Here is a 129,645-nt window from a genome sequence, read left to right as displayed (position 1 = left end):
TTCTGGCATTTTGTCGATCACCTGCTCTGATGGTGAGCTCTGCCCAGTTGCTTTCTACTCCCACACCATGGCCGTGCCAGAACTCAACTACGATACCCATGACAAGGAGCTGTTTGCTATCTTTGAGGTTTTCTGCCATTGGCAGCATTACCTGGAAGGTTCTGCCTTACCTGTTGATATGGTGACAGACCACAAAAACCTTGAGTATTTCTCCACCTCTAAGGTCCTCACTCATTGACAGGCCCACTGGTCAGAGTACCTTTCACAGTTTAACCTTTCCATCTGCTTCCGACCTGGCCACCTGGGAGCCAAACCCAATGCACTTACACGACATTGGGATGTCTATCAAAAAGGGGGGGATAGGGACTACTCACAGGTAAATCCTCACAGTCTCTGCCCAATGTTTACACAGGAGCAACTTGTGTTGTCCCTCTGTACCACTACCCTCATGGCACCTGTTGTGAGTCAAAGTGTGGTTCAGTGGTGAAAACCAACCAAAACCAACACAAAAGACAAAAAGAGCAAGTGGTGGTGTGCCTATGCAGTACCTAGATGGTAGAACCTGTTCTTTGGGAGGGTTTTTGCAAGCTACAACACTCAAAGATGAGTGCTGAGGGTTGGGGGTGCTCCTGATGAAGAAGAAGCAGGAATGTGAGAGAATGTGGTAGGGTAGACTGCTGTCAGCCTACAGAAGGATGGATGACAACTTAATTTGATGTCCCAAGCTGCACTGAGCTCAGGGAGGGCTTGGAGTGAAGTATATTGATGATAGACAAGGATAAGTGAAGTAGACAATAGTTAGACCCTTAATAAAGTCTCAACTATTGAAGCTGCTGAATGAATTACTGAGTGATGATAAAATGTGAGCAAGAGGGGCTCTCTGACATCTTCTTTTTTTGCTATCTAAGTACAGTGATTTATATACAGTACAGGGGTGTTTCCCTTGGAAAGCAAGGTGCAAACACTTGGTAAGTGATTGGTAGCTGATGAGTAAGGAATGTAAGCAATGGGTAATCATCTTGGAAAGCATTGGTAAGCATTAGTAAGGATTAGCAAGCCAAAAAGCGAAGAATCAGTAAGCAAAGTCAAAAGATTGGTAAGTATTGGCAATAGGTGAGTCAAAGACAGTCAAAACATCAAAGTATGAGTCAAGTAATGTCAAGAACTGGGAAAGTGCACTGGAATCACATTAGGGGGAGGCTGTGCATGTCACATCTTGAAGAGATCACTTCTAGGCCAAGGTGGGATGACAGAGAGGCAGTGCTGATCTGATGCCAATATAGTACATCCAAAAGTGGACAGGGTGAGCCAGATGCCAGCAGGGGCCAAGCTTTGGGGGTCTGTGGGGTGACAGGAGCATAGGGGATTGCAACTTTCCCCCCCAAACCATCCTCTCAGTGAAGCAAATAAAAACTTCATGAATGAGGCTCTGTTGGAAGAGAGGATGAAGGGGGAGTGTCTTCTGCTGTATCTTGCAACAAGGAGGCAAGATGTGCATCATACTCATCATGGATGTGATCAGGGAGAGTGGAGAACAGTAGATTGTACTGTAGCTGTTGCAATCTTGGAAGAATGACAGATGAGACTGGTACAAAGACATTGCAGGGAGCAGGGAGGAAGGATCCATATGCTTCTTGGACTGGAGAGACTGAAATGACCACATAAGACCTTTCCAAGTGAATGACAGACCTGAGGCAACCAAAGAACATCCTCCTAGAGGTCATACTGACAAAAAGAACACACTGTCCAAGCTGGATGGGCTGAGAGGGCACAGACAAGGGTGGGATGTACCAGGACACTTCAGGACAGAAGCTGGTAGGAACTCCTGGTATATATATGTAGCCATGGTCCCTAGCAAAGGGGACAAGCAAAATGATTGATGTAGAGGCAGCCATATCAGAAGAATTTAGCAACATGAGTGTCTTTTGGAGGAGTGCTGTAGAAATGTGTGGAGTGCACAAATCCTTTCCAATTTTGGAAGGTAAGATCGCATGGCTGAGCACTACAAGCAGGTGTGGGAATGGTCTTGGTATCTGCAGAAATGGCAGAGATATGTTGAAAACTGGAATGCCATACACAGGCACTTAAGAATTTTAGCCAGTGCATAACTTGCTCCCTTTCTTTTTCTCTGGCACTGATGACTGCCAACATTTCTGGCTGTCCTTCTTCACATGAGGGCTATGGTCTTCATCTCCATTCATCAGCTGTATCCATGTCCACCTCACCAAACACCTTTGGTGTGTGACACTGTGCTCCACACCACCATGGTCTTTGATGTTGAGTGCCTGCACTCCAACATCATCTCCACCCTACCATCTGACCCTGTCTCCACCAGCCATCTTCCAACCCTGACTAAGCCTCAGTGGTCCCTGGACTCTGATGGTCTACTCTGCCTTGACAGTCACATCTTTGTCCCTGACATTGATGACCTCCACCTTTGAGTGCTTCAGTTCAAGCATGACCATCCTCTAGCAGGCCATTTCAGGCAAAACTGCACCCTAGAACTCGTCCACAGGGACTACATGTGGCCTAACCTCTGCTCTGATGTGAAAGAATATGTCAGGTCCTGCACTGCCTGTGGATGGGGCAAAACTCCGTGTCACTGCCCTTATGGTCTACTGAAGCAACTCCCTGTCCCAGAGAGACCTTGGAACTCCATCTCCATGGACTTCATTGAACACCTCCCCAACTCTGATGGCTACTCCACCATCCTCGTGGTAGTGGACCACCTCTCAAAGCAAGCAGTGTTTGTCCCCACCCATGACTCCATCACCTCCGTTGACCTCACTAAGCTCTTCCTTACCCATGTCTTCTCCAAGCACAGAGTGCCAGCTAATGTCACCTCTGACAGAGGTCCTGAGTTTGTCTCACACTTCTTCTGCTCTCTAGGAAAGGCCCTTGATATGTGTCTTCACTTCACTTTGGGTTACCACCCAGAAGGTGATGGCCAGACTGAGCAAATGAACCAGTGTCACACACCAAAGGTGTTTGGTGAGGTGGACATGGATGTAGCTGATGAATGGAGGTGAAGACCATAGCCCTCATGTGAAGAAGGACAGCCAGCAATGTCGGCAGTCATCCCTCACACAAGAACAAGTTGTCGATGCCAAAGAAAAAGGAGGAGGCAAGTTAAGCACCAATAAAATTCTTAAGTGCCCGTGTACGGCATTCCAGTTTTCGATGTATCTCCACCAATTCTGCAGACACTGAAACCATTCCCACACTCGCTTGTAGTGCTCAGCCACACGATCCTACCTTCCAAGATTGGAAAGGATTTGCACACTCCACATGTTTCTACAGCACTCCCTCCAAAAGACGCTCATTTCGCTAACTCTTCTGATATGGCTGCCTCCACATCAGTCATTTCACTTGTCCCCTTTGCTAGGGACCATGGCTACATATATCTACCAGGGGTTCCTACCAGCTTCCGTCCTGAAGTGTCCTGGTACATCCCACCCTCATCTGCCCCCTCTCAGCCCATCCAGCTTGGACAGTGTGTTCTTTTTGTCAGTATGACCTCCAGGAGGACATTCTTTGGTTGCCTCAGGTCTGTCATTTGCTTGGAAAGGTCTTATGTGGTTGTTTCAGTCTCTCCAGTCCAAGAAGCATATGGATCCTTCCTCCCTGCCCCCTGCAACATCTTCATACCAGTCTCATCTGTCATTCTTCCAAAATTGCGACAGCTACAGTATAATCTACTGTTCTCCACTCTCCCTGATCGTGTCCATGACAAGTATGATGCACACCCTGCCTCCTTGTTGCAAGATACAGCAGAAGATGCTCCCCCTTCATCCTCTCTTCCAACAGAGCCTTGTTCATGAAGTTTTTATTTGCTTCACTGAGAGGATGGTTTGGGGGGGAAAGTTGTGATCTCCTATGCTCCTGTCACCCCACAGACCCCCAAAGCTTGACCCCTGTTGACATCTGACTCACCCTGTCCGCTTTTGGATGTACTATATCGGCATCAGATCAGCGCTGCCTCTCTGTCATCCCACTTTGGCCTAGAAGCGATCTCTTCAAGATGTGAAATGCACAGCCTCCCCCTAATGTGATTCCAGTGCGCTTTCTTGGTTCCTGACATTGCTTGACTCATACATTGACATTCTGACTGTCTTTGACTCACCTATTGCCAATACTTACCAATCTTTTGACTTTGCTTACTGATTCTTCGCTTTTTGGCTTACTTATCCTTACCAATGCTTACCAATGCTTTCCAAGACGATTACCCATTGCTTACATTCCTTACTCATCAGTTACCAATCACTTACCAAGTGTTTGCACCTTGTTTTCCATAGGCAATGCCCCTGTACTGTATATCAGTCACTGTACTTAGGTAGCAAAAAAAAAAAGAAGACATCAGAGAGCCCCTCTTGCTCGCAATTTATCATCTCTCAGTAAATCATTCATCAGCTTCAATAGTTGAGACTTTATTAAGGGTCTAGCTATCATCTACTTTGCTTATCATCATCTATCATCCATATACTTTGCTCCAAGCCCTCCCTGAGCTCAGTACAGCTTAGGACATTGAATTAAGTCACCATCCATCCTTCTGTAGGCTGACAGCAGTCTACCCTATCGCTTTCTATCACATTCTTGCTCCCTCTTCGTCAGGAGCACCCCCAACCCTCAGCACTCATCTTTGAGTGTTGTAGCTCGCAAAAACCCTCCCAAAGAACAGGTTCTACCATCTAGGTACCGCATAGGCACACCACCACTCGCTTTCATTGTCTTTTGTGTTGGTTTTGGTTGGTTTTCACCACTGAACCTCACTTTGACTCACACCGGACCCTTGAGCAGTACCTTCATGTCTACTGCAGCTACCAACAAGACAACTGGGCTGAGCTGTTACCTCTAGCAGAGTTTGCTTTCAACAATGCACCAAGTGTGACTACTGGAGTTTCTTTCTTCTTCACTAACAAAGGATACCACCCAAACCTGTCTGTGGTCCCTGACCAAGACTTCACCTCTCCAAGGGCTCATGACTATGTTGTTGAGCTCTCCACCCTTCATGACTTCCTCTGCTCCAAAATGTCCACCACTCAGCAGCACTACCAGGGTCCAGCAGATGCCAGACACATACCTCCACCTGGGTTTAAGGTTGGAGGACAGGCCTACATCAAAGCCAAGTACTTCTGCTCCACTCGTCCTTCAGAAAAACTCTCCAAAAAGTACTTAGGTCCATTCACCATCTTGGCCAGGCCAGATATGCACTCTGTCACCCTTAAGCTCCCTGATTCTATGCACTTGGTACATCCAGTCTTCCATGTCTCACAACTGGAAGCCACAGCAGCTAACCCTTTCCCAAACTGACAACAACCTCCACCTCTGTCAGTAGATGTTGATGGTGGCAGAACACTACAAGTCAGGTGGAGCTGACTTGCAGCTCTACCTTCACTAGACTATGCAGTGTGGTGTACAATGTCAACACTGCCCAGAGGGTCCCTGGGACCTCTGTGGTGGTCACTGCAACCAGGCAGCCCCCCTGTACTTGCTGTGTAGTGAGTCTGACAGCAGGGCAGTGCGAGCCAGGACAAGGCAAGACCAGGGCCTGCATGCCCTGCCAAAACAAGAAAAAGGTGTGTAGTTGGACAAAAGAGGACATGGTGGCAGGGCCCTCATGGAAGAGGGTGGGGACAGGAAGTTCCCAAGGGGAGAAGAAGAAGAGGTCATGATGGGAGGGGAAGGAGAGAGCAACAGAGATGGAGGAAGTGGATGACAAGCAGGAGGTAGGCAGTGTGGACAAGGAGGAGCCAGAGACACCACATGAGGGACCCTCAGGAGCAGGGGCCCCTTCCTGGTGGGCAGAGTGGGAGCAGGAGTGGCAGCTGCAGGCTGCAGAGAGGTACATGGAGGCACATGAGAAGGCTGTGACAGCCTTCAAGAGGATGGCAAGAGCAGCGGAGCAGATGGCAGAGGCTGCAGAGCGGACAGCCAATGAGTGGGGGCTGTACTGTGAGTGGGCAGAATGGGCAGAGATGAGGAGGGAGGACATGCATGAGGCCAAGATGGCTGAGTTTGAGTGTGCAGGAGGAGGATGGAAGAGGCACCAGAGGACAGGGATGAAGGTGTGGAGGGGGACAACGAGGTAGAGGAAGAAGTTGGAAGAGAGCTGGAAGGTGGAGAAGGACAGGAGGGTGGTGGAGAGCAAGCAATGGAAGAGTAGAGTAGATTTCTTTTTCTTTTTTTTTTTTGTCTTTTGTTTTTTGTTTGTATATTTTGTACTACTATGAAATAGACCTGTGACTTAAGGTAGTTCAATAAGGGGCAGAGCCAGCCCACAGAGGAGGGTTATGTGGGCAGAGTACTATGGCAGAGGTTGATATGGGCCAGGTTTGTGTGGATAGCATTCATGGAAAGCAGAGACTATGTTGGAAGTGTGGTCCAGCTCAGTTGCAAGCAACCAAGAGGTTTCCTTGTTGGTGTTCTCATAACTAGCCCAGTGGACTGGATACAAGAGTTGACAGTGGCAGTGACAGCAGTCCACCTTAGAGTCGAGTATCTCCGACACTTTGTACTCAAGGTCACTCACCTTTGTGCAGCCTCATCCCATCTGGCCCAGGCCCTCTGCCTCTGCTTTTCTGCCTCCTTCTCTGCCTCCTTCTTCCTTTGGGCCTCCTCTTCCTCCTCCACTCTCTTCCTCTGCTCCACCTCCAACCTCTCCTCCTCTGCCTTCCACCTTTTGGCCTCCTCACACTTGGCCTTGCGCTCTGCCTTGCACACACACTCTCTCCACTCAGTCTCCTCTTGTCAGTGCACCTTCTCCATGGACTTCTCCCACTTGGTGTCAGTGGAGTTGTTGGTAAGGATGACCAGTTCATCATCTGTGACTTGGGAGTAGTTGTGGGCATGGCCAGGGGTTGGCTGGGGGATTTTTCTCTGGTGCCTGGGAGGACATGATGATGGGGAGAAAGGACAAAGGTTCAGTACCCTAACATGTGTTTTTAAGCAGTTCTTCAGACTCCAACGGAGCTCTGCTGCAGCTAAAGCCATTATCCTTGAGGCATCAAAATGGTTTCAAATGATCGACTTGTGTTGATCTCGTCTCGTACATGCAGCCTTCAGGGGTTCAGGCCCTAGGGGGGGGGGCACTGTCATGGTCATGTGCTTCATCCTAAGTCCTCACTCACTCCACACCAACTCTGCCCAACTTCTGTCAGTTACAAGCCATCTCTGCTCCAGCTGCTGTTGGACTTGTACTGCTCTCCTACTGGACCAAATGGACTGTTCTCTGAGGAGTCATGTGACTACCTTCGGACTCCTCCCTGACAGCTTGCAGTCAGGTACTCCACAGCATGCACACTGCATGGTCCAGCACCTGGACTGTTTCCTTTTCTGGATGTTCTATGTTACCCATTCGTAGGTCCTCCTGTCTACCCTTCATTCATCATCTAGGAAGTTTTACTTGAAAATTGCTGGGTCTCATGTATGTCAGTTCCTGATTCCAGGTTACTGTACCTCCATGGTAGTATAAAAGCATGTATCATACTCCATCATTCCTCAGTACAAATATCAACTTAGTTCCTACTCCCTCTGTCTCTGTCTTCTGCCTGTTGGAGTTACCTCTGACTGTCCATCTGTACTCCCCCTCTGAAATACAAGGGCTGAGATTGTGCAAGGGGGTAGTGCATGAGCCTAAACCTGATGCCCTCACTTTCGCTCTGCCCTTACCTTGGCAGGATTTCATTCCTGCCAACACTCTGCCAGTTGGAGTTCTGCTCTTTCTGTTGGACTTGCTTCCAAACTTCTCCCCAGACCTCATCCAGCATCAGAGTTGATTGGAGTAGGCCTGGACTTGACAGGCCCTTCCATAATATCATTTATACCATCACAACACATGGGTGGGCCCATCCATAGTAAGATGTGCCTGTCACAACATAAAGACAGGCCCTTCAATATATATCATTTACAGGGTCACAACACATGGACAGGCCCATCTAGTAAGATGCACCCATGTCACAACATGAAGATGGGCCAGTCAGTATTATCAATTACATTGTCACAACAGATGGACAGGTCCATCTAGTAAGATACACCCCTGTTGCAACATAAGATGGGCCTGTCAGTAATATCAATTACATGGTCAAAACACATGGATGGGCCCATCAATAGCAACATGTATGCCTGTCACAACATAAAGATAGGCCTGTTAGTAATATCATTTACAGTGTCACAACACATAGATGGGCCTGTCTAGTAAGATGCACCCCTGTCACAACATACAGATGGGCCCATCAGTAATATCATTTATAGTGTCACAGCATATGGAAGGGCTCTTCAGCAGTATCATTTATGTGGTCACAACATAAGGATGGGACCTTCAGCAGTATTATTTATATGGTCATAACATATGGATGTGCCCTTCAGTAATATCTTTTATATTGCCATAAAACAAGGTCAGGTCCATCTAGTAAGATCCACCCCTGTTGTAACATAAGATGGGCCCAACACCAATAGCATGTATAGCATCACAACATATTGATCAGATCACAGCAAAATATTGAGGCAAGCATCCCAACATGCTGTAATTTTCCAACAAGCTGCAAGTGGCTCACCCACTATACAACTCTGACCTCATCCACCCCAAGCATGAATCCTATGCAAGACACATCTAAACCCCCCCCCCCCAGATGGTGAATGGAACTAACAGACTGCATTGCATCATACCTGAAAGCCATATTTCAAGAGGAGGTATTCAGCAGACCTCATGCCCTTCCAGATATATCAATTCTGTTTCTGGTGTTATGGGAAGCAGATCACATATCGTCAGTAATCTCACAGGCCTATCATTGCCCAAGTAAGTCCATCATAATGGTGTGATGGAAGTTGTCATCTTTCTGCAGTCAACATCAGGAAAAATTGGGGTGGAAAAACCTGCAATGCAGAAGCTGCTGAGAGATACCCAGAAGTGACTGAGCTGTCCATTCTGGTGACTGACTCAAACACCATCCACATTTGGTATTTGCTGGACACTCTCAGCCCAAAAAGAAGGGTAAGGGAATGCAGAATATCATATTCTACTGACTTAATGGAATGGCAGGCTGATGTATGGAACCACCTTCATCTTCTGAGGGAACCACTGCAGGAGAGCATAATGGCTTCCCCACAGGCATGGCAGATGGACAAGTCATATTTCCATGATAATGCTGAGTTGAAAGGTGCCATCAACCTGTCACCTGCATGGTTTCAACAGGGTCATGGGGTGGGTGATCATTTCTTTCCTTGTGAATAAAGCACTCATCTGTCTTGAAGCCCCAAAATGGCTTCCCAGAAGCCTCATGGCTACTCAAGTCCAGGATGGAAAACACTTCTACAAGTGAATGGGTCAACCAAATGTCCAACACCAATGCCCTGTTATCTGTGATCCTGCATGTCATCCATCTGCAAATGTATGCAGATGGCAGGGAAGTGTTGATCCACCTTGGTGAACAGGTGGAACAGTGGGCAGATTCAGATATGAGCTCCATACTGCTGATATGGAGCTCCATGTATAGCAGCATGTCTGTGATGGTGAATTGGGCAACTTGTTACCACAGGGATATCAATGGATGGGATCCATGGTATGACATGCTGGTAACTGTGGGCAACTACCTGCCCTTGGACTTTGTCATTCCAATGTTGAATCTGTGGCTGCGCTACAACCCAGGGATGATCATTGCATTTTCAGGTTCAGCATTGGAGCATGGGGTGGGAGCTGTAGACAGTGACAGAGCATGCCTGGCATACTACATGCATGCCAATGTACATCAGTCAGTGCATGTTCCCATGTGTCAATCACTGTGGATGGATGACCTACTACCTAGACCACAAACATGTGCAGAAAGTCAAGCCATCATCAGAAGAGTCTGGTATGACCCTGCAGCAAAAATACCTCTACCTTGTCAAGTGGCTCAGTTACCCACACTCCCAAAACAGCTGGGAGAGTGAGGACAACCTTATAAATGCCCCAGAGGTTCTTGGGGAGTACAAGCACATCCACAACCTCTCCATGCCTCTTGGCACCACCAGTACACTCCCCCAGAGCACTATGCTCCTTTTCCCCCTTGTTATCCTCCAACCCCTCACCTGGCAGTGCCTACCAACCCCTTCATGACTCCATTGCCTCTGCCTTGTGCCCATACCCATACCCAGTCATCTGCTCAGTCCCCTCTTCACAGAGAGCTCGCAAGGATGCCCAAAAGGGAAAGTCCAAGGCTCAAAACAAAGCACCAGAGCCCCACTATGATGCCTCCTTTTGTGCTTGCAACATGCCTCCCCTCTCCCAAGCCACTTATCGAACACCAACCCCAGCCTCTTGCCCTGGCTCATCCACTCCAGAGCCTTGTGTCACACTGGCCACACTTGCACCCCCCACTGTTGCCCCAGCAGCCCCTGCTAGCATGACAAGCAGGCTGGCTCCCAAGGCAAGCCTTTTCCTCAGTTACATGCAGCTGCTTAACAACTTTGAGCACTGGGAGTCACACAGCTGGAGAGCAGGGGAATGCCACGAGCATCTACAGATGCTGTCTACAATCATCAGAAGCACAGAAGTAATTGGCAAATGTGTCTATGACCTCATGAGAATTGCAGACAATAGCTTCAAGGTCCATCCCTTTGAAGACACCAATTGCACCAATTCATCCATACTCCAAGAAGCCTTGAAAACCCAAGGAGCCATTGTCAAAATTGTCCATGAAGATTATGGCCCCTCCCTCATATCATCCTTTCACTCCTTTCTTGACTGACTCCCCCTTGATGTTGTGGTCTGTGGGCTCTTCTCTCCATCATGTCAAGCAACAACTAGAAGATTGAGCCTGCCTTTGGGTTCTAACCAAAAGGAAACACAGTCACTCAAGGACCAGGAAACTGGAGTCAGAGGGATATCACTGTCAAGAATGTGTTCCAGAATTATGGTTGCCTCTTGGAGGTTTGTCCAGAGGGCTTGGAGTTTCCCCCCAACCCTTGGAATTAAATTCCAATGTCACTATGCTTACTAATTACAGTACTATAAATTTTCCACACCATTCTTTTCCACCTCAGTGACTTCTTCATACACTGAGGTGAGCATACTTATACTTACATTTGTTTACTTGGTACTGACATAGTGTAGATACTCATAACTTCATTAGGTAACAATACAGTGACTTCTTCATACACTGAGATACTCATAATTTCATTAGGTTATGAGCCCCACTCTTGTGCTCTAACTCTGAAAGAGTTATTACACAGCAACAATACCCACTATGGTGAAAGATGATCATTCCTTACAAGTTCCAACCCTAAATGCAGACAGAAGCAACTGGCTATACTACAAGGCTTGGGTTGAATGGGCCATCAGTTTGAAAGGGCTGATTGGATACCTGACCAGCTTCAATGTGAAACTGGAGGACCCTTCAGCAGGAAAAGACTCCTCCTGGAAGCCCACAGCCATGGAGCAAAAACTTGTCAGCAAATACCCAGAAAAACTCCAGCAATGGGCAAAGGATGATGGATATGTCAAGCAAGTGATTGCTGTGTCACTCCTGGAATCATTGTTCCTTTGAGTTCTGAAGGAAGAGACTGTGAAGAGTGTGTGGGGTGTCCTCACTGACCTTTTCCAAAACTGCTCTTGCATTGTCACAATTGATCTTTGTTATGCTTGACTGAAGTCAAGACATAGGGAGAGCTCAAACACAGGCTATGGATTTCTACTGAGCAATGGCTGCAGTAACCTCTGTAAACAACAGAGGATTTAGACATGCTGGTCCAGGTTAGGGACACTGAGGGCAAAGTTCTGAGAGAATGCTGTGTATGATTGAGCAGCTCAAGTCTGAGTTTCCAGGACTTGGGCCAACAGACTAAATACTGTACAAGAGACAGACTATGAGGTGTCCACATGTATTGAGGTAACTATGCCATTGGTTGAACAACAGCGACATATGTCCTAAGCATGTACTGAGCGAACAATGCTAGTGGTGGGAATAAGGAGCCATTGGATCAGAGAGAAGATGGCTCAAAAAGGGAAATGTAGTCCAATGGATCAAACATAAGGTAAATGTTCAAAGAAAAGAGAAAACAAGGATGGAATGTAACAATCTTTGGAGAAAACTCCAAGAATCCTGCTGTGTGGAAAAAGGTGATGTCCATGCTCACTTCAACAAGATGCATGCACTGTGCAAACAACTTGCTGCACTTGGACAGTCTATCACAGATGAACACTTCACAGCCATCATTCTTAGTTCACTTCCTGCTTTGTACAATTCCAACCTTGCAGCTATGATGTCTTCAGCCCTGGTCATGCAAAAGGACCTATCTCTGGACTTTATAATCAAAGGAATTTCTGATGAATATGATAGGCACCAAATGTGGACAAAGAGAGGCAACTCTGGAAACTCTGGAAATTCTGAAGATGCAGCCTATTCAGCAATGGATGGAAAGAAGTCTAGTTACAAAAATTGTGGAAAGAAAGGTCATGTGCAAGACCAATGCTGGGAAGGGGGTGGTGGAAAAGCTGGGCAAATGCCCAAGTGGTTCCAGAACAAGGGCAAAGGGAAAAAGAAGGAAAAAGGCTCTGGAAAAGCAGCCACTGTGGCCAGTGCAACAGCCAGCTCAAGTGCACAGACCAGTGCTGACTCAGAACCCAATGGAGTTTGGCTAGCACACCTGCAGGATGATTACTGGATAATGGAAATTGTAGAGGAAGAAATTCCAAACCCCCAGGATATCATTATTGATGATGAAGATGCATATGTTATGCTCAACCAAAGTCAAGACATAGGGAGAGCTCAAATGCAGACAATGGGTTTCTACTGAGCAACAGCTGCAGTAACCTCTGTAAATGACAGAGGATTTGGACAACACTGGTAAGAGTGGTTGGTCTGGGTTAGGGACACTGAGGGTGAAGTTCTGAGAGAATGCTGTGTATGATTGAGCAGCTCAAGTCTGGGTTTCCAAGACTTGAGCCAACAGACTAAATACTGTACAAGGAATGGATCATGAGGCATCTGCATGTAACAAGGTAACTACACCATTGGTTGAACAATGATGGCACATGTCCTAAGCATGTAACAAGATGATAACACTAGTGGTGGAAATAGAGAGCTGTTGGATCACAGAGAAGATGGCTCGAAAAGGAAAGGTAGTCCATCAGATCAAACATGAGGCAAGCATGAAGACAAAAGGGGAAAAGGCAGGGGTGAAATGTAACAGCATATACAAATACCTATGACCATGCTCTCCTTGCAGGTGAAAACCTAAATTCTGCAGAAGAGACCATCCTGTTTGACTCTGGCACTTCACATCATATGTCCTCCTACTGCAGCAAATTCCTCAACTACAAGCCAATCATTCCCAAACCTATTACCACTGCCAACAACCACACCTTCCATGCCATTGGGAAAGGTGACCTCACAATCTCACTCTCAAACAGCACTGCACAAACCCACATTCAACTCAAGGACATGCTCTATGCCCCCAAGATGGGAATTACACTTGTTTCTGTTAGCAAACTTGATGTTGCTGGGTATGCAGCATTTTTCTGAGACAAGTGTTGTCAAATTTTTGATGCTCAGAAAAAGAAAGTAGCTGAAATTCCAATGCAAAAAGGCCTCTACTGCCTCAAATGAGCTCATTGTGCCTTTGCAGACCTACCTAAGGCCACAGAATCCTTAACCATGGAGGAGATACACATCAGGCTTGGCCACATCACTCCAGAAGCCATCCAGCATGTGCTGAAAGATAGCATGATCAGTGGAATTAAACTGGATGAAGTGCATTCCACCATGGGCATGTGCAATTCATGTGAATATGCCAAAGCAACTCAGAAGCCCATCAGGAAGGAGCATGACCCACCCTGCCATGAACACCTTGGTGACAAGGTCCACACAGATCTTTGGGGACCTTCTCTGGTCCAAACCCCTGGCCACAGTCAGTACTACACATCATTCATGGATGACCACATCTGCTACACCAAGCTGTACCTCCAGAAGACAAAAGCTGAGACCTTCACATCATACAAGGCCTACAAAGCATGGCTGAACACACAGTTCAATACCAAAGTCAAGCAACTTCACTCAGATTGTGGGGGAGAATACCTTGGTGCAGAATTTTCGGAATATCTGAAATCCCAAGGCACAGAACAATGCATAACCATCCATGATACCCCCAAACACAATGGAGTTGCAGAACAACTCAACAGAACACTTGTTGAGTGCATTTGTGCAATGATTCATGCCAGCTGCTTACCCAAGAACCTCTAGGGGGAGGCCATCATGCATGTGACCTAGCTCAAAAACCACTCATTGACTTGCTGTCTAGGCACCAAGACTCCCTACGAGATACTCTACAACAGACCACCCAACCTCTCAAAGATCCCAGTCTGGGGATGTCATGTCAAGGTCCATGATACCCCTGGCTCCAAGCTAGACATGAGAGCCCAAAATGGACACTGGGTAGGTTTTGACCCTGAGAGTGATGGCCACCACATCTACTGGCCAGACACATGAGCAATCAGAGTTGAATGAAGTGTCATTTTTGAGCACCAAGATGTGTCCATACCACATTGTGTGCCACTTGAGGGGGAGCAGGGGAATTCCAAAGCCTCAAAATGAAATTCTGCAGCTTTACAAGGAAATTCCAAGGCCATGCAGACAGTTGAGCAACCCACTGAAGCAACTTTGGAAATTCCAAGACTCATTTCAGACCCACTTGGAGAAAATTTCAAAACACCTCCACCTCAACCTCAACATTCTACTTGCCAGTGCTTTGAATCAGACTATATGAGGCACTTATGTGCAGGTGAAGGAACTTGCAACAGATGCATCCCTCTCAACTTTGTGAAAGAACTCCAAGAGAGTGACAGCAACCCTAACAGCCCTAAATCCCAAGAGAATGCCACCTATGTATTTGACAAAGAACTAGCTATTGATGAAGATGACACTAACATCATGTATGCTGTGGTGGCAGGGATGGTTGAAGCTGAAGGGCTGGATCCATTGACAGTACAGGAGGCAAAATCCCAAGCTGACTGGCCAAAGTGGCAAAACACCATAAATGCGGAATTAAAGAGCCTAGAGGAAGCACATATCTGGGATGTTGTTGAGTGCCCCAAAGGTGCAAATGTCATAGGATGCAAATGGGTTTTCAAGATCAAATGCAATGCTGCTGGAAAAATTGAGAAGTACAAGGCCCACCTAGTTGCTAAGGGCTACTCTCAGATACAGGGTGTCAACCATGATGAAACCTATGCTCCTGTTGCAAGGTTTGCATTGCTTCACACCATACTTGCAATTGCTGCATGCAATGACTGGGACATTGATGTCTTCAATTTCCACTCAGCATTCTTAAATGGCAAACTCAGAGATGGGGAAGACATCTACATGGAACTCCCTGAGGGCTACACTGTAGGGCAGAATTTTTCCTGTCCAGTTGGGAAGCTAAATGTTGCATTATGTGGCTTGAAACAAGGTGCACTTCAGTGGTACCAGAAGCTATGCACTACCCTAGCAGATCTTGGACTCATCAGGGCACATGCAGACTGGGGAGTATTCTACGGTCACATAGGATTGGAAATTCTCATTCTTGCCAGCCACACCAATGACTGCACTGTAATAGGCAGTTCCCCATTGTTAATTCACTCATTTAAACAGGAGATCAGCACTTGTTTCAAAATCTCTGACCTAGGGCCCATCAGTTGGCTACTTGGAATGAAGGTGACATGGAATAGAGAAGCCCACACCATATCCCTGTCACAGCAGTCCTACATTGAGGCCATCCTGATGAAATATAACCTTGCCAACTGCAAGCCTGCCACAATTCTGATGGACCCTGGAATAAAACTATCTCACAGAGAAATTCCACAGCCAGCCAAAGAAGCTGCATGCATGAAAAATGTACCCTACTGTGCTGCTGTAGGCTCCCTTATGCACCTTGCTGTTGGAATGTGCTTAGACATCATATTTGCTGTCTCTACAGTCACACAGTTCAGTAACACACCCAACATGACTCCCTGGGAAGCTGTAAAACAAATCTACAGGTATATTGCTGGCACAAAAGCACTCACTTTGACATTTGGAAATTCAGCATGAGGCCTTGAGGGCTATACCAATGCAGACAGAACTTCACAGGAGCATTGATGCACTATAAGTGGATACAACTACCTACTAGATGGTGGAGCTGTCAGTTGGGCTTTGCAGAAACAAGAACTCATCATGCTCTTGACTGCAGAAGCAGAGTACATTGCAGCAACTCATGCAGCCAAGGATGGCTTGTCCCTTCAACAACTCATTGGAGAAGTTTTCCGACCACTCAAACATCCTATCCTGCTGTATTCTGACAGCCAATCTGCCATTGCACTCACCAAGGATGGTAGCTACCATGCTCACACCAAGCACATCAATATATGATACCATTTCATTCATTTCACTGTGGAAAACCATTCCTTCTGTTTAATTTATTGTCCTACTGATGACATGGTCACCAATACCCTTACCAAACCTTTACCTAGCATCAAGGTGAAACACTTCACATCTGCACTCAGACTCTGTTCTGATTGAGGGGGAGTGTCAAGAATGTGTTCCAGAATTACAGTAGTCTCTCGGAGTTTTTCCCAGAGGGCTCAGAGTTTCTCCCTGACCCTCGGAATTAAATTCTGATGTCACTATGCTTACTAATTACAGTACTATAAATTTTCTGCACTGTTCCTTTCCACCTCAGTGACTTCTTTGTACACTGAGGTGAGCATACATATACTTACATTCATTTACTTGGTACTGATGTAGTGTAGATACTCATAACTTCATTAGGTACCAATACAGTGACTTCTTCATACACTGAGATACTCATAACTTCATTAATCACAACACAGACAAGGAGGAGTTTCAACAGCTCAAGGAGATGGAAAACAGAGGTGTTGTGATTGCTGGGAGAAGATTATACCAGGCCAAGGTTGAGAACACTTCCAGGCCATTGCAGATGCTCTTGCAGACATCCCCTTCAATGGATCACCTCACAACTGGCTCAACTTTTTTGCTCAGGCCCAAGGAGATTCAGCAGGACAGGCCATCTTCTATGCTACTAAGACAACCTGACCTTTGCCAGATAGTCCCTTCATTCCAGTCCCTGTTAATGCCCTCAGCGAACATGAACTTGGTGGGCTCATTCCCCTCAATTGGCAGCATCCCCTCCATAAGTTTGCCTGTTTCTGATGCTCGTGCATTGGACATTGGTTGACTAACTGCCCAACTCAAGGTGGCAACTAACACTGAAATCCACTCCTGGGTAGTGCAAGGTCTCTACCTGCCTTCAGAGGACCTCAGGCCTTTGGGGGGGGGTGATGTTATGCACCACTCACATTCCTTTCCTTTTATAGTCTTTGTACCTTACCCCCTTGTCATGCTTTTGAGTGATGATGTTCTGTCCCCTGTGAGCCACCTCTGGACTCACATTCTCTTAGTATGTTTCCTTTTATGGTATCCCCCTGTTCACCCCACATTGTACTATAGCCAGACAATGTCCATTCACCCTTCCTTCTGTGATCCACTGGTGGTCCTGATCCACATGGTCACATGATGCAGTCAACCCATCAACCCAGGTTGCCTGTTTACATGCATATGTCATATATGCAGATATCCCTTGTTTCACCCCCACATTCACCCCCATCCACAGACACAGTTATCCTTGCACCCTCATCAGGATGACTTGGTACTGCCCAATTAGAGACACAGGTGTACATTTAATCATTTTTGAATGTTTGTTCTGCAGGTACTCTACATATGTATATAAACCCACATGTATTGTACCAGCTCCTCATTTGAAATCTACTTTGCAACCACCTTAGCTCTGCTTGCTGTACCCACAAGGGCTCAACAGTATGACTTCAGTTGGCCAAGACTAGTGCTCCAATGCTAGTGAAGTTAAATTATGTGTCACTTCTTGTGCAGTCACATGCTTGTACTTTGGTACTCAATTTGTGATGCAATATGAGTCATTAGCATGACAGGTCCTGCACCACTTGATAAGATGATCAGTCTGCACAGCATAGGATTTCTCCCAGAGAACTCAAGGGACTGCTACTTTTTGTTGCTGATGTGAAGGGTTGTGCTGCTGGGGGGGGACCAGAGGAATCGGACTCCATGGATGACAGGCTGTTGATGATGATCAAGGAGAGTGAAGCAGAGAATGGTTGGAGTTTGAATTCTGCTGTCCTCGGCTGAAAACTCACATCAAACACCTGACAAACACCCAACTCCACAGCCAAACCTCTGGCAACTTTGAGTCACACTAATGCTACAGTATCTTACATTGTACTGTACCTAACTCTTTGCTTGTACTTATCATATCATAGTTTGTTTTTTTTTGCTTCAAGCAATTGACCTCACACTGTTTGGTATTATATATTATCATGGAGGGCAGGTGTCTGTGCACACAGCACTATGAAGATTTTCATGGCACACTTTGTATTACATAATCATTACATAACCATATAGTGTAAAATCTGCACATTTATTTTTCGCAGCCACACCACCACACCACCATGCTCATTTGGCTGCATTGTTACTTGTCATGGTCGCACAACTGCACTACTGCGCCCTCTCAACTGCATCATTACCTTCTGCAACCATGCCACCATGCCCATTCAACCATGTCATTACTTTTCATGGTTGTGCAACTGCACTACCATGCCCTTCCAGCTGCATTGTTACCCTCCACAACCACACCACTCAACCGCATATCACATAACAATACTATGTGTATATTCATATATGCCTACATAATGTAACAATCAATCTCTGCACATTAATGATTGAATTTTGCATGAGGTATATAGAAACAACAATGATTGTATTGGCTAGTAAATTTACCAAGTGGTGGGTAACATGAACATGAATGTCTTCATTTTCAATGACAAGGTGGTCTCATATCAATGCTAGTTGTTTGACATGTTTGGACAGACATTATTGCTGGAAATCACAAATCACATTGAATGAATCATTACAAACATCAGTCTACTGTTAGGGACAGACATATAGTGAGCAGGGAGGGGAGGGGAAATGGTTGGCAAGTTCACAGATCAATATCAGAGACATCATCATCCTTCAGCAATGTCATTTGATCAAATTGAGCAGACCATGGGTTGGGTGGGGTGTTGTCATTGCTGTCAGACAGGAGCTCTTTCACCATCACCAGCCCAGAAATGGGCCCTGCAGGTTGACAAGGCCAGGTGGGCAGTGCATTTGCATTAACTGTAGATATTGCTCAGTTAGCATGTTGTCATAGAGCTGGGAACACATGACTTACGATCCTTGCATTTCTTGCAGAAGGACCACCAATCTGTCACCTCGGGGGAGGATAAGATGGTGATTGGGCGAGACCTCTTGCCTACTTGAAGAAAACCCATTAATTCTGTTAGTAAAGATGATAGCACTGGAAATTATTACCTGTCTCAGCCACAGCATTGATGTTGAGCTCAGTGACAGAGCTTGAGAGTTCAATCATTTCACTTCCATCATTACTCATCACCTTGATGTCCATTCCCACAATGTCTGACTCAACTTTCCACTTGTTGAAAACAGCAAGTGGGACCAGGTTTTGGGTAACTGTTCAAAAAATATGAGTGATTGCAACTATCGCACTGTAGTGACATACCAAACCACAAGTTACTATCAGCTATACTTGCCTTCTGACGTCCCTTGAAATGAGCAAGAACAATACCATTTGGGCAGATGGCTGTGGAGAGCTCAAGTTTCCCATTATTCAGAACAAGAAGTTGCCAGTCAGGTTGAGTCTGGGAAGCAGTATTAGCCTGCTCACGATGTGCATCAAAATGTTCAAAGACTTTGGGGAACCAAGAATGAAGATGGGTGGTGACATCATCATGGGACAATGATGTGTCAATTTTGATTGTTTGTTGCAGGTAACATCCATGATCTTCGAGCTGCTGGATGAATATCTTCCTATCTGCAAGCAGTAGGGGTAAGGGGTCTTTCAGCAACTGACCATTAGCCTTGATTTCAATTTGTGATGTAAGAATCTGCACATTGGATTGAAGAAACAGACTTATGTCCAATCCACAAGTTACGATGGCAATGGAACTGAAATGAAATTTCTGACTACTTGTGTGCCTCTGAGATGACACCTAGAATAGAATACTTAATCTGAACGATCCAGATGTACCACTGGAAATACTTGCCTTGTGCTTGGTAGAAGAAGTTACCTTCTGGACTAGCTTTGAAGTTTTTGTTGCTAGTGCCTTGTGACAGGGATCCAATTGAGCAACCTGAGACAAGCTGGTGGGATGTTTGTTAGCAAGGCCTTTGAATATTCTCACCACATTTGATGAGCCAGATATGGCAGGGAGAGGTTGGGTGGCAACTGAGGTACCATCAGCATTGCAATGCTTGCTTATCCCATGCAGACATTCCAAGCAGTGGGCAGCATTGTCTTTTGTGGGGAAGAATGCTTCACAGTCACAAGTACCATCACTGCCCTGGCAGAGGCCCTCCTTAGCTGGCATTGATATGGGCAAGAACAAACAGGGCATAAAGACAGATGAACAGAGCACCATGCAATTTATAATTGGCGCCAGCATACTAGATCAAAGTTTAAGACTTAGTAAGTAATATGACAACATGGATAAAGCCTGGCACCATAGACATGCCCAGGAATACCAAATTGAGTCCACTAATGAAATGTCCACATCTTTGGCTGCACATCAACCAATGCGAATAGATTCAATTGTCAGATATCCATCCGAGCCCCACTCCACTGGCATCAACCCAAAACTCTCTGGTGTGATGTCCTGAGCAATTACCTCATGAAGACCACTGAAAAAGATTAGCTTGTCTTCATCACTCCTAAATGGATTTCGAAGTGAGGGTACGTGCATGGCTTCATGGTTAATATGTACTTGCTGTTGACGTGCAATCACATCGGCCATATCCATTACTTCATCATCAGCAAGGCCAAGTCCCTCAAGCTCTTCATGATCTTCATGATCTTGGTATACACCAAACTTAATTTGACCTAACAGGCACATATCCTTGTATATCACAGAATGAGTAGAGTAGTAAACTAACAAAACTGAAATCTTACCTTGGGACTCTTGTTGTTAGCACTTGGGCCATCTATTGGGTGGCAATTCCACTCCTCTCGAAACACCTGACAATCATGATTGATATTGTTGAGGAAAAGTATATGGAGTGACCAGATATGTGATGCATTGTTGACATCAAGCAAGTGAATACATTCAAGCTGAGTGAAGAATGTGCACCAGCATCTGGTGAACTGAGATCCAACTTCGACCCACAAATGCTCAATACGACAATTTCGAGTTGATCTAGATTCATGTGTGATTAGCAATGACAAATACAAGAATAATGTAAAATATACTAACATTCCCCAGATAAACAAGCCTTGGTGGTGGCCATTCTTCATAATGATGTAGGTTGCAATGTCAAGGTTCTCACCACTGCAGTCTCCACATACATGGGAAGGCATACTATATTCTTCAATCACTTGTTTAAATATGTGAAGGATGGTTGCTGACCAATTATTATCGCTAGCACATATTGCAGTAACCTAAGAATGAATCAACGAATGTTGCAAGTTAGATGACTGATAAATGTACTGTGCTGTGTGAGTCAAAGTGAGGTTCAGTGGTGAAAACCAACCAAAACCAACACAAAAGACAATGAAAGCGAGTGGTGGTGTGCCTATGCGGTACCTAGATGGTAGAACCTGTTCTTTGGGAGGGTTTTTGCGAGCTACAACACTCAAAGATGAGTGCTGAGGGTTGGGGGTGCTCCTGACGAAGAGGGAGCAAGAATGTGATAGAAAGCGATAGGGTAGACTGCTGTCAGCCTACAGAAGGATGGATGGTGACTTAATTCAATGTCCTAAGCTGTACTGAGCTCAGGGAGGGCTTGGAGCAAAGTATATGGATGATAGATGATGATAAGCAAAGTAGATGATAGCTAGACCCTTAATAAAGTCTCAACTATTGAAGCTGATGAATGATTTACTGAGAGATGATAAATTGCGAGCAAGAGGGGCTCTCTGATGTCTTCTTTTTTTTTTTGCTACCTAAGTACAGTGACTGATATACAGTACAGGGGCATTGCCTATGGAAAACAAGGTGCAAACACTTGGTAAGTGATTGGTAACTGATGAGTAAGGAATGTAAGCAATGGGTAATCGTCTTGGAAAGCATTGGTAAGCATTGGTAAGGATAAGTAAGCCAAAAAGCGAAGAATCAGTAAGCAAAGTCAAAAGATTGGTAAGTATTGGCAATAGGTGAGTCAAAGACAGTCAGAATGTCAATGTATGAGTCAAGCAATGTCAGGAACCAAGAAAGCGCACTGGAATCACATTAGGGGGAGGCTGTGCATTTCACATCTTGAAGAGATCGCTTCTAGGCCAAAGTGGGATGACAGAGAGGCAGCGCTGATCTGATGCCGATATAGTACATCCAAAAGCGGACAGGGTGAGTCAGATGTCAACAGGGGTCAAGCTTTGGGGGTCTGTGGGGTGACAGGAGCATAGGAGATCACAACTTTCCCCCCCAAACCATCCTCTCAGTGAAGCAAATAAAAACTTCATGAACAAGGCTCTGTTGGAAGAGAGGATGAAGGGGGAGCATCTTCTGCTGTATCTTGCAACAAGGAGGCAGGGTGTGCATCATACTTGTCATGGACGCGATCAGGGAGAGTGGAGAACAGTAGATTATACTGTAGCTGTCGCAATTTTGGAAGAATGACAGATGAGACTGGTATGAAGATGTTGCAGGGGGCAGGGAGGAAGGATCCATATGCTTCTTGGACTGGAGAGACTGAAACAACCACATAAGACCTTTCCAAGCAAATGACAGACCTGAGGCAACCAAAGAATGTCCTCCTGGAGGTCATACTGACAAAAAGAACACACTGTCCAAGCTGGATGGGCTGAGAGGGGGCAGATGAGGGTGGGATGTACCAGGACACTTCAGGACGGAAGCTGGTAGGAACCCCTGGTAGATATATGTAGCCATGGTCCCTAGCAAAGGGGACAAGTGAAATGACTGATGTGGAGGCAGCCATATCAGAAGAATTAGCGAAATGAGCGTCTTTTGGAGGGAGTGCTGTAGAAACATGTGGAGTGTGCAAATCCTTTCCAATCTTGGAAGGTAGGATCGTGTGGCTGAGCACTACAAGCGAGTGTGGGAATGGTTTCGGTGTCTGCAGAATTGGTGGAGATACATCGAAAACTGGAATGCCGTACACGGGCACTTAAGAATTTTATTGGCACTTAACTTGCCTCCTCCTTTTTCTTTGGCATCAACAACTTGTTCTTGTGCAAGGGATGACTGCCGACATTGCTGGCTGTCCTTCTTTGCATGAGGCCTATGGTCTTCACCTCCATTCATCAGCTACATCCATGTCCACCTCACCAAACACCTTTGGTGTGTGACAGCAGCAAAACCCATCAATGAATCCATGGATAACAATCCCCCACTGAATCAATTTGTGGTGACCATCCATGTGCCATAAGGCATTGGGCCACTTGACATGATACTTGCACCTGGTCTTTGTACAGCAGTCTCATAAAGCTTGACTGAGGCGATCCACCCTAGAAAGTGACTGGATTACATGGTGATACTGAATGTGAACCCCCTTTGCCCACATGAACCCAATGATATAACGAAGTCCAGATTCCAGCCGTCTCTTCTTAAATTCCTTGACAAGATTGTTGAGGTCTGCATCACTAATCTCAGTGTATGTATGCTCAATGCCATGGCACCTCATGTAAAGGCACAGAGTATTTTGATGGATTCCAAGAAGGCACATGAGTTCAGTGGAATGAATGTGTCTTGAGTTTGAAATGACCTCCTTGAGAATGTTGATCTCAATGACCTTCCTTGGTCGTCCTCATAAACCGGTGTGAACTTCTGCTACCAGCTTTAGTATTTCTACATTCTCATCAACACTAAGCATGAAGAATGTGTATGTTAGGCTGATAGCATTGGGAACCATTTTTTTAAGTTTGCTCACCAAGTCCTCATGCTGTCTCAATAGTGTGCAATTGCTGCATACAGCTTCCCAACTAGCTCAGTGGTGTCTGAGAGCCACTTGGACAGGTCAGCACCCACACAGTCTTCTTCAATCACTGTAAGGAGATGCATCATGTTTCCTTCCAGAGAGCCAAGATGACACTTGAGGTGAATTATATCGTTGTCCTCTTGGGTCCACACTTGGAAAGCACACCAATAGATGTTGGAGAGAAAATCAACTGCCACAATGAGGTTTTCTGGCCACAGTGTGGTACTTGCAGGCAGCTGAGGGATGGAACTGGGAAGTGATCTCACCATTGATGGGATGGGTCTTCGAGCTTGAAGCCCAAACCCCAGAATGCGATGTAACAGTATGTGGGATGTATGAGAACACAAGGCAACAAATAAACAATAACATATATAATTTCCCTTACTGTTCCATCAGCCATTTCACCTTAATCATGACTGAATCAGCGCCAGTGACAGTCACCCACCATCCTGAATTTTATTTCAAAAATAGCATGTTCATCTTCTGGGTTGAGAATACACTGTACAAACTCAATCATGACATCTTGGTGAACAAGTCCAAACTCTTCACTAACATCTTTTCACTTGGCCAATATGTGCCAGACAGCCAGGAGGGGAAGGTTGATGGGCAACCAATTATTCTTGGTGGCAAAAATTTGACTTGTTTGTCAAATTCAAGTTCATGTGGTAAGTCTCTGAGCACTCCCCTGATGGTGACCCTTACTGAATTCACTCATTCTAGTCCCTGTCCTTCTGCCAAATATTCCTTGGATGACCTCAAGAACTTGCTGGAATTTGTCTGCCATTTCCAATGCAGTGCCCATATGCTCAGCTTCGTCACCTCTTGCATCATTAAGAGAGCATACTTCTTCCATCCTTCTGAACTCATTTATCTAGGCATCAAGTACAAGATTTGGGCCATCTTCAAAAGAGGTTTCACTAGGCTTTGCAAAGTCCTGCTGACAAAGATTAAGAAGTCTCACCATGTCTGGATGGGGATGGATACTTATGTCACATATGTCTATGTCAGGTCCCATTTGGATGAGTACATCTACATCTGCATGGTCGCTGCAGAATTTCCCCCCATTGTGCATTCTAGCAGCTGTCAGGATCACAAAGGGTGTGCCAAGGATTGGGCTGTGGTGTGGTGGAATGGTATGGGGCAACTCCTCCTTGATGGAAGGAACCTGCAGCATTTGGATGAAGCTATTGATCACTTCAAAGGATTGCAATTTGGCTAGGTCAGTGTGGATTGTAAGAGGCATATGTTTTCATGTATAATGAACCTGAACAAACCACTTGTGCATTCTCATCAATTCATTACTCACATTAAAGATCACCTTGTCCACAAAATCATACCTACATAGTCATTGTACATAGAGATGTAGCATCTTACAATGTAACTTCGGTTTGTCGCAATGTATAGTGTTTTGAGACCTTGTTTCAAATTACGGCCATTTTCAAAACTGAGGGTGCAGCTAAATGAACAAAATCACACACATGTAGTGGCTAAATTTTAGAATCTGAACATCTCAATCAATTCAAGTCAGATTGCCAGTATTTTTGCAGATTTGGAACCAGGTAAATTAGATTCAGGTTCTTGTATAAAAATTAGAATAGTTCTACCGCTATATAAGTCTGAAAAAAAAAAAAAAAAAAAAAAAAAAAACATAGGCTGATTTTACACATATAACCAAGATTGTGATCCAAGTACTGCATATTTCTTCACAAAAAATTCATATTCTTCGAGCCCTGTGTATTACCTAGAGGACAGTACAAAAATTATATGTAATTCTGCAGTGTGCTATTGTGATCTGAAGTACTACACCTCATACTATCTTATCTGCACTTGGTGGCTGCTTACTAATCACGTGCTACCTCCCCCCCTTCCAATGCCTCCATGCCTCGCATCTCGAGACTTACTTCAAATAAAATCATAGTAGATTATCTTACTATCATAAACACTGAAATGAAAAGTTGGTGGCCAGGTGAGCAGTGCACATGAGCAGTGAGTAACCACCTTTGAGCCGCTGTAGCCATATGGATGACTAGCTGCTGACATAATCATCCTTGTCTGGCCACCAACTTTTCATCTCCATGTTCAGTCAAGTCAAGATTACAGTCATCCTGGGACATGCTGCACAAATCGATCACTGGTATCATTAACTGAGTCAATGTCGCTGACATCAAGCAGGTTGTTCCCAAACCATTCTCAGAAAACCTCATACGAGGTCAAGGACTGTTCACCCACAGCATCATGAAAGCACAGGCATCCAGCTTACCCTTTACACCTGTTTTCACCACTCTGGTGGCCATTATCAACACAAAACTTCCTCAAGTGGGAGAGCTCATCTTAACCTGGCTCATAAGCCAGTTTTGATGTGCATTCAAGCATAATGACAAAGTAAGTCGCAATTCTTTCCTGCCTGTTTCAAATCATTGATGTCATGCTGGACAGACTGTTTGTCATTCTTCAACAACTTTCATTGCTCACCTCGTTAATCAAGCTGTCACACATGAGATTATTGCACTTGAAACTCTCATCTTCCTCCTTGAGCACTGAATGGATACTCAATTGAGATTGCAGTTGGATTCATGCATGAGGTCAGTGCATTTCTGGTGGAAAACTCTCCGAAAGCAAATGCACTTGTTTTTGACTGTTTCCATGATGTTCTCAATGAGGGGACCATCAGTCATCACATACAATATATGATAGAGGTGCTTATGCAGGTCTGGAAAGACAAGTATAAGGACAACCCAATCATACCAGATGGGTTGGACCTCATAAAGGAAGAGGAGCAAATTATGCACCACATATGCCTTGAAGAGGAGTTGCAGGCACAAGAAGGGCTCAGTGAGTTTCTGTCATTTGTTACCAGTTTTAGTATTTGAAGCGTTCAGGCAGATATTCTCAAGTTTGACCCCAATTACACTGAGAATGAGGAAAAGTACAAAGCAATAAAAGCTGAGATTCTTGGAGAGGGCTCTGACAATGAATCTGGTCCAGAGGAGTCAAGTGAGGAAGAAGAGCAAGGTATGTGACTCTTTCACTCCTGTGTCATAATTTTGACCCTTTGGTGGCCAAAGAATGAGAAGGTATATTGGATCGGACAGGGACGAACTTGGTCAATCTACAACAAATGATATACCTTACTATCATGAACGCTCTCAACTACAAAGAAGCGGTCCACAAGCTCTTGAAGATCCAGTCGAAGGAAGGAGAAGAGGTGAGTATTGTTATTTTAATTACTTCAAAATCATACTCATGACCATTGGTTAGATCAAGCTCATCAACATGATTATTGAGTGTTGCTTGCAAGAGCACTCTTACTCCACCTTCTACAGCCTTGTTGGGGAACAATTTAGTCAGCTTAATTGTGTCTGGATGGAGTGCATTGAACAAGCATTTGACAACTACTACCATACTGTTCACCGATACAAGACATCCTGATGCTTACCTACCCCACAGAGAGACCAGCAAAGGTCACAGTCAGGGCCTGGCTTGGAGCCCAGACAGCTTGCATGACTACAGGCCACATGGACACAATGGGGAATACAATCAGGAACTTGGTTGCAACTACATGTGAGACAAGTACTGTGAAGACTTGCACTCCCTGCCATCTTCCCCTCATTGGTCTCCCTCACTTCATCAATCTCACTCTCCACCTCGTCAATCTCCCTTGATGGAGGAGATGAAGGATGCAGCTTGTCCAGGAGGAGACAGCAAAGTTTTTTTTCATTGGAGTTGTCAGAGATTTGAATAACTTCTACAATACCATTCATTGATATGTTCACATTCATGTTACCCACCACTTGGTAAATTTACTAGCCAACACAATCATTGTTGTTTCTATATACCTCATGCAAAATTCAATCATTGATTGATTGTTATGTTATGTAGGCATATACAAATATACACATAGTATTGTTATGCAACATGCAGTTGAGTGGTGTGGTTGTGGAGGGTAACAATGCAGCTGAGAGGGCATGGTGGTGTGGTTGCAGAAGGTAACAATGTGGCTGAAAGGGTGTGGTAGCATGGTTGTGCAACTGCAAAAAGTAATGACACAGTCGAATGGGTGTGGTGGCATGGTTGCAGAAGGTAATGATGTGGTTGAGAGGGCATGGTAGTGCAGTTGCATGACCGCAATAAGTAATGATGTGGCTGAATGAGCGCAGTGGTGTGGCAGTGCAGCTGTGAAAAATAAATGTGCAGATTTTATGCCATATAACCATGTGTAGACTGTCCTGCACTACACAGCCAAATGTAGCTAACAGTTACCTAACATTTGATGAAAATTATATATTTAATCGGAACTTGGCCTTGAAATAGACATTTCCCAGCCAATTCGTGAATGTTAGGCCAAGTATCTGTTTTAGAAGAATTCTCTTGGGCTGTTTTATCCCAAGTTTTTGAACATCAATTTTAGGTCACTCAAGGGTCAGTGGTGCCTCAGATTTCTATCACCACAATCCTTATGCTTGTATGCTACATTAATGAAGTAGCACACAGTCAAATTGATATAATACTTAACCTTCTATCAATATTAAAGTAACATCAAGTCTAGATCTACTGTACCTGTAGTACTTGTAAATCAGACATCAACACCAGTATTAATGCAAACTTGTGATTTGCTCAGAGGTAGGGAGTGAATTTTCACAAGGACAACAAATGGCAATCAATTGCTACCCTACAGGCACTCAAGAGTGTACATGATAGTCTTCATATGACAACATTAATATAGCAGACAATTTCTGCACTTTCTCCCACACAAGCTCTCTGATGGATGACAGTGAATCAAAGCTGACCATACCTGAGTTCAGCTCTGAAACCCAATTGCAAATGAACAGACCCTCCATTGGGATCAATGGATTCCAGGTCAGCCACACATTGTGGGGGAACTGAGGGAAGGCTGCAATGAATGCCATCCAGAAAAATTCCCGACTCCATAGCCAGTTGGGTGAATGCTTCTCAGTGATGCTGTGGACCAACCAAAATTGAATTTCATCAGTGAGGGAAGCCCATGCTGCACCACTTGAGATGGTTAAAAGTAGGGGAAAGTGGAAGGTAAGGAAAATCTGTCTGTGAAATCTGTCAGCAGCAATGCACAACACCATATGAGCCACTTACATGTGACAGAGGTTGAAGTGGGGTATGAGGCATTGCATCATAGGTGTGCAAAGATGGCCTAAGGCATGAATATTCTTCGGGGACATGGATAGATATCTGCATAGGCTGTGAATGGTAAAATGTGTCAGTAGATGGTGAAAGAAATAGGATGCCTCACAATGCAAGGCAGTGCATCAACAATGTTCAAGTGGCCATCAAATGAGATTGAACAATTTACTGGACTGAGACCAATGCCATTGACACATTGGATGGTAGACACATTGATGGAGGCCATAGCCATTCTGGTGCACATGGGGTTGGTGGTGTTGTCGATGGCACAAAATGCCAAACAGCAGTTGGTGTCAGTCATGTGACATCACTGCCATGCTGGATGATCAGTGCATGATAACATATGCTCACCAGCAGATGTCCAGCACCTTGTCAAGCTCCTTAAACTTCAAGAATTGGTCTGTGAATGTGAGTTGAGCTTGTCAATTTATCCCCATCAATTCCCTTGTCAATAATCGAGTAGGAATCACACCCTAACTCAGTCTCAGTTTCAATAAAATCAACACTACTGATAAGCAGTTCAGTGGACTTGCAGATTACCCAGACAAGTCAGCTCGTCAGTAGGTAATGGGCCATTTTTCATGTATGTACATGTTGATGTACTCACCCCCCCAGGTTGCATTGATCTACACAAGTGTGTGTACCACCAGTCCCCACAGCACTTGATCAGATCCAGAGGGAGCCACACACCTGAGGGGGTGCAATTCCAATTGTGAGTAGTAAATTACTGTACCCTTCATACCTGCAGTGGTACATACCAGTGTACTACTCACAATTTCCTAGCTTTAATCAATTTACACAGTTACCTTTCTGCAAAGTGCCCAGATATTCAGCAGAGCACCAGGCATTGGCAGACCCCAAAGGTGAGCTTGAACAGTACTGTAAGTTTGAAACTGAACTTTCAAATGCAGTGTTCAGGACTGTTCCTGGTGCAGACAGGGTTCAATGCCTGGTTTGTCCAGGGAAGCATGGTGAATATTTGACAATGCACTGCTGTCATGTCCCTAAGCATGCCAGCACAAGCAAGCATCAGTCAAATCTGGTGGATGTTGAGGAGTCCCATGGAATGGATAGATCACTGGTATCACCTGAGCCAATGAATATCAGCTCACCCCCATTGCAGGTGCCTCCAGCTCTACTTGCAGATATTCCTGGCATTTCACTGTATGGAAGTGGGGGAGATGTGGATGGTAATGCCATTGATGTCATATGGGATAAAACACAAAACCATTGAGCTGACATCCACTGACTATTATGAGGAAATCATGGGGATGCTTCAAGAGGGGAGAGTCATTATTCTCATGCCCATTGCCAGCATCAGGTGAAGAATTGGGGACTGAGATGGATACAAGTTTTGATGAAGATGGAGATCCACACTGGAGTGATCTTGAATGTGAGGATGTGATAAGTATGTTTACCTTTGTCTTTCAGGGGTCAAGACTGAATATTTCTGCTGCAGCTCCAAACACTCCAAACCAATTTGTCTCACCAGAAGAAGTACCCACTGACTGCCCAACCTATCCATGGTCAAACATGATGGTATGAATTAAATTGTCTTATTCAAGATAATGAGTTGTTAGAGCAATGGAGTTTACAGGAGTTTAGAACTCATCTTACTGTTTAGCTCACCACATGTCTGTGTTTCTCTGAGGTCCAGAAAAGAGCAATCTTAGGTTGGGCATGTGCCATTGGGGTAACTGGTATCCCATCTCTCTACAGTATGAAGAAAACATTACCAAAGGATAAAGAAGTTGATGGGGGATCCAACTGAAAAGGTTACAGTGCCATCTGGCACAACATTCTACATGAATTCAGTTGCAAAATTAATTGCAATGGTAAGAGTATGAATCACTCATGCCCAGCCCAGTGCTAACTTGTATTTCATCTCAGGATTATTCCAACCCACTTACACACCTTACTGATGCAGGACTTCCCAGAGGAAGGTGAAGGAAAAATGTCTCAGGTTTATTATGGGGAGAAAATGCTGCATGGTCTTCCACAAGGTCTTGCACCACCAAGTGTTAAGGTTGGAAGCAATGTATACTTTGTTGATGAAATTTTGCAAAAATGCAATGTGGCTTATTTTATTCCAACAAAGTTCTTCTGTGTGCAGAAGAATGCTGAGCAAGACCCAGAGATCCTGGCAATTGGCCATTCAGTTTCATGCACTGATGTAAGTGACCTGAGTTGTGATGAGCTGCTGCATGACTGACTGACACTGGATAGATTGGCTTTTCTGTTGATCCAGAACAAGTCATTACTCCCATCACAACATTTTTTCATACCTTTACAGATATCCAGGCAAATAATGATGAATTCAAAAATGGCTTTACAGGTGAGTTTTTCCTTTTGGCATGTTTTTTATTGGTGGAAATGTTTTTGTAGAGTCCTCAGCATGCTTTGGAAAACTTATGCCAAATCCACTCCATATCAAGTCTGGAGGTTGTTTAGTGCTATCTGTCCCTCTCATCCTGTTCATGGATGATGTCTCAGGCAACATATCAAAACGATGGAACAAGCATCATGTTGTCTATATGTCCAATGCATCCATGCCAAGGGAAATGGTTGAGAAGGAATTTTGCATTTGCTTTGTTACATCATCACCACATGCTACACCCTTGGAGCTCATGAATGGTGTATCAAAATCTGTAAGGTGAGTACCAAATTGTGCAGAGTTCAATTGATTTCTGACTCTGTCATAATTAGGAAAACAATGGAGGAGGGAGTCATCACATGGGACTGCAAGTACAAAACAGAGGTCATGCTCATTGCATACAATGTTTTCATTGCAGGAGACAATCCAATGCAGGCAGAGGAGTTCAGCCATGCAGGACTTCATTGCAACTACTTCTGCAGGACATGTAATGTTGGTGGAACAAATCAAGAGAAGATGTCTGACTCTGGCTATATGAATCTATTTGAGGTGTGTACAGTCCATGTCACATTGGATGACTGACCTACTTTTAGTCCAGTGTGGTGAACTCCACACCCCTGAAAGACCATTAGCAGAGATCAAGAAGCAGGTGGAGTTGGCTAAGCTGCCTGGGGGAACAGAGAAACTCAAGAGTGCAGTTGCCAGTTCTGGCATATGTGACCCAGTGTCAATGTCTATCATAGACTGTTTATTGGAGCTTGGGAAGCAGTTGAGAAAGTGCAAGGCAGGAGTACCAGCCAAGCCTGAAGCAGAGGTTCAGGTGCAGCTGGAAAAGGAATTTGAACTGGCATTGGGTGGACTGTCTCTTGATGACCATATAAATCCACTTCTTGGAATGCCTGGTGTCAACATCCATCAGGATACACCAACAGAAATCCTCCACACTATTCTTCTTGGTATTGTTAAATACTTCTGGGGACTGACCACCTATATTCTTGAGAAGGCCCAATAACTCAACCTCTGCAAGGCATGGCTGGAGTCCATTAACAAAGATGGTCTCAACTCACCTACACTTGGAGCAGAGTATATTTGTCATTACAAGGGTGGACTTATTGGAAAGCACTTCAAAAGCCTTGCTCAGGTCATGCCATATCTAATATATGACCTTGTCCCACAACATGTCTTGGATGGCTGGACAGTGATTGGTGAATTGATTGTACTCCTATGGCACACAGCCATTGATGATGTGGATGAATACTTAGTGAGTGCACTGATGCATTGATTGTTCATGGCATTAATAAATTTCAGGCAACATTAACTCACACAATTCAGAACTTTCTCAGCATTAGTGCCAAGTGTGCTCCCAGCATCCTGATTACCAAGGCCAAGTTTCACTTCCTTCTCCACCTTCCTGACTACATTCAACGCTTTGGGCCTGCAATTCTATTCTCCACTGAATGATATGAATCATTTAACCATGTCTTCCAGTTGGCATCAATTTATAGCAATTGACAGGCACCAAGCCATGATACTTGCCAAGCATTTTCAGGCCAAGATATTATCAAACATATGGTCACTGGGGGGCATTGGTATGATGAGAAGATGAAGAAATGGGTGCATGCAGGGGAGCACATCACAACATTCTTGAAAGCACATCCAGAGCAGTCTGATTGGTTAGGATTGCCCAGTTCATCTGAGAAATCACCTGGTAGGCTTGCCTATTTGCTGTAGTATTGACATATTCACTCAGTGCTTGACAGGCTATGCACAATTACCAACAATTCCAGGGGACCAAGGAAAGAGAAGCAAGATCTCCCCATGCATTCAGTGGCACCTGACTTTATCTGCAACCATCAACATGCCTGGTGAGGATGGTCAAGTGTCAAAAAGAAATAGCCTCTACTATAAATGCCCAGCATTTACTACTGTCAGCCTTGATAAAGCAGCTGTTGGAAGTCATGTTGTTGTTAAGCATAACAGCTTGAAAAAAGCTCCTGAAGACATGGGGGTAAGCATATTCCAAGGAGGCACAACCATTGCTGATAAATGTCTTCAGCTTTGTGTGGCTATGGTGGATGAAATCCTTGTTCCACATGGGAAACACCATGCACAACACATTGCTGTGCACTGTTTTAAATTTTTGCCTGAACTTCATCCAACCCTTCATGTGCCACAGCTCAGGGTTCCAGAAACTATCCACCAACTCATAGTCACTCCAGAGGTATGTAGATTGTTGGAGTTATTGTTACATGGTACTCATCTTTTGGAAGGATATATTGTGTGTGGTCAATGTGCAACATGACTGCATGGCAGAGGGGAAAAACTGCAAAGAAATGCAACATGTGCCTGTTCAACAAGAGCATGTTGAGACAACAAAGATGCACCCCACTGTTGTCCATACATCAACAGATGCTTATCTCCTCAATACTCATGCATTGCACAACTATCAGTTCATTTCTGCTGTCATTCCAAAGGCTCTCCACAGTCAAATTGGCTCTTCCATTGTTGTTGACCATCACTCACTACAACTGAATGCAGCCAAAGTTGTGTGTAGTCAAAAAAGGGGAAATACCAAGGAGGCAGCTATTGCTGAACATGGGAACAAGGAAACCCCTGTGACGTCTACATCAGTAGCAGGTTCTGTAAAAGGTGAGGTGGACATGGATATAGCTGATGAATGGAGGTGAAGACCATAGCCCTCATGCGAAGAAGGACAGCCAGCAATGTCGGCAGTCATCCCTTGCACAAGAACAAGTTGTCAATGCCAAAGAAAAAGGAGGAGGCAGGTTAAGCACCAATAAAATTCTTAAGCGCCCATGTACAGCATTCTGGTTTTCAACATATCTCCACCAATTCTGCAGACACCGAAACCATTCCCACACTCACTTGTAGTGCTCAGCCATGTGATCCTACCTTCCAGGATTGGAAAGGATTTGCACACTCCACATGTTTCTACAGCACTCCCTCCAAAAGATGCTCATTTCGCTAATTCTTCTGATATGGCTGCCTCCACATCAGTCATTTCACTTGTCCCCTTTGCTAGGGACCATGGCTACATATATCTACCAGGAGTTCCTACCAGCTTCCGTCCTGAAGTGTCCTGGTACATCCCACCCTCATCTGCCCCCTCTCAGCCCATCCAGCTTGGACAGTGTGTTCTTTTTGTCAGTATGACCTCCAGGAGGACATTCTTTGGTTGCCTCAGGTCTGTCATTTGCTTGGAAAGGTCTTATGTGGTTGTTTCAGTCTCTCCAGTCCAAGAAGCATATGGATCCTTCCTCCCTGCCCCCTGCAACGTCTTTATACTGGTCTTGTCCATTGTTCTTCCAAAATTGCGACAGCTACAGTATAATCTACTGTTCTCCACTCTCCCTGATTGCATCCATGACAAGTATGATGCACATCTTGCCTCCTTGTTGCAAGATACAGCAGAAGATGCTCCCTCTTCATCCTCTCTTCCAACAGAGCCTCATTCATGAGGTTTTTATTTGCTTCACTGAGAGGATGGTTTGGGGGGGAAAGTTGTGATCCCCTATGCTCCTGTCACCCCACAGACCCCCAAAGCTTGGCCCCTGTTGACATCTGACTCACCCTGTCCGCTTTTGGATGTACTATATCAGCATCAGATCAGTGCTGCCTCTCTGTCATCCCACTTTGGCCTAGAAGTGATCTCTTTGAGATGTGACATGCATGGCCTCCCCCTAATGTGATTCCAGTGCACTTTCCCAGTTCCTGACATTGCTTGACTCATACTGTGACATTCTGACTGTCTTTGACTTACCTATTGCCAATACTTACCAATCTTTTGACTTTGCTTACTGATTCTTCGCTTTTTGGCTTACTTATCCTTACCAATGCTTACCAATGCTTTCCAAGACGATTACCCATTGCTTACATTCCTTACTCATCAGTTACCAATCACTTACCAAGTGTTTGCACCTTGTTTTCCATAGGCAATGCCCCTGTACTGTATATAAGTCACTGTACTTAGGTAGCAAAAAAAAGAAGAAGACATCAGAGAGCCCCTCTTGCTCGCAATTTATCATCTCTCAGTAAATCATTCATCAGCTTCAATAGTTGAGACTTTATTAAGGGTCTAGCTATCATCTACTTTGCTTATCATCATCTATCATCCATATACTTTGCTCCAAGCCCTCCCTGAGCTCAGTACAGCTTAGGACATTGAATTAAGTCACCATCCATCCTTCTGTAGGCTGACAGCAGTCTACCCTATCGCTTTCTATCACATTCTTGCTCCCTCTTTGTCAGAAGCACCCCCAACCCTCAGCACTCATCTTTGAGTGTTGTAGCTCGCAAAAACCCTCCCAAAGAACAGGTTCTACCATCTAGGTACCGCATAGGCACACCACCACTCGCTTTCATTGTCTTTTGTGTTGGTTTTGGTTGGTTTTCACCACTGAACCTCACTTTGACTCACACTGGACACTGAGTGCACCTGGAACATGACCAACTTCTGGAAATATGTTGACTGTCTCATGCAAGAGATTGTTATGCTTCTGTCAGGGGTCCTTCCTTTTTCAATTCCTCGCAGTCACATGCATCACATGTCTCATTGCGTCCCTGATAACTGTTGCCATCCTAGGGGCCTGTATGTTGGAAGGGTCCTTTGGATCACCTGCTGTCAAGGTGTTGCCAATTCCTGTTGACAGCATACTACCCACATGATCCAGTATTCCACCACCCTCTCTGATGGATGACTTGTTTCTTTCATGATCCACTGACTCACTTCTGACCCATCTATGTTGCTTGGATGTTGTACAATAGGTCTGGTGTCAGGCTCCTCGCTGTGCATTGATTGTGCAGCCAGTATAGCCTTCATTGCCTCCCTACCCCCATCATGTGACACTGTATGACTCTTATTTATTTTGTTGATTGTTTTGTTGATTACTGTGGATATGCATCTCTCATGACTGGTACAGTACTTGTGTTTAGCAGTATATAACCTCACATACTTTACTTTGTATCCTCAGTTTTTTGATATCTTGCAACTCAGCTAACTTCCTTCTCTCTCGTCCTCATTCTCTCTCTGTGCTCCCTCTTGTAAGATGGATTGCCAGAAGACAGAACCTTTGTCAGACTTTAGAGATAACTGAGCCATAGGGGTTACAGTAAGTTCGGCCCATAGACTCCCCCTTGTGCATGTCGTGTCTATTCCATTTGAAGAAGCCACCATGCTTGGGCATAACACAATCGAAAAACTCAGCACAGTTTTTGGGATTTGTTGACCTCTTCATGAAAGTCTACTTGTCCCTGGTTACTGAACTTCAACAAACCAATTCCTCTAACAAACAAGGCTCGTTGGTCTCCCTACATGTAAAGACTGACTCACTCTGTCCCACTCCTCGAGTAACAAGATCAAGAAGCATCCCTCTACCCTAAATCAAATCCACCGCTCTACAGGCAGCCACTAGGCTTTAATAGATTGCCTCCCTAGAGTGAGTGCTTGTTTCTCCCTACATGTAAAGTCACTCGCACAACCATCAACCTTATGCTGACAGGTTTCTTTCGAGAAATAAATCCTCCCTCAGCCTTCGTTATCACTTCTCATTAAAGTGTCTAACCCTCAGAAATCGAGACCCCCAGTCCCTCCTCGACCAAATCCCCTTGGGCTTGGAAGGAACCCTCCTTTACCACCCGTGCCATTAGGAAGACTAGGCCCCTCGGTTGTCATATCTATCCCAGTTTAGGGATTCAGAAGTTGTGCTTAGTTCAGAAGAAGAAGATGATCAAAAGTCCGAAACTTCTTTTGGATCAGTCCTCAAGGAAGAACAAGAAGCATGCAAACTACCCATTATGTCCATGACACTCAGTCACAGAGAAACAGCTCCTGAGATGCCTACAAGGACCTTCTCAGAAGAGGAGCTGAGAGAAAGGTTGGAATCCCAATGGCTCACTATGGCAGAGGAGCTCCATTGAGCTATGCATGCCAGGAGTAGCAACTCATTTCCAACAGGAATGCCTATGGACTCGGCATTACGAGATTGGTATCAGAGAAACTTCGGAAAGGTAGTTCCCCCAGAGGTCCCCTTAGCAGGGTCCAGTAAGGATAAGGCCCCAGCTGATGCTGATGACTCGTATGATTGCCACCCACCCAATGGAGGTCAGGAGTTTAATGTCGGGCATCCTGGAGAATATGACAGAAGCCACAATGGGCTTCAGACCTGGATTACACAGGTTGAAGGTTATTTGAACCTGAACAAGCATGTCTACAATTCAGAGTCACTCAAGATCTCATTTGCGCTCACCTACATGACCAAAGGTGCTGCAGTATCATTCACCGAAAATTATCAAAACGAAAACAAGCTTCTTGACGGAACAATTTATTACACAGACACCTTCCAGAGGTTCATGGAACATCTTAAAGCTACTTTTGAGTCTGGCAACCAGACTGCCTTGGCAATACTCTGCCTTTCAGACATTCAGCAAGGCAAACATGAACTAGAAGCCTACATCACCAAATTTATGGGGCTTGTTAACAAGGCTCAACTCAAGGAAGAATCACATGAAGCAGGAATCTTCTTTGGGAAAGGCTTGAATAAAGAATACTGTGATTGGGTTCTCAACTCTGGGCATGCCCCTTCCATGGTCATAGAGTGGATACAGTGCACAGGAGAAGCAAGAACCATGATCGCTATGAAGCACATCCTAGAAGGGAAGGAATCTCAGTATGAACGAAAAATCATTCATTACCATGGAGGTTCCTGAGATCCTGATGCGATGGACGTTGACAAGTGAAAACAGAATGTTAGATGTTCCGGATCAGAAATTAAATGCTTCAACTGTGGAGCCGAAGGTCACTACAAGTGTGACTGCAAAATCAAGGTCAAAACCCAACTTTCCAATGTCCACATTGTCCTTTCAGAGGATGGCATGAAGACCGCTTATGTCGGAGATCATGAGGCTAATGTGGAGGAACAAAAGTTGTTGGGTTTTTAAAGGGGACTGACGAATCTCCTGCAACAGTCAGTCCCATTGCTATATTGTCTGCTAAATGTACTTCTATAGATGATGAATCAAATATGCGAATTCATTCCCCTCTTGGGTTGGTCATACTGCCGGACTTCAAAGCAGGAATTTGGGCTTGTATTGATTCAGGTGCCAAAGTTTCCCTCATCTCAGAATGGATGGTTCAAAAACTTGGAATCCTGACTTATCAAGTCAAGAGCAAGTTCACAGGAAAAGATGTCGAATGGGTCACTCAAAAGGTAACCCTCAAAATGGAAATCAAGGAGCACATCATTCAAGTCAAGTGCTATGTCAGGCCACTGGTCAGAAAGGAACATATCCTTCTCGGCATGCCATTCTTAAAGGAATTCAAACCATGCATGAATTGGGAGACTGGCGAGATTACATGCTGGGACGATGGGTATGTATATCCCAAAGGGTCTGACTATTTTGTCAAGCAGGTAATGTCTTTGGACAAGGGCAGTAAAAAGGAATCTTCCAGTCTGCCCCCAGAAGTGGTAAAACCAGGAATGGGTAAAACTCCCATTGTTATGGTGAATAAAACTATGCTGTCTACAGAACTTGAGGCCACTCTCACGTCAGGAAAAGAAGAAGTCAAACTCCTGGAAATTTACAAAGAGTTTGCTGAAGTGTTTGCCGAAGACGACATCCCACTCCCAACCCATAGGTCGGGACTGGATCATGAAATACAACTTTGCAAAGATTTCAAACCAAAGAAGGCAGCAGTGTACCCTATGTTGCCAGACAAGTTGAAGATGCTGGACGAGTTCTTGGATGAAAATCTCAAATGTAAAAAGATTCGCCCATCAACTTCTCTGCAAGCAGCACCAGTGTTTTTCGTCGCCAAGAAAGATGGAAAGAAGCGACTAATACAAGACTATCGCTACCTTAACTCTTTCACCATGCTGGATGCACACCCACTTCCAAATGCTCAGGCATTGTTTGATGAGCTGGTTGAGTCTAAATATTATGCTAAGTTCGACATTCATTGGGGCTTTACTAACCTATGGGTAAAAGAAGGAGATGAATGGAAGGGAGCATTCATAACACCCAGAGGACTTTTTGAACCCACGGTAATGTTCTTTGGACAGTGTAACTCACCTCCTTCCTTCCAAAGGTACATGGACCACACTTTCGAAAGTCAACATGGAAAACAAGTAGGTTACATGGACAATGTGGCCATCCATGCCAAAACCAAGGAAGAGCTCCAAACTCGGGTCCAAGAGTTCCTCGCAATTTGCTGGCAAGAAAAGCTTCACCTGAAGATCAGTAAATGCGTCTTCAAGGCTGAAGAAATTGAGTTCCTAGGGATGATCATCAGAAAGGGATGTATGGAGACTTCCCCAACAAAGACTGATGCCATCAGCACCTGGGAAGCCCCCGACAATCTCACTGGGCTTCACTGGTTCCTGGGTTTCTGCAACTTCTATTGCAAATTCATCCCTTCCTTCTCAAGCATCACCCACCCCCTTCATGACCTCACCAAAAAAGGGGTCTCCTACCAGTGGATGCCTGAATGCAATGCTGCATTCGAAAGACTTAAATCCTTATTATGCTCATCTCTGGTCCTCACCATACCAGACTTTGCAAAGCCTTTTGCCCTCTTCACTAGTGGCATTCAAAATAAATCTGAGTCAAACAAATTTGGCCCAGGAATCAGTGTGAGCATGGCAAGCAGGTCCAGTGTGTGTGGTTTAATTCAAGCTCCGCTTGAAAATGCCTCCCCATCGTCCATGCACAAGACACTCTGCACACCTGCAAGCAAGATGGACGACTATGATGGCATCGACTCCCCCTCAGATTCCAGCCAGAAACACAGGTTCTAATCCTCCTTTCCCTTCTCAAGTTATATCCCCACCCCAAAATACGATCTCTACATCCCAGAGAGGGAAGCCAAAGACCAGGGGATCCAAGTTCCAGGCTACTGGCTCTCACAAGCAAATGACAACTACCCTGGGAGGTCCTCCACAGGAATCAAGGGACACCATTTTCTGGGAACAATATCCCCACCTCACTAGCACACTCCTGAGCTGGCTCTTGCAACAACCTGCTGATCATGCCGTCCTATTCAGCAGTGCTAAGCAGCAAAGTGTGCAAGAAGGCTCTGCTTCCCTCGGAAAGCCCCATGGGCGAACGAAGAAAGAAATTCATGCTGTTGTTGCAAAGGTGCTTTTTGCGAATGATCCAGAATATTGCAGTGGGTATGAGATGCAGCTGGAGAAGTTCAATATGAGTGTCTATGCATGCCTTGCAACATATGTCTTTATCTAATGATGGGAGATGGCATAACTCAATGGTCAATGCAGGTTAAAGAAGAGATATCGAGAGCAACTTGATCATTTCAAGTCCACTGGTGGTGGGATCATTCCTGGTGATGCAAGGTATCCAAACCTGCTGGGTGAGTCTGTTAGATCGTGTTCCCATTTGGTCCCACTGATGATCTGGTTTCAGTTGATGCCATTGTGCATTTCCCTTGGTTTGAGGAATGTGATCAAATGTGGAGGGGAATTCCATCAATCGACACCCAACTGCAAAACTCTACTCCTGGCCTTGATCGTGCTGGCAATTTTCTTGCGATTATTCAACCCAATTCCCCCTCTGTACCCCCCCCCCTCCCTCCAGTACTTCCCAGTCTGTGCCAGATTTGTTTGGAGAGTGTGATGACGATGAGACCATGGTCCAGCAGATGGAACATCCAGGTTTTCCTGGTGTTGTCACTGATGATGACTGCATGTGTATGGAAGAGGAGGAAGAGGAGGCCAGTGGCAATGAAACAAGAGGGCATGATATCAACGAAGAAGAATGTAACGATGACTGGATGCATGATTCTTCCCTCCTGACAGCAGGCCCAAGCCAATCAAATACTTTTTCACCAGCGGTCCCATCTTTTGCTAAGGCAAGTTACCAATATCTCCTAAGTGGTCACACTGTACAAAAACTAACATGAACAATCTAGTCTTTCAGTGGCCCAAGTGACTTTCATAATCAGCAACCTAATCCTCCTGCTATGAAGCACAAGACACCATCCTGGGAAAATCGCAGTACGTTCTGCTCTTCCCCATACCCCAAGCGTGTCCTGTCATCGACTTCAACAGTCACATCAACGTTGTCACCACTGTCTATTGTCACTAAGAGTCATGGCCATGGTCCTGGTTCTGTGGCGTCAGGGGGCAGCTCAGGAAATGCAAGATCTGTCTCCAAGCTCAAGGTCACACTAGCAGAGAAGTTGCAAGGACTTTCAGGAGATACTTCTGACCAAGAATACCAGATCGCTCTTCTCAAGAATGAACATCACATCACAAAATATAACATGCACATGCATATGAAGGAGATTGAGCATGATGAGTGCGAGCGTCAGTGCAAACGTAGTGAAGCTGACAAGATCCACCATCACATACTGGAGATGCAGAACCATGACATCCAGCTCTGCAAGCTGGATGCAGAGGCATTTTCTAGGGAATCTGAGGTCCTCAAGCTCAAGCTCAAGCTTGTGGAGATTGAGGCTCAGAAGGCCCTCGCTGCTGGTGGCCAAGCATCGTCCTCTGCTACTCCTACATCATCGATAATTACTCCTGCAGATCTTCCTCCGTCCCTTACCTGATGTCACTTGTAGGACAAATGAGTATGTTTTATCCATTTGTCCAAGTTGTCACTGTCACCCTTTGTTTTTTTTACAAAATGCAAAATGTATTCAGATTCGTATCCCTCTCTCCACGATCAACCTCTCCATTAAGTGCGCATGGAATTGTTGTCCTACTGATCCTGGTTCTAGGGCCAGCAGCATATCGTTGTCATTCCCTTCGTCAGGCTCCCCTTCCCTCATCACCCAATCCATTGTCCCTCGCCCCAACTCTTCACAGTGCCTTTCTTCAAATTGCACAACCATATTGTGCAGGATAAAGCAACATGTTATCCAGTACACAGCCAGATCCATATTCCCCAGTTTGTTACCAATTTTGATACGGAGTTCTCTCAGTGACTGAAACCGGCCTTTCAAGGCCACAAATGCATGCTCTACCCTGACTCGAATCTTCTGAATTGTCAAGGATGTGCCATGGAACACCCGGTAAGTATGTACCTTTGAAACATAACAATTATATGTGTTCTGATGCTTTGTCAAGTTCCCCCCTCGTGGCTTTTTAAATGGCACAACACACCACTTCTCTGAGGGATATGCTGTATCAGCCCAAGTCCAGTGTCTGTGTGGCATAACACCGATTGGATCCTTGAAGATCCATGTTCCCTGAAATGCATACACATCATGGACACTCCCTGGATTCCCCAGCGCATAATCAACAATGGCCAAGTTGTGCAGCATTATTACAACCTGCATGCCCGTAAGTTGTCTGTTTCTGCATGACATCATACTCACCTACCTGACAGTTTAGTGAGAAATTTGATTTGTGGTCATAGTAGCTGTCAGCGAATGACTTCGGTCGTGCATAAAGGTTAACAGTCGTTCCATCTGCAGCAAAAACTCTGTTTCTCCAAGACCAGCAAGTTTGTGACTCTGCAAATTCTCGTGCACACCTCAGTTCTGGGGATCGCACATCTGGCACATAAATGAAGTTGTCATGCTTGTCCAGCAGCGCTGCCATTACCCAGTGAGTACAATTGATGACTGTTCCAACACTAACGCCTGCCCACTGGGCAGCATCCTCAGGTGAAGATGCATTACCATAGTGCCCCATGCAGAAAAGGAAAATTGCGAGTTGAACGGCCACAGGTAATTGTTTGTTGTTCGACTTGTTCAAAAATATGTAGTGGTCACTAATTCGGTCTAAAATGTCATCGAATATCACAGGATCGACGTGCAATTTTTTCCAGAACAAGAGTGGTCAGTGGATAGCAAAATGATCAAGGAGTGGCAGTTGAGATGCATGCATCATTGGTATGCCTGGTTGCTCAAAGACTCATGCCATGTGGACCTCATCATAGAGCGCTTGAATGGTCTGCAGCACCGCTGTATATGGAGCAGTTATCCTCTTCACAGAATGGAGTGAGCTGAGGGACGAGGACGATGAGGTGGACATGGATGAAATTGGAGATAAGATCATCAGGGACAAGGGTTCGGACAAGACATCTGTCCAGTCACCATCTGACATGCTAGAATTGGAGTCATTGTCATTGGCCTCCATGTAAGTCCCTAGCTGCTGCAACTGCATTTTGGCAACTCTGACTGCTGCATCACCCAGGATCTCTAGGGTCTCTTGACGAGCAGACTTATGGACCATTGTGGCAGAAGGAGGACAGTGTTATCTACTCATATCTAATACCATATCCAAGCTGCCCCCTACAAATATCGCTCGCGAGTGAATGTTCGAACTTAGATGTTGAATATAAAAAGACATGATGTCATGCTGTGTAGCACAGCACTCCAAAAACGCAAAGTGAGCAGAGGTTTAAAAAATCGGAACTTGAAATTTGTCAAAGTTGTGGCTGAAGTTTCTGCTAGGGTTTAGTGCCGAACTCAGCCAACTCAGCTAGGGTTTAGCACCAAAATCACTCCAACTCAGTTTATTTTGAGCACCACTACTGATGCTTCAAAACTCAGGACAGGAGCAGTTCTCACCCAGAAAGGGACTGATGATGAGTGGCACCCTTGCTCATATCTTTCACAGTCCTTGGTCAGCACTGAACAGCAATACCAGGTCTATGACCTGGAAATGCTTGTGGTCATATGAGCGCTCAAGGCTTTCCATCCATACCTTCTCTCCCCCATCAAACCTACTGTGGTCTTCACTGACCACAAGAATTTGGAGTATTATCAAGAGCTGCAGCAACTTACCCCCCATCAGGCTAGGTGGTCTGCTACTATTCAGTCCTACCCAATTTGGTTCTCCTGGCAGGCTGGTCACCTCCAGGTTCCCACTGACACTCTTTCACGAAAAGGCACACTCGAGGAGCCTGCCCCAGTGGCCACAGTCCTTCCCCCAGACCTTTGGCTTTCAGAGGGGGTGGGACCTCAAGTTTGCCTTGTTTCACCTTCTTTTTCCATTACAAAACTACAAAAACAACTAAAAATTAACCATCTCTGCTGAATCGGATGACTCCCCACCCAGATAACACATTCCACAAACAACTCCAAGCCATATTCTCGCCCACCTGAGGAAAAGCCAAAAGAGGATAGGCTGTCTGACACTCGCCCTTTGAGGAATTCCATAAAAGGAGCTAGAGGAGTCTATGCAATATCCATGGACCTGTACGAGCACATCAAGAACAACACATTAAAGGACTTGACAGGACTGGAACCAAGGGACAATGTCATGGTAGCAGAAGATGGAACAAAATGGTTCAGGACAATGCAGCTATACATCCCTCCTAACAACTGCTGACACTGTATGCATTCCTACCATGATCATGAATCAGCAGGACATCCCAGACAAAAGGCAATGTTTGCAAAAATGCGAAAGAAAGTATGGTGGGAAGGTATGTCAAAGGACATTAAGGCTTACATGGCAGGATGCCTGGTGTGCCAAACTACTAAGGTTATCACCCATCTGCTGACTGCCCCAGTCATCCCCCACGAAACCCCTAAAACCGCATTCCCATTCCAACAAATCTCTATGGATCTCATCATGGATCTCCTGGTCTCAGGAGATCACAAATACGACTCAATTCTCATGGTTGTTGATCAGGGTCTTACAAAAGCCACCCTGTTTGTTCTGTGTCATAAAACAATAGACTCCGTCGGGATTGCCCAACTCTTCCATCAGTTCATCTATTCCCAATTTGGGGTTCCTGAATCGGTAATCTCAGATTGTGGCCCCCAGTTCGCTTCATCCTTTACAAAGGAACTCTACAAAGCAATAGGGGTCACTCCCAGGCTTTTGACCAGTTATCACCCTCAAACCAACAGAGAAAGTGAGTGCATTAACCAGGAAGTGGAAGGGTATCTTCGGCTGTACTGCACTGAAGTGCCAAACTCGTGGCCTGCAAAACTCCTGTCCACTGAGTTCATGCACAATTCCCAGGTCCACTCTGTACATCAAATGACACCTTTCTCGCTCCTCCTGGGATATGACCCATCCCCTTATCCCGAGGTTTGGATCACTGTGGTACCCTCGGTGGATGAAAGATTAGAAAGGCTGGCTTCAAACCATGATGTCGCCATTCTTGCTCACAAGAAAGCACAGGACCTGATGTGTTCATGCTCGAAAGGTTCCTATGTTGCACCCAAGGTAGGAGATCAAGTCCTCCTGGATACCAGGCACCTTCGCATCAAGAACCAGTGCAACAAGATTGCACCCTGACGTCTCGGACCTTTCACAGTGACTCAGGTGGTATTGCCCATTGCCTTCTGGCTGGAGTTACCCCCAATGTGGAAAGTTCACCTGGTTTTCCATGCCTCTCAAATTTATCCTTATCAGGAAAATGACACCTATGGACGAGCCCCACCCACACTGCTACCAGAGCTTGTTGATGATGAGATTGAATGGGAGGTCGAAACAATCATCAATCATAAGATGGATGGGCACAGAGGTAAACGAAAGTATTTGGTTAAATGGAAAGGGTTCCCCCATTCATCAAATACTTGGGAACCCAAGGAACATATAAAAGACCATGCTTCAGAAGCCCTTGACCAGTACAAGCATGCCCGCCATCTCAAAGATTAAATGGACTCTCCTCACTCTGTCAACACTGAGAATGACTATGCCAACCTCCCCATTGCTGGAGAATCCTTTTATGACCCTGACCCAGTCTTTGTACCCCCCATCACTGTCTATGCCCCAGCCTCACCTCCAACAACTGCCACTGGTTTTTCTGGCTCGTACCCCTTGTCCCCAGTCTTGCAACCTCATTTGCCATCTCCCCCTGTTGCCCACTCTCTCCAACCATGTCCACTCACAGGCTTCTTGGTCAAGAGGGTCCCCACCCCCACAGCCAGAGTCCCCACAAAGGGGGACAGTAACTGCCAGGGAAAGGGAAAGGGTAAGGCAAGGGTTAGTGATGACCCCGATACAGGAACAGCCAAAGCCCATGAACCCCATGCTCCCAAACCTGCCAACCTTCACACCGCCTTCACAACCTACTCCAATGGAAGTCAGCATGCTGTGCTTGACATGCTCACCTCCACTGCCCTTGCCAGGGATGACAAGCAAAGACTACCAATCACAGCAAGTGACTACCTGGATGTTGTTAGGGCACTTGATGTCTTCCCACGATGGGGACAACATTGATGGGTGCTCACCAGAACAGGTTAAGTATTTTGGGCTGTTGTCTGAGATCTACAGAGCAACAGACGTGATAAACTCCACTGTCTCCAAAATATGCACTTGAAAGCTCTCTGGCACTGCCCCATTGTCAGAAGTCATCATGGTAAATATGAATATGTTGGAATGATGCTCATCAGGGCTTTTAGAGGCTATTACGGGTGGAGCCTATCACCATCTTCTCCATCAACAGATTGGCAAGTTTCTTGCGCCACCTGCTTCTCACCTTCTTGATTGCATTTGCCCAAAGCAAGAGGAACCATCGGCTTCCCATGAAGAAGAAGCAGCAAGGAAGGCGGAACGTGAGAAGGAAGACCAGTGGAAAGTGCTGGAACTCTCATATGTCAGCTCCAGAGACCTTTTTAAAGAGGTTGGTGCTCGTCTAGGAACTGGGACTTACAACTCCACTTGGGAGGTGTTGTTACAGGATGCGTCATGGGTTGGGCTTCACAAACACTATCATAATGCTGTCCATTCCACCAACCCTCTCCCTGCAACTCCCTTCGTCCCCATCCCTCTTGATCAACTTTGGTTCTATCTTGGAGGGCAGTCTCCCATCCCGGCTGACCATGTCCTCTATCAACACACCTGCTTCCAATGCCGTTACTTGGGACATTGGTCATGCTGCAATGGACATGGCTCCTGCTTTACTCTGGCCCTCAAGGAACCAACATCTCCATCGCCTACATCACCCATCACCGCTTGCACTCACTCCCACATGTATACTACTCGCAAACCCCTTTCCTCCCACCCCACTAATGCATCTGGTTTGTCCTCAAGGGTCTGAGGACCTTAGAGGGGGGGGTGATGTTACACTTCCATCAGGGGTCCTTCCTTTTTCGATTCCTCATGGTCACGTGTGTCATGTGTCTCGTTGCATCCCTGATAACTGTTGCCATCCTATGGGCCCATATGTTGGAAGGGTCCTTTGGATCACCTGCTGTCAAGGTGTTGCCAATTCCTGTTGACAGTGTACTACCCACATGATCCAGTATTCCACCACCCTCTCTGATGGATGACTTGTTTCTTTCATGATCTGCTGACTCACTTCTGACTCATCTATGTTGCTTGGATGTTGTACAATAGGTCCGGTGTCAGGCTCCTTGCTGCGCATTGATTGCGCAGCCGGTATAGCCTTTGTTGCCTCCCTACCCCCATCATGTGACACTGTATGACTCTTATTTATTTCATTGATTGTTTTGTTGATTACTGCGGATACGTGTCTCTTGCGACTGGTACGGTACTCATGTTTAGCAGTATATAACCTCACATACTTTACTTTGTATCCTCAGTTTTTTGATAGCTTGCAACTCAGCTAACTTCCTTCTCTCTCGTCCTCATTCTCTCTCTGTGCTCCCTCTCATAAGATGGATCGCCAGAAGACAGAACCTTTGTCAGACTTTAGAGATAACTGAGCCATAGGGGCTACAATAAGTTCAGCCCATAGACTCCCCCTTGTGCACATTGTGTCTATTCCATTTGAAGAAGCCACTGCGCTTGGGCATAACAGAGATCATAAAGGAAGCTTGTAATGAAGGTACACCAGCAGAATGTCAAAGATTCATAAACATGTTTGCACCTTTTTCCCTCCAATCCTGTCACCTGCAACTCAAATGTCCCAACAGGTTTTATCACAACACTTTGAAGTTGGATCTGCTGCAGTTCCCTGCTGAGGATGACATTCTCACCCTCCATTTGAATGTGTCATGATCGAATGGCACAAGGTTCTCCAGGGTGCTATGGCATGGGCTTAGATACCCTACTCCATAGCTTGGCAAACTTTGTATCATAATATCATCATTGAACATTGATTAATGATATGCATTTCTTGAGACTTATACATTATATGTGTGCAACCCAAGCCATAGCAAGTCATCATTTGCAAGGTATGATTCTCAATAACAATACAATGAACCCATGTAGGCTATTTGACATTTATTTGCATATTCTCTATTTAATGGCTATAGATATTATGCTAATAAAGTACTACATTGGACCCTCCAATTATATAAACCTTGTCAGTATTTGAATGTAATTCATAACAGTAGACACTACATTCTTACAGTGTTATAATGGACTATGGCCTGAACCTCAAGTTTACCTCTGGTCTCACACTGTGGCAACATTAAGTGTGACATGTGTACATCATTCCTTTTGAGGGCTCCCCTCAGTCCATACAATGGGACCCATTGCTGTTATTTACTTGGTCTATAAAGTATTTGATGAAAATGCTAAATGAGGTGTAATACACTACCTCACACAAATATACACCCCTCTTGACCTAAATTTGACCCCCCTGCCACTTAGCTGTGTACTGGAAGTACATTTCCCACCTACTGCAAGTTTTCCCACACTACTGTAAGTTTGTCCCATGCTATTTTGTGCACATTTCCTGCACTTAATATTTGTGCAAATGTAACACTACAGATGACACCCAGATACTAGAACATGATAATGAGGTTGTGCACAATGATGAGGAGTTGTTGCGAAGTTGATGATCAACCACGATCACTCAGAGATTCATCAGAGAAATGGGGAATGACAGAATCGCAGTCACGACCAGTCAGTGATGGGTTTAAACAGGTTTAAACCATTTTTTCGCATCCTGATGTTGGACTTGAGATCTACAAGCGAAGGCGGGGTGATGAGTTTCTTCCCAGGAAATGGAGCAGAAACCACGGGGTACACCAACCCAATACTGAAATCATTGTGCATGGTAACATGCTCAAACGTGTACTCTCGCCAATAAACTCGTAACTGATAGCGACCTCGTCACTGACACAAGCGACACGTCACCCGCCAGTTTTAGGCATGTTTTGGGGTTTTTTTACAGTAGTTTATGTAATCGCCCTTTTAGGACGAACAAGAGAAGCAAGAAATCTCAGTGGTAGCAACTCCTGCCAATCACGAACCTGTTCGTCATTCCCTGTGAGCTGTCACTAGTCACTTCTGCCAACACTCTGCCAGGGTACTGAAGATGTGACGAAACCGACTCATACCTGGGCATGCTTTCAGGGAATGCACCGTGTGTCGTCTTTGATTCTGCGCTTGCTCTCAGCGTAATTGTATGGCAGTCAGCTGTGGGGAATATGCTCCTAGGAGGTTTCGATTTGATTCTACTTCTTCTTACAACCGATCGGCGTACATAGGCAAGTTATGTATGGGAGGGTTTGTTCAACTGTACACCAAGCCGGAACCGCCTATTGTGCCTTGATCCGTTTCTAGTTGGGTATATGCATCACTGATGTCATCCTATTCAACGGTGTATACTTACTGATCTTCGTGACAGCACTTATAGTCTCCCAACTTCACTCGAGTGAAGACGATCGCATCGTCAAATTGCAAAGGCTTGCGTTGCGCCTGCCATACCACCCCCATTACACTTCTCCAGTCCGTGTGGTTGGTTTCACAAGAGACACTTCACCGGGAAGTTCCCATGGCATCTCCGGAGCGGTTCCAGCCCTCCTATGCAGTGTATGACTCGTTCAATGGTATCTGTGTGGGGATGGTATCGGTACGGGCGATTGGTACGGCCCAGACTCTCGAGAACTCCTCTCAAGAAGCGCCTAGTTTGCTAGCTTTCACTGCTAGCGTTCTATATTAGTTTTTTGCTGTTCCGAATAGGACAGGCATGTCTGTTGCGAACACTTTTCGGCATGGATACCAGGTACGTTGCTGCACTGGTGTTTTTGCTAGGACGAGCATCTGGGACTCAAGTACTCAGGGTTGACCCTGTGATTTCTCGCTTGTCAGTATTGATATACTCATGTTCGTCGTTTGTAGCCATTGTGCGCGACACCCGATGGCCTCATTGTCTGGATGCGAGCCATTTGCAATGATGCTTAGTACTGCTCTCCATGCACTTTCCCAGTTTGTCTATTACAACAGCCACCTTACTTATCGACACGTATCTCGGGGACATACTACGAACAAATCAGTTTCCTCCCCCTGCCGGGTTCATCCACACCATCACATCATGTTCTGTCTGCTGAACGCCGATACTTTGTTTTTTCGCTCTGGGGGGCAACAGGTTCGTCCATCCGAGGCCGAATTCATGTTTGTCGGAGTCCGCGTGCGTGATGCGCAGGTGGTACACGCAGAGCGCGACGAGGAGCTTTATTTCATAGACGGCGAGGTGCCGTCCCTTGCACTGCGGCGAAAAGAGAACATTTCAGTTCTCCGACTACTCAGACCATAACCGTGGCGGTCACTTACGATTTCACGTCCGCCTCCCCAAATAAAGAACGGCAGTCCGGTTCGTTTTGGCCGTGTGGACTCGCCATCAGTCCCCTCCAGTCCGCTTGCATACCTGCTCGTCGCAAACCTGTCCGGCATAAATCTGTTCGGCTGTTCATACCATCGTCCGTCCCAATGCGCCCCCATCAGATGCGCTAACACATACTCCCCCTTGCGTACCATCACTCGCTGACCCGCTCCCGCGTCCACGACCAATCCTGTGTCGCATGATGCCTGCCTTATGGGTGTTGATATTTGCCTTAATCGTATCGTCTCCTGGACGACCGAGTCAAGTAGTGAGAGACCGGACCCATCAAGCGCGTGTGCGTCTGCGCGGAGCAAAGTGGGAAGGTCAGTGACACACGGAGCGTCGTCCCTCCCGATAACCCCCTGCGCGTGCACTACTCCGTCGATCTCTGCACGCAGCCGTGCGGCGAGCTTCTTGTCCGCCAGAATTTCCGCCAGTGCCCAGAAGGTTACGTTCGTCGAATTTGCGTACAATCCCCAGAGGAAGACAAGCAGCAGCCCGGCCTTTTCTTCCAGGGAAAGCTTATTTGCCCTGAAGATGTCGACTGTACCCGACATGAGATCCCCCAATGTGCTACCTTCCTCTGCCTGGGCGATGTAAGTGCTGAGCCTATCGATGAGGCGCTTGCGCGCGTCTGCGGACCGCCGCCAGTTGAAAGGGACCATGTGCAGTCTCGCGTAAATGCTCTCGTCCAAACGGTTCATGTCGTTGTAAATATCATCGGTGAACGATGGGCCAAAAAGTGCATGGCACACCGCTGCAAGCCGACTTCTGCCCACGACCTCCATTAATGACACGGCCTTCGTCCCCTTCTCGGAACGCGCGACAAACGTGTTCATCTCCTGCAGAAGCCGTTCCACATAAGTTGTTGTAAACTTGCGCATTGAAGTTTTGGCCAAGGTACGTCCGACCATGGGAGCTATCTGATGCTGTAGGATCTCTTGCAAGGGCAGGAGGTTCTCCCGGAGTCCAGCGATTGCCTTGATCAGTTCGATATGCATGAAATCACTTTTGAAAACGTTGTGTTGGTCTCGCAGGATTGCGTTGATGCCGTCGGGGGAGGAGATGACAATCAGCTGTCGGCCACCAATACGCGTCTTGAAGACCGGGCCATATTCTTTACTGGATGCAAGGTGGTGTTGGTATACTAGTCAGTACAGGTTCGACGAAGGGGCACTTACAGACAGCTCCCCAGGAATCCGCTTGGATTACGGATGTATTGGATGCCTGTGCCGATGTACGGAAGGAAGCTAGGTACCACAGGGGGATATTCTCCCGCACGAGGGCGGCGGAAATGAGACGATACGAACACAATCGCGATGAACGCAAAAGTGACCACGACGACCGTGTCCAATAAGGCCATAACCTAAAAGTTAGAAGGCGCAGTGAGCATTACACAGAGTCTCAGAGTTTGCTTTTAAACAATACAGGGCATAGCTCTTTGGAATCAAAGGTGGTCAATCCAGGGTGTGACTTGCAGTTGAGTTCCCGGAGATCTCGTTAAACCAGTGGCACACTCCAAATCATAGAGTTCAAGAATAGGTTGGCAGCCCGGACATCGTAGGTCACCGCATGATCACTGTGATTTGGCTAGTTTTTCGCCCGTAGCTTGACATCCAGCCCGGATCCTTCGGTGAGTGTATCAATTCATCAAGCACTTTCAAGGGCTTGTCACGAGAAAGGTTCACGCAGCTGCACTCTCTGCTTGGGACATTTCACTACATTAACTTGTAAGTTAAAAAGAGCAAACCCATCCGGGTACTACAGGGGCCCAAATTTCGCGAACCTACCTACCCCTAATTACATAATAATTGGTTTGCATCCGTTCGCAGCGCTCAGCTTTTGATAGTCCTTCTCCGTCGGTCAGTTTCGAAACCTCTGGCCACAAGACCTGAGCTCAGCAGCCCGCCCGCGAGAACCCAATCACCGATCGGACGATTGGGTGGTTTGCAACATTCCATCAAAGACATGTCAGTTAACCTGGGTAGGAACCAATGTAAGGGAACCCATGCCAAAATGGGATATTAAGGATATCAGCGGAGCACCTGTGTCGCCTGCGGCATCTACTTGCGACGGGGCATGTGCTGGTATGACCCGCTCCATATGCCGAAGGGGCCGCACTACTAGACCCCATTAACGATCACCGCCCTACGGTGGCGTTTCTGAAACAGACGAACGAATTCGTCCAAGACTGTAACATCGATAAACCCTCGATGTTAACTTGAAGGCCGGCCGCCAGTGCGCGCAACAGAAACACTGCATTCAAGATCAAAGATCACTGCGCAACTGACAACCTTTCTCTTCACACCGTTCACTAACCGTAAGTGTGAAGACCACCTGCTCATCGTGCAACGGAATCATGGACTAGCCTATCAAGCTCATGGCAGCCTGGGCAGTGACATGTGATTCTTCTTGCTGCAGGCTCCAAGTACCTTGATAGCCTGACCCACGCCATCATATTCATATTCGGGCGTTCGACGAAACACATGGCTGCCTTTGATTCTGGCACTGCATCGTGCTCGATTTTCGAGCTTCAGTTCCTAATCAAGCTTCGTTATGGAACATGAATGAATAGTCAGCGTGAAAGAACCTTCAATGACTACGCGACATTACTACATGGGTCCGTCCAACCCATACGAACATATCTACAGTCGAAGAGAGTTGTTTGTGTCACACTTTGCAGCAGGTAGGATCACCTGAAAATTAGAGTCCGAGGGCACCTGCTCAATATTGTCTTGCACTCGGTATTAGTGTTTCCCGGATTTTTTTACGTGGTTCCCAACAGAGCTGGGGAAGGGCCTTTGTTCGTACGATGCCTTTCACTTCTCGAGGATTGAACAAGACAATAGCCTACCCAATGTAGTGGCTCGCCATCAACACATCGTTTTCAGTCTCTTTTCCCTGAGATCTCAGAAAAGCTGTTCTAGCTGTAGCATGCGGTAGCGGCACCGTATCTCGATACCCCGTTCAATCGACCAATGTCAATATCGTCGGGATCGACACAGACAGTAGTCGTCTTGTCTGTAGCCTTCATCACCATCCAGGCATCCTGATTGACCAGCATTTAAATAGATTTCAAGGGCAAGAATCGCTGCGGAGAAGGCAGGTCTTGCAGCTAAATTCACTTACCATCACGGTTCGCATTCTAGTCCATTGTTCCATACAAGATCTTGGCTGATGGTGTTGGAAATATGGTAATAGTTCCAACTGTCTAGATCACTTCTAGACTTACATGTTTTGATACACATGTAACATCATATGACATGCTCAGTAATACAGCTCCACAGTGACATCAGAATGACATCACTTATTGCATCATATTCCATAGCATTCTCTGCTATTCTATACTATACATGGTAGTAGTTTCCTTATATGCTACTGGTCTGTGCATATATCTGCATGTATATAAACTTGGGGATTTCTACCTTACTCCCTATCATTCAACCAAACAATCTACTGTCTTCACAGACATTCAAGCCCCACTCAAGTTTACTTCAAACCTACCATCAAACTCAAGTTTAAGGCAAGTGCTCTTGTCTTGCTCTTCGTACCATAGCCTGTCCTCTTTCTCTTTGCAATAGATGGTCACTGACAATCTGAGACATTTGTGAAGCCCCTACTAACTTTCCAGACTGCTCCTTTGACACTGTATTTGCCATTTAACTTGGATATGCAAAGGTTCTTTTGCTTGTCATGTTGGGGGCTAACTCATGACCACTGTGAATCACTTCACCTGAGATGTTCTATGAACATATTGAAAGGATACTCAGGCCATTCAGCAGGGTTGTCACAAATTTGTTCAGTACCATTATGATGCTGGCAACCTTGAATGATGTGTCATCACATTATAATGTACATTACAATACCATTCTGATGGAATCTAATAGAATAACTGTACCTTACCTATCATTTCAATAAGCCATGTGACATTGCGATAATCTTTGATAATCAGAAGGTATTGTAAGGATAGTCCTAATGACTCCATGTCTATAATATATGTAAGTGAAGTGGCATTCCAAGCTGATTGTTATCCCTTCACCATCACACACTGCCATCCTTGCCCTTCAAGGTGTGTATCACTTCAATCCATTGCAGAACCCACTAACTTCCCACTATTACTTGCTATTAACCTGACATAATTGACAGACTACTGTTACCATGGGGCTGTCTCAAAGGGCCCACTCAAAGTACAAATATTCTGAAAAGACTCTAGCAGGTTGGATATGTGAATATTGCAACAAGACATTCAAGCCACATGGTTTCAAGAGGCATGAAGTGAGCTGCAGGAAACAAACCGGAGCCAAGCAAGAATGCAAATGATATGGCCAAGTTTTGGAGCAGTTTGAAAAAGGTGAGCATCATTCTACATCACCTGCCCTAAGTACCACTTCCCAAGAGCTGCACCTGAGTCAGCACAATGCTGTGCAATGAAGAAAATGTGTAGTGCTCAGGGTCCACCTGCTGAAAATGTGGGACCCAACATGTTACATTCCCCTTCCAGTTTTGTTGCTGTTCCCAATGGCAATGAGGCTGGCCCATCTATATACTCATTTAATGATGAAAGTAAGGCTTCCCTTCCCCTTCTTCTGCCAAATACACAACTGGCTTAGGAAATCCCATTGTTGATGCCCCACTGCATGAGTTTGCAGAACACAAATACCCTGCCAGTGCACATGAGAATGAACCTCTTGGAAGTCCAGGTGCGATCCTTAATTTAATTTTTTTCTATTTGATGATTACAAGTATGCCTCTTTAGTGCTATCAGATACTATGATGGGCACAAGATTGTTGACTACTTCTCAATCCCAGCCATCATGCCCCTGGCTATCACAGCAAGTAATAGAATTCAAAACTGAGTTTCATCCATGCAGCAACCAGCCTCTGCTTTGTCAAAGTTTTGATGAGTTCTGAAGGTGCTCGATGATGTTTGTTCCTCCAACAGACAACACTCCCTACTGACCATTCTGTGGTGTTGGTGACTTTGAGTTTATGTAGATTGCCCTGGAAGCAAGCCTAAATCAGAAGCAAGTTGACACTTTGTTAGATCTCATTGGTTGTGTTGCAAAAGGGGACACTTGGGTGACTCTCAAGAATGACATTGAGTTTCACAAAGCCTGTGATGCTGCAGTGGCAGAGCTCACACTGGTACATTAGTACCATGTTCAGTTTACTAACTTCACTGTAACCGCTCCATCATACTTACAGTTCTCCAAACATACAGTCATTGCAGCATATAAGAAGGAAGTGCAGACATACAAGGTACCACCACCTGGCATTGCCCTGCAACCTCCTGACCCATCACAGAATGCTCATGGCAATCACCTGTCACAGTATTAACTATCCTGATACTGGTGCCCTGATGTGTGCTTGTTTGAGGAAATGGTGGAGATTCTGATGGAAGCTGCTGCCATTGGTGAAAATAATGATTGTCATGGTATTGTGAAAGAGGTTATGTTTGGCCAGCTTGTGCCTATGGGTACAGGTGCCTTCAACATCACACTGGATATCAACATACTTAAAGACACCATTGTTGATCATCATCTGCTGGTGCAAAATATTCTTACTGCTCATGTGGACTGCAGTATGACACCAAGCCAAGTAGCGATGATGCCATATGACACAAACTCCCCTGCATGGTCAGAGAGTAACTTCAAGGGCAAGTTGGCAGCCCTCTCACCCCTTTCTGTCAATGGCAGAGAAGATCCCACCAACTTTTCATTCCTTGGATATGGGAAGAGTCCTTTGGGTGCAGGAGACATGTCACCCACTGGCCCCCCTGGGTATAGTCTGAGCTCTCCCAATGCATACATCACCTTATGTCCCTCAATCTCCATACAGTGGAATGACCTCACCATTTGGTACATTGGTACATGTGACATCCCCATTCTACAACAGAAGCCAAGGGGCTACATCACCAACATACTTCCTGACATCACCTGCTCTCAATCTCATGTCTCCCTGTTATTCACCAACCAGTCTGTGGTACAGTCCACAACTGCCTTCCTTCAGTCCCACATCTCCACAGTACTCACCAACTGGCCCATCCTTTGTCTCTGAGATGTAAGTTGTGTTTATCTGTTAGCAAATGGGTCACTAACTTCATGCCAGATTCACCTAGTACAACCTTTTATTTTTTTCCTACTCACTCTACTGATCATTCCTTTTCTCATTGCCTCCTTCCCCCAGCTTGTAAGTAATTTAACTCAGTCATATCTGTAGTTATGTCACTCACAGCTCTGCAGCCCCTGCACAAATGCCACCCTTGTCTCCAAAATACTTACCCATGTCACTGGTGTCACCCTCCTTGCCCAAATATTCCAACTTCTCCAAGTTATTTTCCAGCCTGTGAGTTATTGATGACATTGACCTCAGTTCCACCAGTATTGACTGCCAATTCTTCCACAGCTCCTGCCCAGTGTAAGTGTCTTCTGTATATTAGTGAGGTCACAGCAGTTTATTCCTACCAGGTCCTGTTTCTCCTGCATATAGCCCAACATCTTCATAATGGTTGCCTTTGAGGCCTGCCCAAAATGGTACAACTCACCATGGGTGCTGATACAGTATGTCCCTGTTGTGGGGGTTGGGATTTTTCTTGTTTGTGCCTATGTCTCTTGCTGGATGTTTCCCCAGGTGACTGGCATGTATCTACTAGTACATTTTCATAGTCATACACCCCATGTAGATTACCATACAGCTTCATTATGCAAACTAGACAACAATAATGTTTGTACTAAGTATTGAGCCAATTTGTCTGTCAATGTAAGGTATTGAAACCCAGCCAATGGGAATTATTATATAATCCAATGGACTGTAAATACATGGCAACTTCCTTGCTTCCACACCCTTACCATGACCATCATCATGGGTATCATCTGTACTGCCAACTTGTCAGGCAGTTTCACCCATACCATTGCAGCAGTAAGTACCTGTCACCATCACACCATCAAGTTATTATTATTAACTGGCCCTTGTTAAATGTTGACAGTTCCCCACTGCCCCCAATGACAAAATGGAATCACCACTGACACTGATGATGATGCCAACTTCCTTTCCCTTCAATCATCCCCAGTATTCCTATACCCAGCCATTGTGCACACTTGTCAGCATTGCCAACCAACCCCCCATGTGCTGGTCCAGGATTGCTATTCATCTGACCTGCAGCAAGGCTTTGGCAGTGCAGGTATGTGGTCACTGCTGCTTTAAGTTACTGCAGCTCACTGACTCAATGCCAATCAAACACATCAGATTCCTCAAGTCCTACATGCTATGAACTCCTTATTCCCTGATAGATACCCTGCACCTACTTGGAATCACTGCATCATCATTTCATCCTCCTATATTAGCCTCAAGTTTAGGGTACTATGACCTATATCCATGTGGTTAAGTACACTGTAGTCAATGCCATGCACATGGGTTTTTTTTTAAAAATGTCTTAGAATTGCGATGAGAATGAAAGAATGAGAATGAGAAAAATGTTACATTGACCCAAGTCAACATTGGTAGAGTGGAAGGTAGCATTGTAATGATAAATATGAATTATAATGAGTGTTGACATGTTGGCAGGTGCTGGTAGCCTGTCATAATCCCTTAGCATAGCTGCATACATTAAATAGCCTTTTAAGGGTGTTATAATGACAGTATGGCATGTTGATGGTGACAGAGCTCATCGTAATGCCTTATGATGCTCTCTCCTTAAATAGCCTTTTAAGGGAAATATAATGACTACATCAGGCAGTGATGATGAAACCCGCTGCCATTCTTATGTCATTATAACATCATCTTCATAAACTTTTCTGCCATTAGCATGCATTAGAAGGCAGGGTGGGAAAGCAGGACCTTAACTTACATTGTAATGTCTCGTGATGTGTGTGAAAAAGTTGGGACAGTACGTAATATCACCTCCCATGCGAGTACACAGAATCACACTGCCACGTGTTAGTTTGCGATCTATGAATGATGCTTTATCAACGCAATGGTTCCAGTTAACGCGGAGCACGTAGCGGCAGCCCCGAACTTCCTCCTGTGCTCAGGAGAATTCCGTTGGTACCATTGCAGATCTTATATTAAACCTGAGAGCAGGGAACTCTACTGCCAAGGACCTCTCTCCTCGTCACACTGACATATCGTGGTATCGCCCCATCGAAGGCGACCAGGGCCATCGATGCAACCCGTCTGTTTCTCTCAGCCGGTGGTACGGGAAATTCCCTTCATGGCGTTGCCGACGGCAGGGTACCTGCCAGTGTGTACATAATAGCTCTCGTCTTCATTTTATTCCTGAGCTATCTCGTGGTAGTTTCACGTCCACGATGGCCTTGAATGCTCACTGTAGAAATAGTCATTGGTGATCCGCTACTTACACCCAGTGACTTTGTCTTGTCGACATGGCCAGGGATGGTGTGGACGCAACCTCCTTACCCACACTGGACTGTTCCGCGTGACTGCCACGAAGTCAGAAAACGAGCAGAAATACTGAGATACATGTTCAGAAGTACAAAATGCCCAACGGAGACAGGATGAATCCGCTACTTTCTAGCAATAAGCTTCAGGTCCACGAGTCCAACCCCAAAGGCAATACCAGTAAGCTTTGTATTCCCCATCACTCGTTCTTCGTGCTGCTCCCTGGTTTCCCCATTACAGAGCTCGACGTCGAGTTTCCAGTCACGCAAGAAATGCGCCAAGAAACAAGCCGCTTCCACCTGGGTGAACTTGCGCCCTACGCATACACGTGGCCCAGCGCCGAACATGGTGAGATCAGGCTCGGATACCCCGTACCAGCGCGAGGGACGCCACACATCAGGGTCAGGAAACGCCTCGGGGTTGTGATCTATGCATGACGTTTTAAAGGAGTAAGTGCGCGTGACACCCACTTACGGATAGCGACCATGTCGATAATGACCCTCGAACCCTTGGGAAACACGATAGTTCCCGGAGTAGGACTTGTTACATTTACCGTGACGTCATCAATGATATCTCTTGGGAGCATGTTCCCCGCAGCTGATTGCCATACATTATGCCGAGACTAAGCTCAGAATTAAAGATAACGCACGGAACATTCTTGCAGATTCATGGAAGCATGCCAAGGTATGAGTAAGTTTTGCGACATCTTCTGCACCCTGGAAGAGCGCTGGTCAGAAGTCACAGTACACATGGAATGACAAACTAGTCCACGATCGGCAGGAATTGCTGCCAATATTTCTTGATAGGCTTTCTCTTGTTCGTCCTGATGGATTGCCAGGAAACCCAAAGTCGCCGCTAGAACGTTCGCGGTTGTCTCTGAAGTGCAAGATGAATCAGCTAGGTGGATTCCCGGAGACAAGAAACGTACCATGACCAGCAAACATCAGCGTGAAAGTGTTCCCGATCTTAATGTCCACTATAAATTATTGTACATGACGATCAGGATGGGTCAACTCACGACTTCCTGCTTTTCTAAGCCGGTCTTTCCGGAGCTGTCCATCGCAGTCACGAGGCGCGTGAAGATGTCGCCACGCTGCACATGATCATCACCGTCTATTATCCCAGCGAGCTCTTGCGCTTTTGTTTCGATAAACGTGTTCATGTGCACCGCTAATGATGACCAAGCATGTTCCATGTTGCGAAGCCTGTGACCATTAATTTATCGAGAGAGCATAAGAACGGAATGAAAGATACCATCTGATGGGTAGTCGGTATGACCAACGCGGTAAGACGAGGCGCCATGGTATTGTGGTTGCGGAGACCCACTCCAGTGCAGTGGAAAAGGTCATTTCTTCTTCAGTTGTTTCGGTATTTGGGTCCTTCCATGGCATTAGAAGGCCGAAACCACATCGCGAAATGATCATTAACGCGAACTGCGGAGACCACGGATGAGCCTCCATGGTATGACGGCATGTGAATTTGACGTACACTGCGGGTATACTGATTGATATTGTGTACGGTGACCATTTGTTCATTCTCCCATTTAGCTGCTCTAACCATGTCCTCATAAAGTGCGGCGGCCTGCCGCCATACAAGATCGTAGCTAATGGATGGTCTCAGTACACATTTAAGGATGGAAGAATGTGCCCACGTTTTATTTGTAAACGCAGGTCCAACGATCCTTCTATGGCGCTTCCATACATCTCCATTTGCAGTAAGAAGATTTTGGCCCCAGATACTTTAGAAATGTGAGCTGCAAAAAATACCCCACGATGAAATTCACGTACGAGACCGCAGGTGTCATTTCGGGGTGTTTGATGAGCCCCAACTTGCTTTCTTCTTTCAATAACTGCTTCATGACCGGAAGAGAACACGTGTAATACGCGGGTTGACCAACCAACGGAACCATCGATATCACTTCGTGCTTATAGTTGAAATAATCTGCAAGGAATGAATCCCCCCGCCTTGAGCAAAAAGTGTTGCTGACTCACTAGTTTTCCTCCACTCCCAAGACCAATTGAGGCCAGGGTTCCACCAAGACGTGGGCATGAGGGCACCAAATATGCTAAGCGCAGAAAGGGGCGGTCTCATACCAGGCAAGTAGTTAACGCTCTGAAAGAGAACATTGGCATTGCAAGTACAGCTAACGGCTACTTTCAGTTCACTGACCTTTAGCTTCGATGCATAGTTCCATGTGCAATACGCCGCTAGCAAGCACGCAGTAGTCACGGCTGCGGTGAGCATGATTTTGACGGGGGCACATCGAAAAGAGGTCTGGGAGAGTGATATTTGAAGGGAAGCAACAGCACGCGGGTTGAAGGTGTAAACCTAGCACGCATAGCCCAAGATCTATTCTGGTACAGCGTCTCGCCCATCTTCAAACGCAGTACTAGCACAAACGCCTGGAGGTGCCGGAGATGAAAATGAATCATGTACAGACTATATAGTTACGTAAGCTGATTGCGTAAATAGAGTTAGATAGAGTTGAACAAGCCCGTCGGGATGGCAGGCACCTTCGTTACCAGGGATTACACGCGCAGTAATCAACCACAAGGAGTGCTCAGATGTACTTAAATGAGATCTTGAGTCCGTCGCTACACCGCAATTGCAAAGATAATGGCCGAACCCACGCGCTGTTGCCAAAACAGGAAAATTAGCACTCGTAGCACAACCTATTGCTAGTACACTAGGTACTGGTAGCAGGCACCTACAGATCCAGTCCCCAATGGTAATCACGACATTTCTTTGATATCTCAATGGCACACTCGCAGACAACGATTGCTTTGCTCTCACTCGAAATGAGCCAACTGGTCTGAAAGTCATTCGGCCACGATACCACTGACATCCTCATCGACAAGTGGGTCAAACACTAAAACAAAGCAACGCATAATAGAGATGGCTGCGAGGCATGAGCCAACAAGCGCCCTGCAAAAACTGATTTGCCCCCCCAGAACATTTTCCATCGCACTGTTACATATACACTGCCGCCAGTGACCAACAATAACAGCTGAGGCAGTTATCTACCATGGGAGTCCCTTCTTGCCGCTGTGCGTATGCAGTGTATAAATAATGTTAAATTGCACGTGACCGGAGCCCTTGGTCTGGTATGATCGGTGTTCATAAAGAGTTTACAGACCTGGCCTGACGGCGTCCAGGAAGAGTGCGTTAGTATTACGAGGGCTACTACGAATACTAATCCCCCTATTTTGGAAGCGCGTGGGATTAGATTTCGTTCTGCCATTATGTTCGTAAACTGCTGCTATACCTTCTTGCTTTGTTTATTTATCATATACATACATTATAGTGCAACAATATCTTATAGGCGTTCTTCTTGAATGGGCAGAGCTTGAACAGCATGTACTACGCCAAGACGAAATCTGTCCATGATATCACATGACGTGATGGGCCAGTCTGCCCGGCCAATCACCGGCTGGGCTCCAAGTCTCTGCAGGGACAGGAGGACTTTATGACTTGTTATGATCTTGGAAACCCACATTTTGACCCGCGCTGAACAAAATGGGGCCCATCTAATTGGTTGACATAGAGGATTGGAAGGAAAGGATATTGTGCTCCCCTCCCCCTCCCCCTCCACTGGCAGTCCCGGTGATGTACAACGCCAGTCCTTATACGCGCTCGATACGCCCAGACAAGTTCTAGCGCTTTCGTCTGCTCGACACGGGACGAGAGTTCATCGGTGGAAAGGTGTCAAGGTGGTCTATAGTAGCTCATAGTATAGGCCAGGCCAGCACCTTGTAGTCCACGGAAGGTCTGTCTCGCTGGCGGTCTCAGACGTGGCCTAGACTTGCAGGGACATTTGCTTCCGCAGTGGATTCCAAAAGCATCCGCGGCGGTGCATGCGCGTGAGAGGTGCCACGTGCGTGAGAGCCGTATCAGTGGGAAGCACGAGGGGTTGGCTTTCCCCATCGACAAAGTCGTACTTACTGAAAGAAAAAAAGAAAAAGAAAAAAAAAAAAAAACAGAAAGACTGCACTGCACACTGCCAACGACCAGCAAAGTCAGACCCATCGTCGAGGCCAAACGCCAACGCCAACCAGCATCGCATCATCGGGACTTCAGTGGGTCCACCCCCGACGCTCATGGACGTTGCAAGCACGAGCTATGGCACGATCGCACCCGGGTATCCCTACCTCGACCGCGATCGTGCATTCCATGACAGAGACAGACTGTAAGCCCCCCGTCCCCTCGTCCCCCCCTCCACCGTCAGTCCTGTCTGTCCCTCCGTCTTCTCCACTCTCAGCTCATCGCACCCGATATCCCTCCATCCCGTGTCGTTCTGCTCATACCCGTCACTAATCCAACTCATGTTTATCTTAGAGAGTATGAACTCACCGTCAGACAGGAGCCAAAGCAAGCCCGCATGTGCGGCGTGGGCTGTGAGCGCCTCTTTCTTCTCTCCACCCTCGTTCGCACACCCCAACTCACCCTGCTCTCATCCAGCCGACCGTCGCCCGATCGATCCCCCTCCCATCATCCAACTCCGTGTCATCGACAAACGAACCCGTCAACCCCCCACTCATCCCGAAGCTGACGATGGCGACCTCCACTATGCTCATAGTTTCTTGCAGAACCCTTATTACTTCATGTTCGCCAGTCTCGCCAAGCCCGACGACGACGCAGAATTACACTGGCTAAAGGTACATCCTCTTTCTATTACTTATTTATTCGGTCAGCCAGTTCCGTGTAATTGACCTGGCTACAAGGACGGAAAGACGCGTTGCACCACGGGTTCCGTCGTATCGTCGCTCTACCACCTCAAGGACACCGAAAATCGAAACGAAGACGCTGGATTCTTCGTATTTCCGGATCTTAGCGTACGAACCGAAGGAAGTTATCGTCTCAAGCTCAGTCTCTTCGAGGTTGTCGGGTAACGTCCTTCCCTCTCTCACTTGCAATTTCTCGTTTCGAACATGCTTTCATCACAGCAACATCGTTCGTCACTGCAAGTCCATCTACTCCATACCGTTCTACGTCTACACCGCAAAGAAGTTCCCCGGCATGGAAGGTCTGTTTCTCATTTGTAGGAGTTACCGTGGACTCACCAGGCACGTTTTCGGCACTCGCATGTTTCCGCCCCACTCCGTCCCTATTTTAGAGTCCACGCCGTTGTCGTGCTCCCTAGCTGACCAAGGCATTAAAATACGCATTCGCAAGGACATCCGCGTTCGCAAGAGACCGATCGCCTCCCTCGCTGCACCTATCGACGGCGACAAGATCGAGGAAAACCAAGATGACGAACACGGAAAAGCTATCGCTCCTGCCAACGGCCCTGGCAAACGTCCCCGCCATGGCACGATTAATAATCCAATGACACTGAATACCAGCGTACATGCCGGCGACCTCACAACACCCCCGAGCGCTAATTCAGGCACCCTCAGCGGTCTTCCCCCTTGGCCTACCACTACCACGCTCGACCCTATGTTGGGCGTCGCGAGTGCTCCAGGGGGTATCGAACTCCCCTCGCCAGCGCATTCCGGAACACCACCATCGGCATCCTCCATTCCTCCCCCACCCGGTGCAACGTATGAACTTCCCAAAGTACCTCCAGCGAATATCCCCCCGCCTCCCGGCGCGCACATCATGGCTCCACAAACGATAGCTTACGATGGGTCAGGGACTCGCCAACAAGTTGCTGCTCAATCCAGCACATCGCATACACGCCAAGTTCAACCGCTCGCGACGTCCTACCAGTCCACCAACACCTCCCAGAACATTTCGCCAACGGGACCACCAGTCTCCCAACAAGCTGTATTCACTAACACGCCGACGCAGCGCGCTGTGTATGACCCACCTCCTCGTCAAGGTTACGATCAAACATCGTCTCGGGCGTACGACACTCGGGGGTACGACCAGACGTCCTCCCGCGCCTTCGACCAAACATCATCTCGAACGTACGAACAATCTTCATCTCGGGCATATGACCAGACACCTTCTCGTGGATATGACCAAACATCATCTCGGACAGCTTACGAGGGCAGTCATCGATCGGGATTTGATCCCAATGCTGCCGCAGCCGGCGCGGCTAGGTCTGCGACGTATGACACCCATGCACATCAACAACAGCGTTCATCGTTCGAAAATCCACGTCCGTCTTCCACGTTTGGCCAGACTTACGTCTCGGACACGGCTACGACTTCAGGGTCGTACCACCATCCAGATACATCTTCCCATCCACATCATGCACAACCACACAGCGGTTACGGTCACCCCTCCGACGCCGGATATGTGGGGACGCAACAACAACATACCCAACCATCTCCCACACATGGGTATCCGCAACAGCAAGCATCCTCTTCCCAGCAACACCCTCAGAGCCATAGCCATCCTCTTCCCAATGTCCATCCTAATGTCCATACCCATCCCGGCACTCATAGCCATACCCATACCCACGAGTCGCAATACTCCTCGCATCCTTCCACAGCCCCTTCAAGGTTCCCAAACCAATTTGGGGCTTCCACGATACCGGGTTTTGGACATTCCCAGTCCCAGACGGGATATGCGTCTAGCCATTATTCGTCTCAACATCAGCAGCATCAGTCGGGAGCAAATGTGGGCGGTGGAACTGGGTCATATTACGAAAGTTCTCAGTCGCACCCGTCGACCCATCAGGGGGAAGGCTCGACGGCGCAACAGCAAGGCTATTTTGGCGCCGGACCGTCAACTCATCATCCCCAGCTGAATCCAAACCATAACCACGCAAGCGGCGTGACGTCGTCCCCATCGTCATGGGGCCCGCAGAGCAGTACGTACGACTACGGAGAGTTTTATACCCATCCTGGGACGTCGACGGGTTCCCAGACCACCAGGAGTGAATCGACCCCCCCAGCACATGGTCCAGGACCCTCTCCGACCTCAGTAGGCGCGAGATATGGGAGTGCGTCAGCGCAGGCAGGAGCGCCACCTACGCAAACAGTGTATGGTGGTCACCCACACGGCCATTCCCATCTTGTTCATTCCCCCTTCGGTCCTAACGCAACGACGTCGTCTTACACGAATACAGGTCTTTCATCGTCTGCGAATGCAACGCACGAGTGGCCTACGACGGCGGGGAATCAAGGCCAAGGACCTGCAAGACCCCTCTCGAATGCGAACGTGAATAATATGATCCATCTCGCACCGCTCCGGCACGTCGCCCATGCCGGTGGGTCGTCGGCGTCTCCCACGCCGTCGTCACCTGGAGCAGGTGGGTTTCGTGGAACGGGGACCTCTGGGTATCCTTCCCTTGTACCGCACTCTCATCCACATGCGCAAGTGCACGCGTCACAGGTGCATGGTCACGGACACGGTTCAGGTATCCCTTTCGAGCACGAAGGTGGAGGGAGAGGAGTACCCTCTGGTACTGTTGGGAGTGGTGGGAAGAAAAGCGTACTGAGCATTGGGAGTATTATTTCGGAGGGGGGGTGACGCGTCCGTGCATAGTGTGTGGTTCGATCTGTTCACCGACCCTTTCCCACTCGCCTGTCTGTCCGCTGGCTTGCTCGGTGTCCATCGTTTCTAGGTTTTACGTGCTTCTGGTCCTGTTGTTGAGATATAGATTTGGGGTCATCACCGTTCGTTCGTCGGCTCCTTAATCGTCTCTTACATCTTCCCTGTCTTCCATATCCATATCTTTCAGTCTCGATCCTGCTCTACTACGCTTTCACGCCGGCGTACGTTGTGTATATATCTTGTCGTATTCGGATGTGTTATCGTGTTCGTCCTCGCTTCTCTTTGCATCGTATGTGTACACTTCTCTTCGTTCGCTTAGTTCGGATTCGTTTGTTGGTTTCACTTTCTTTCTTTTTGTTTTACATTCTGTTTTTGTGCTGCGCTGTGGCCGGGGTCGAGCAGGTGCGTAAGGGCGGGTAGACAATTTCAAACACTGACTGATTAATGGCTAGGCCGTCGTTCACGCCGACAGATATGTAGGTTCGTAGCGGAATGTATGGGCAGGTGCTATGGCGTTGGCGCCCCCAAAGTCGCTCGTCGTCTCGACCTCTCCACTCGACGCGTCAGTCGCTAACCCCCAGGCTTGCGCCACCACAATGGGGTCAGTGAACTTCTGTACGCACAGCTGAACACAGCTCTGAGGAACTATGAACAAAACACACGCCTCGGTACCCCCCTACCCACCCAACGTGGTGTCCGCTCGCCACTCTACTAGTGCGCGTCGACGTCGCATCACCTACTGCATACTCAAATGCTGCTTCACGAGCCTGCCTTTTATCGCCATCGGACATTGCATTTGCAGCTATACTCGTAGACATAGTTTTCGGTGTGCTATTTGTATACAGTCATCATAAGTTCCGCCCTGTGTCATATGAATGTGATATAATGCGTGTATATGTTCATCCCTCCATCTAGTGACGAACCCAACTCGACACTTGCGAATTATGGGCTGCATGACCCGAAAGCAGGTTTGTCGCAATTTGGCGCACCTTCAGAAGGGAACAGCTAAGTCTCCGGGAAGGCGTCTCCTGCAAGCAAAGAAGAGAATGCGAACATAACCAAAATGGCTAGCCAAAACCAAGGAGAACGTAGCGAGTGACTTCTGCCTGATGTCATTTCCTGACGTACATTCTTGTACGTCGAGCCACCAATTCGAGTGGTGGGCATTCGCTCCATAGCCTAAGTGATTTCGGTAGCGTGTTTGATGAGTACCAGAAAATGTGCGGCTACAGTCTGCGGCAACGGTGTACTAGGGGTCTCGCATCTCCAGATGGGGTAGTTCAGTGTACTTGCGTAAGAAGGCGAGCAACCGCTGAGCAACAAAACGAACTGGTTTGCCCCCTTTCGTGGATCTTGTACTGTACTTGGATAATGAAACGAGCTGTTAGGACTGCAAAATGGAAGAAAACCGAATATCCGTGATTCAGCTGGGTTATCAAGTCTTTGTTCCAAGTTCACTGCGGAGCAGCAGTCGGTCACTATTGTGAACATCTTAAGGTATTCACCGGTATGGCAATGTCGTACATTGATCGCCAAGGAGACGCCGAGTCCAATAACACCGACGGTGTTCAAAGGTTCTTCTTGGAATAGTGTGTCTACACGGGTAGGGTTGCCGGTGAGGCAAAGCAGTACCGTCAAGGAACGCCAGCGCACTCACTAGTAAAGCACGCCCGCACGTATATGTTGGATTAGTAAGAGTGCCAGTCATAAAATACCTTGCGTTCCCTCCCCTAGTAGTTCGTGGCCGAACAAAGTGGTTATCCAACATTTGTTTGATCGAAACTTCAAGGAAAATGCACGATGACGGAAGTTGAAAGCACTGTTGATATTTAGACGACGCCAACCGTTGCAACTTGCAAGACAGTTACAAGGAGCCCCGAACTTGGTGACAACTCACTGCTCTTCAAACATACGCTGGAAACATTTCGTCGTCATCGCGTAAAGAGCCGCCACGATAACGTCAGTTCGTGTGTTGGTGTGCCTTCAGCATCCCGGTGTCAAGAGCTTCTTTGACACGTTAGAAGGTAGCACCGCGCGGCGCGGACTCACGAGATGAGTCCCAAGGTTGAAATAGTTGAAGGCGCAAATTTGGGAATGGGAAAGGATTGGCCTGCTTACATAATGCCGTCTTCGTGCGACTTGACTTGGCAACGTAGCCAGCCAATCAACTGCAGTTCCAGTTCCAATATGGCCCTGATGCTAGGGTTCCATTTCCCATCCCAGGCGTGTTGTTCACACTCGATTTCATTTTTCTCCAAAAGGGCAGTCCGCGATGGCCTAGACTTTTCATATGTTCAGCAGATAACCAATCATGAGAGTGACCACGGCCGTCTCAGAACCGGCGTTGCACCGGTATAAGTATCAGGCCATTTGTACTGGCAGCATTCCACGGCTTAGATTCACGCCATCACGATGAACGTCTTCAATCCTCGCATTCTAGAGGCTTGCATACGAGATGTGACGGCGCGCCTGACTGACCATCAGAAAGCGTCTGTACTATTGCATGCACTCGAGCGACTGCCTGCAGAAGGAGGGTGAGTACAACACAGGCATTTCACGAAAGATCCACTTTTGAGCGGAAGACTAAAGCTCTCGGGAGATCATGGAAAATTCCGTTCAAGCACTCTTAAAGACCAATGGGTTGCCGTGCGTAGACCTCACCAAGGCACTGATTCTGCGTGCCAAAACGAGGCTTGTCGCTGGTTATCGGACCTCTGCTCAACAGGGTACGTGGTCGCAATCAATTGCCGTTGTTGTTACTGTGACGTAGGTCTCTACGGGTAGATCTTCATTCGGTCTTAACGCTGGACCCCGACAATCAGGACGTCAAAGACATCATTCATTCTCAACATCTTCGCCCTGAAATGGTAAGCAGATGCGGGTAGCTCGAGGGAACAACTAGGTCAACTACGATCATCTCAAGCTTCTCAGAGAACCCAATGGACCTCCTCGTTTCTCCATCGAAGTATGGACACAGATTGCCCTCTTCCTCCCAAAACGAGATTTGAAATCTCTCCTCCTAGTTCCCCATCCGGTCTCTCGCATCGCTAGTCAGCTTCTGTTTCGGGAGATAGATCTTCATCTAACCCCGTTACACGAACTAACTGGGATAGATTCGGGTGTTTCATTCGACGATGCATCGGACGTAGACCGAGATCTTGACAATTGGCATCATCAGCGTAGTGCTGATATCCTCACTCGCATTCTTGTTGACCCCCAATTTGCGGGGAAAATTCGCACCTTGGGCATTCATGCCGCATCGCACGACCTTTCGCAATCGTTGGCATTCCAAGTTGGTCAGTGGAATACATTCTCCGTGTGGAAAAAATTAGGTTATCTTATCAATTCATTTGTCTCCGTATCATGCTAGGCATGCTCCTCAATGCGCTCCCGAAATTGTCAAATTTGAGAAAGGTGCACTGTTCTGGGAGCAAGAATCTCATTTTGCGTGCCGTCCGATGCATGCACAAGTGTATTCCCAAAATTCAAGAGTTATCACTCGAGTACGTCCATCCAGCTCTCTGTTTCATGTCACCGCAGTGGTGTGACGAACCCCCCCGATACAGACTCGCGGACCCTTCGGTAGATATTGACATACCAAGATTCAAGCATTTGACGCACTTCTCTCTAACTTCCGAAGGTGGCGATCCCACTACCACCCATATCTTCATTGCCCAAAGCCGCGATACCCTCCGTGCACTCGCCATCCAAAACAGTTGTTGGCATTTCCCGGCGGATGCCCTCTCACTCCGCCAACTCTCGAATCTTGAATTCGGAGGCCACCTCACGACGGAGATGTTTTCAGAGATCCTGTCTAACGGGTACCAGCTTGACTCCTTGAAGCTGTCGGGATCACTGGAGTGTTCGCCGTCACCACTGTTTCGGCAACATCGATCCGCCCTCCCGTTCCTCCGCCATCTTCATATCAGGATTACTTCTCTAAATCGGCACGTCCAAGATCGTGACCTATGTCCTTCCATCTCTGAATTTGTAATACATCGCACCCAGCTACGTACTTACCACCTTTTCCTTCCGTGTGGCGCGGAGAACCGCCGTATCGGGTTTGACGCGTCAGCGTGGGGTGTCCTACCGGCATTGTCGCAGCTGAGGAGTTTGGCGATGACAATTCCAGGCGACTTGTCATTAGGCTTGGCGGGATGGCTCGTCCCAAGGAACGTCAGTGCGCTGGTGTTAGATATGGAAGGGGCAGCGGTAGACGTGGTATCATTTTTGAAGGTACAGTTTTTCGTGCCGTTTGACATTCCAATGTCGGTGTCTGACGTGTGGTGTCGATTTGTTTCTGCCGTCTGTCGTCCGCTTTGATCGATCGTGGGGTGGACCGGATACCTTTTTTGATTGTTCGTATGACTCCAGCAAATTCGCCCCGGCATCCCCACTTCGTTGAAGTATGTCGGTATCACGAACACGCGTATTCGATCTGCACAAGTCGTCGTCGAGCATGGGTTTCCACAGGTACGTGTCGTCGCGATCGGGCAAAACGTGTGGAGCGTAATCAAGGGCCGTTCTGCTGAATTTGGGAGCTCCGATGCATTACGTGCTGGGAAGAGTGTAGAGGAGGCAGGGCAGGTATCCGATATAAGCGTGGAACAGTGGCCCTATCGTAGGGTAAGGTTCCATCGGAAGGAGTGGCTAGAGTTGATGGAGTGCGGGGATGCGGTATGGAGGGGTGTCGGTGGCTAAGAAGATGTGTTTGTATGATGTGATGAGTTCGCAATGGATAATGATACTAATCTGGAATGAGCAGAGGGCCTGGCGAATAAAGTTTGAAGCGTGTGCCATGTGGACGCTGGTTTCTTATCCGAGAGAGACGGTCTTCGGCTTCTAGTAAACGATAAGGAGGTGTGGTCCCTCGTGCCTGGCTCATCCCCCTGATATTATGACGTGACGACTTCGAAGACAGCATGATGCGGCTCACCAACGCAAAAGGAATGTCAAGTACTCTTTTTGTCTGATCTCAGGGCTCTAAAAGGCGCAGCGCGTACAGCCCCGGGGTAGATACAATCATGCGAGTATTGAGCAGGAGCTAGCACTTGCAGCGACAGATGTAGCACCTGGTTATATAGAAACTATGAACTCACAGTTACAATACGTGCAGGTTGCCGACCACAAGACTCCAGGGGGGATCAAAACTCTCAGTCTAAACGTGGGAGTAATGCGCCAGAGGGCAGAAGTCAAGAGCTTACCGGATGTGGTAGAGTGGTGTAGTTCGGGCACCCGCGAGATGTCCATGTGCAACGCCAATTACGTGTCACGTGGGGAGGGCCAGGGAGAACTTACAGGATGCCCATTGCAGCACCTGTGCTGGCGGACTCAAGCAGTCTATTCTCCCAGTGACTATTCCGGATACCATCAGCTTCAACTATGACGGACACACTTGGGTAGAGTTAGCGGGGGGATGGTAGAGTCCGTGCTGGGCCGCCGATCACAATGACCTTGTTTCATGAAATAGCACATTGATCAAATGATGTACATATATGGCGGCTGGCCGAAAGCCAGAGGTAGATGCGCCTATTCGTTCCTAGACACATATGCTTATCCTGGTTAATTTTCATTTATCAGTCTCAGGTCAGTGCTTGATGAAGCGATGATACACCACCGAAGGATCCGTGCTGGATATCAAGCTGCATACCAACCAAATTACAGTAACGAGGCGGCGACCGACGATGTCCAGATCACCAAACTATACTTGAACTCTACATCTTCGAACGCCCCACTGGTTTAGCAAGATCTCCAGCGATCCGAATGCAAGCCACACCCTGGTTTGTCCGCCTTGATTCTGAAAAGCTATGCCTTGTATCGTTGAAATGCCAAGTCTGAGACTATATTTCTCGCTACGGCTCCTAACCTTTATCTCATGACCTTACAAGGCGTGCTCGTTGTGACTGCTTCAGCGTTCGTCACGCCTGCATCTGTATCGCCTTATTTCCGGCGCGCCCGCGCAGAGGAATACCCCCGTGTGATGTCCAGATTCCCCCCGTACATCGGCACAGGTATCCAATACGTCCGAAACGAAACTGGATTCCCGGAGAGCTATTTGTAAGTGTACGTCCGTCGAACCTGTGCTGACTAGTATGCTGACATCACCTTGCATCCAGCAATCAATACGGCCCAGTCTTTAAAATGTTTATTGGTGGCTGATACCTAACTGTCATCTCCTCTCTCGATGGCATCGCCGCAGTCTTGCGGGACCATCACACATTTTCAAAAGCCATTCCATCCAAACCGAGCTGACCCAAGCGATCGCCGGACTGCGGGAGAATGTCCCGCGCTTACAAGAGATCCTACAGCATCAGATAGCTCCCATGGTTGGACGTACCTTGGCCAAAACGTCCCTGAATAAGTTTACGTCGACATACGTAGCATGGCTGCTGCGAGAGGTGGACGTTTTGGGGGTACGTTCCGAGAGGGGGGCAACAGCAGTGTCATTAATGGAGGCGGTGGGCAGATGTCGGCTCGCAGCGTCGTGCTATGGATTGTTTTGGCCCATCGTTCACCGATGATATTTACGACGACATAAACTGCTTGAACGAAATCGTTTATGCAAGGCTGCATAAAGTCCTATTTAACTGGCGGCGACCGACAGAAGCGCTTCATCGGTCGACTCCACACGTGCATTTCTCGGGCAGAGGAAGGCAGCGCATCGGTGCACGTCATGGAAGGTACACTCCACATCTTAACTTACGATGAAAGAAAAGGCCTGGCTGCTGCTTGTCTTCCTCTGGGGATCGTACGCAAATTCGGCAAACATGACTTCTTGGCACTGACAGAAATTCTTGAGGACGAAAAGCTCGCCACGCAGCTGTATGCAGACATGAATAGCATGCTGCACGCACACAAGGATATCGGGAGGCGCGACACTCCATGGACTATCGAGCTTCCTGCTTTTCTCCGCACAGATGCACACCCGCTCGGCGGGCTCTCGCTGGCTGACTCGATCGTCCACAGGAGACCGTACGATTGAGGCCAATATCAACTCCCTTATGGCAGGCGTCATGCGATACAGAACTGGTCGTGAACGCAGCAGCAGGTTGACGAGTGATGGCACATAAGGGGAAGTATGTAGTGGCACACCAGATGGGGACGCATTGGGACGGGCGATGGATTGAGCAACCGGACAAGTCTGTGCTGGATTGGTTTGCAACGGGGAGGTACACGAACGGACTGGAGGGAGCTGATGACGACGACTCGACACGACCAAAGCGAACCGAACTGCCGTTCTTCGGTTTGGGAGCAGACGTGAAATCGTGAGTGACCGCCATGGTTATGGTCTGGGTAGTCGAAGAACTGAAATGTTCTCTTTTCACCACAGTGCAAGGAAGCTGATTTGTTCGTGGTGCTGTACCCCCAAGACAAGCACATGTGTCGACAAGCAACTTCTGCAGGAATCACCATTGGTTGCTAATTCAGCTTCCTAGTACTTACTTCTCACAGGTAGATAACGTACAGTATGTACCAGCAATGCACCACCTCCTTCATAGAGTCGCACAACTTCGCTTGATCTCTCCTCCAACGACTTGAAACATTTGAGCTTTATCCTCTCCGTCGTCCGAGAATATCGGAATCTCAACGCTCCCTGGATGTTGTAACCGACGCCAGCCCCGAAGACATGCGATGGGGAGTCAGCCGCCCATTGTGAGGCCGGCTGTAGAAACAGAGCTTGTCCTCATCGCGCCAACGACGTAGAGAATGGGGATGAGGCAATCTGTGTATCTCAAGCAGGTTCAGGAGCCGACCTTAAAGTTGCTATCAGGAGGGAAATGGGTGTTAAGGAACTTGTAGTAGTAACCGTAGAAGTCCGTCTCGGAAGGATTTGAAGGAGACTTATTCGAACTGGTGTCGGACTGGGTTGGGTCAAGGTATGGTAAAACAAGGTGCATGGCCGTTCCCTTGGGAAGCTTGAATCAGTCCACATGTAAGTCATAAGTGTTCAATAATCCCATCCAACGAAATGAACGATTTGTCCCACCGCCGACGTCCCAGTCTACAGGAAAATCCTACCTATAGTGAAATAGACCAGGGACCGATCCCTTTCCCTATTCTCTCCGAACTCGTGTTATGCACTGCAGGGTCCTGGCATCGAAATTCTCCGGTACCAGCTCGCCTCTCTGGATCTCGGGACGCCACTTGCTTGCGGAGAGTCGAGCGCGAGTCGCATGTGTTTTTGGATGCTGCTCGTGGTGTTGCCGTTGCACCATGTTCCAATGGCAAGGTTAAAAGGAACTATCTCAAGCTCCAAATCTCCCTTTCGAACGAGTACCGGTAAGTTGGTTCTCCTTGTCCTCATGGACACCTTTGTATCCGTTTCAGAAGTCCATTCAGAAAGTTCCGTTGTTTTTATGTTGATACTGCCACGGACGGCAACCTTACTGCGCGAACAAACTGCCCTCGAGCTTCAATTCTTCCAATCAAATGCGCGTCCCAGCGTGAAGTATAACGTTATGCATGTGTTGCAAACGTACGTACTGTAATCGTAAACGTCTGATTGATGGCAGTATGAGAAAAATTCAGCTGAATGGCAACGTTCTGAGACAAGCAGGACAAAGCAAGGACTGCGCCTGTAGAGATCCAGTTACTTGACGTTATTACCTCCCACCCCGTGCCAGTCTAAGGCAGGAATTCTACACGACGCCACACATCGGAGCGTAATGATCTCCTGATGGCAAAATCCGGTTCTACCGTGACCTGACAAAGGTGAAGCAGGCAGCGCCCTGTAAGTGTTATCGCCGTGTATGTACGCAGATAAGGACCAGTTGCATGCTTATTTGCAATCAGTCTTGTGCCCAGCCACAGCTAAATGAAATCAATCCAGGAAATTTTCAATCTACGGGAACAGATCCTGATCCACCTCTTTCCGTGTCGCGTACACCTCATGCACCGCATCAACTCGTGCGTTGTACACGTAGGAAGTAGCGGGACATGAAGAACACCTGCCCGAATCATGAGCTTCCATCAAACAAAGGACGTAACTTTATCATTGTGTACTTCTAATCATATCGATGGCGCTGTCTACTCACTTTCCTAAATGGCAAGACCAGCTCGATATCTCTTAGCTAGGTCTACAAGGGGAAATCCACAATAGGAACAAATTGGTAGTACAACTACAAACACTCGAACTCCTACTCGTCAGTAGCTCCGCATTCAGCGTTTCTTTATTTAAATTCCGTCGCCAGGTGCCAGGTAATTGGATGTACATAAACATTATGTGATCCGTGGTCTGTGCAACACGTACGATACCGGTGCAAAAGTGGATTACACCGTTCCAGTGCCGTGGGTTGGCGAGACAACCAAACCAACGGACAAGGTATAGTAATATGTACCAGTATGTACCAGACACGAGTAAGACGGTCATTCCGAACCTTAGCTCTTCACAGTTTCACAGATACTGAGTCCTGACCGCCCTCTGATCGCCAGCACTTTGTTCTCCCTGTGCCGGAGGGAGCTCCACGACCTGTTCACCACCAGGATACTCTGGAAGATTCAACTCATAAACTCTCTCCAATGACCTGTGCAAAGTGGCACGGCGAAATCATCATTTCGTATTCGAAAACGAACCGACACGGCACTTCTGAGAGCGAATGAGCGCTTGGCAACTCACCTAGGCACGAACCTCCCCCCCAAAAAATGTCTCCCCCTAAACCCCCTTGCGCCTTCCTTCGGCGCCGTCAAACTCACCAGTACTTCAGGATGAATGACCGTGCATCCCTCCACATCCGGTCCCTTTTCAACATCCCATCCGCTCGGTATATCCACCGACACGATCGGTTTTCCCGATCCCTGGATCCTGTCGAGTACTGCATCGAACGGCGCTCTCACAGGTCCTTGAAATGAGAAACCGAAGATAGCGTCGAGGATAACGTGCGTGGTTGGAAGGGCTGTTTCAAGAGCGGATATGTCGGATGGAAGCGTGGGGATATCCATATTGTCACATTGTCGGTGGAGGCGCTAGTATCGACGTGTGTATTTGCGCAATGCATCATAGTTCGTGTTGTATATGTTAGTCATTGTATAAAACCCTTGATATTGACCTACCTTGTATATGTCTTTAGAACCAAACTATTTGTGCAACTGTAATGAACTTGCAAAGAACCCGTATCGGACCCCTTACCTTGGGCATATATACCACCGGTTGATACCCAAACATCGCTGTAGTCCCCATTACCCACACCACATTTATGACCATGACTTCGTCAATACCACGACCCAATAACCAATCCAAAACAAAAAAAAAGTGACGCACAGAGATGCCTGGCGGCAACAAGCCCGTCACCTCCCTGATTCCCGGGCCCGCAACATACCAGCACGTTCCGATACGCGTCCCGAGTGTAGACCTTGGCGAGGGCTTGTGCACAGGAGAGCCCAGCCAGTTCCATCAACTTCCGGGTAGTATGCGGTGTGATGTGGTCCGTTTGCGTATGTGGGGTGCGAGATAAGTTCACCCAACAAAGTCCAGTGAAACGAAAGAAATATACACACCTGATCCAAGCTAAACGCTCCCGTCTGACTCATAAGCTCCTCATCGATCTAGCGCATGTGCAGGCATCCCAATCACGAGAGCCTCAATACGAAAACAACACACCTACCTCCCTGGCGATCTTGGCAGTAAGATACCGAATGGTGGAAGTCATCGTCGTTCGTGTGTTCAACACTTTGGTGTCTTTCAAGCCCGACTCCATCTGCGGTCTGGTGCTGACGATTCAATGACGTAATCTACACCATTCACGTCCTCCAACTCGAACATGCCAAAAGTAAGACAGAAACAATCATTGGGGGGCTTGATACGCGAAGCCCTTCGCACCGCTACTACTATCTACATACAAACCGATACCGTGCTACACTGCTATACTGCCTATAGGTATGTGACTACATACTGCACATGGCTCATCGTCCCCTCGGAACCAAACTCTTCTCTCTTTATTGTAAAGTGAACAACAGAAGGAAAATGTGTGTGGAGGAAGGAGAAGAAATAAAACAGGGAGAGGGATCTGGAGTATAATGAATGTAAGATCAGAGTGGATAACAATTGGCGACGACGAAACGAAACCCACGAGGCAGACAAAGCTAGAAACAGGAGAGAAAAAACCGCATTGAATACGCATTGCTTTCAGTTGGTTGGATTGCCATGCCGTCTACTCCCGCCTACAAAAAAAGCCAAGAGACGTACAATAAAGGGCCAAAAGATTTCTGATGCCAGAGAGAAGAGAAAAGAATGTGAGAAAGTGACTTCAACGCCGCAGATCGTGACCGGGTAAATGAGAACGTGGCGTCCGCAAAGTGAGCGAACAAGCGAAACCGAGTGTATTGGAGGAGTGAACTCGGCCTTACTCTTGCCTATCTCGCTGGCTACCGTCGTCCATTCTCCGTTGGTGTTGTTGATTCTCGCTATGTGACGTAGCAGAAGACCCTGTAGTATCTCCTCCGTCCTGTTGTACGTCTCCGTCTTCAGAAGGTAACAACATCGGGGGGTGAAAATATGTCGCGAACAGGTTCTCCTCCTCGGGTAACAGCATTGGAGGATGGAACCCAGCACTGAACGAGAACCCTCCTGCTGTTGCTGCTACACCTCCAGCATTGGAGGAAGACGACCCAGCCCCACCTGAACTCCCATCATTCGGGGCGGATACCGAAGTAGATTCCGAAGACGCACCAGAAACCAAAGTTGCCGAGGAAACAGCAGCAGCACCTGGTGATGACGACCCACCCTCGCCACCGGTCGGCCAATCATCCGGCAACAACATCGGCGGATGAATGAACGGCTGAGGGGACCGATCGGGTTCAGCAATCACCATCGGAGGATGCCAGAACGTGTTTGAAACCGATCCACGGAACACACCATAAGGAGTGAAAAATGGGAAATCCATGCTCGATCTCCGCGAGTGAGAAGAGAACGCATGGTGAGACGCGAGAGGGTGATGTGAGGCTGCTTGCGAAGGATGTGGAGGAACGTGGTGCGCGTGAGACCCAAGCGAGATAGAGGATGGCGGTCCGTGTGCTGCTGCAAGGGATGACTGTGGATGCAAATGCGAGATACCAGAATGGGAGAGTGAGTGTGAGTGACCGTGTGCATTTGCCAGCGAAGAAGACTGCGGGAGCGAAGAAAGAGATTGGGAATGTCCATGACCATGTCCTTGTGAGTGTGACCCCGAGAAATTCTGTGCCTGGTCCTGCGACTGGGGCGTACCCGCCGACATTGCTTGTGCCTGAACTTGACCCTGCGCGGACATCGACTGCGAATGCGCATGACCATGTAGTTTCGAAGCCTGGCTTTGCTGCTGTGTCTGGTGCGGAGAATGACCAGATATCGCCGAGGTTGGGGCAGTAGACGTCGACATCATGCTCTCAGCATACGACGAGTACGAAACCGCCGACGAAGGTGGTTCGCTCGCTGAGTCGGTGCTCATGCGGCGGCGTTTAGAGCTTCTGTGTTCATCTGCGTCCGTCTCCCCATTTCCCTCTCCTTCCTTTCCTCCTCCGGCACCGCCGCCAGTAGCAGCGGCTCCTGGGCTCTCTTCTCCGTCCATCCCGTCGACACCCGAAAACGGAAGAGCGGCATCCAAGTGAAACTGGGAGGACAGATAATCCGGGTGATACGGACCAGGGTATGCATGGTGTCCAAAAATTCCTGCGTAGGCGTGTCCTAGGACACCTCCGATATGGATCCCGCCTAACGTGATTCCATTTCCCTGCCCCTCCTCCAAGACCCATGCTACTCATGTTCATGGGCATATTGAGATTCGAGACGGACCCATACCCAGAGACGACGTTGTCACCACCCAAAGCTCCCATCAACTCCGACCTACTGGTCCCTGCCGCACCCACGCCGTGCACACCAACACCATGAACACCAACATTTACGACTCCATCCTCCCCAAATTCATATGCAGCAGGCTGCGTCGTCGAATCCGGAGCCAACGTTGGGGATCTGTCTCCCGCACCGCCACCCAACCCTCCCAGGCCAGGGTCACCATTCAACTCGCTCACATCGAGGGTATCTACGTTTGGAGAAGCGCGGCAACTCGGGCCAGGTGAAGCAGACGCCGAAGTCGTGCCTGACCCAGATGACCTAGAACCAGGCGTTCGGGCATCGCGATGGTGATTGCTATTGGCATTGATGTAGGACACTTGAGAGCCATGGGTATCTGCAACAGATCGGCGCGCGGCGGCTGCGGCTGCGGCAGCAGACGCGTCATGGCGGGATCGTTTACGTATCACGTCAGATTTCATAGATATGGGGCGGGCGGAGCCATGCAATTTGTAGCTGTCCAAATTTCATCGCATCACGGTACTAGAGAAGGCAAGAAGGACTCACTAGAGGCCACATCTACGGTACCCCAGAACCGACCACGAGTATATGTCAATCATCCCTCTCGTGGAGATCAACGAAAAGCTGAGCACTCACGCATTACAAACGGTCTTGCCCTCGTCGTCTTTCCTCCAGAGTGGTGTCGCGGTTGTATGACAGTTATAACATTGCGCCGTCCCGTTCGTCCCAGCTGAACACGTCGGGCACATACGTCGCCAGCACGATCCCATAATGAATGAACCCAAATGAACGATGATCCAGTCAGCGTCAGGCTCCCCCCACCTCCCCAAAAAAACATCTTGCTTCCGAAACACCAAAACAAGGAAACCAACACCACCCATATCCCATCGAAAGCAAGGAAGAAAAATAACGTACCTGACACATTGCCTCTGCCTCCTCCGCTGTGATTCCCATGCGTATTTGTGTGCCCAGCTCCGGGTGGGCTCTCTCCAATATTATCACCACCCCGTGCGCTGGCACTACTATGACTACCGTGTACGTTGGAAGAGGTGGACGCGTGGATGGATGTATGAGTGGATGTATGGGATGTAGAAGTAGTGGGATGTCGCTCGGCGTGGTTGGACCGCATGGTTTTGGGGCGCGGGCGTTTGTGCTGTGTTGAGATTTAGTTGTGGAGAGTCCATTATAGGTCGGGAGGGGACGCACCAGTTTACAATACAAACCACACGCATTACAATTTAGCTCGTCGTTCAATCCGCGCCTCCACAAGGGGGTATGTGTCGCACCGCAATTCGAGCATTCTGCTTTGATGGATCCATGGGTACCTCCATGGGCACCGTTAGTATTTACATTTCCACCGCCTGGAGTGTTCACAGCGCTCGCACCGCGTCCACCACCTGACGCACCCCCCGACACACCCGATGCAGTGGCACTAGGGCCAGTAGAGGACCGAGTTAGGTGTGAGGAAGTCTTAACTGTCAAAGAGGGACGACCGCGGGTTCCAGTGCTAGGACTGGGTTTAGTATGAGTCATACCGGCACTGGGGTTAGTTTGGGTAGTCAAATGAACGCTTGTACCGACGTTGGGGTTGGTGACGGTAGCTGGGGTGGAAGATGAGATGCTGGGATTTGCAGGGCCTGTATTTGCATTAGGGGTTGAGGTGGCGCTGGCATTGGATGTAGAAGTGGCGCCTGTATTGGAGATAGGAGGAGAAAGACGTTGGCCGTAGGGGTATGTGTCGGTTCGGGGTGTCGATATCGAGGTGTACATGAACGCACCTGGGAGGTCTTGCATGACGATATCACTGTCCCCGGGGGTATTTATGGCGTCCAATGCAGAAGACGCGGAAGGCGTCTCTTCGTTGCACGAGTCGAGGAGTTCGTCGAGGGGGAGCTCAATGGTTGGCCTGAAGATACTTAGGGCATGGTGAGATGTGGAAGAAGAACGTGTGACGTCCTCGCCGTAGTTCATAGGTGTGGTCAAGGTGGGGATTGCTGATAGGAGAGCTGAAGGACCGAAGTCGTTGGAGAACAAAGAGGGGAATTTGAGGGTAGGCTGCTGCAGAACATGAACGGCAGAGGACGAGTGTTTTCGCTTACGGGATGCCATGGCCGGGGGAGAGGAATCCTGGTCGTTGTTGGAGTCGTCGCCTGCGACGGAGTTGTGGTTGGACGAACGAGTGGCCTGACGGCCGCGTCTAGCGGCGGAGGTGTGTGAATCCTTGAATTCGGGACAGGGTTTGAGATCGGGTTTGCTGAGGACGTTGTTTGGGGCCGCAGGCGACGGCTGATCGACTGAGAAAGTGAACTGCATGCGTTTGATGGTGCCGGGTATGGCATTCTGATTGGCTTCGCGACTGCGCTCGCGTTCGGCTGCGCGTTGGCAGATGAGATCTGTGGAAGCGTTGCGCTTGAAATCTGGCGCCTCGAGCTCTTCGATGCTCCTGTGGGGGGGCAATTTATTGGAGGTGTGGGTTTGGCGGACGAAGTGGGGGACGCACCTGCCCTTTTCTCTGTCGAGCTTGTCGCCCATGTTCTTGGATAACTTTTTGAATTCGCGTTTTGACCTGGCATTGTCGGTGTCGACGATGAGGGACTGGAGATGCCAGAGTCTCCAAGACAGGTTTTCAAGACGCTGGCCCTGTTCGAGGTAGCTGGCAACCTTTGTGCACACCTGGGAAGGAGTTGAGTCGAGTCGAGCCGAGTTGAGTGTATATACGCTGGTAGTTACATACCTTCCATGTCTTTGTTAGCGACTCCGAGTCGCTTAGATTGCTGAAAGCAACAAAGGACTTGTTTCCCTGATGGCATTTGTCAGCAAACCAAACGTCCCTCCGCCAACGCGGCTCACTTTGAACTTGAGGTTGACGATGGATGGCATGCGAACACGGAATGTGGGCCCAAAAAAAAAAGGAAAATATAAGTAAGAAATGAGATATACGAGGAGACATTCAAAATATGGCAACTCGTTCCCACCCCTCCAATGCGGACACGGAATTCTCGTTCCGATCGTCCGTTACACGTGTTCCTGCAACACCCTTTGCCCTAATCCAATTGGTAACGGCATGTCCACGTGCAACACAGCAACAAGTCACGTGTGGCCTCCCCCTATCACGTGCCTGGTCTTCTCCTCACCCATATGCATACCCAATCTCGATCCCAACAAGTCGATCATCGCACTCAATAGAAGACGCGACACGTTACGACGCTCCTTCTCTTCCCCCCACATCCACATCCTTCTCCTTCGCTGCGGATAGATACCTCCAAAAAGCCATACCCTTTCCCCCTCGCCACATTCACATCATATGTCCTCACTGTCAGCCGCCAACCAGCACTCGACCCATCCAGTCCTTCCTCAGATATTTAGTCATGTGTGCAGTGGCGTATCCATCCTGTACATATATATGCTCGGCGTGATGTGGCAACCTTTATACACACCTATGGCCGGCCACCTGTAGGTGACTTGCTACACCAATCAGTCAGCTTGCCGGCACCGCTTCTGCTGTGCTGCGACTAGAACCCAGCCGCAGAACCCCCTAAGTAACGAGGCAACGTTTCCAGCAGTCACGAATGTGCCCGACTCCAACGGAACACTGGACCATTATTTGCCCGTTTTGGCAGGAAAGTTTTGCTTGTGTTTATGGTGTTGCGGGGGGAATCGGGTGTCAACTCATCGAGTTGGCTCTGTCATACTCTATCTGGTCCGGACTACAATCGGGCATCAATTATCGGTGCCATCGGGACGATCCTTGTGATTGTCATGCTCGATGTTTCTCTTACTGAATGTCGAGCACGAGGGAGTGTACATACGTATTACATACCATCGAATATCCTCGCATGCGAAACTGTCCGTGTACATTGACATGATATTGTTCATGACCTCTATGAGAACTGTCACTAAAGAAAGCAGGGAAGCGAGTGGTCTTGTACTTGTTCCCTGCAACGAGCCATGAACCCCACGCTCTCGAAGCAGCCATGGCCGCGAGTCATCCCATCAATCAACGGATTAACCAACTTAGGCATCTTGCGAATATAAGTGCCTGGTTTCTGTCACTGACAAATCTTCCATCGACTGGAGTCAAACTCTCTCGATCTCGGCACATCTTCGATGATATGATGGTGTGATATATACATTGATCGATCGGAATGAAAAGTTAGCGCGTTGGTGATTCCTTTGGCACCGATACGTAGGCGCGCGCTTCCGCGTTCAACGATTGTCGACGATGTATGTATGGCAAGGGGTTAGGGTATAGGTGGTTGGGTTTTGTTTGTTCCATTGCTTCTCTTCCTCTCGCTCTCCCCTGACCGAGCGACACTCCCAGACGAGAGTTTAATACTTACATAATAGCAGATGACACCATACCAATCGTTCATGATTAGGTTCGAAATCTGAGGAAAGTTCTAGGTGAACACTCGCGCATACATAGCTCATTTCCATCGTAAACCCGCCATCACAAATGGGGACGAGTGCGCGCGCACGAGAATGTGGGATCGTTGCTGTGCTGTTGTCGTACATATATGCATAAATTATGATGGAGCCCAACACGCCGACTAGCACTTACAGAAACTGATGGAACTCGTCCCAGTCCACAGAGCGCTCAACGGTCGTATTCATTTATTTCTTCAAATTGCCAGTCCAGTGAGTAATGCTATGCCCGTCTGCTACGTCATAGCATTGTATGCTGGACTTCACGCATTCAAGTGTCAAACACATAGGGACGAGTAATACGCACACTCACTTCAAGTGCTTCGTTCCAGAGTGCCATCAATTTAATGATGTAATTCTGAAACGAACCGCCGTAACTCGATACGAACTTGATCCTGTGATCCGGGGAGCACGGGAAGCGGCTATGTAGGCAAGGAAGACTGCCAAAGTCAGAGTTATCAGTGTATTACAACACCGAATCGGTGGGCGCCCGCGCCCCGAAGAAGGGCCGTACGGTTCATTGTTCAACAGGTCGCAGAGAGAAATGCGTCCTTCACAATAGGTGTTTCCCAACATGCTCCTTACGCGGTGTCGTAAGGACGCCTTTGGACATGCAACAGGAACTATCTAGCACGTTAACAAGCTTGGCAGTTTCTGGAGAAAAGCTTGAGTTGTTCGAAGTACGTATGGTCAAAACTTATGCTAAACTTACTCTCAGTGGGCACTTGTGGTCGACTTGCTGTGGACAAGAAGTCACCGTTTGATTGCCGATGTCCGGTGCTGACAACCAAGCTGGACATGGTGCCGAAGGTGCCCACTGGTGTACGGGTGTTAAGTCCTTCCCAAAGAGTAGGCCTTCTGGACGAATTCGGAACCCATTAGTTGTGCTGAACTAAGAATGCTGGTCGCACTGAAGACACAATTATCACACTCACCGCAAGGTAGCCAAGGTAGTCAGTGCATGGGACCAAGCCGCGGACGTAAGCATGCCTCAAGTCGTGACCTCATGCACACAATAATACCATTTTCCGTTCACCGAGCCCGAGTGATTGTCCCATCATTGTCTCAGCTCGACACGCGTTGGTCTGGTTTGCGCTCACTGACCTGAGGGACTTGTCCAATCCCAATCCAGTGGATTAAAACGTTAGCCTGCTCGTAGGATTTCGGATTCTAGACGGGACTTGACAGCAGAGACCAGGTTTGCCAGAGGAACAAGTCCAATGACTGTACGGTGTTGAGAAGCAGTACTTGTAATACGTAGCGAAGGTAATCATTTCGACTCACCCAGAAGAAGGGGTGCATTGCAGTCAAGCTCGTAATGGCAACCGTATTTCGTTTGACGGGTTCGAACGTGGGAGGGAAGTTGGTGGCCAATGGATCCATTGTCCCGGAATGCCTGAGTTCGATGGAAAAGAGAACGATGCAAATTCTCCTTATTCCCATCCTCCACAAGGGGAATAGAGAGCTTGAATATTATTACATATGTATGGGGACAGTCTGATCTATTCATTTGATCTATTCATCATCACCTAATGTACCGTAAACTAATGAAGGTTGGCAACGCCATTTCACGCACGACGCTGTTTTCGAAATTACAGTAACAACAGTTTGGTAAGAAATGACAAAGGGGAGAACTTCGGTCATTTAGTGGTCAGAGGGGCAGCGTTGATTTCTAGTACATGCGGAGCTGCTCTTGATCACTACAGTTAGTATTCGCATCGCATCAGGGCATCAGGTACACGCTTCCCTTCCTTAGCCAATTGATGCAGGCTGTAAATTCGTTGTGCTGAATGGAATTGTGGCTCCTCCCAGCTGAGTAACGTGTGAATATCATAGCGGCGCACTGCTGCAGCCAGTTGCCAACAGAACACTTCAAGGGGTTAGTCACACGCTGATCTGGCCCGCTTCTTCCTTGTTCAGTACTTGCTTGTCATGCATCCTTGCGTGCATAGCATCCATTTCGTGTTACGATAGGCCCACATGTGGAAGTTTCTTCCTGTCCCCAAGGGTGTCATGCTGATAACTATCGCGTCACTGACAGATATTGCGAAGGGAGGGCGTTCGTGATTGCCGACCTTGGAAAGGACGTTGCTTGCCACACTCACACGGGCTATACATCCGTTAGTCAGGTCTCAAGATGTCCTGTTCCATTTCTGTTCCCACGTCGTGGTACCTTCGATGTCTTATGTTGCGATTAGGTGATCTATGCAGTCTTTCGTGGTGTGGTGCATCGAGAGGAGCCTCATCTGCAAAACTACCCGAGGGAATAAGCAGGTTATACCTGCCTCCGTTTGGAAGTGACTTGTCGTAAGACTCGCTAAGACACTTGTTGGCCAATGAGAGGGCTCGCTCAAGTGCGAAAGAGCTGTTAACAGCCGCGTCGCGTAGCTGTTTCCCAGATGCTACTAGACAGTTTGATTAGGTACAACCGAAGGCTCGCTTGTTAAGTATAAGAACCGCTTCCTGGGGGACGTGTAAGGCGGAATTGTTCAGTCGGCTATCCTTTGACCTAAAAGAAGACGAATTCTAGGCTGGGCGCATCATTCTTTGGGTGCAGTGGAATGTGCGTTCCATGTGTTCCGCGATAGAGCTCACGTTCTGTGGATTGGACCATGCGCCCCGGGCTACGAATTCCGTGATTGTGCGGGATGGTAGTTCGGTAGACTGGCTAGAATGGCCTCGAAGATGACGGGTAGTCATCAAAATGAAAAGGCTTCGGAGCAATCAAGCTGGGAGGGAGCTACAATTATCAAATTCCCTCGGCACGTGTTGTGATATAATAGCGCGGCCTACACGATACTCCACAATTTGGCAACGGTTGGATGGCTATTTTCCTCGTTGCTGCGGTCTCGTATGGTGCGAAGCCTATTCGATAATTGGTAAGTGTTAGCTCGTACGTGGCCCGCAGATGGAGTTTCCCCTAGGCAAACAAGGCGCGCTCTTAGGCGGAGTCCGTATCACCGTCATAGCAGGTGATCATCTTACCGTTGGCATGTCACAATTCTTCAAATGAGAGATACGAAGAAGCACTGGATTAGCAAATTTAGCATACCGGAGTTGGAGAACTCCAGCGATTGCAATGGAGCTCCACCTCGGCTGGCCAACATCATCTTCTCAACGTCGGGGGATGCAGGAAAGTCACAGATCGTGCCTTCACCTATTTTGCCCGACGGCAAGAGAAGCCACCGACACAGTAAGCCATCAATTTGGATATGCAAGAGGTCTTACAAGACGTGCTTGACAAATGGCACAAGTCCCGCGGAGAGCCCGACGGACCGTCGTTAACCAGCTTCCTCGTACTGCATCAAAGGTACCTTAGACACTGTAATATCATATCCGGGCACGGGCTACTGTACCGGACAACGACTGTTATGCAGGATGGCGCGGTGTTTCCCAACGTCGTTCCATACCACTCCATCTCTTCCGCTATGGATTGATAGGTGGGAGGGTTCGGAATCACCATGTGTGGAATGTGGTATGGGTCGCCAAAGCGTCGGGTCCGTCGATCCATTTGTGTATCTTTTTTGCAGCTGGGGGATTATTGGCGCCGATCCCATTGGCTGTGAGAGATATGCATGTCCATACGGAGCAGGTGCAATACGCGATGCGACAGCGGGAGTAATGTGTTTTGATCCTGGATAGCAAGAGAAGACCGGCAGAGTTGGAGTTGAGCGTACATTATTTAGGGGAATTGCGATATGGCGAATGCAGTACGCCTTCGTGAAGCACAATCCATAACAGTGTTACGCACTGGGGTAGCAAGTATTCAAGTCCCTTGTCGGGACTCATTTGTCGAGAACAGTGAGAAGGCGGCAGCTCCCATCGCTCGTCGCGATACACATAGCAAACGGTGAATTCTTGAACTACATGGTACTATCTTTCACCATGCCACGAGTGGGTGCATCAGCCCACGGAGGATGCATGATATCACCTAAGGGAATCAGGTTTGCCGTACCGAACTCCGGTCATCCACGTAGCTATTGGCTACGACAGCAACACAACGGCGAGCTACCACTTCCTAAATGAGTGCTTTTGCGGCTATGTGTGATATGTCAGTAGAACCGGCAATCGGCACATGGCATGAGTTCAAGTCATGGTATGAAGATACATAGGTGGGTGCACGCCACCGCCGTGACCAGTAAGTAGCCTTCATCCCAGTATTGTAGAGAGTGAATCGTCACAAGTGGTAGTTAGGACGATTCAGAAGATTCGGGAGCGTGAGAGATACACTACGTATGTAGGTCAATGCAGACAAATATTTCCTACGGTTCGTAGCCGCCTGATGCGTTGATTCTACATCTCGAACCGCCCATCATGATCGATACCACCGGATCCCAACCTAGCGAGTACGATACATTGCAAGTGCCAGTCTACAACGTTACGTCGAGAGATATGCGTCTGCTATTGTCGCACGCCGAGCTGGACCCCGATCCAGATTTTGAGTACAACTTCGCTCGAAAAGCCCTCTGGCAGGTCTCTTCTTAATGACGATAGAGAACGTCGTCTGAGCTGGTTTGAAAAAAGGTGTGCAGATGGTTCGAGTGCGTTGTTGCAGTGCGAGAACAGGTCGTTCCAAATAATTCAGACGTGAGTTTTCTGTTTTTGGTTGAGGTGGCCGACGCCTCCGTCCAGATTCACATTCAGCTCTTCATAGATCCCCTGGCGAACAAGGTGAGATAATAAACGATGTTAATTCAACTGTATACATGACTATCTCCTTCCTCAAACCAGGTTGTTTCGCTTTGAGCCATGCCCTTACGCTCCGTCAGCCATCCCCGATCGTAGATTTCTTGTGGTATCCCAGTGCGCTGAGACGAAATCCTGCCACATACTGTTTCGTTGCCTCGGTGCGCGAATGTCCCGTTAAGCTATTGGATGGCAATGATGGCAGGGTATTTCACGTCATCTTTGCCTCATTACTGAGCTTGGAAGACTGACTGCTTCCAGCTCAGAGCATCCTACCCTATCGTTGACCATCGCGAACGCCAGATCGCACCTCACAGTTTATTATTTAATCTCACTGCGGATAAGTCCGCGCGTTTCCTTGCTACGGTGATATTCGGGTACCGAAACTGACATTCGTCTGCGTCAGGTTGTACTGCGGCTTCCAAGATGAGATTGAGATATTTGACATCCACAGACCAGGGGAGGGTAAGAGATTGCATACCAGACCTTCAAAAAAGAGTAAGGAGGGGCTAAAGGGTGGGTTTTCCATTATACAAGTAAGCTGATGGCTGGTGGGGTTAATCGTCGTAATACTCGTATTTGGACATCTTCGCCATTGGCAGGCATTGTGGCGGCACTTTCCTTTTCTCCAACAGGCACCTATTTTGCGGCTGGCACCCTCACGCCGGCGTCTCCTGCGGCTGACAATATCGCATTGTATGACGGATCAGAAGGTATGCAAGTCCTGTCGGTAGGCGGCGTCTGGACACGTGAGAGTGGTGGAGTCATGCAGGTGCTCTCGTTTAATTTCATGTTTGCGACGGTGCGCTCATTTGTATTCGCTGATGTGTGTTGTCTCTTCCCGCCAACTGGTTTAGCTCATGTTCAGCCATACTGATGCATCTAAGCTGTACGCTTCCTTTAGGCGGAGTGATTGTGTGTGGGCGTGGGACCTACGCAATGCTTCAGCCCCTGTTTGCCGTTTCGAGCCGGAGGAAGTGATGCCGATAAGGGCCCCGGGCAGCAGTGGCTGGAACAATGACGCCGGTGTACTAAAATACAATCGGACTAACCAGAAGATACACTTTGACATTGAACACGGCGGACGTTGGATGGGAAAGGGGGATCAGGTGAGTTCTAGGGCAGGTCTAATGTCCTAGCCGTGCTCTTTATACTGCCTCTCACTTTTTTGGGGGGTTCTGCGATTCTAATCGGTGTATTGGTTAGGTAGGGAACATTGCAATATACGACCTTCATGCCAACCACCACCTCGTGGAGACAGGCATGGCTAGAGTTTCTGGTTTTGGAACTGGCAACACAGAAAACGATCCGATGAATGTCATCCGGCCAGTTCAGGAGTTCAAGGCTCACGCAGGTTGGTCCCTACCACTTTAACCTACATCTTACCCCTCCGAGTTTTATGCATGTCTCTGACTACCAATTGATGGAGTAGACGCCATCGGCAGTGTGACGTTCCACCCCTTACTTCCAGTCCTCCTATCTGTCTCAGGATCCCGACACTTTGATGCCGAGGCTAGTCCCCACGTTTCCTTCACAGGAAGTGAGGGCAACGCACACTCAGACTCGGACTCGGCCTCAGATAGCGGTGAAGGTGAAGGAGCTCAATGCTGGAAACGGCCCTGTGGTGTCATTGAACGTCGCAGGGCGCGTCCACAGCCGACAGTGCGCGACGCGTCGATAAAGCTTTGGTATCTTGGTGTCGAGAACAATACATGAAGCGCAGCAGTCAAAACAATTTCTCAAATGTCATATGTCAACACTTCTGACTACTGAGGGTATATCATGACGCTTCTCGTCCACCGCTGGGTAGAGGGTTGATGTTAATTGGCTTGATTTCGTGGGGTATACAGATGTGTCTATTTCACATTTAAGCACCTACCACACAAACTCGATGATCCGCCTGAGGAACGCCTACGTTATTGGTTTCTTATATACTTGTTCATTGTAGTGGACGGAACGAATAATCTTGGTGGGGGCTCTGTCATCTCTGGAATGGTAAAATGATGATTGATAAGTGTGCTAACGCAATCTCATAAGAAATCACCCAGGAAGGGTTGACATATGTGATCACCAGGGTGCACATTGTAATGCTATTCAACATTGCTGTCGGTTAGACCATTCTCCAGGATGAGCTTTTGATAGCAGAATTGGGCATTACACGTACTGTGTGGGTCGCTCCGTGTGTCAGTTATCATACCCCATCTCCCTGGCAGAGAGGAGCTTTTGGCACCGTAGGTTCGCTCCTTACCATGTCCTAAATCTTTTGTATTTGTGAACAGACCTCCAGCGTGTGCACTGATCGGCGAGAGTGGTCCCTTCGTTCTGATATCTCATCCTCAGGACAAATGTGACCCGACTTCCATGCCAAACCATCTTAACGAGAGAAGGAGAGGAGAGACAACAGTATGGAATACCGGTAGCGCCACTTATCCTTGCTAGCCTTACGTCGAAGTGTACATATCCAACACAGATAGCGATACTACATTTCACATGGAAGAGCAAATCCCCGGAGTGCAGATGTTTCCCACAAGCCCATTCCTTCCTCCATCTCCTTCTGAAATAAAAGAGGCACCTTCTTATCCCCTAGGTCATGTAAGATTCCCCATGCCGATTCTTGATTATTGATAAACCATTGGCAACTTGCACCTGCTTTGACAAGCGACTCGCAACACATCATCAATTTGTGCTCCACTTCCATTGCAAATTGGAAATCAACCGCATCCCACATGGTTGTTATCACCCTTAGACGACCAATTGCCTCCCCGCACATGTTTTCTAAAATCTGCATATTACGTTCGTCGTCTTGCGAAAACCCGGCTATCACATTGTGTGTGTAGATCACACCTGTAAGCCTGATAGACCTCTGGTATCTGCTTAAGCCTTAGTTAAATTTTCTGGCTGGAAGGAGTCAAGTTGACTCACATCTCAAACAATTTCCTGAGTATTACCTCAAATGATTGTGGTTCGAACGCTGGGGTGTCTATAAACACGTAGCGTTTCCCTTGGCTGATGCGCGCATACGCGACGACAGCTATTGTAGGGACTGTGAGCCTATCTGCCCCCTCTTCTTGTGAGGTTCTGATAAGACTTTTGATGATCTGCTCCCTAATCAGTGAAATGTCCGATATCAAGACTTTGCCATCAGCCTACACTAGTCTTTCCGGAACCTGATCCACCTAAGACCCTGCCAATCGGGTTTATAGAGGTTACGAGAAGGATCGGCTGATGGTAGTACATACGCGATGACGATATCGCTGGGTATGATATCTACAAACGAAATCTGCGGCAACCGGTTCTACATCGACATTAGTATGTATGCAGCACATCGAACCACGCTTTAGCGGATCGTACCTGTCTGGCCAGGGGGCCTCTGATGTTCAGGTTATTGGTAACTTTGTCTCGGTAGGGAAGAAAAATTTGCTTGAATTCGGTCGGCTCCTTGTCGTTCCAGGCAATTGGGTGACGGTAAAAACACCGAGAGTAGTTGGAACCGAATCGCCGCATTTTAATGACAATGGGACTCTGCTCTCCAGCCTTTCGGCATGCCAGCATGACGGAGTAGAGATCTGGAGAAGACCGATCGTTCTGCAGAAATAGCCATATTTGAATCCCATGATTAGTGTCTGTGAACGTTTGAAATCTCTCTGGATATGCCTTGATGTCCGGTGGGTACCTTGCTAGCTGGTGGCGTCTCTGGAGAGCGTCTACATCCATCCGCTGTATGCTTGAACAATCATGAAAGCAGCCAGGCTCATCTGCAAGAAAGCTGGGGGACCACCCTATGTCCTTGCGCCCTGTCCAGTACCATGCAAATATACTTTGGTCGTTGGTCATCCGTATGATTTCTCGTTGCAGCCGAAGGAATGCGCTTTTTCCTTCCCCATACAACATTGGTATATGAACGCCAAACAGCCCCAATAACGAGTATGCTCGGTCTTCCTCTCGCGTCGTCCTCCGGTGTGCAGCCCAAGACATAATTTGGGCCACACTGGGATTTGACGAACTGAGTCCTTTCTCTAAGACATCCTTTGAAATCCCCGTAATGATGCTCAGAGTTTGCGCTTGGCCATGCTTGTCACCGACAAGTTCCCAATTCTGATTGAAAAAATGGACATTCGAGGGAGCAATAAGTTCCTGAAGCGTCCACCCGCGCGAAAACCATTTGGGCCAGCCGTTGAATTCTGGGTAACTTTTGTGGTCCTGTTGAGCAGGGAGCCTTCGGCCATCGACGTCATGGAGGAAGACATAGCAATGATCCGAATTGGCATACCACACGTACATGGAGTTGATGGCCTCGGTAAGTTCAGCACTGCTCCGCTTGTCGATGCAACACGTGTCCGCCCAGAGCCAGAGAAATTCGTCATGAAAGGCCCGCTCGCAACACTTGAGTATTTTCCTATACCCACTGCGCCCCCGTATCTCGTCTCTGGCAGCATCATCCATCTTCGTAAGTCCTTCAATATCGATGTACTGTACCTCATCCACAGGGTCACCCCAGCAGTGAGATAGTATGGCAAATCCTGTTTCCTCAAGCATTGGACTATAAATCTCCACCAGTAGCCTGGCATCCGAATGAGTTTTCCCTGTTTCAAACTCCAGAAAGGCTGCTACGTTGATCAAGCGCATCGCACATCGAGCTATTGGTTTATTAGTATCTGCCTCGTCCATATGCTAACTAGCGTACGAGGCAAGGAAGCAAATCGGTGGACGCAGAGATTGGACGATCGAGCGGATTATTGCCGTTTTCAGTGAGGTTGGCAGATGGGCATTTCAGCTGTCCAACATCATCGCACTGATATCAGCCAAGGCCAAGGATGGAAAGCATGAGTGCACGTGACACCGCTTTTTGTCTCTTGTTGGTACATGGCAGAGGTGGTGACAAAACGACTGCACATCTCCGGACTCACGCCGTCCATCACCTCCTCTGACATCCACCGCAGGCTCTCCGCCTTCGGGTCAGTCACATCCTTGGATGGATTCGGACAATTAGATGCACTGGGTGACCCGAGACCATTTGCACATGCCACGTTGGAGGGCAAGGAAAAGGATATTGCTAAATGTACAGAGGTGTCTCATTCGAATGACTCTTGCTCGTCTTGACTCTGTCTTGTCCACAGGTATGAATGTGCTCAGTGGGTCCACATGGAAGGGAACAAAATTGCGTGTTGGAGAGGCAAAACTAGATTATCACCAGCGGTACATCTCCCACCCTTTTGTCGATCTATTCCTCCTCACCCTATACTCTCAGCATCGCCTATCTGAACTCCCTTTCACCTCCTCCACCTCGTACTCCCCGCTCAAAAAGACACCAGCTCGCCTTCCCATCCACCACACTGCCACTCAATGCACCTCTCTCCCGTAATGATGCAGCGAAAACACCAGGCTGGGTCGTTTTACCTTCTGGAAGGGTTGTTAGACCTATGAGGATGAGGCCTCTGCAACCCTTGGAACCGACATGAGCTATGGGAGGTTGGCAGGGAACTCGGGAAAAGACGGGTAAGAAGGCGAAGAAGAAACAGGTCCCGCCATTACGGGCACATAGACGCTTGATCGACCCAACAAAATGGGACTCGACCTATCTGACAGGCACGTTTTTGGAAACGCTCGTCGTCCCCTCTGCTTCTTCTCTTCCTTTTAGGTCTGCAGCCCAGCCCACCATTGAGCTACGCCCCACCGAGCTCGAGTCTGACGAAGAGGAAAGCAATGGTGAATATGTCCCCTCTCAAAATTTTTCCAACATCATCCTTGAAGGTCAACCACCTTCACAAACCACTCCCACTCCCACTGCCAACTTCTCCAACCCTAGCTTTGGCACAGACATTAACATCAACATTCGCAAAGAAACATCCGCTGCACTTACGCTCCTCAACACGATATTCGGAGAGACGGATGAGTGGGGCGGACGCGAGAGTGTTGACGAATTTGACGGTATAGATGATGGTCCCGGTGATCATTCCACAATGGTCGTTGATGCTGGTGCGGGTGAAGTAGGTGAAGGCGAGATTGAAGAGGTGCCTTGGCATGCCTCCTCCAGGGAGGGGGACGCACGAATAAATCCAGTCGATAAGGTGTCCAGCTACAAGAAACGAAGGGAAGGTATCCAAATGGGAGACTCGCACCTGACCACTGCTCATCTACCCGCGACTGCTACTGGCACCATAGTGACTTCGGAAGCGGACACTGCCAGTGCAACTGGACCGACGAAGATGAAGTTGAAAGACTTGTTTGCGCCGAGAGAAGAAAAGCGTAAGTACCTCTTCCTCATTGTTTGGTAGACTATATTATGTTTGCTTTTCATCTTGGCCTTGATTGTTATATTACAATGTTGGAGTGAAATGACCCCTGTCCTTACTTGGACTTAGGCATGTGATCATGTTGCTCACATAAGTGATTAGAGTGCACACATACACTAGTATAATTTACCTAGTCCCTCAGTAGCTTGACAGACTACTGAGGGTGAGTGCACTTCTACATAGATAGAATATCCTTACTAACTTGTATAGTTCCCTACAGGTACTATACTCAATATTAGTAGCTTGACAGACTACTGAGGTTCCCTACAGATTCCTCTCTGGGTTTCCCCCCACAAACTTCTTCAGGTTATGAGCCCCACCTAGTGGTGGAACCTAAGAGGAATGGCAGTGAAGAGATACTGGACTAGGGAAGGCTTCATCTACATCCCTGAGCTCAAGATGAATGGACAGAATTGGAAAGAGTATTGCACAAAGATACTCAAGGTTGCATGAATCCAAAATGTGGAGCAAGTATTGGTTGGCACAAAGCCAAAACCAAGGCCAGGTAGTGATGAACTAAAAGAATGGCCAAAGTCTAGTGGAACCACAGACTCTATTCTGATGTGGAATATGCCCAATTCCATCTTTTTGTGCATCAAATACTATGAGATGGCCCATGAAATGTTCAACTACCTAGCAACTACCTATGGCAACCCAAATCCTACCTCCACTCCTGTAAAATGTGTCAGCACACCAGCTGAACAGTCAAGCACTGGCAAGGATGAACCAAAGGGAACAAATGGCGAGTGCAAATATGCACAAGCACCATGAGACAAGTCACTTGTACTATGTGTGAAGCCTGATGAACTGTCAAGTGAGCCACCTAAGGAGGTGAGGCTCAAGGGGAACAGTCATGATGAGGCAAGAAGTGGTGACAGAGTAAAAGCTGAGGCTACAGTTGAGGTGGTCCAGCAAGTCATGTCACAGGGTGGAGAAGTTGAATCAAAGACTATGAAGTCCACTGAAGACAGGCTCAGGTTGAATGGGCTGTCAGTTCAAAAGGGCTGATTGGACACCTGACTGGCTTAGATGTGAAACCAGAGGACCCTTCAGCAGGAAAAGACTCCTCCTGGAAGCCCACAGCCACAGAGCAATAACTTGTCAATGAATACCCAGAAAAACTCTGGCAATGGGCAAAGGATGATGGATATGTCAAGCAAGTGATTGCTGTGTCACTCCCAGAATTGTTGTTCCTTTGAGTTCTGAAGGAAGAGACTGTGAAAAGTGTGTGGGGTGTCCTCACTGACCTATGCACATACAATGAGGAATTTACTGCCTGTTATGGTAGCACCTCATTATGCAGGCCATGTCACAAAGAAAAGCCACTCATTTGGGCTCATCTGCAAGTTTTAGCTGAGAGATTTCAAAGTAGTGCCAGGCTAAATTTAGTGTTTCTTGGACATCATGTCTTGTTAATGCATGAATACAGGAAATGTCTGCAACAAATTTACAAATATCATAGACCCCAGCATCACTATTTGGGTGCACAGCACAATTTTTTGTCTGCGAGCAGTTTGGCACTTGATTTAGCAGTCAGTCCACAGGATTTTTGCCTGCTGTGGAACGTGAACGTGAGAGCTTACATTATCACTTGTCAGTGGCAAATTCTGGACATGATTTACGACGGATGCCACTGGGCCGCTGTTCCAGCTGTCCCAGCTCAACTGCCCCCCGACATATCACGTGACATCACGTGACATGACGGCGGTAACCCACATTAGGAATGTCGGAAGCGTAAGTGTGGACGAGGCAGTAAAAAATCTATTACACGGTGATGCACTCCATATGTGTGCCACAATAGATGTGAGTTGCGCCCGCGTCTCTCACTTTTTTTTCAGGATGGTAGTACTCAATGATAGCTTCCTGTTGATCATAGGCTCTTCCTAACAGGCCAAGCGGTTCCAGAGTTATTTGCATTTTTGTGGGAAGGGCAACCCTGGAGGTCTTGTTATTGTATCTCGTGTGTCGTCGCACCGTTTCTCTCGCGTTTCGAATCTTTCGTACCCCTTGCTGAGCCCTCGCTGGGGATGCCTCCTTTGTCCAATTCTGTGCAGTCATTATAGAAATATGTCCGTTTTTGTGTTAGGAGTGCTGTGCGATGCTTTTGCACATACCTCGTGACCGGCTGATCAAGTTGCTGCAGTTCCCTTTTCTCTGCACTCGTCTAGGTGTCCCCTATCATCACCCAGTGTTTTGTGCTGATCCCCCCAGCCGTTGTCATTCAGGCGACTCTCCTCTCCCCACCTTTGAGGACTTGAGATAGTATCTCACGCGTTTCTCCGCCGTTCCTCTCGCCTTTTTGGCAGTTTGTCCCCCTCGCTGAACCCCTCCTGGGGATGCCTCGTTTATCTAGTTCCGCACAGCCGTTGTCGAGATATGCCCGTTTTCGTATTCAGAGGGTGGTGAGGCAACTTTGGGTATAGCTCTGGATTGAGTGGTCGAAATGGCGTGGCCCCCTTTTTCTCTGTGTACGTCTGCGGGTGCCCTACCATCTCCTGGATTTTGGTGTCAATCCCCCCGGCTGTTGTCGTTCGACGGTCTCCCCTCTCCCTCCCCCAGGTGATACCTCACAGGTGCATGTGTAATATCTCCCCCGTTTCGCCGTCGTACTTCTCGCTTTTTCAGAATATGGTACTACTCGACGAGGCCTTTCAAATGGTGTATGGTATGTTTCGCTTGCTGCAGTGGATGTAGAAGGATCTCTGGATTTGCAGTTGGAGGCACCTTCAGACGATTTTGCAAATATCTCGCGACAGGATTCGCGGATTCCCTCCGTTCTTTTTTTACCATGTTAGTCGCATTCCCCTCTACTGATGCCCCTCGTTTCACAGCGTTCCGAGCAGTTGTTGTTCGGCGACGTGCACTTGTCCCCCTTTCCCTTCTCATCATTGTCATCTGCTTAGGAACTACCTTTGGGTTGACTGGGGGGAGTCAAGATCTCAAGGCCCCCTCAGATGTACGGAGTTGGTTTTCCCTGTGAAGGGATTTGGTTTATGTGCTTTATTTTTGTTGTTTTCCTTTCTGACTTATGACTACTGTGTTTTAGTACGCATTTTTGCTTGCTTAGTCAGCACCCTTAGCACCCAGTAGTACATGTGCATAGGTCTTTTTATTGTACAAAAACAATAGATGAATTACAGCCTACCCAGAGATGAGAGGCAGTTCGAGCAGGCATCTATGGGCCCAGGACCTAAGATAACAAGGGTTGCATTGTATAAAACATGTGCATGTCAGACTCGGAAGACCAACACTGCCAAAAGGATGCCGCCGGTATGTCACGTGACATGTCGGGGGGCGGTTGAGCAAGGAAAGCTCGCTGTTCCGTTGATTGTATTACATAAGCATCAACTTTGGACACCGTGGCATCCGCTCTTGTTCTCAACTTCAATCGACCATGTCCGACGATTTCAGCCTCTGCTGCTGGGTACGAGGTACACCCGTCGCTGCCACCTTCATCATCACGATTTCACGGACTGAAACCGTCTATACCCTCAGAGATCTTATAAAGGAATCTTACCCGAACACATTTCGCGATGTGGACGCTCCAGCTCTCCAGCTCTTCAAGCTCAAGAATCCCCTGCGAAGACCCTATAAGGAGACTCTCAATGGTGTCACCCTCTCGACGGACGGGGAACTCTTGGATCCTTCGGATGAGATATCAGAGGTGTTCGCGGCACCACCACCAAAGCGCCACATCCATATCATAGTGGGTATGTAGCAGCCGCGATCCGGGCTTTTCCTGGTTATTCATTCCTGAGAGACTCACGTTATCTTCCTCTCTCGCAAGATGTCATGGCTAGAGACTCGCAAGATTCCCGCCACATCATGGACCTCGTACTGCTCTGCTGGATTCGCGGTGAAGCAAATGTGTTCAAGATCAAGATTCCTAGATCGGCGGATGTGGGAGACCTTCAAGAAGCCGTGAAGCACAAAAGATCGGCCACTTTCAAGGATGTAGATGCAGAGATTCTCAACCTCTTCCCCCTCCTCGTCCCATCGGGTGCCAATCGTGCGGATGAACTCGGAAAGTGGAGATCCAAAGGGAAAAAGCATTTGGATGCCACACAAAAGTTGTCCGATGTTTTCCCCGAAATTAGCGATGGGGAATGGGTTGTCGTTGTCACATATCGTGCGCGTTCAGTTTTGCGCGATGGCTAGAGACTCACATCATCTTCATATGCAGCAACTGCAAGAATAGAGTTTCGGGTCTACTTCAAAAGCGAAATCTTGCTCGTGTCTGCTCTGGCGCAAGATACAATCAGGATGTTTTTATCGGACCTTCGAGTTCGACAGCACAACGACCTGTTTCGAGACTTTCGCATTTCAAAGCTCGCTGTTTATCGATTGAATCCCCCGGTGTTGGAGGCAGAGGGAGCAAATTATCTGGAACACTTGGAACCCATCAAAGGCAGCGATGCAGTCGAGTTGTCTTTTGGCGAATCAACAGTTACCCGGGACCATGTGTGTCTGGCCCTTTTGCTCCAAGATGGTACAGTTGCTCCGTGTATGCAGTGGTTTGCCCTACCTCTGACGCGTTTTTCGCTTGCATACCAGAGGAGTCCAGTCACGCCATCGCGGCGCTGGAACGAGATCACACGAGGATCTTTTCGAGTTTGAAAATAATTGTAACAACGCCACTCAAATGGACGATGGACGATGTGCACGATAACTTACGAGGTGGAAGGTACACAGAGAATGGGAGAGCTGATCTTGCGGAGATCGAGGAGATCCAACAGTTGCTGGGTTCTGATCGGATATATGATGTAGGTCATCATCCTTCTCTCGCCAATTTGTAGTGGCTAAGGTCGGTTCGGCAGCTGCAGGCCTTGCGGCCAAATAATGATTTTGAAATAGCTCTCGAGTACCCCGAAGGCGGTGACCTTTTTGGCAGGATATTCAAGACTTTTACGGGTGAAGCCCAGGGGTTGACGGTTCGCAACGAACGAGAATTTGCAACTTTTTATCACATTCTACGTTGCTTTCGGGAAGACGCAAGCAAAATTTGTGCGCAGAGGTCTTCTTCCGTCAAGGCGGGCAACTTCGCCGCGTACTTCATACAGCCTCCCTTCTTCTCCGATGGTAGCACCGATATAAAATATGAGACGTAAGTGCCCGGCTGACGGCGACTTCATTCACTAATCCACTGGAATTCAGAGAGATGCCCTGGGGTTTCCCGATCTTTATTGGGAACAGGGATGCCGCTGATGCCTTGCGCAAGTACAGGCCAAAGAGCGATCTCATGGCCACGTCTGCACGTCATCTCACCCCGTTCTTTGTGTCGGAAGTTATTTCGTTGAAGCAAGAGGATGACCGTTTTCGAATGTTACTCCAAGCAATAGCCGCTGCGCGAGCAGGAAAGATGCTCTTGAAGGAGACAGCTGAGCGCAAGTTTTTCGTAGTTGCCGTATACCTCAACAAACACTTGGTCGCTTCACGATACATCGTCATGCAGACTGGTCAAGACAACGCCGAGCATGCTGCGGCGTATCGTCAAGGGAATGCGGTGGGTCTTTCGCTGCCGCCTTGTGATGGATGTAATTATACTGAATGAACACAGGTTTCTATCCATTGCAACCACTTTAATCTTACCATCAAGTCTGAGGCGATTGAATTCGTCCGCGAAATGTATAATCTTGTAGGAGAGCTGAACAATTTGGCTGAGGACCTGGACAACAACAGGGCACAAACCCTTAAACAGCTTGTAGATGCAGCCAAAGGGGTCCTTTCACTCCACTCGAAGAATCATCCAGTGCCACAGCTACGAACCAGTCGCATGGATGCCATCCCGGAACATCTCGCAGGTGAGGAGGAATATGTGGATGCGGATGAGGACGAGGACGGGCTCGGCGTTTTCGGTGCGGATGATGTTCAAGAACACCTGCTGAATATGAACTGCACGATTGACTATCGCGTCTTTGGGGTTGGTTCATTCGCTTCTTCGTATTTCATGCCTCTGATTGACACACTGCAGCACGAGAACCTCGCTATGGTCAGACGCAAGACTGATGGCCGCCTCGGCTACCTGAAGTTCGTCGAAACCGCACGGCATCAGGAGGTTCAAATTCTGCAATTCCTTGGCGGTATTCAATCTCCCATGAACCACACCATCTCTGGGGCCAAGTTCTGGCCAGTGCAGGGCGGGACTGTGATCTCTATGCCTGTCGCTGGTGGCCACCTCACGTCTCTTGACTCGCCTGATGAGCACCTCTGGTCCGCTGCCAGCCAACTCGTTGAGGGGGTTGCATTCATGCACGCACAACTCGTTGCACATATGGATCTCAAACCAGCTAATATTATCGTTCCTCTCGAGGGTGGTTATCTCTCCATCATCGATTTTAGCTCATCTATCCGCTTGCAGAGTGAAAAACAAAAGTTTCGTGGCATAGCTGGCACCACAGGGTACATCGCACCAGAAGTCGAACGGGGCGACTCGTACAAGCCGATCCAGGCCGACCTGTGGAGCTGTGGACGAACTTTGGAGGTCTTGTGTTCAATCTGTAAACCCTCTCCTGATCGCGATTTCCTCCTCAACGTGGCTGCCGAACTAAAGAGCGAAAACCCTGAGCGTCGCCCAACGATGAGCAAGGTCCAGGAGTGGATGGCTTCCAGGAAGGGAGCTCTCGGTGCAGAGACGCATGCTGTTCAGTGAGTCCAGCATTATTTAATCGCAAACGAAGCCTGTAACAATCCTTGCATAGATCCCCTCCACATTTGGCAGTGCGTGCTTGATTGCACTTTTATCAATCATACTGTGCTGGCCTCAATATTGTGTATACCTATCCAGTTGTCATACCTGTACATGTGGAAATCATCTTTGTTTTGTACCTGTGTAGATTTGCCAATGTACATTCACTGCTACTGCCAAATACAATGGCCCTTAGGGCCTGAATGGTACAGTAGAACTTCTCATAGTGCATCACCTTACATGGCACAACTCTGGATGGGGTTTGTGCTCAGCCCAAGTTGGGTGGCAGGGGACCCATGCATATCACATAATGCATGCATATTTTGGGTTGGATATGCATTATCAGCAGCTGTCTGAGTGTGGTAATAACACCAGTGCTGCACCAACTGTAAAATTTATACCCCATCTGAGTCTCTTGCCAATGCTTTTTTCCATGCCTGCAGAATGGAACTCACTCAAGCCAGAGTGCAAGTGTAAACCTCACCTTGGGTGACAAAATCCACCAGCTCCAGTCCAACTAGAACAGTCCCCAAATAAATTCTGAGCATACATTTACTGTTAAGAACTATACAGCCCCTGGGGGAATTATAATTACAAACTCCTGACAATAAATAATTTGGGGGAAATAATGATGGGAGTCAATAGATATGTCCATTGGGTGCCTGTGATTCCCACCCTGTCAATCTTATTAGAGGTGATAATAATGCATGTGACACTGACACCCTCTTAATAGAGGGAAAATACTATACTTTCTGCCTCCTTCAATATCTCTTCAATAATAATTGTACTTAGTATGTAGTACTCCAGTAGCCTGGAGGAAATACTACTCTATTTATGCCATGTGACATTGGTGGCAATGGCCACCCCCCCCCCCACACACACCCTCCTGAGTAGGGTAGAGAAAGTCTGGGGCAAATTGATACACAATTGGGGGAGATATACACAAAATATGAGCTCATCATGGCTGTCCCTGAGGAGCCAATCCTCATACTCATTAGGATGAGTCTTCTCATCTGGAGGTTTAACCTCTGAGCTGGCAACAATTTCCCAGAGGGTTCAAACAAGACTTTTTGCATATGGAACTTGTCAGGAAGTGAGGAGGCCAGTGCCAACCCCAGGCTGGTCTAGACTGGTCATGCCAACTCTGGTGCTACCTACTATCAAGAAGCAAGCCTGGACCTGTCCTACACAGGTGTCAAGCCAGATGACCAGACAGCAGTAGACCAGCTGTCCCAGCCTCACTTGGTATACATTCTGGTCTCTACTTTTTTTTTTTTTTTTTTTTAATAATCTACTTTCCAGACCCTGCCCCAGGGTCCGAGTGCACAGAGTGTGTAGGGAGTGCATAGACCGAGTGCACAGAGTGCGCAGGGAGTGCATAGACCGAGTGCACAGAGTGCGCAGGGAGTGCATAGACCGAGTGCACAGAGTGCACAGAGTGTGTAGGGAGTGCATAGACCGAGTGTGCAGAGTGTGTAGGGAGTGCATAGACCGAGTGTGCAGAGTGCACAGAGTGCATAGGGAGTGCATAGACCGAGTGTGCAGAGTGTGCAGTGAGTGCATAGACTGAGTGCACAGAGTGCACAGTGAGTGTGTAGTCCAAGTGCACAGAGTGCGTAGACCAAGTGCATAGACCAAGTGCATAGACCAAGTCCACAGAGTGCACAGTGAGTGCATAGACCAAGTGTGCAGTGAGTGCATAGACTGAGCATGTGACAAGCATAGTGAGACTGAGTGACTAGTGGTGACTGACTAGAGACAATATGCAACTGGTTGATTATCTGGGGCAGAATGGGTGAAAAGCAAAAAAGGGGACAAGAGCCTAGTGATTAACTAGCAAAAGGTGAACTGCCATATTCATTAGGCTAAGTTTAGAGTAGACTACCAATCAGAGGATCCAAGTGAAACCCAACAGTGCATACATATTGTTCTCTTCATGCAAAAATAAGCAACCGGTTGCTTATCTGCATGTAGCACTGAATGTGCTTGAGGGGATGCTTATGCAAATGACCTCCAACTGGGTTCTTAATTCAGGACGTGCACCATCCACAGTCATCGAGTGGATTCAATGCGCGGGAGAAGCAAGAACCGCTATTGCCACCAAACATATCCTTGAAGGAAAGGAGTCCCGGTATGAGCGAAAGTTTATCCACTATCGCGGTAATTCCCGAGATCCTGATGCAATGGACGTTGACAAAAGAAGGCGAAACGTATGCCGATCAAACCCAGACGTCACTTGCTTCGATTGTGGAGCAAAGGGTCACTACAAGCATGACTGTAAAGCCAAGAAACCCGTGCCACCTCCTGGCGTTTGAGTTGTTCTATCCGCCGATGGAACGAGAACTGCTTATGTAGGAGATCGTCTGGCAACAGATGAGGAAATGAAGGCACATGGGGTAAATTTTTAAATGGGACCACGGCAACTCCTCACGTAGGTCCCGCCTCTATGTTATCCGCTGTCTGTACTACCACCATAGATGATGAATCGAAAATGAGAGTCGGTTCTCCATTGGGAAGAGTGTGGTTACCGGATTACAACACAGGAGTAATGGTCTGCATCGATTCGGGTGCAGAGGTTTCGCTCATCTCGGAGCGAATTGTTCAAAAACTCAAGATTCCGACGTATCAGGTCAAGAGTCAATTCAAAACGACATCGTTTACAGGAAAAGACGTCGAGTGGATAACCTGCAAGGTTACAATACACGTCATCATCAAGAACCGAGTGGTACGGATCAAGTGTTACGTCAGTCCATTGGTAGGAAAGGAGCATATACTTCTCGGCATGCCTTTCCTCCAGATGTTCAAGCCAAGAATGGACTGGGAAAACAACAAGATCTCGTGCTGGGATGATGGGTTTGTACCGACTAGAGAAACTGACGTCTATATTTACAGCCAGGTACCCTATTATGAAGGGTATGCCGTAAAATTCAACAAGGACGGTTCCGTACGAGAACCGGAGGTAAGAGAGGTTAACAAAACAACCTTGTCTACAGAACTAGAAGCCGCTCTGGCTTCCTTCAAAGAGGAAGTATGGCTCCCACAAGAATATCAAGAATTCGCTCAGGTATTCTTGGAAGAAGACATACCGCTACCTCCTCATAGGCCGGATCTGGACCACGAGATACGACTTAAAGAGGACTTCAAACCAAAGAAAGCAGCGGTATATCCAATGTCTCCTGACGAACTAAAAGTCTTGGATGAATTTCTTGAAGAAAACTTGAAGTGTAAAAAGATTCGACCGTCAACCTCGCTGCAAGCAGCACCGGTGTTCTTCGTTGCCAAAAAGGATGGCAAAAAGAGGTTAATTCAAGATTATTGATATCTTAACTCTTTTACCATTCAGGATGCACACCCGCTGCCGAACGCACAAGCTCTTTTCAATGAGCTTGTCGAATCCAAATACTATGCCAAGTTTGACATTCAATGGGGGTTTACTAACCTCTGGGTTAAAGAAGGAGACGAATGGAAAGGAGCTTTCATAACTCCTAGGGGTCTCTTCGAACCCACGGTAATGTTCTTCGGACAATGTAACTCACCTCCCTCGTTTCAGCATTACATGGACCGAACCTTCGAAAGTCAAAGAGGTAAACAGGTAGGATACATGGATGATGTCGCAATCCATGGGAAAACTCGCGAGGAACTTCGGACCTGTGTCCGGGAGTTCCTGACGATCTGTCAAAAAGAAGGTCTTTGACTCAAGATCAGCAAATGCGTCTTTGAGGCCGAAGAAATAGAGTTTTTGGGAATGGTCATAGGAAGAGGTCGCATGGAAACTTCGCCGACAAAGACCGATGTGATTAACACCTGGGAAGCCCCTGACAATCTAACCAGGCTTCGCTGTTTCCTCGGATTCTGTAACTTCTATCGGAAGTTTATCCCATCGTTTTCAAGCATCGCCAGACCCCTTCATGACCTAACAAAAAAAGGGGTCTCCTATACCTGGACTCTGGAGAGGGATGCTGCCTTCGAGAAGCTGAAAAGCTTGTTATGCTCCGCTCCGGTCCTCATGATTCCTGACTTTTCGAAGCCGTTCGCACTCTTTACAGACGCTTCGAAACTTGGTACTGGTGCGGTTCTCGCCCAGAAAGGCTCCGACGACAAGTGGCATCCCTGCTCGTACCTCTCCCAATCCCTTGTTGGTGCAGAGCAGCGTTACCAGGTGTACGACCTGGAAATGCTAGCTGTCATTCGGGCTTTAAAGGCCTTCCGACCATACCTCCTATCCCCAGTCGAACCTACAGTGGTCTTTACCGACCACAAAAACCTCGAGTATTACCACGAACCGCAACAGTTAACCCCTCACCAGGCAAGATGGGCTGCTACAGTACAGTCCTACCCGATCCGCTTCTCCTGGCAGGCAGGCCAGTTGCAGGTTCCGGCGGACACCCTGTCTCGCAAGAGCGAAGCGGTGGAGCCCGCCCCCGTGGCCATGGTCCTACCACCGGACCTTTGGCTTTCAAAGGGGGTGGACAGCCAAATTCGTTTGGTTTCTCCCACTTTTTCACTCACAAAAATTATAAAACAACAGAAAATCAATAGATTACTACGAGTTGGCTGCCTCCTGGCTCGAACGGAATGGTCTCGTTCAAACACCCGACCTTATTCTTGCCCAAATGAGGAATTGCCAAAGGAGAAAAGGTCCCCGATAGCTCGCCCATCTGAGGAACCCATCAAAGGAGCTAGGGGTGTATTCGCCGTATCCGCCGAACTGTATGACCGAATCAAGGAGGATGCTTCGAAGAAGCAGAACGGCCCAGAAATTAATAACAACGTGACTACCGCTGCCGATGGAACAAAACGTTTCGGTACTACCCGCCTTTATATTCCCCCTGAACATCGCCGGCACTGCATGAAGACTTATCACGATCATGAGTCTTCAGGTCATCCCGGACAAAAGGCGATGTTCGCCAAAATGAGGAAAGAGGTATGGTGGGACGGAATGGGAAAAGACATCAAGGCATACATCGCCGGATGTCCGATTTGCCAAAGCAGCAAGGTCATCACTCACCCGCCTAGACCCCCGGTAACCCCCCACGAGACTGCCAAAACGGTGCTTCCGTTCCAGCAGATTTCGATGGACTTCATTACGGACCTCCTGATCTTGGGAGATGACAAATACAACTCTATTCTCACGGTAGTCGATCAAGGGCTATCCAAGGCCGCCCTGTTTGTTCCTTGTCACAAGACAATCGATTCCGAAGGATTGGCGAAACTGTTCCATTGCTTCATATATGCTCGATTTGGACTACCGGAATCGGTAATCTCAGATTGAGGTCCGCAGTTCGCCTCCTCGTTTACCAAGGAATTATACAAGGCTATAGGGATAAAAACAAAACTTTCTACGGGGTATCACCCACAGACCAATGGAGAAAGCGAACGGGTAAATCAAGAGGTTGAAGGATACTTACGCCTTTATTGCTTGGAATTCCTGAACTCCTGGAGCAGCAAGTTACCTTCCGCTGAGTTCGCGCACAACTCCCGCATCCATACGGTCCATCAAATGACCCCTTTTTCCCTCCTTCTTGGATACAACCCGTTGCCCTACCCTGAGACGAGATTAACCCCGGTCCCCTTGGTCGAGGAAAGATTAGAGCGGTTGGCTGCAAGCAGAGATGTCGCTATCCTTGCCCACAAAAGGGCACAGGAGTTGATGAAATCTCGCTCAAAAGGGACATATGTTGCGCCCAAGGTTGGCGACCGTGTTCTCCTGGATACCGCTAACTTGTGCATCAAAAACCTTTTAATAATCTACTTCCTGGACCCTGCGCAGAGTCCGGCGCATTAGGGGCTGTCGCATGCATGCGTCAATAGGGGCTGTCACATGCATGCGTCAATAGGGGCTGTCGCATGCATGTGTCAATAGGGGCTGTCGCATGCATGCGTCAATAGGGGCTGTCGCATGCATGCGTCAATAGGGGCTGTCGCATGCATGCGTCAATAGGGGCTGTCGCATGCATGCGCCAATAGGGGCTGTCGCATGCATGCGTCAATAGGGGCTGTCGCATGCATGCGTCAATAGGGGCTGTCGCATGCATGCGTCAATAGGGGCTGTCGCATGCATGCGTCAATAGGGGCTGTCGCATGCATGCGCCAATAGGGGCTGTCGCATGCATGCGTCAATAGGGGCTGTCACATGCATGCGCCAATAGGGGCTGTCGCATGCATGCGTCAATAGGGGCTGTCACATGCATGCATCAATAGGGGTTGTCACATGCATGTGAACTAGGGGCATCACATGGATGCACCAGTTGAATAGCACAAGGTGGCAAGCAACCACAAAATAAGCAACCGGTCACTTATCACACATGGCACTGAGAATTGAGAAAGGGGACTTGAATTCTTTGTCAAATCCATTGCTCAATGTGGAAAATGGCTAACCATATGGAGTAATCCCAATGGGGATGAAGCTAAATAAGGAATCAATATAAAGAAAGAGACACTGTGGGAAATTTGCTCTTTTGCATCTTGCCCTCTAACCACCACCATCATGCCTGTCTGTCCCACTTGCCAAGAAACCATCCCCAGCAAAAAGGACTATAGCACCCACACCAAGAAGTGTTTCCAAGAGACTACCATCCATCTGGCTGATACTAACCAAACCATCCATTTGAAAAGAGAGGAGAATGGCAACTTCATTTGTCATTGCTCTCACAGGAGTTGTCCAAGGCCATTCAAGTATGCTAACAGTCTCAGAGTTCATATCCAGAGGGCTGGAACTAGGTGGATGGGACCTGGGATTAAGGTGAGTGGTGTGAAATCATTCCCTTATTTAGTAATTCAATCCTAATGTGAGCAGCAGGACAACTCACCCATGCAACAAAAACTTGACTTTGTAAGTAACATAATCGCAGTGAAATAAGCAGCCGGTTGCTTATGTGCTCATCACAGCCCCATGGACCAGGTGTTGAAGCTGGGTCCAGCAAAGGAAGGGCAAGCATTGACTTGGTGAGCAGTTGTATGGCAGTGAAATAAGCATCCAGTTGCTTACTCTGCTCATGGCAGACCCATGGACAAGGTCCTGAACCTCAACCCAGCAAGGCAAAAAGAAGCATGGTGTGTGATTTAGTGACAATGGACTGGGTGACAGACCACTTACATTTCTGTGACAGGAGCATGCAAAGGATAATGTGTTCATCCCAGGTGCTGGTCCTAGCATGAGCAGGGCCATCATGGACTTGGTGAGTAGCCTACATTTTGGGCAAATAAGTGACCGGTCACCTATTCTGACCATTGACAATGTCATTCATTATAGGAGGACCATGATAGCATTGAGGATTACACAGATGAGGTGAGCACCATAAGATTACCATCAGTGAGAGCAAGGCAGTGACAAGCATAACACTAGTCATCATCTGAGGACACCAGCAGATCATCAGTCAGTAGATGATACATCCTTGCCACAAATACATACAGCACTGACCAAGGGAAACAGATATCCCATGATTTGGGTAGCATCCCATCTCCCCCACGACCTCATGGTTGGTTGGTTCAACAAGACCACATAATGCGTTCACCCACACCACCTGAGCCACCAACTAACACAATGGTAACTCCCCAGGGCTCACCATCAGTGCAGACCCATCTGGTGAGTATGGACCCCATGATAGGTGACCGGTCACTTATTTTTTGATCTGGAAGGACATCCACATGGTGTCACCTGGGTCTGAGAGGCTGGGCCCCTCCCCAAATTTGCCAACAGTACCACTGCCATCCCTCATGGTGAGACATGGAGATCAGTTTATCTGCCCAAAGCAAGACTCATGATTCCACAGTCAGTGATCCAATCTCACAGAGATGATGACCCCAGAAATATGGCAACAACTTCTGCTGAAACTGCTACCCATACCCTGCCAGGCCCCACAAATGGACTTTATCACCATCCATATCTGGAATCACTGGACCTGGCAGTGAATGCAGAGTTCCACTTTCTGACATGTCAGATCTGTGAGGTTGCATTGGCAACAGAAGAAGTCAGAAGCCATCTAACCAGAGTACATGGCAGGCCACATGCCTACAATGATGGTCAGTTCCAGTTGGCTATCAAATCATTGGCAACAGTGGCAGGACTGCCTGCCACCATCACTGGACCTAGGTCACTGGTCCATGGTCTGAAAGTCCACAATGGCCTGGCATGCAATCACTGCCCTTTCTTGTCAAGGTCAGAGGAACGGTTGCGGAAACATCACTCCAAAGACCACCCTACCATTCCCAGGCCCAGAGCTTGGAGAGCCTGCCAGATTCAACATCTGAAGGAGTCATCTGGAGACCTGCAAGTATTTTGGGAGGTGGAAAATGCAGGAGTGGACACTCGACAGACACTGCAAGAGGACCTAGTCAACTCTTTTCTCAAAGAACTTGAGCCCATGCTAGAAGTGATCCAAACACCACTGGATGGTCGCATGGTAAATCCCTGGCTGTTGACAACAAGATGGCATGAGCATGTTGCTGGCCAAAACATCAGACAACTGTGCAGCCTGGTTTCCTTGCCCAAAGCCAAGGATGGGGACATTCCTGCAGAACTGAGGGATGCTGTGGATGCATACTATCAACAGGCCCTCTCTCTCCTAAATTGCACAGAAGAGCTGGTCCTCCAAAGATTGAACTCCCCTGACCCAACCAAAAGGTAAGCCAGACAAGCACTCAGAAAATAGGCAACCGGTTGCTTATTTTCAACCATCCCACCAGTGGCATCTCCAATACCCCCTTGCACAAGCACTTACATCAGGCAACCATGAAGCAATATACTGTGCCAGTGGTGGCTCTACTGGCCATGCTCATCAGACAAGAATACAGTGGAAAGCCATTCTCTGGATCCAACTCCAAGTTGATGGAGTTGCTTGCAGTGCTTCGCATTGACCCAGAGGCCACTGAGGAGGCAGTGCCTCTGATTCATGCATTGCTATTCGAGATCTGGAGCACAGCATGGCAACATCAAGGGAACAATGAGATTGTGGATCCCACAGAGAGGTGTCTGGCCCTACTCACTCTCAGAGAAGATGGTGCATTCAAGGAACCCCATGAAGTGACCACCAAGATAGCCAAGTTTGAGTACTGCATGCGCCTCACTTTCCTCCAGGAGATCCATCATCGTACTCAGTCAGAACCCCAAAGAGATCAGCTGGAACATTGCCTGGACATGGAGAACTTTTTTGTGGAGAAGACTCGCTACACCTTCTCTCGTCTACGTTCCCTACAGCACAGAGCAAGTGCCCTGGCTTATGATACCATGAGCCTTCCCCAAGTCTGGTGGACAGACACCAAGACATGGCAGACCATGCTCTACAGAGGGGAGGAGGTCCAGTTTTCTGACCTTTGCAAGGTCTTCCAAGAGGTAGAAGCCAAGCTGGTCCAAGTCTGGGAACAGGACATCTTGATGGGACAAGACATCAGAGTGGGCTATGACAAGATGGCAGATGACTTGGTCAACAAGGATGTGGGCTATTCATTCTTGTCAGACTTGAGAAACCCTCAGCTGACTCATCGAGACCAATTGGTCAAGCGATTCCTTGAAGATGAGGGTACCTTTGCCCACTTTGCAATGATCAGGAATGGGGCCATCATATGGAACCGAAGCTCCCTCCAAGCATGGTTGAAGAAGTATGCAGAGATGCAAGGCCTCTTGTTGCTGCGAGCACAGATGCTCAGTGGTGCTCCAAGTCGTGGCACAGAACTGACAGCCATGACCTATCGAAACACACAGACACGGCCAACTCGCAACTTGGTGATTCTTGGCAGGCATGTCACCCTGCTCTGTCAATACCTCAAGACAACAGCATTGACAGGGAAAGACAAGCTGATCCCTCATGCCCTGGATGGCATCACCAGTGACATCTTGGTGCAGGACCTGGCCTTGGCACGGCCATTTGCAGAGATTGCAGCCAAGGCATGTTTCCCAGACAAGCCAGAGGTGGTGGAGCTGTATCGCAACCATGTCTTTGTCAACTATGATCGCCTCTTTGACTCAGAAAACCTATCTGGTATTATGAGCAAGCACACCCTACCCGTCATGCACTTTGGTCTCACCATCAAATCTTGGCGACACATTCAAACTGCTTGGAAACGAAAGCTTGGTTGTGCAGTGGAGGACATCATGGACATGGACAGGGAAGACAACATAGAGGCTCTACAGGCAGGCCACAGTCGTTCCACAGAAAACCGGGTGTATGGCATCAGTGTTGAGACACTGGCTGGAGCTGCAGAGGACATCCTACCTGCATATCTTAATGCCAGCATGGAATGGCAAAAGCACTGCCATGTACCACTCAGTGGCCAGTGTACATCATACAAGGCAGCAAGGTCACCATCCATGCCACCAGCACCTCAACCAGGCCCAGGTGAAAATAATGATAAGCAGCCGGTCACCTATTCTGTGCCAATGGCAGAGATCCAAAGGGCAGTGGCAGATGCAATGGTTTCCAGACTACCATCCACAGAGGAGATTGCAAACAGAGTCATGGAAAAGCTGGTACCTGCATTACATGGGATGTTGCAAGAGGTTGTCCAGTCAGCAATACAACAACAAGGACCATCTTCATCAGAGAGCAAGACAGACAAGGGCAAAGGAAGAGAAAGGTGCTCAGATGAGTGTGAGTCAACTTGACTTTTTATTATTATTTCTTTTTCCACCTCAGACAACACCACCAGTGCATTCTACAAATACAGGGGAAGAAAAGGCCTGGTCAAGTTACCCATCTGGCCAACCAGATATAAGTAACCGGTCTCCTGTTTTTTGGCAAGAGATACATGGTAAGATAACAATTTATCAATGATGGTGCACATGCATATTCATGACCAAGGAAAAGGGCAAATACCAGGGCCCAGCATAAGTGACCGGTCACTTGTTTTTGAGCAGACCATGGAAAGCTCTGCATTGAATGCAATGAAGACACTCCTCAGGGACCCAAGTGCTACCTGGAAGTCCAAGGAGCAACACACCTGCATGTTGTCAGTGCTACAGGGGAAAATGGACCTCATAGCAGTGCTTGGCACAGGAGCTGGCAAGTCCATGTTGGCCATAGTGCCAAGCATGGTGCAACCCAACCAAGCAACCATACTGGTGTTGCCACTCAACTCCCTCATGCTTGACTATCGGCGTCGCCTGGATGCATTCCAAGTGCCCTACCAAGTCTATGTGCAAGACAGGCCTTTGAACTCATCCACCAACCTCATCCTGGTCACAGCAGACAAGGCATTGACTTCTCACTGGAGGGCCTCACTAGCAGCTCTCAACCAACAAAAGAAGGTGGCCAGGCTCATCTTTGATGAGGCACATATCCCACTCATGACCAAGGGTTATCGAGTTGCCCTGCAGAACACATATCGACTGCGTAGCATTCCCATGCAGATGGTACTGTTGAGTGCTACCCTTCCACCATCTTGCATCGAGGAGGCCAGGTCCACCTTTCTCCTGCTGAAAGAGACAGAAGTGGTCAGGCAATGCACCAACCGGCCAGAGCTATCTTATCACTTGTCAAAGGTGCCACTCAATTGTGTGGAAGACCAAGTCATCAATTTGCTACTCAAGGAAAGCTCCTACTGGGAAGAGGAGGACAGAGGGTTGGTCTTTGTCACATCCATTGCTGCAGGACAGAGCCTGTCACAGAAGACTGCATATCCATTCTACAATGGAGACAAAAGGACATCTGATGAGGAGCGACAATTGGCCTATCAGCAATGGATCAGTGGGGCAACCAAAGTGCTGATTGCAACCACTGCATTCAGTGCTGGGAATGACTATGCTCATGTGAGGATGGTCATCCACATGGACCGTCCCTTTGACATGGTGGATTACATCCAAGGACAAGGGAGAGCAGGCCGAGATGGGGCACCAGCAAGCTGCCATACCATCATACCTCCTACAGCAGCCATTCCAGACATCCAACATGGTGGGTTGGAGGGAGAAGCTCGATGGGCCATCTATGAACTGCTATACTGCTATGGGTCCAGGAGATGCCTGAGATATGGGATGACACTCTTCAATGATGGGAAAGGCATTGGTTGTGGCAAGGAGGAGAGCAATGAAAGTTGTTCTGTCTGCCTAGCAGAGCCAGGCCATGAGCCATCAAACATTCAAATTGCTGGCACTTCTAGGCTGAAACAGCAGTTGATGAACCCAGTGCAAGGACAAGCGATCCACAGGAATGATTCTCTGCCAAGAAGTTTTGACATGGCAGTTGGTCAAGTTCGACAGGTCAGGGGAGTGCAAGAGAGCCAACGATTGCAGGAAGCAGAGATCATACTGGCTGCACTGGAGAGCTTTGAAGGTGCATGCAGCCTGTGCAGGGTGCTGGGCAAGAATGGTGTTGTGCATGGCATCCAGGAATGCCCAAGTCTGGGAGGCACTGGGTGGCAGGGTTATGTGGAGTGGAGGAAAGAGCTCAAGTATCAAAGCTATCACAAAAAGATCTGCTACATGTGCCATGTGCCACAGGTAAATGACTTGGTCCATCCACAGTTTGCAAGGGCAGGGAGAGGAGGACGGTGTCGATTTGCAGACATCATTGCACCAGCTGCATATGGTATTCACTTGGATGCAGACCTACAATCCATGGCAGCAGCTCACTTTGAACAGCAGTGGGAGGATAGGATAGGGTATAGTAGGTGGTTGATGGCATGCCCAAAGGCAGGCAGCTATAGCAACTTGTTTGATTTGTTCATGTGGTATCACCAGCAACAGCAGATGTAATGATAGATATGTACAAGTGTGTATTTCAAATGAATGTATACAAATAAGTGACCGGTTGCTTATTCTATTGCCCCTATAGGACATGGAGATGGAGGTGATGGAGTGTGTGTGATTACAGCCTGCAAGCACAGCATGACAAGTGGTGGGGAACCTTGCACTCATGACCAGCTAAGCAACTGGTTGCTTATCTGGTAGTGACTGTGCTGCTAGCCATGGTGGTATGCTTACCAGTTCCAACTCACTCAAATTCCACAAGTCATGGTCATGAAAAACATGACTACTAGTCTAACTCCACCTACAAACATGGTACCTCTATTTAAGTGACCGGTTGCTTATTTTTTTTTTTTTTTTTTTTCTTTTGCAAGAGAGTGGCAGTGATGGACTTGGGTCATGTCCAACCATTATTGATTACATAATATCCATAAAAGGCTTGACACAGGATTACATAAGCAACAAACAGATATATACCAACACCAGATGGGTGGCTGTGCAAGTTTTGCTTCTTGAACTGCAACCACAACCTTCCACATCAGGAAACAGTGCAAACAACTACAAACAACCAATCATGTCTGCAAACAACAACCTTGTGGTAAGTTGTTGCACTTTGGTAAAATAGGCAACCGGCTGCTTATTCCTCAACCCCCCATACTAGACCAAAGCCACCACTGAGGGTGCTATGATTACTGAGGTAGTGGGCTCTGTCACTGAGAAACAGTTGGTAAGTCATGTCATGGGCTTGAAATCAAGCAACCGGTTGCTTAACCCCCCTCCCCCCCCCCTCCCTTACTAGCCCACAACCCCTACTGAGGGTGCCATGGCTACTGAGGTGGTGGGTGCTGTGACTGAAAAAGAGTTGGTAAGTCATGTCCTGGCCTTGTAATAAGCAACCGGCTGCTTATTCTCCACCCCCACCAACTAGACCAAAGGCACTGAGGGTGAGAGTGCCAAGGCTACTGAGGTGGTGGCCTCTGCAACTGAGAAGGCATTGGCAAGTCATACCATGGGTATCAAATAAGTGATTGATTGCTCATTCTGATTTCAAACCTCATCTAGCCAATGAACACTTTTCAAGATGACCTTGTGAACCAATTGAACCAAGCAGCAGGCATACAAAAGGCCACCAACCCTGCATTGAAAAAGAAGGTATGTCTTTTTTTTTAAAAAAAAAAAAAAAAAAAAACTAAGCAACCAGTTGCTTATGTGCTCTCACAGAAAACCCAAAAAGTCAACACAGTTACTCAAGGAAAAGGTGCAGACAGTGTGATGGCATCTGCACAAGAGTCTGGAGGAGGGGATGGAGTGGTAAGTAGAACAACATCTGTGCAAATAAGCAACTGGTCTCTTATCTTGGCCAATGCAGCAATGTCATGTGGCCCAGGCACCAGGAAAGAAAAATAAGAATAAGGTAGGGTCTTGGTCACACTACAAGATCATTTGGGATTGACATGCATGAAAGAGGAAGTGTACTTTGGAAGGAGAAATGGGGGCAGAAACCACAGAGGGTGCTACAGATACCCCAGCATTGTCTGAGGGACAGGTAAGGCAAAAAAAAAAACCAATAGGGCATGAATCCCTGACTTGTTTTCTGCTTTTTTATGTGTCTAGACCAATAACAAACGTCGCAAACTTGCTCAGACACCTGCCACTGCTGCTACCAGAGTGGGAGCCATGGAGGTGGGTTTTTTTTTTTCAAGTGGGATCAACAGCAGTGGTACTCATTAGTATTGGTCTCAGAGTGTGCCAGAGGATGGTGACCAAATGGAAGTTCAAATGGTAAGCACAGCTTTGACAGGAAAAATAAGTGACCGGTCACCTAAACTGGCTGCACAACAAATAGGATGTTGATAAGAGCAAGGAAGGTGGAAATCCCACCACAGGGGTGAGCCATACCAGTGGCAGAATTAAGTGACCGGTTGCTTATCCAACAACCATAGGCAAGCCACCAAAATGTTGGCCAAGGCAAGGGTGGAAAGCTCCCCAAGAAAAGCAAGCAAACAAAAAATAAGGTAGGTGTGCCTGCCAGTACAGAATAAGTGACCGGTTGCTTATTCATGGCATGCTAGACTACTGATGAGCATCAAGGTGGAGACGCAGAATGGGAAGAGACTGCAGTAGCAAGTGGGGTAAGTGGTGTTGATATGACCAGGGTCATCAACTGTCTGACCCAAGAAATGCAGAGTGCTGCACCTGCAGAGGGTCAAGTGTTGGCAATCCAAAGAAATAAGGCAAGTGGCATATTGTTCACCTTGACCACAAAGTCATTGTTAGCTTACATTTGGATATCTGAAATTAACAGAAAACGGGTGCAACTAGAGAGGTCAAGGAACCCAAAGGTCCAAAACAATGGCTACACACAGTCATCCCCAAGGGTGACAATGTGGTTAGTATTTTTCCGATCAAATGTGCAGCTATACATGCTAACTTGACTTTGCTGTAGGTGGCTGACATCAAGACCACAAAAATTGCAGAGGCAGATGCCCGCATTTCTCAGATTGAACAGGCAGTGGCTGAAATGTCATTGGGCTATGCACTAATGACTGTGATCCACGACAAACCTGATTCACGATGTGACCTGGGCTCTGGACCTCTTCTCAAGTTGCGAGAATACAACCCTCGGGATGTAGATGCCAATCACCTCAAAAAATTACATGAAAATATCAAAATGCATGGCCTGCAGAACCGAGCCATTTGGAATGCCATGGTGGTGGCAGTCCCACCTGCTGCCCTAGACCTGTCCTCACTCCAGCCTGTCCATTTGGGCACTTATGAAAATCATGTGCGCTGGTCAGAGGATGTGGAGAAGTTCACTGCCAGTTTCCTCAATGGGAACCACCGCAGGGAAGTTTTGAAGATGCTGGACGTCAACCAAACATATGTGCAATATCAAAAGGTCAAAATTCTGCAGGAATTCCATACAAGCCATGGGAATAAGAAGGGAGACAACAATGAGGAGTTCAAGCTTGGCATGGCAGAGGCACAAGCTGTCAAAGAATTACAAAAGCACTGTTGTTGGCTGGTCCACTTCATAGACATGGGTGAGTGGAATAAAAAATAGGTGACCGGTCACCTAATTTTGCTAACAAACTAATTCCCAATCAGACAAGCTGGGTGCTCATCCAGAGAAACAGTGGTTGCTGGACCATTTGACCAGCAACACCCCCATAGTTGCCTTGCCAGATGATGATAATGACAGGCTATACCAAGTGTTGAACATCATTGCAACATTGGAGTCTGCCAAGGACAAGGAAAATTATATCAACGAAATTTGTCGTCGTGCAGGGGGTTCAAGCAAGAGTCGCCTGGCACGCATCCTTTCAGATGAAGGAATCTATTCAGCTGTCACCCCCCTGTTGCGGATGAAACACTTTTGTGGAAGGAAAATTGGCAGGGCTGACACAGGAACAGGGTTCACTGCTCGTCAGCTGGACAGTTGGTGCCCAGCCACAGGAGGCGTAAGTTGTTAATCCATCTTCAAAGCTTGCCTTGAATGTCTGACATATGGATAGCTCCAAATTTTGCTGTGTGAATATGTGATGGACGTATTCACATTTTTGGCTGCACCCATCAAAGTTGAGAGGCTTTCTACTGTGAAAGCCAGGCTGGAGAAAGCTCCTGAGGGTGAAGGGCAGGGGGAGATGACTGAAGAAGCCAAGAGCCATGCTCTAGCCAAGAGATTGAGGGCACATGCAAGGAAGTTGTTGGAACAAGCAAAGGCCTCACCTTACCATGCATGGGAAGTGGTAGATGAGAATGCAGAGAAGTGGCTGGAGGCATGGGTGCAATTGAGTAGAAAGTGTGGACATTCTTTCCCATGGCGACTTTGGGCCCTGGAAGACCCAAACTCTCAAAAAGTTTGGCAAGACTTGATAGATCAGTACTGGCGACGAATCCTAAGTGCCTGCACCAGAGAGGGGCACCAAGTCACCTTGGATCCCCAAAACAACAATGATGACAGGGTCTGTGTAGACATGGCAGTCAAGATGGACTGGATCAAGGCTGGGCTGTTGGTTCGCAAAGCATATCCCAAGAGCTTTGCGAGTCTTCCCATTGGAAATCGACTCCTCTTCCAGAATGTCCAGCGTGTCTTTTCAGACACTGTCAGCACACCACCAATTGAGCTCACTGAAGTGATCAAGGAGGTGAGTTGAATCATGTTTGGCTCTGGAGTCAAGGAATGAACACAGGTTTAGGTGGTTACATGGGTTGAGCCCTTTTTACCTTTTGCTATGAATCAGAGAGGGGACCGTGTGTGGCGTGACTACACTCGTGCATTGATGGACAATGCACAGTGCCTTACACAGTCAAGGCTGGCTAGAGTCATGGTGAGTTTAAGCAACCGGTTGCTTATTTGGGCCCTGTGCTGGACTAATTGCTGTTCCTGCATTTTCAGATTTCAAGCTTGTTCATCGAGCAGCGTGCTGCCTTGGGGATGCTGAATACCAACATGAAGGCACCAGGCTTTGTGGAACAATTTACAATCTACACACCAGCAAATCTCCCACCACAAGTGCTGGCAAAGAGCTTTTTGGATCGCATGGAAAACATTGTGCAAGCATATCGTGAGCAGCTCAAAAGCTGGTCCACTCATGCTGTCAGCGGAACCCCACCTTACCTGCGGCCTGAGCCCAATCACACTGTCAATTTCAGTGAATTGCAACCACAGCAGGAGCAAGTGGCTAGGGGTATCATAGAGATGATGCGGGTGACTGCATTCCCAATGGCTCGCATTCAAAACATGAAAATGCTGGTGGAATGTTTGGCACCACTGGCATTGAACAAGGGGCCTCGGGAAGCACTCCTAATGTCAAAAAATGCATGGAAATTGCGATCCGATCTAGGCTCTACCATGGCACAATGTGTTGGTCAAGGTGACAAGAAGTGGTGGTGGTGGGATGGCATTCAGGAGTTCCCTGGTGAAGAGGACAGTATGGCAGAGCTGGTGTCAGATGACTTGATGGACTTGGACAAGAATGAGACCCAAGACACCAAAGTTGTACGTGCAACATTGGAACAGCAAACACTGGCTGCAAATAGGGCAGCCATTGGCAAGATGGTAGACTTGGCATTCACTCCCAAGTTGGGCTTGCTACCAAATGGAAAGGTGGCTCCTGCTGTCTACAAGACAGGTAGAAAATTCATTTTGGTGAGTGGCATTTGTGCAAGAAAAAAAAATAAGTGACCAGTTACTTATTGTGAAAAAATCTATCACACTTTAGGCACTGATAAGAGAATCAGAGCGTCATCTGAGTCGCATTGCCTTGCCTTCTCAGAATGTATTGAACAACTTTGGTGAGGATGAAGAATTGCTCAAGTCATATGGTGTCAAGCTTCCAGAGGTGGGCACCAATTCAGATGTTGAAGAGTGCTGGGGGACACAAGGAGAAGAAGAAGAAGAGAAGGAGAGAGTTCAACACTTGGGCAAGTTCAAGTCTGATTACCAGACTATACAAAAGGAGAAGGCAGAGAATGCAAAGGAGGAGAGGAGAGGAGCCAGGGAAGCCAAGGCTGTGGAGAAGGCAAAGATCTTTGCATCATCCTCAGGTAGGATGGCCCTCAAGATGCAGGCAAGATTGGAGCGCCAAAAGCAGAAGCAGCGAGAACAAGAAGACAACCGGAGGGTGGAAGAGTGGGACAAGCGCATGGAGGAAGAAGACCAGCTGGAAAAAGCTGGTAAGTCTTGGGTACAATGATGATGTCATAGTTGGCTCATGACTGGCATTCACAATTAGCAATTGCAGCCAAAGAAAAATTGCAAGGTATGCACCTCAAGTATGATTGGACCTTTAATTGATCAATTGGTCTTGGACAAAAAGGCCTCTCCTTCACCAAGACTGTCACTGCACAGTCAGCTACAGCTGATGAGCCCACAGCCATGTCAGGTGTGGAGGATGATCCAGTTGGTGAGTGTTAGTGACAAAAACCCAAGGAATATTTGAATTAATTGCTATTCCATCCAGACAAGACGACTCAAAGTGGATCTAAGGGCAAGGGCCAGAAGAGGAAGGGCCAGGGCAGACATAGACCCCAGAGAGGTGAGCACCATTGATGTAGGAAGCCATCACCGATCACTCAAATGACTTGGCTTCTGTCATGTAGCACATACCATGGCAGAGCGCAAGGCAGTGATGTCAAAGGCTGCCAGTTATGTGGATATTGAGGCTTTAAGGGATTCTGATGAGCCAGGGAGTGAAGATGAGGAGGAGGAGGAGGAGGAAAATAGTTCCTATGAACCCTAATATTCTACTTTCCGGACCCTGCCCCAGGGTCCGCATGCATCTAGGAAAGGGTGCATGCATCTAGCGAAGAGTGTAGCATCCGTGCATGCATCTAGGAAAGCATGCATGCATCCGTGCATGCATCTAGGAAAGCGTGCATGCATCCGTGCATGCATCTAGGAAAGCGTGCATGCATCTAGGAAAGTGCACATGCATCTAGGAAAGTGTACATGCATCTAGAGAAGAGTGTAGCATTGGTGCATGCATCTAGGAATGTGCACATGCATCTAGGAATGCGTGCATGCATCTAGGAAAGGGTGCATGCATCTAGGAATGTGCACATGCATCTAGGAATGCATGCATGCATCTAGGAAAGGGTGCATGCATCTAGGAATGCGTGCATGCATCTAGGAAAGGGTGCATGCATCTAGGAATGTGCACATGCATCTAGGAATGCGTGCATGCATCTAGGAAAGTGCACATGCATCTAGAGAACAGTGTAGCATTGGTGCATGCATTGGTGCATGCATCTAGGAATGTGCACATGCATCTAGAGAAGAGTGTAGCACCAGTGCATGCATCTAGGAAAAGGGTGCATGCATCTAGGAATGTGTGCATGCATGCATCTAGGAATGTGCACATGCATCTAGGAATGCATGCATGCATCTAGAGAAGAGTGTAGCATCAGTGCATGCATCTAGGAATGCGCACATGCATCTAGGAATGCACACATGCATCTAGGAATGCGTGCATGCATCTAGGAATGCACACATGCATCCCTGCCTTATATGGAAGGTTTCCTGCATGAAACCTGCACAGCCACTGAATGAAACCTCACAGCCACTGAATGAAACCTCACAGCCACTGAATGAAACCTACACAGCCACTGAATGAAACCTCACAGCCACTGAATGAAACCTACACAGCCACTGAATGAAACCTACACAGCCACTGCATGCAACCTCTCAGTGAGTGAATGCAACCAACACAGCCACTGAATGCAACCTCCATATAAGGAAATGCACAGCCACAGAGAGCAGAGAAAATAAGTGACCGGTTGCTTATCTGGATTGAAGATGATAGGCAGTTGATTAGCAAAAACAGCAGATTACCAAAAGATGTAGTAGACACAGCTACTCATTGCAACTGTCTGAAAAATAGGTGACCGGTTGCTTATCTGGATGCAAGGGAAGTAAAGTAGCAAGGAGGCAGCTGGGAAGAACAAGCTGATTATCTGGACAAGTCAGACACTAGTACTGAACACGACTAGCACAGCCACTCATTGTGACTGCCTGCAAAATAGGTGACCGGTTGCTTATTTGACTTGTGGCAGAAAGTAAGAAAACCACTGACCAGGCTGAAGGTAGTTGCCTAATTTGGACATCCAAATGGGCATGACACACCAATTAGGTAGTTTAGGGTGGGTAGAGCCAAATAAATAAAGCTGACTGTGGGAAATTTTCCCCTTTACATCTCTGCTTCTTACCACCACCATCTACCTCACCATGCCCAACTATGTCTGTGCCACCTGTGAAGACACCTTCTCCACCAAGAGTACCTACATAGCTCACAGCAAGAAATGCTCTTCCAAGGCTACCATCCACCTGCCCCACACCAACCAGACTATTGAGTTGCAAAGGAATGACATGGGTGATTTCATTTGTAACTGTTCTGCCCTTGGCTGTCCCAAGCCCTTCAAGTATGCCAGCAACCTCAAGTCTCATATCAAGAAGGCTGGTAGTACATGGAAGGGGCCAGAGATACAGGTGAGCAGTGGTGGGAAATAGTTTCCTTATTTGGAAACAACTCTGAACATGTTAACAGGGTAATCTACCCATGGGCAAATTTGACTTGGTAAGTGGCTTCATCCACCAAAAAAATAAGCGACCGGTTGCTTATCTGCCCTTCACAGACCCATGGACAAGGGATTGGAGCTGGACCTAGCAAGGACTTGGTAAGTGGTATTCTCAGGAGCAAGTGACCAATCACCCATGACATCACTATCGCAGACCCATGAGGAGGAGGGTAATGCAGGTGGTCCCAGCAGGGCCAGCAAGCACTTGGTAAGTGGCTGGCCCAAGCCAGAATAAGCAACCGGTTGCTTATTCTTCTGCCCAATGTCATTATAGCATGAAGATATCAGTGAGAGTGACAGTGGAGATGTGAGTACCAAGCTTATGGCCATTGGTGACAATGGAATGATGGATGGTCATGGCACACCAGTTCCATCACAGGTCCATTGGATCCCCAGTGAGTAGATGTGTTGCATCTGTCTATCCATACCCCACAGTGCTAAACAGGGAAACAGATAGCAGAGGATTTTGGGAAGATCCCATCTCCTCACCAGTTGATCCCACAAGATGAAATCATGCATTCACCCCCACCACCAGCAGTGAGTGTCATTGCTTCCCCACAAATAAGCGACCGGTCGCTTATCCATGGACTGGGAAACCATTCCAGGGTGATGTAAGGATGGTGTCACCTACAGCCCACAAGTCGGTCCCTCCTCAAAAATCCCCTCAAGCACCAGCACCACGATTGCCATCTCTCATAGTGAGTCTATCAGAGCCAACTTGCTAACGACCAGACTCGAGTTCTTTCAGTCAGCGATCCAAGCCCACAACCAGAACACTGGCAATGTTGTGCCATCTTTGGCACAAAGGTCCCAGCAGCCACACTTGCCATTGACAACAGCCCCAGGGCTCATCTCTGATGCATTTCTGGATTCATTGGACCTTGCAGTGAATGCAGAGTTCCATTTCCTGACATGCCAGGTCTGTGAAATGGCATTAAGAGCAGGAGAAGTCAAGAGCCATCTGGCAAAGATCCATGGCAGACAGGCAACCTACAGTGACATGACCTTGAAGCTGGCCATGGCATCACTGGAGGTGACAGAACGGCTGCCCACTGGTATTACTGGGCCTAGAACCATTGTCCATGGTCTGAAAGTCTTTGAGGCCATGGCTTGCAGTCACTGTGACCTTTTGTCCAGGTCAACAGAGCGTCTACGGAAACATCACTCCAAAGACCACCCGATGGAACCCAGACCAAAACATTGGAGAGCTTGCAAAGTACAGCACTTGAAGGAAAGTTCAGGGGACCTGCAGGCATTCTGGGAGGTGAAGGATGATGAAGAAAGGCAGAGTGAGCCAATGGCTCGACAGGCTCTGGTGGATTCTTTGCTCAAAGAACTGGAGCCAACACTGGAGGTGGTCCAAACACCACTGGACGGTCGCATGGTGAGCCCCTGGTTGCTGACGACACAGTGGCATGAGCAGGTTGCAGGCAAGAATGTCAAACTGCTGCGGAGCTGGGTTTCCCTACCCAAGGATGATGATGGGGACATCCCTGGACTGAAGCTTGCAGTGCAAGCATACTATAGAAAAGCGCTCTCTCTGCTAGACCATACACATGAACTGGTCCTGAAGAGATTACATTCACCTGACCCCACCAAAAAGTAAGCAGCCATGCCAACTCACAAATAGGCGACCGGTCGCTTATTCCTTCCATCCACCAGTGGCATCTCCAACACACCCTTCCACAAGCACCTCCATGAGGCCACCATGAAGCAATACATCATCCCAGTGGTTGCTCTACTGGCAATGTTGATCAGACAACAACATGCTGGAGGGTCATTCTCTGGGTCAAACCCCAATGTCATGGAGCTGCTTGCAGTGCTCCGCATGGGGGATGAAGAAGGACCAGAGGCTTTGCAGATCATCCACCAGCTGCTCTTTGAGGTTTGGAGCACGGCATGGAAGCCTCGAGGGGAGAGGGAGATTGTGGACCCCACAGAAAGGTGTCTGGCCCTTCTGACCCTTGGGGAAGATGGTGGATTCAAGGAGCCACACCTAGTCACTGGGATCATAGCCAAGTTGGAGTATTGCATGCGACTCACGTTCCTCCAAGAGATTCACCACCGCATGCAGTCAGACCCCCAGAGCGAGGACCTGGACCACTGCCTGGATCTGGGAAGCTTCTTTGTGGAAAACACCCAGTATACCTTCTCTCGTCTACGTTCTCTTCAACACAGGGCAAGTTCCCTGTCATACGATACCATGAGCCTTCCTCAGGTGTGGTGGACAGACACCAAGACCTGGAAGACGATGCTCTACCGAGGGGAGCAGGTGGACTTTGGAGATCTCTGCAAGGTCTTTGAAGAGACAGAGGCAAAGCTGGTAGAGGCTTGGGAGCAGGGGGTGCTGATGGGCAAGGATATCCGAGTGGACTATGACAAGATTGCAGAGGACCTCATCAACAAGGATGTTGGCTACTGCTTCCTGTCTGATGTCAGAAATCCAGAGCTTGGCAGTCGAGGCCGACTGGTCAGGCACTTCCTCGAAGATGAGGAAACTTTTGCCCACTTTGCCATGGTACGGCAGGGAGGTATTGTATGGAATGTGGGTGCCCTCCAAGCTTGGTTGAAGAAGTATGCAGAGCTGCAAAGCCTGCTCCTATTGAGGGCACAGATGCTCAGTGGTGCACCAAGTCGTGGCACAGAGCTCACTGCGATGACCTATCGCAACACTCAAACTCGACCGACTCGAAACCTGGTGGTCCTGGGCAAGCACGTGTCACTGCTTTGCCAATATCTCAAGACCACAGCATTGACAGGGAAGGACAAGCTGATCCCTCATGCCTTGGATGCCATCACCAGCGACATCTTGGTACAGGACCTAGCCTTGGCACGACCCTTTGCAGAGATTGCAGCCAAGGCATGCTTCCCAGACAGGCCAGAGGTGGTGGACCTGTACCGAAACCATGTCTTTGTCAACTATGATTGCCTCTTTGACTCCAAGGACCTCTCATTGATCATGAGCAGGCACAGCCTTCCCACCATGCACTTTGGGCTGACCATCAACTCATGGCGACACATCCAGACAGCATGGAAACGAAAACTTGGCTGTGCAGTGGAGGATGTGATAGAGATGGACAGGGAAGACAATGTGGAAGCCCTGCAGGCAGGCCATAGTCGGTCTACAGAAAACCGAGTGTATGGCATCAGCGTGGAAGCTCTGGCTGGAGCTGCAGAGGATGTGCTACCTGCATACCTCAATGCCAGCATGGAATGGCAAAGGCACTGCCAGGTGGCAGTCAGTGGCCAGTCAACATCATACAAGACTGCACGGGCACACCCCCCATCACCATCCCCATCCCCAGCTGCTCCACCAGTACCTGAGCCCAGGGAAAACAAGCGACCGGTTGCTTATTCCATGGCAACAGAGGCAGTCCAAAAGGCCATGGTAGATGCAGTGGTGGCCAAACTGCCATCCACAGATGAGATTGCCACCAAGGTGATGGACAAGCTGATGCCTGCACTGAAGGGAATGTTGCAGGAGGTAATTCGATCCACCACAGGAGGTCCATCAGAGAGGACAGACAAAGGGAAAGGGAAGGAGAGGGAGAGGGAGAAAGAGCAAGGGCAGAGTACCAGTCATGGTTGGTAACACTCATGTGAGATGATTGTCAGAAATTAAATCCATTCTAGACAGGGCACAGTCTGAAATAAGCGACCGGTTGCCTATCTGGGACCACAGCGATGTTGAACTGGAGCAGACAGATGTACATGGTAAGACCAGAGAAAACATTTGCCAGTAGACGAGTCCCTAACATGGCCTTTCACAGTCCAGCCTGGAGAATGCAGCACAAGTGACCAGTCAGCTACCTTGGATCAGGCACTAAAAGCGATGCAGGGCCTACTGAAGAACCCATCAGCAAGCTGGAAATCAAAGGAACAGCATGCCTGCATGGCAACAGTACTCAAAGGGGAAACAGACCTGGTAGCAGTGCTGGGTACTGGAGCTGGCAAGTCGATGCTGGCGATCGTTCCAAGTGTGGTGCAACCAAAGGAAGCCACGGTGCTAGTCTTGCCTCTAAATTCTCTCATGCTGGACTACCGACGACGACTGGAGGAGTTCAGAGTGCCATACCAAGTCTATGGAGCAGACAAACCCTTGAGCTCATCCACGAATTTGATTCTGGTCACAGCAGACAGGGCATTGACATCACAGTGGAGGTCTGCGCTGGCGATGCTGAACCAAAGCAAGAAGGTGGCCAGGCTGATATTTGACGAGGCCCACATTCCACTGATGTCGAAAGACTATCGGATGGTGTTCCAAAGCATCCACCAACTACGAAGCGTCCCGATGCAGCTAGTGCTGTTGAGTGCCACGCTTCCAAGATGGTGCATGGAGGAGGTGAAGACCACATTCCAGCTGGTGCAGCAAACAGAGGTGATCCGACAGAGTACAGACCGATGGGAACTGGGGTATCACTTGGAAAGGGTGCCAGTCCACTCCATGCATCGACGAGTGGCAGAAGTGTTGGAGGAGGAAGGCTCACGCTGGGAAGAAAGGGACAGAGGGTTGGTGTTTGTGACATCCATAGCAGCGGGTCAGCATCTGTCACACATGACAGCATATCCGTTCTACAATGGAGACAAGGGGACGACTGACGAGGACCGAGGATGGATGTATGGACAGTGGATCAAAGGATTCTCCAAGGTGCTAATTGCGACCACTGCCTTCAGCGCTGGGAACGACTACCCTCACGTGCGAACGGTCATTCACATGGACCGACCATTTGACATGGTGGACTACATCCAAGGACAGGGCAGAGCTGGTCGAGATGGGCAGGCAGCCAACTGCTATACGATCATCCCACCGACATCAACACTGCCAAACATAGAGACGATGGGACTGGAAGGGGAGGCGAGATGGGCGATGTATGAACTACTGTATTGCTATGGGCCAAGGAGATGCCTGCGGTATGGGATGACGCTGTTCAATGACAGCAAAGGGGTTGGTTGTTGGATGGAGGAAGGAAAGGAGAAATGCTCTGTCTGCCTAGAGGAACCAGGACATGACCCATTGGACATACAGGTTGCTGGGACAGCAAGACTCAAACAGCAGGCGATGAAATCGATGGAGGGACGATTGATGGAAAGACGGGCTGCTCTGAAGACTAGCTTTGACAGTGCAGTGGTACAGGCGAGACAGCAGCGAGGGAAGGAAGAGATGAAACGATTAGAAGAGGGGGATGAAATACTGGAAGCATTGGAAAGTTTTGAGGGGTGCTGCAGTCTGTGCAGAGTGTTGAGGAAAGGTGCGATGGAGGGACATGGGATCAGAGAATGCCCACATCTAGATGGGAATGGATGGAGGGAATATGTGGAGTGGAGAAGAGGGCTGCAGTATGACATGCGGCACCACCGGAAGATCTGCTACATGTGCCACGTGCCACAGGTAAATGACAAGGTGCACCCACAATTCAAGAAGGCAGAGAAGGGGAACAAGGACTGCAGGTTTGGAGATGTGGTAGCACCTGCAGCATATGGGATCTATCTGAATGAGGAGTTACGAAGGGAAGCAGAGAAAAAGTTTGGGGAAAGGTGGGGGGAGGGTGGAGTGTATTTGAAGTGGTTGATGGGGCGACCGAGGCAAGGACATCACAGCAACTTGATTGACCTGATCATGTGGTATCACGAGCACTCACAGACATGAATAGAAGAGCAGGGATTTGTACATGTGGCAGCGACAGGGACTGGGAAAAACAAGCGACCGGTTGCTTATCTGGAACAGGTACTAGGGAGGCCAAAGGAGAAAAAAGCAAGAGAGACAGGTGAGTGATAAGGATGAGGACTAAGTGGTGATGACAGACTACTGATGGCAAGGGACGAAGGCTGAACTGGAAAGTATGAGTATAGAAGGTAAGGGATGTGTTGGTTATCTGGACTGGGGAGTGACGAGGGACTACTACTGACTATGAAGACCGAGTGGCTAGAAAGTGAGGACAGACGACTGAAATGCGACTACAGACTACTGACTGGTGAGTAGTGATGACAAGAAAATAAGTGATGGGTGGTGATTTGGACTAGTGACTATGGACACATGAGACATGACAAGGGACTAGGGGCTACAGACGAGGGAAAGTAATGGTGAGTGAACTGGGATGATAGCTGGGAAATAAGGGGTGAGTCAATGCAGGTGAGAATGGGCACAATAACCCTAATATTCTACTTTCCGGACCCTGCCCCAGGGTCCGCATGCATCTAGGAAAGGGTGCATGCATCTAGCGAAGAGTGTAGCATCCGTGCATGCATCTAGGAAAGCATGCATGCATCCGTGCATGCATCTAGGAAAGCGTGCATGCATCCGTGCATGCATCTAGGAAAGCGTGCATGCATCTAGGAAAGTGCACATGCATCTAGGAAAGTGTACATGCATCTAGAGAAGAGTGTAGCATTGGTGCATGCATCTAGGAATGTGCACATGCATCTAGGAATGCGTGCATGCATCTAGGAAAGGGTGCATGCATCTAGGAATGTGCACATGCATCTAGGAATGCATGCATGCATCTAGGAAAGGGTGCATGCATCTAGGAATGCGTGCATGCATCTAGGAAAGGGTGCATGCATCTAGGAATGTGCACATGCATCTAGGAATGCGTGCATGCATCTAGGAAAGTGCACATGCATCTAGAGAACAGTGTAGCATTGGTGCATGCATTGGTGCATGCATCTAGGAATGTGCACATGCATCTAGAGAAGAGTGTAGCACCAGTGCATGCATCTAGGAAAAGGGTGCATGCATCTAGGAATGTGTGCATGCATGCATCTAGGAATGTGCACATGCATCTAGGAATGCATGCATGCATCTAGAGAAGAGTGTAGCATCAGTGCATGCATCTAGGAATGCGCACATGCATCTAGGAATGCACACATGCATCTAGGAATGCGTGCATGCATCTAGGAATGCACACATGCATCCCTGCCTTATATGGAAGGTTTCCTGCATGAAACCTGCACAGCCACTGAATGAAACCTCACAGCCACTGAATGAAACCTCACAGCCACTGAATGAAACCTACACAGCCACTGAATGAAACCTCACAGCCACTGAATGAAACCTACACAGCCACTGAATGAAACCTACACAGCCACTGCATGCAACCTCTCAGTGAGTGAATGCAACAACACAGCCACTGAATGCAACCTCCATATAGGAAATGCA

At 47.9% G+C, this 129,645-nt stretch overlaps 29 protein-coding genes across 29 annotated transcripts; 17 read left to right on the top strand and 12 right to left on the bottom strand.

Annotated features, from left to right (window-relative positions):
* Positions 1-19,606: 19,606 nt before the first annotated feature.
* F5J12DRAFT_682673 (uncharacterized protein) lies at positions 19,607-19,915 on the bottom strand (the record flags this gene model as incomplete). The annotated part of the gene is made up of 1 exon (XM_051740272.1): positions 19,607-19,915. A coding segment is annotated over one exon (309 nt), but the record flags the coding sequence as incomplete, so codon positions are not given.
* Positions 19,916-20,665: 750 nt separating this feature from the next.
* Positions 20,666-21,348, bottom strand: F5J12DRAFT_721271 (uncharacterized protein; the record flags this gene model as incomplete). The annotated part of the gene is made up of 2 exons (XM_051741302.1): positions 20,666-20,992; positions 21,046-21,348. 2 exons carry the CDS (start codon positions 21,346-21,348, stop codon positions 20,666-20,668), a joined length of 630 nt encoding a protein of 209 aa, XP_051599674.1.
* A 1,991-nt stretch (positions 21,349-23,339) lies between these two features.
* On the bottom strand, positions 23,340-23,507 carry F5J12DRAFT_721182 (uncharacterized protein; the record flags this gene model as incomplete). The annotated part of the gene is made up of 1 exon (XM_051741294.1): positions 23,340-23,507. A coding segment is annotated over one exon (168 nt), but the record flags the coding sequence as incomplete, so codon positions are not given.
* Positions 23,508-23,528: 21 nt separating this feature from the next.
* Positions 23,529-23,780, bottom strand: F5J12DRAFT_721132 (uncharacterized protein; the record flags this gene model as incomplete). The annotated part of the gene is made up of 1 exon (XM_051741289.1): positions 23,529-23,780. A coding segment is annotated over one exon (252 nt), but the record flags the coding sequence as incomplete, so codon positions are not given.
* Positions 23,781-24,888: 1,108 nt separating this feature from the next.
* On the top strand, positions 24,889-25,245 carry F5J12DRAFT_686958 (uncharacterized protein; the record flags this gene model as incomplete). The annotated part of the gene is made up of 1 exon (XM_051740327.1): positions 24,889-25,245. A coding segment is annotated over one exon (357 nt), but the record flags the coding sequence as incomplete, so codon positions are not given.
* Positions 25,246-26,584: 1,339 nt separating this feature from the next.
* On the top strand, positions 26,585-27,455 carry F5J12DRAFT_939863 (uncharacterized protein; the record flags this gene model as incomplete). The annotated part of the gene is made up of 4 exons (XM_051749669.1): positions 26,585-26,858; positions 26,910-27,038; positions 27,119-27,231; positions 27,285-27,455. Exons 1-4 carry the CDS (start codon positions 26,600-26,602, stop codon positions 27,453-27,455), a joined length of 672 nt encoding a protein of 223 aa, XP_051599670.1. The 5' UTR covers positions 26,585-26,599.
* A 4,205-nt stretch (positions 27,456-31,660) lies between these two features.
* Positions 31,661-32,839, top strand: F5J12DRAFT_905722 (uncharacterized protein; the record flags this gene model as incomplete). The annotated part of the gene is made up of 4 exons (XM_051748695.1): positions 31,661-31,836; positions 31,890-32,108; positions 32,182-32,518; positions 32,585-32,839. The coding sequence occupies 4 exons, from the start codon at positions 31,661-31,663 to the stop codon at positions 32,837-32,839; spliced, it is 987 nt and encodes a 328-aa protein (XP_051599669.1).
* A 985-nt stretch (positions 32,840-33,824) lies between these two features.
* Positions 33,825-34,037, top strand: F5J12DRAFT_686981 (uncharacterized protein; the record flags this gene model as incomplete). The annotated part of the gene is made up of 1 exon (XM_051740328.1): positions 33,825-34,037. A coding segment is annotated over one exon (213 nt), but the record flags the coding sequence as incomplete, so codon positions are not given.
* A 16,606-nt stretch (positions 34,038-50,643) lies between these two features.
* Positions 50,644-52,847, bottom strand: F5J12DRAFT_110737 (cytochrome P450). Its single transcript, XM_051737984.1, has 3 exons — positions 52,203-52,847; positions 50,973-52,143; positions 50,644-50,907 (listed from the first exon to the last, which is right to left on the bottom strand). Exons 1-3 carry the CDS (start codon positions 52,382-52,384, stop codon positions 50,692-50,694), a joined length of 1,569 nt encoding a protein of 522 aa, XP_051599667.1. The 5' UTR covers positions 52,385-52,847; the 3' UTR covers positions 50,644-50,691.
* A 3,553-nt stretch (positions 52,848-56,400) lies between these two features.
* Positions 56,401-57,078, top strand: F5J12DRAFT_892919 (uncharacterized protein; the record flags this gene model as incomplete). The annotated part of the gene is made up of 1 exon (XM_051747613.1): positions 56,401-57,078. The coding sequence occupies one exon, from the start codon at positions 56,401-56,403 to the stop codon at positions 57,076-57,078; it is 678 nt and encodes a 225-aa protein (XP_051599666.1).
* Positions 57,079-57,870: 792 nt separating this feature from the next.
* F5J12DRAFT_927558 (uncharacterized protein) lies at positions 57,871-58,604 on the top strand (the record flags this gene model as incomplete). Its single annotated transcript, XM_051749413.1, has 4 exons — positions 57,871-57,939; positions 58,007-58,201; positions 58,478-58,532; positions 58,585-58,604. 4 exons carry the CDS (start codon positions 57,871-57,873, stop codon positions 58,602-58,604), a joined length of 339 nt encoding a protein of 112 aa, XP_051599665.1.
* A 737-nt stretch (positions 58,605-59,341) lies between these two features.
* On the bottom strand, positions 59,342-61,982 carry F5J12DRAFT_110674 (cytochrome P450). Its single transcript, XM_051737983.1, has 12 exons — positions 61,588-61,982; positions 61,410-61,530; positions 61,206-61,359; positions 61,070-61,156; positions 60,907-61,021; positions 60,673-60,851; positions 60,437-60,623; positions 60,347-60,383; positions 60,182-60,294; positions 60,068-60,134; positions 59,893-60,015; positions 59,342-59,845 (listed from the first exon to the last, which is right to left on the bottom strand). The coding sequence occupies exons 1-12, from the start codon at positions 61,660-61,662 to the stop codon at positions 59,544-59,546; spliced, it is 1,560 nt and encodes a 519-aa protein (XP_051599664.1). The 5' UTR covers positions 61,663-61,982; the 3' UTR covers positions 59,342-59,543.
* A 1,639-nt stretch (positions 61,983-63,621) lies between these two features.
* Positions 63,622-66,978, top strand: F5J12DRAFT_110596 (velvet factor-domain-containing protein). Its single transcript, XM_051737982.1, has 4 exons — positions 63,622-64,073; positions 64,140-64,303; positions 64,362-64,441; positions 64,532-66,978. Exons 1-4 carry the CDS (start codon positions 63,741-63,743, stop codon positions 66,838-66,840), a joined length of 2,886 nt encoding a protein of 961 aa, XP_051599663.1. The 5' UTR covers positions 63,622-63,740; the 3' UTR covers positions 66,841-66,978.
* Positions 66,979-69,126: 2,148 nt separating this feature from the next.
* Positions 69,127-72,044, top strand: F5J12DRAFT_832782 (uncharacterized protein). The gene is made up of 9 exons (XM_051745796.1): positions 69,127-69,398; positions 69,454-69,590; positions 69,649-69,731; positions 69,788-70,160; positions 70,235-70,367; positions 70,431-71,100; positions 71,239-71,752; positions 71,800-71,914; positions 71,964-72,044. Exons 1-7 carry the CDS (start codon positions 69,277-69,279, stop codon positions 71,563-71,565), a joined length of 1,845 nt encoding a protein of 614 aa, XP_051599662.1. The 5' UTR covers positions 69,127-69,276; the 3' UTR covers positions 71,566-71,752; positions 71,800-71,914; positions 71,964-72,044.
* A 1,032-nt stretch (positions 72,045-73,076) lies between these two features.
* On the bottom strand, positions 73,077-74,762 carry F5J12DRAFT_782967 (uncharacterized protein; the record flags this gene model as incomplete). Its single annotated transcript, XM_051742791.1, has 7 exons — positions 73,077-73,133; positions 73,202-73,351; positions 73,568-73,684; positions 73,721-73,890; positions 74,048-74,261; positions 74,330-74,527; positions 74,619-74,762. The coding sequence occupies 7 exons, from the start codon at positions 74,760-74,762 to the stop codon at positions 73,077-73,079; spliced, it is 1,050 nt and encodes a 349-aa protein (XP_051599661.1).
* A 1,496-nt stretch (positions 74,763-76,258) lies between these two features.
* F5J12DRAFT_721230 (YjeF N-terminal domain-containing protein) lies at positions 76,259-77,510 on the bottom strand (the record flags this gene model as incomplete). The annotated part of the gene is made up of 7 exons (XM_051741301.1): positions 76,259-76,388; positions 76,481-76,827; positions 76,915-76,938; positions 76,991-77,028; positions 77,123-77,258; positions 77,359-77,406; positions 77,466-77,510. 7 exons carry the CDS (start codon positions 77,508-77,510, stop codon positions 76,259-76,261), a joined length of 768 nt encoding a protein of 255 aa, XP_051599660.1.
* A 693-nt stretch (positions 77,511-78,203) lies between these two features.
* F5J12DRAFT_721183 (uncharacterized protein) lies at positions 78,204-82,525 on the bottom strand (the record flags this gene model as incomplete). Its single annotated transcript, XM_051741295.1, has 16 exons — positions 78,204-78,411; positions 78,637-78,802; positions 79,178-79,312; positions 79,361-79,528; positions 79,683-79,804; positions 79,856-79,945; positions 80,066-80,140; positions 80,192-80,203; positions 80,282-80,375; positions 80,678-80,798; positions 80,852-81,023; positions 81,060-81,336; positions 81,424-82,088; positions 82,146-82,318; positions 82,380-82,445; positions 82,496-82,525. The coding sequence occupies 16 exons, from the start codon at positions 82,523-82,525 to the stop codon at positions 78,204-78,206; spliced, it is 2,574 nt and encodes an 857-aa protein (XP_051599659.1).
* A 1,641-nt stretch (positions 82,526-84,166) lies between these two features.
* F5J12DRAFT_832736 (uncharacterized protein) lies at positions 84,167-85,377 on the bottom strand. Its single transcript, XM_051745795.1, has 5 exons — positions 85,275-85,377; positions 85,006-85,219; positions 84,783-84,925; positions 84,347-84,724; positions 84,167-84,283 (listed from the first exon to the last, which is right to left on the bottom strand). Exons 2-4 carry the CDS (start codon positions 85,056-85,058, stop codon positions 84,624-84,626), a joined length of 297 nt encoding a protein of 98 aa, XP_051599658.1. The 5' UTR covers positions 85,059-85,219; positions 85,275-85,377; the 3' UTR covers positions 84,167-84,283; positions 84,347-84,623.
* A 2,966-nt stretch (positions 85,378-88,343) lies between these two features.
* F5J12DRAFT_742679 (WD40 repeat-like protein) lies at positions 88,344-90,949 on the top strand. The gene is made up of 10 exons (XM_051742040.1): positions 88,344-88,539; positions 88,595-88,657; positions 88,725-88,962; positions 89,018-89,100; positions 89,163-89,272; positions 89,359-89,582; positions 89,644-89,865; positions 89,963-90,110; positions 90,189-90,859; positions 90,921-90,949. The coding sequence occupies exons 1-9, from the start codon at positions 88,385-88,387 to the stop codon at positions 90,470-90,472; spliced, it is 1,527 nt and encodes a 508-aa protein (XP_051599657.1). The 5' UTR covers positions 88,344-88,384; the 3' UTR covers positions 90,473-90,859; positions 90,921-90,949.
* Positions 90,950-91,164: 215 nt separating this feature from the next.
* F5J12DRAFT_832666 (heterokaryon incompatibility protein-domain-containing protein) lies at positions 91,165-93,564 on the bottom strand. Its single transcript, XM_051745794.1, has 6 exons — positions 93,441-93,564; positions 92,108-93,393; positions 91,996-92,051; positions 91,907-91,940; positions 91,679-91,854; positions 91,165-91,626 (listed from the first exon to the last, which is right to left on the bottom strand). The coding sequence occupies exons 2-6, from the start codon at positions 93,380-93,382 to the stop codon at positions 91,236-91,238; spliced, it is 1,932 nt and encodes a 643-aa protein (XP_051599656.1). The 5' UTR covers positions 93,383-93,393; positions 93,441-93,564; the 3' UTR covers positions 91,165-91,235.
* A 55-nt stretch (positions 93,565-93,619) lies between these two features.
* F5J12DRAFT_892911 (uncharacterized protein) lies at positions 93,620-95,031 on the top strand (the record flags this gene model as incomplete). Its single annotated transcript, XM_051747612.1, has 4 exons — positions 93,620-93,815; positions 93,874-93,952; positions 94,005-94,167; positions 94,234-95,031. 4 exons carry the CDS (start codon positions 93,620-93,622, stop codon positions 95,029-95,031), a joined length of 1,236 nt encoding a protein of 411 aa, XP_051599655.1.
* A 2,665-nt stretch (positions 95,032-97,696) lies between these two features.
* On the top strand, positions 97,697-98,136 carry F5J12DRAFT_832657 (uncharacterized protein; the record flags this gene model as incomplete). The annotated part of the gene is made up of 2 exons (XM_051745793.1): positions 97,697-97,907; positions 97,953-98,136. Coding segments are annotated over 2 exons (288 nt in total), but the record flags the coding sequence as incomplete, so codon positions are not given.
* A 319-nt stretch (positions 98,137-98,455) lies between these two features.
* F5J12DRAFT_684576 (uncharacterized protein) lies at positions 98,456-98,758 on the top strand (the record flags this gene model as incomplete). Its single annotated transcript, XM_051740290.1, has 1 exon — positions 98,456-98,758. A coding segment is annotated over one exon (303 nt), but the record flags the coding sequence as incomplete, so codon positions are not given.
* Positions 98,628-101,770, top strand: F5J12DRAFT_832652 (uncharacterized protein). The gene is made up of 8 exons (XM_051745792.1): positions 98,628-98,759; positions 98,837-99,178; positions 99,233-99,538; positions 99,604-99,812; positions 99,867-100,153; positions 100,204-100,552; positions 100,607-100,969; positions 101,021-101,770. Exons 2-8 carry the CDS (start codon positions 98,842-98,844, stop codon positions 101,696-101,698), a joined length of 2,529 nt encoding a protein of 842 aa, XP_051599652.1. The 5' UTR covers positions 98,628-98,759; positions 98,837-98,841; the 3' UTR covers positions 101,699-101,770.
* A 1,255-nt stretch (positions 101,771-103,025) lies between these two features.
* On the bottom strand, positions 103,026-103,457 carry F5J12DRAFT_782960 (uncharacterized protein; the record flags this gene model as incomplete). Its single annotated transcript, XM_051742790.1, has 1 exon — positions 103,026-103,457. One exon carries the CDS (start codon positions 103,455-103,457, stop codon positions 103,026-103,028), a length of 432 nt encoding a protein of 143 aa, XP_051599651.1.
* A 6,625-nt stretch (positions 103,458-110,082) lies between these two features.
* On the top strand, positions 110,083-113,210 carry F5J12DRAFT_708642 (uncharacterized protein; the record flags this gene model as incomplete). The annotated part of the gene is made up of 3 exons (XM_051740605.1): positions 110,083-110,357; positions 110,420-112,320; positions 112,486-113,210. Coding segments are annotated over 3 exons (2,901 nt in total), but the record flags the coding sequence as incomplete, so codon positions are not given.
* A 144-nt stretch (positions 113,211-113,354) lies between these two features.
* F5J12DRAFT_692879 (P-loop containing nucleoside triphosphate hydrolase protein) lies at positions 113,355-113,558 on the top strand (the record flags this gene model as incomplete). The annotated part of the gene is made up of 1 exon (XM_051740402.1): positions 113,355-113,558. A coding segment is annotated over one exon (204 nt), but the record flags the coding sequence as incomplete, so codon positions are not given.
* A 1,426-nt stretch (positions 113,559-114,984) lies between these two features.
* F5J12DRAFT_892906 (uncharacterized protein) lies at positions 114,985-120,655 on the top strand (the record flags this gene model as incomplete). The annotated part of the gene is made up of 24 exons (XM_051747611.1): positions 114,985-115,008; positions 115,072-115,137; positions 115,210-115,275; positions 115,339-115,423; positions 115,492-115,562; positions 115,632-115,721; positions 115,780-115,824; positions 115,876-115,956; positions 116,025-116,093; positions 116,154-116,192; positions 116,257-116,298; positions 116,354-116,425; positions 116,483-116,542; positions 116,716-116,799; positions 116,857-117,454; positions 117,519-117,871; positions 117,926-118,558; positions 118,610-118,741; positions 118,810-119,562; positions 119,636-120,089; positions 120,149-120,175; positions 120,233-120,319; positions 120,377-120,451; positions 120,516-120,655. 24 exons carry the CDS (start codon positions 114,985-114,987, stop codon positions 120,653-120,655), a joined length of 4,146 nt encoding a protein of 1,381 aa, XP_051599648.1.
* Positions 120,656-123,786: 3,131 nt separating this feature from the next.
* On the top strand, positions 123,787-126,918 carry F5J12DRAFT_721124 (uncharacterized protein; the record flags this gene model as incomplete). Its single annotated transcript, XM_051741287.1, has 3 exons — positions 123,787-124,091; positions 124,152-126,073; positions 126,230-126,918. Coding segments are annotated over 3 exons (2,916 nt in total), but the record flags the coding sequence as incomplete, so codon positions are not given.
* Positions 126,919-129,645: the final 2,727 nt, after the last annotated feature.

This window comes from Pisolithus orientalis (genome assembly GCF_024613125.1).
Source record: "Pisolithus orientalis strain OTSU chromosome Unknown F5J12scaffold_15, whole genome shotgun sequence".
Classification (NCBI taxonomy): domain Eukaryota; kingdom Fungi; phylum Basidiomycota; class Agaricomycetes; order Boletales; family Pisolithaceae; genus Pisolithus; species Pisolithus orientalis.
The sequence above is the reverse complement of the archived record's forward strand: the minus strand, read 5'-3'. Positions and strand labels throughout refer to the sequence as shown.

Coding starts and splice junctions, on each gene's coding strand:
- F5J12DRAFT_110737 (XM_051737984.1), bottom strand. CDS start 52,384: ATGGCCTTATTGGACACGGTCGTCGTGGTCACTTTTGCGTTCATCGCG. Junction 52,144..52,202: donor GGATTCCTGGGGAGCTGTCT/GTAAGTGCCCCT, acceptor CCTTGCATCCAG/TAAAGAATATGGCCCGGTCT. Junction 50,908..50,972: donor GGGGAGGCGGACGTGAAATC/GTAAGTGACCGC, acceptor TTTTCGCCGCAG/TGCAAGGGACGGCACCTCGC.
- F5J12DRAFT_110674 (XM_051737983.1), bottom strand. CDS start 61,662: ATGCTCACCGCAGCCGTGACTACTGCGTGCTTGCTAGCGGCGTATTGC. Junction 61,157..61,205: donor GAAATGACACCTGCGGTCTC/GTACGTGAATTT, acceptor ACATTTCTAAAG/TATCTGGGGCCAAAATCTTC. Junction 60,852..60,906: donor TCAATCAGTATACCCGCAGT/GTACGTCAAATT, acceptor TGGTCTCCGCAG/TTCGCGTTAATGATCATTTC.
- F5J12DRAFT_110596 (XM_051737982.1), top strand. CDS start 63,741: ATGTTTATCTTAGAGAGTATGAACTCACCGTCAGACAGGAGCCAAAGC. Junction 64,074..64,139: donor CAGAATTACACTGGCTAAAG/GTACATCCTCTT, acceptor CCTGGCTACAAG/GACGGAAAGACGCGTTGCAC. Junction 64,304..64,361: donor AGTCTCTTCGAGGTTGTCGG/GTAACGTCCTTC, acceptor CTTTCATCACAG/CAACATCGTTCGTCACTGCA.
- F5J12DRAFT_832782 (XM_051745796.1), top strand. CDS start 69,277: ATGAACGTCTTCAATCCTCGCATTCTAGAGGCTTGCATACGAGATGTG. Junction 69,591..69,648: donor TCGGACCTCTGCTCAACAGG/GTACGTGGTCGC, acceptor CTCTACGGGTAG/ATCTTCATTCGGTCTTAACG. Junction 69,732..69,787: donor AACATCTTCGCCCTGAAATG/GTAAGCAGATGC, acceptor GATCATCTCAAG/CTTCTCAGAGAACCCAATGG.
- F5J12DRAFT_832736 (XM_051745795.1), bottom strand. CDS start 85,058: ATGCTTACGTCCGCGGCTTGGTCCCATGCACTGACTACCTTGGCTACC. Junction 84,926..85,005: donor ACTACCTTGGCTACCTTGCG/GTGAGTGTGATA, acceptor TTCGTCCAGAAG/GCCTACTCTTTGGGAAGGAC. Junction 84,725..84,782: donor ACCACAAGTGCCCACTGAGA/GTAAGTTTAGCA, acceptor GCTTTTCTCCAG/AAACTGCCAAGCTTGTTAAC.
- F5J12DRAFT_742679 (XM_051742040.1), top strand. CDS start 88,385: ATGATCGATACCACCGGATCCCAACCTAGCGAGTACGATACATTGCAA. Junction 89,583..89,643: donor GCTCATTTGTATTCGCTGAT/GTGTGTTGTCTC, acceptor GATGCATCTAAG/CTGTACGCTTCCTTTAGGCG. Junction 90,111..90,188: donor GGAGTTCAAGGCTCACGCAG/GTTGGTCCCTAC, acceptor TTGATGGAGTAG/ACGCCATCGGCAGTGTGACG.
- F5J12DRAFT_832666 (XM_051745794.1), bottom strand. CDS start 93,382: ATGCGCTTGATCAACGTAGCAGCCTTTCTGGAGTTTGAAACAGGGAAA. Junction 92,052..92,107: donor GAGGCCCCCTGGCCAGACAG/GTACGATCCGCT, acceptor ATGTCGATGTAG/AACCGGTTGCCGCAGATTTC. Junction 91,855..91,906: donor CAGGTTCCGGAAAGACTAGT/GTAGGCTGATGG, acceptor ATTAGGGAGCAG/ATCATCAAAAGTCTTATCAG.
- F5J12DRAFT_832652 (XM_051745792.1), top strand. CDS start 98,842: ATGGCTAGAGACTCGCAAGATTCCCGCCACATCATGGACCTCGTACTG. Junction 99,179..99,232: donor GGTTGTCGTTGTCACATATC/GTGCGCGTTCAG, acceptor CTTCATATGCAG/CAACTGCAAGAATAGAGTTT. Junction 100,154..100,203: donor ACCGATATAAAATATGAGAC/GTAAGTGCCCGG, acceptor ACTGGAATTCAG/AGAGATGCCCTGGGGTTTCC.